This window comes from Dermacentor variabilis, chromosome 8, assembly GCF_050947875.1.
Source record: "Dermacentor variabilis isolate Ectoservices chromosome 8, ASM5094787v1, whole genome shotgun sequence".
NCBI lineage: Eukaryota > Metazoa > Arthropoda > Arachnida > Ixodida > Ixodidae > Dermacentor > Dermacentor variabilis.
Window position 1 is genome coordinate 64,081,503 of NC_134575.1, and position 140,644 is coordinate 64,222,146.

Sequence of the window (140,644 nt, forward strand, 5' to 3'; positions counted from 1 at the left end):
GCAGATTAAGCGCGTCGTCAGCTATGCCCTTAAGCACGTGCCCGACCTTCGCAGCTTCTGTCATGTCGCGATCGGCTTCACGACAAAGTGCCAGCACGTCCTGGATGTACGAGACATAGGACTCCGTGGGGGATTGGGCATGGGAGGACAGTTTCTGCTTTGCGGCAATATTACAGCCGGTTTGTTTGCCAAAAAACTCTGTCAACTTCTCTTTGGATTGGTCCCGGCTGGTGAGCTCCTCTTCGTGGTTTCCGTACCACACCTTTGCGTGCCTCGTAGGTAAAACAACAGGTTGACTAGCATAAGCGTAGGGTCACATCTGTTGATTCCACTCACGCGTTTGTACATGGCCACCCACTCTTCAACGTCGGCGTCATCGGTCCGACAGAAATTTCCAGGATCCTTGCGTTGCACAACGACAACCGAAGGTGACAGCGACGTAGCATGCGACGGTGACGTAGGAGGTGGCAACGACATTGATCCCGATTGCTCACCGTCATTCATGGTGCGGACTCTAACGCGAGGTCCACTGCGGAGCTCCGTTTTCAGCCGTGGTACACCGCACCTGTCACCAATATGCTACAGGGATGATGGGAGTATAGAAGATTGTATTTACAATATCAACGTCATAATCATCATCAGCCTGGCTACGCCCACTGCAGGGCAAAGGCCTCTCCCATACTTCTCCAACTACGCCGGTCATGTGCTAATTGTGGTCATGTTGCCCCTGCAACTTCTTAATCTGTTCCGTCCACCTAACTCTCTGCCTCACCCTGCTTCGCTGCTCCTTCCTCTCTGATCTCCGTCCTCTCTTGGTTCATCCTTCCGTAACCATATCTATACCTACCTCTCTCTCTCTCTCTCTCTCTATATATATATATATATATATATATATATATATATATATTCTTGTGGAGAGATATATATAGGCGCGCGCCAGGTACACTCTTCGCAGCGGCGCTGCTAAGTGGCACCGCGTCTCCAGAGGCAAGCAAGAGAGAGGACCCCGCTGCAACTCCCGACCTCACGAGACGCATTTCAGTGGTGGCGATGCTTAGTGTGCCTAGTCGCACTGATTTAATACTAATGCCATCAGCACGGACATTCATCATGAAGTGAGGTAGCCTGCAAATATTTGCCGGGATGGTCGCATAACACTTGCACCACTGGTACCTCAAAAGTTAGACGAAAAACGGTTATTAAGGCGTCACTGAAGCAACCGCTTGTAAGAACCTCTACACTTTTCTAGATCAAGCCTTCTATGATAATCTTCACATTGATTGAGCGTACGTAGTATTTGTGTATCTGTATGGCCTTTTAGTCAAAAAATGGCACTTTTGAGCCGACAGAGCGCCTTATCGAGTCGAAAAAGTTAAAAAAAAATGAAGGTTTCAACGAGACAAGACGCAAGTATTAGTCGCGAAGTAGGTTCAATTGATGGTGCGGGAGTAATTAGCGGCACTGTAGCCATAAATTAACCATATTGCATCATAGCCACCACTATGGAAGTGTTCTGCCAACCTGTCCTCTCTCTCAAAACAAGAAACGCGTGTCCGCAAACGTTGAAGCGATACAAGACCATGTCTACGTATATGCGCGTAAACTTGAATAAAAATAATGAGTGCCGGGAAAAAAATAATAAAAACGTTCGAATGAAGCGAAGAACGCAATGCGATATTAATGCAATTATGCAGCATGACAGTATTACTATTGCTCCGATTTCCGCATATATGCATACATACATGATTTCATTCGACCTTGTCTGCTGTCGCGTATACTTTGGTTGACACATCCTTTTTTGTTATTTGAACGAACAACCTCATTACGAAGCCGCATTAGAATTTTCCTGCGTGAAGTGACAGGAGTGAACGATATTGTGAAGCTTCTGTACAGAAAAGGTGGTATAGTTGGCTATGCCACTATAACCTGTCCAACCTACTTGGAGAGCTGTAGCCTGATTCTGCAACGAGGGAAATACGAAATGCAATCAGCCCCACGAGAAGAGACACACATGATAGGTGCTGCATGTACTGCCAGTGTCTGAAAGAAAAAAAAAAGATTATACAATTAAAGCAAGCATTGTGTTGTTGTAAAAAACAACACGTGCACATTGTAGAAAATGATATCTGATTACTGTAGCCAGCAAGACACATGACCCACGCACGGTTCACGCGTGGCTAGTTAAATTAAACGTAGCACAGTGTTCATGCACCGCTATGATACGGTCATAAATGGTAAGAACGGTTTGCTTTAGAGTTATTAGGTCTAATTTTTGAAAAAAATGGCATTTCTCATGCGTAGCACCTTTATAGGACGCGTCGCAAGCTGACATTTATACAATCATTTTACGCACCCTATATTTTATGTCCTAGCAATCCCCACTAAGCCCAGTATTGTGCTATCTAGGTGGGAAGATAAGCCTGCAAATTTCATAATTTCATCACACTACCTTATGTTTAGTCACCGTCGACTGCGCTGTATGTGCATTCGCACCTATTTTGCAAATATAATAGCCCACTGCTCGGTCATCTACCCCACGCCTTACATAGTCTGCGCAGCTCCATCAGTCTTCTTAACGTATACTAGAATACTAGCTAATAACGTTCACTCTATATTCCGCCACACAGGGTTTCTTCCTCTTAAAGTTAGGCCTAGTATTTCTTCTACCATTGCTCATGGCGCTTCTTCTTCTAAAGCTTCTTTATAAAGCTGCATGTTTCTGCCTCGTATGGAAGTACTGGTAAAATGAAAGCATTGCACACTTTTTATGATAGCGGCAAGCTGAGAGTAATAATATGGTATAATGCCCGGCATATGTGCTCCAATTCATTGTTACGTTTCGGTAAATTTGTCTCATAATAATGATGATATTACCTCAAAATCTTATCTGTAGGATGGCATAACCATTTTCCGTAATAAGGTAATGAAGAAATTAGCGAAGCACAACTCACTTGTCAATATGACCCATTAATTACGAAAAGACGCTTTGTTCAGTAGAGATGGCGGCAGCCACACAGGAATTTGGTAATCAAGGACTACCAGAAGCCACGTGAATATCATAACAAGTATCTATAAAGACTCCAAACCTACCTTTATTCTTTATAAGAAAAGCAGCAAAATAACAATAAAAAAGGTACGAAGCAAGGAGACACAAGATTCCTCATGCGATTTACGGCCTGCTTGCAAGACTTATTCAGTTTATTAGACAAGGAAGTATCAGAAGCGAGGATCAATTGCGAATATCTGAACATCGTATGGGTTGCAGATGGCAATGTGCTGTTCAGCGACGCTGCGGATGAACACCAAAAAAGCATTCAGGTGCTTATCCGGGAAAATATTGGCGTAGAACGGAATATCCTTATTCAGCTGTGAAGAGTGATGTTAAGTAGCCCAGCTGTTCAACAAAGCAAAAATATAAAAAAACATAGTGCAATTAAGATGCCATTGAGCATCTCCTTTGGAACGGGGTGGTGGGATACGCTACCAAGCTCTTCCTCTTATAGTGAATGTCCTACTTAAGTTAAAAAGAAAGAAAAAAATGAAAAAAACATTCACAATGAATTCGCATAACGAAATTTTCTGACCCCCTATTGTGAACTTTGGTGTTATAGGTCTCCGCTTTTTGTCGTTTCCCTACTTTTCTTCCCCGAATCATTCAATCGCCTCTTACTAATATCTACTGCGGTCATGTTTACTTTCGCCCTGCTCTCGCTGAGCCCATGGGCCGCTGGGCAGATGTCTTCACAATCTAATAGAACATTCTCCATCGTTTCCCCATCTTCACAGTTGCAAGCAGACGCTTCTTCTTCTTTCTTATATCTCACTTTATAAGTGCGTGTTCTAAAGCATCCTGACAGCGCTTCAAAATTTAATGAGCTTCCCTTTGAGTTATCATAAATTGTTTCTTTCATAATTTGGTTTTTTTTTTATTTTAACGAGTTACTCATGGCAGGTTTCTATTACATCTCTGCCACGGATGAGATTATTTCAGCCTCTGACTTTCTGCTTGAGGTTCTTTGTCGCCGTGTTGCTCTCCTTACGGGCCGCATACTTACTGGAAAGCTTCGTAGTTCTTTTCCTCCACTGCGAATCAATGTTTTACCTGTAACACTCTGCAAGCCCATTTACTTTTTTCCATATTCGTCACTGGTTCTACATAATCAATCTTACTGTGACCTTCGCTCACTTCAAAACTTGTGCAGCCCATATCACTCTGCAGAGCCTCATTTGTAGTCTTCTCGTGAGCGCCCACTGCAACGTGTCCCACTGACCTTGGGTTGCCATCGAGTCTGGATTGTAGCCCTTATTTCAAGCAAACAACGGCATTCCCAACAGTAAGCCCTGGAACCATTACATCGTTCCACATATACCGGAGCACCTCGTACCTATTGCATCCCCATAGCGCCCTGTGCTTCATTATGGTTGCATTTATCTTCCCCTTTACTGTTATTGTTTTTTCCTGCGTTTCCATATAGCTATTGCACTCGTTTATCGATGCACCAAGGTATTTATACTCTTTTACCCGAGGTATTTCCTGGCCCTGTATTGCCACTGTCTGTTCAGTGTTTTCATTGAATACCGGCCCCTTCATTGAACACCGGAGAGGGTTGTATCAGTCAGCCATCTGTACATCTAAGCCATGGTGAGGTTGCCTTTTTGGCAGAACACTATAGAAAGAAAATATCGCGTAATAACAATGTTTGTTAGGGGTGCAACAAATACAATAGGATTGTACACCATGATAGAAAGGTGCCATATCTTTGACGCCGGAGCATGCGCGGGCAAATGATTAGGAAAAACGGCCTTTGATCTTGTCTTGATTATTTTTGACGCCTGAGGGTACGCAGGTATACAAATACGAAGTATGTGTTCTGAAATAAAATAGTTGCGAATGCCGCGAATGTCGTCCTTTCTTGTGTGACTTCACCGTGTCCGTGTCAGTGCGCTGCATCACCAGCAAAGTACGGTGAATTATCAACAACTAGCCTAACTTTCCAAATTACTGAACATTACCTTGGCTCTGTCCAGCTACGTGGCATTTCCATATATTTTTTTTTAAATCTGACCACATGACAGTTGGGAAACCCTGTATATATCCATAGTCATTACTTTAGATAACTCTGGATCAGACATGCATCACAAATCTCTGATTCTGATCAATGCAAAAAGTAAACGCTTACAGCCCTAGAAGGCTGACAGGTAATTTACAGTGTTCAGTACTTTAAAACATTGCCGAATGTCGTTAAGTTTGACACAAATAGAAGCACCAAGCTTTCAATTTCATTACAATGCGTGAAAATCGATACGAGGGTTCTTTAAGTTGCACTTGTTAGGGAATATAGAGAAGACAAGCGGGATATATGAATTCACGGCGGTCATGAACTCCTTGCAAAGTTTATGAACTTTCGCACTTCAGTATTAGTGCCACATTGAAGATCAGTGTATTTTAAGTTAATTTTGTGTACTTTAGATGTTACGTTAGGTGCAGTCTAAAGAATAACGATAGCGTGTTTAGCTGCAAACTATAGTGAAATTGAAACTGTCAGTGTAAAATTTCAAAATTTCGCAGTTTTTCATTGAAAGATTTACGACAGGAATAGGAGTTATACTTCGCGCTCTCATAGCATTGTAATTCATACTTCTATTTTTTCAAATGCAACCGACGTCACAGAAATTGTTCCAGCAGTTTCCGAGAACACAATTGCATTCTTTGCCGTGATTTTACGCAGGGGCTTCTCAGCTTTACTTTCCTCCTAAAGAGCTTTGACGCACTTTTCCAAGCAAAAACAGAATATCTTCATTCTGAAAGCACGTGACTTCGTGAATCTCCTGCCTGAAAACTTTCCGAAACTTTCAAGCAAGCAAAATCGGAATTATTTTTTGCACTGATGTGCCGCTTTCTCTCTCCTTCCGTCTCGGCTAGCTCGCTGGAAACTGCTCAGGGGAGATGACAAGAGGGCAAAGAGCTAGTCATTTTCCCGCTTTTCTTTTATTGCGACAGAAATTTTATGGCACTCTACGCGTATATCTGCCGTCACCGTCGCCATCGCGTGAGATTCCATATGAAGTCCAAGGGACGATAACATAGATGCCAGGCGCCGTTTGTTGTATGTCCGTGTGAAAGTTTGCCAGGTTGAGACGGTGATCCCGGCTCGATCTCGCGCGCACAATGGAGGAAAGCAGATGGGAAGCATGCAGTCTTCCTTCGCGCGCGACGCCTGCGCCGTCTGCTTTATTATAACCTCAGGTGCCCTCCTGAAGCCTCCGTTTGCAGCTTACAGGTGGCCTCTTGGAGCAGTGCTTGTAAAAAATGCAACCTATCGTCGCGATGAAAAATGCGACCCGCGACTAATACAATACCAGTCAGAACCTTGCCCTTTCAAACACAGCGAACACCAAATGCGGCGTCATTGCTCTTGCCTCACCGCGTCGGCAGCCATGCGCTAAGAAACTCCTCCGTAGTGCCTAGGCAGAGTCGTATATTGAACAAGCAAAGGCCCCCAGATTTCCTCTCTCGCACCCACCTTACTCGCCCCTGCGCAGAAACGCCACGCCCCGCTGTGCCTACTACGAATTCTAAAAACGCGTCCCGGGCACGTATTTCTAATTGTTAGTAGATACAGCGGGGCTTGGCACTTGCGGAGACGACGGACGTTGGCGCGCATTGGGATTAAGAGCGGGTGCGAGACAGGAAATGTGGGGACCTTTGCTCGTTAAATATACGACTCTCCCTGGGCACTGCGGAGGAGTTTCTTAGCGCGCGTTTTATGCGTTTTTCCGTAGGCGTGGTAGTAGAAGTGGCGGGACGTGGTAATGGTGAACTTAGCATCGGAAATTGGCGGCTGGACGTAATTATATTTATTTAATTGTGTTTTTTACTAATTGAGACAATGTGTCATTATTTCGCATTATTGGCGGCGCCTCCAGGACACCAAAGCGGCAACGGGGACATGAACGCAAGAGCCCGGACTGGTCCGCGGGTTGGGGCTCGCCGAGGCCTGTGCATGCCAGGGAAGTATTATTTATTTATTTATTTATTTATTTATTTATTTATTTATTATACCTCAAAGAATCCAGAGTGGGGTATTACGTGAGGGATGGGCTTAGTTTAACAAAACAGTGGTTCGAGAGCAGCCTTGAAGTGATGCGCGTCGGAGTGGTGCGTGACGTCGGCAGAGAGACCGTTCCAGTCCCTTTTGGCTTTCACAAAAAAATGATCGTAGATTGGAGGTAGTCTGCGCCGGGGGAGGATGCACGGATTTTCTGTTGTTAATGCGGCTGGACTGACGATAAGCTGGAAATATAGCTGAAATCTGGAGTGGTGAATGATAGAATTTGTGAGAAAGACACAGTCTAGAAATATGATCTCGTGATTATAGATTAGTAAGACCGGCACTGGTTTTAGTTCAGACACGCTTGCATGATAAGAATATTCATAGTAAATAAACCGAGCGGCACGGTTCTGAACTGATTCCAGTGTATTAGATAGGTTAAGTTGATGAGGATCCCAGACAGAGCATGCATATTCTCACTTAAGGTGGACATGTGTAACATAAGCTGATAATTTTACTGATGGGGCAGCGAGTCTTAGGTTCCGGCGGAGAAAACTGAGGGTTCGATAGGCGGCATTGGTTAAGTTAATGACATAATGTGACCAAGTTACGTAGTTGAAAAGGCTATGCCGAGGTATTTATATGAGTCAACGGCTGAGATTTCGGAGGCGTATATGGTGTATTTCCCTGATTGCTGATGCTGTCTGCGATAGAAAGAAACTAGTGAGGTTTTTTTTTAGTATTTAAAGACATGAACCATTCGTTACACCATAATTCGATGCGTTTTAGGTAATTTTTAATCAAATCCATGTTTAAGTGTTCGTTATGCGTGGGTAAAAAACTCAATCTTCTGCGAACAATCGGATACTTGAAGTGATCTCAGTAGCGAGGTCATTAATGCAAATCAGAAAGAATAGTGGTCCGAGAACTCTGCCTTGTGATACGCCAGAAAGTACAGAAGATCGTTTAGATGACTGCGTGTTAGCAAATATAAACTGCTGCCGGTTAGGGAGAAAGCTACGTATGCAGTCTAGTACAAATGGATTAATCTTGAGACGAGAAAGTTTTTGGATTAGCCGTTGGTGTGGAATTTTGTCAAATGCTTTTTCAAAATCTGAGAAAATCGCATCCAGAGGTACGTTCAAGTCGAGGTTAAAATTTAAATCATGAAGAAATAAAGCTAGTTGGGTGTCACATGAAAGACCTTTACGGAAGCCATGTTACGCAGGATGAAATAGGTTATTGGATACTAAAAAGTTTACGATCTGAGAGTAAATACGATACTCCTTTAATTTGCAACAGACACTGGTGAGTGAAATGGGATGATAAGTAGAGCAAAACGATGGAGGACCTTTTTTGTGGACTGGAACAATCTTGCCTACTCTGCAGTCTTCCGGCACCACTCCTGATGACAATGACTGCTGAAAAATAGCACATAGAATCGCGCTAACAATTGTTTTGGTGTTTTTCGTGATTTTAGCATTTATTTCCTTGGCACCAGACGATGATTTAAGTTTTGACGAATCATTTAGTTTCTCAATGCCATAAGGACAAAAGGTAATATCAGGCATGACTGCATGATCCAACACAGGGAAGCGAGGTAATATGTTAACAGATTCAATTATGAAGATGGAAGAAAAAGTACGGTTAAGTTGTTCAGCAGTTTCGCAATCAGGAATATGATTATATTGTTCATCAAACACACCTAATGGGTGGGAGTTATTAGGGTTAATAATCTTCCAGAATTTCTTGGGGTTATTTCTTAACATAGTCGGCAGCGTTGGCGAAAAATTTGCTTTTTTGTTTATTGGCTAGAGCTTCGAATTCTTTTTCTGCAATGTAATATTTATTCCATGCGCCTGGGCTGTTAAATCGTTTAGCCGTGCGAAAAAGCCTTTTCTTTTTACTGTTAAGACGCTTTAGTGCGATATTAAACCACGAGAATGCCTGTTTTTCGGTTATGGTGATAAGGGTACGTATCTCGCGAACACATCCAGCACTTTGTTTTTAAAAAGCAGGCAGTTGGTGTCGAGAGAACGCATCAAACGAACTGGTGTGCAATGAAGCAGAAGAATGTGCGAGTTCCAAGTTAATTGCCGACTGATTCCCTTTGACATACAGTCTCATCACTTTGGTTATCTCTGTAGGTTGTGTACGCTGACAGGACTACGATGCATGGATTATGGAAGGACCACTAAGACCAAACAGATGCGTCATTGCATATACTTTGTTAGGATCACAAGCAAAAATGAGGTCGAGCATGTTAGAAGAATTAAAACTTCGGCCTGTAGGTTCAGTGACAAGTTGCATTAGTCCAAAGGTTAGGCATGAATTAACAAAATCGCTGTCGGTACTATGTTGTGAAGTTGCTCATATCAGGTAAGTCCATTTTATTGCGGGAAAGTTAAAATTGCTCAAGAGTAACATAGGAGAGTGCTGATGCAATTCAGTTACCGAACGCAATGTTTCGTGGAATTCTGCAACAAAGTTAGAATCATTACCAGGGGGGCGATAGCACACTGCAATTATTGGGGGTGTGTAAGAGTCGCTACACAGGAAGAACAGAATTTCTAAGGAGGACGATGTCGGAATTTCAGTATTTTGAAGGTCCTTATGTGCGCCAATGAATACGCCGCTACCACGTTTGGTAGTTCGATAATGCCTGAAGATATTGAAATTAAGGAAAAAATGACAGTATTTCAGAGTCTTGTATTGTAGATTTAAGGCATGTTTCAGTAATTACGATTAGATCAGACTCTGATCTAATCGTAAGATTACTGAGAGCGCCAAGCTTCAATAAAATGCTGCTAATATTAGTAAAAACAAACGAAAAAAATTCTTCTTGGAGTTAGCATGGCAGGGGCCTAGGCATTCAAAGTACGAGGGACAACCTTTTGGGTGTTACGATCAAACGTGTAAGCTTTGTTTACAATACTTCGCTTGTCGTGACGGAGATTGAATGGCTTATGTTGTGTCTTGGCGAACTCGACTAAACGTCTTCAAGCTGTTAGAGTGTTAGGAGAGTAATCTTCTGAAATTCTCTATTCAGTGCCTTTGAGTTTCCTTTCTTCTGAAAGAATTTGTTCCTTTACTTTGAAATGAGAAAGTTTTACAATAATTGGCCTGTAGTTCTTTACTATGAGTTTGCCCTAACGGAGGGCACATTCGATCTCAAGCGACTGGACAGTTATATTTAATTCTTTACGGCATAGTTCTATTATTAACGATTCTGAGTCGGCCCATGTTTTACGTTCACAATCTGTTAATCCAAAGAAGACCAGGTTTGAACGTCGTGCGCAGTCTTCCGAGTCGACCAGCCTGGTCTTAATCAATGCCATATCTTTTGCGTTTTGATCGGCAAGTGTCCGGATATCACCAATACCAGCTGGCATGCATCGGCCTCTGCGGCCCCAACACACGGACCTCCCTGCTCCCAGCTTTGATCCCCCCACTACCCCTTGGTATCCCTTGAGGCCCTGCGCCGCCTGCTTTAATATAACCTCAGGTGCTCTCCTCAGGCCTCCGTTTGCCGGTTACGTGTACCCTCCTGGAGCAGTGCTTGAAAAAATGTAATGTATTGTCGCGACTAAAAGATCGACCCACGACATATACAACACCAGTCAGAACCTTGCCCCTTCGGACACAGCGATCATCAAATGGGGCGTCCGTGCCCACTGCCTCACCGCGCGGGCAGCCTGTCGCGGAGCTTAAACAAATTTGGCCGCACTCCGCAACGCCGGCATGCCTAGGGTACAAACGCATACAGCACGCGTTAAGAAACCTCCTCCGTTGTGCCTAGGCAGACTCACATACTCAAGGAGCAACGGCTCCCATATTTTCTCTCTAAAACCCGTTCTTACACAGGCCTGCGCAGAAACGTCGAGCGCACAGAGAAACCCACGCCCCGCTGCGCCTACTAGCACTTGTAAAAACGCGTCCCTGGCGGCCGCGTCAGCCTGACCGCTGTATGTTGATACCCGTCTGCGACAGTGACAGAGTCCGCAGCCCGCTGTGTTTTCGCGGCCTATATCGCGGTGATTCGAGACGCAGCACGAAGGTCAATTCGCCCGAGCTGCTACCGCGCTTCCTCACTCCAGCGGTTTGACAGCGAGTTTCCGCGGTGATCAATTCAGGGGAGTTGATGACTGATTTTGCGGGCGTGACACGAGGCTTGTTAGTTTGGTTAGTGTGCCTACCTTTGCGCCTTTATATGGCCGATAAACCTGATATCCTTACTTCGTATTGCTCTCGACTAATTTGCTATCGCAATCGATGCTTCTCCTTTCGGGTGAAACAGTGACTTCTTTTTTTTTTGCGATGCTACTACCGATTCTGCCGTGCACGGCGCTCCCTCAACTAGACAAAGGCGTTCGTACGCCTGTAGCTGTGTCACTTACCAGAACCAATCACAGCACGCGCTTACAGAGCTTTTTGCTGGCGAGAGGACTTGTCGCAGCCACCCACGGTTGCAGCGTTTTGAAAGCTACTCTGGACGCCGGGGCGATCTCTGAAGCCACGTGCAGCAGACGCAGCTATGCGCAAATGTCGTGTGGGGACATTATGTGTATAGATAAGTACATTCCTCTTCATGTCGCATACAAGTGCATTTCTTTATAGTTAACGGAAAATTACCAATTCTAGTACTATTGGGAATGTTATCGCTGTCATAAAATCCGCCAATAAGTATACTTCGCAGCTTCGCTGATTTCGATGCAGCTGCTGACGATTAAATAAACAAACAATAAATCATGTGGTTTACGTGCCACTACCTCAATTGGATTATGAGGCACGCCGTAGTCGGGGACTCCTTATTAATTTTGGCCACCTGGGGTTATTTAACGTGCACATAAATTCAAGCAGACGGGTGTTTTTGCATTTCTCCCCATGAAAATGCAGCCACCATTTGGGTCCCCCGGAGTTCGATCCTCCGAACTAGTGCTTAGCAGCGCAATGCCGAAGCCACTAAGCACGACGCTGGGTAGCTGCTAACGACAATGCGAAGAACAGAGCAAGCAATTTTTCATTATTTTTGACACCAGACCGTAAGTTCTCTGCTGTGTGCTGTGCAATCTTATTTGTGTCACTTGTTCACAGGAGACTCGTTTACACATCAGCAACATTGTGTTATTCCGTTTAAGAAGTGTTTCCTTGCCGCTTTAATGTGTGTATACGATTTAATGCTTTAACGCCCAAATAATAAAGAAGACCTAATCAAATATAGCTAAATACGTTCGTTCATAACGATGGAGGACACCATAACGATGTGAGGAATGTATTCATTTTTTAGCAACTGTGCAAAAACAATGGTACAGATTTCTTTCTTAAACAAATAAAGGGTCGACATTTTGAAATAATTACTAAAATTTAGGTTCCGAAAGCTCGGTGAAAAAGCAGGTACAAAAAGTGTTGTGAAAGAAATGCGCAAGCCTCTATCATCTTGAATCGGTATTCCGTGGTCATTGCACAAAAAATGTAATACTAGTATTATATTTAACTTCTCCTAGAGAAATCACCCAATAACTTTTACATGCAGAAAACACGTGTTGTTACCGGCCTTGTCTCTGCTTCTTTAATGGTCACTATACTGCGGTGGAGCAAATTGCACTTTGAAAACTATGGTTCCTGTGTTCCTCTATGCCAGCGTTGTCCTACTTATGATTCGAGGTATGGGGCACTTTCATGCAAACTGTTCACTTCCATTGATGCAATGGGACGTCTGCATTTAGCATGAATTTGCCCAGATACGCAAACCGAGCTCTCACGTCTTCCTTCTATTCGACTTCCGACACAGTGCCACAGCTCCTATGATCGCTTGGTTTACGTTTTCACGTAAACTATCACGCCAAGTTGGAAGTAGAATATTCTTCAAAGAAAGCTTACCGTTTAGTTTCGTCTGGTCTACATCTATTGTTTATTGGAGAAGAATTTGCAAAGGAAACTACGTGACGGCGATCTTCCATTAAAAAGATATGCGAGAACTCATTGCCACACCCAGTGCCCATGAAACCGAAACAGGAGGTATGGATTTCACATGTAACAAAATGTATACCTGAATTGCACAGTATAGTTTAATTTTTAAGGCTAACTTTATGCACAAAAAGTACCATGGGCTCAAAACCATTTGCAGCTTGTTTCCAGTATAGTGCCTAGAATGTACTAGCTAGTGTGCCGTGCACCCGCTCTTTTCAATGAAGGAGGGTAGCGCCGCCTGCAATGAATGCCCACGGTGGCCGACAGAGGACGCTGTCATACGGGTGGGTGCAGACATCAGTTTCGCAGCGGCTACGTCGGTTTCTATGTTTGCGTTTTCTGTCTTATTACAGCGTTGCGTGTTTGTTCTTGGTGTTGTCAAAGAGTGAGTGCGTCGCTACTGTGTTCGTGTGCTTGTCATTACGAGAATTATGCGGCGGCAGTAAAAAAATCCCGAACCTAGAGCGCAAGGAGAGGACCTGCTTTGTGCCGTTGTGTAGAAGCGGTTATAGCTCGAGCAAAGAGCGTGTATCCATGTTCACTCCACCATCTGATATGAAGCGGTAGCAGAATGGGCAAGAATTACCAGGAGAACGGACAGAAGGCTGGCACCAACTGCTGTGGTTTGCGCAAAACATTTACAAAACAGTTTAATCCAGCGTGCGTTCTCTATCACTGTGAACGGCGTTGTCCACGAGATTCCCCGCGATAAAACACGCCTGAAACCCTACGCCATACCAATGCTATTCCCTGAGTATCCTAAGCATGCACTTTGTGAGTGCCAGGAAAAAGAAAAACAAGAAAGAAGGAGCAGTAGTGCTTTGAACTACTATACTACAGGTTATGTTGCACGAACGATCACTGCCAAAAATTATTGACCACAGTGTGCAGGCTTAATTCCTTTGCGTAAGTAAAGCTGAAGCTAGTGCCGACGCTGCTTCATATTGCACTGCCCATTTTGACAATGGAGGCATTGTCTATCTTAGTCAGACCTTGTCAACCGCTGTGAATGCTAGGGAAGATGCTTTTACTGTGTTCTTTAGCAAAAACAAGTTACATGTAGCGAGTCTAGCTGATTTTTCAGGTCAGCTCCAGACACTCGCCTTTCCACAGCTAGGGTGGCCAGAGCTTCAAAAGCAGCTTTGACAGCAACTGTAAAGTTCTGTGTTTCCTTGAGGTTTCGGTTTTTTGTAAACGGCATCAACAAAGAGAAGGAAGCGCAAAGGCAACGGCAGAAAGTCCTTAAACTGCGTCACTGCCACTAGATCTATATTCTTCATGTATGTGTGCATTATATCATCTAGTGCTGTCTTGTGCCTGCGTGACTTTTCTTATGCTCGAATAAAATCGTTGTTACGCTTAAATAAAAGATCTGTTTCCTATTTTTGTTCACGTATATCAGAAACAAAAAGAAATTTGCACGTATTTATACCAGGTATAAAAAATGTATAGTACACGGAACACCACAGTCCATCTTACAGGCTAATTTCTTTATTCATTATCATACCCTCGAGGCCCAATGGACATTATGAGGGGATGGGTACATCCCCTCATAATCACACAATCACACACACAATCAAAAACAATCACACAATCAAAAACATTCAGACCTATATAGGCAGAAACAGCAGCAAATAAAATAAAAAGAATGAACAGCGAAATTCCAGTCATTTCAAAAGATGATCGGTTACAGCGGTCTTGAATGGTTATGCATTAATATACCATATAATAGAACAGTAACCTACCCTTATAATTCTTTTCCTTTATTCAATAAACAATGTAACCTAAAACTTACCCTTAAAAAATTACGCTGCCATCATCGCTAGAATAAAAAACAAGTGGCCTTAGCTATCGCCTAGGAGACACGAAGGCGAACGCCTTGTAAAGCTTATTGTAATTCACCTTATTCCCCCGTATTCCTCCTTCATCCACTGTACTCCACCTTAATCCTCCTTAATGCACATTATACCGCCTAATTCAACCTAATTTACCTTAATCCAATCACTAATCAATAATTAAATTTGCTATTCATTAATAATTTCTTATACACGGCTGGGCATGCTTTGGTTCGTTTCTGGCCTTCCTTGGATCGCGTGACATGTTCTGTACCTCACAACACGACTTTGAAACATGGAGATCTAACGCTTTCGCCTTAAAAATTAAATTTTCTGTTCGCCAGCATAGAAACACGAGGTTCCCCGCTCGAAGCCGAGCTGAGCTAGCGCAAGCTTTTCACACAAGCGACAACGGCTAAAGAAGCCTGTTGTAATCAAAAGTAGCCCTAATAAGTAATCAGCTGTCCACATTGGAACTACGCTGCTGCTATGGCTTAGTAAAAACAAAAAGCGAAGAAGCCCGCTTGCCGACGTTGTGGAAACACAGCGGGCTACGTAGACCGGATGGTTGCCGCGGCACCCACCTGCACTGCAGCGCTCGATCCTAGCTGCAGCCGCCGGCATTCATTGCATGCGGTGCCACCCGGGAGGCCGCGGACGGCACACTAGCTAGCATATTCTAGGCACTATATTTCCAGTTTTGTTAACATAAGCTCTCATATGGGGGTCGTACTCCGTGGGACACGTGTTTTTTTAGTCTCTGGAGTTCTTGCTTACTGAATGAAAAGTAAATTTCCTTTCTTTATTGGGCTTCTACGTGGTTATTTTCTCATTCGTATTAGTGGTAAGAGTGGGTGAAGGTCATAGTGCACAGCCAAGGGATACAACCGTTTCCTTGAACTTATTAGACAAAAGTCACTCTCCAGGGAGAACCAAAGGACAGAGTACTTTAGAAAGTTGCTGCAACTAAATTGTGCGGTTTTAGGCGCCGAAACTACCACACATTTATGAGGCACACCATACCGGAGAACTTCGGCTAATTTTAAGGAATTGCATTAAAGCTTGCCAGTTACGGTGGACGGTGAATGCAGTATTCTGGCATGAAGCTGTGCACTGACAGGAAGCAATCGTTGACCATGGCTGTCTGTGAAACGTTATACCGCCATGAGGGAGTGTTTCAGCAGTATGAAGTCGCAAAGGGTAATGAGAGGCTCCTATGTGAGCGCACCGACTATTACCTTTCCTGCATGTGACCTTCTTTGTCATTCCAACAATGCCAGGGATGGAACTTTTATATAGCGAATTATTTAGAATTAAACCATTTTTTTACCAAATACAAAAATTGTGTCACATTTTGCCAACCAGTAAATCTCAAAGCGCCTCGTTACAGTTCTCTTGCTACAAAACAAGTCAGAAATGAAATATGAGGTGCACTATGGACAAAATTTGATAAAAACAAGATTCAACTCAAGACTATCTGGAAATGCGGAAAATTTTTTGTCCTCTGGATGTTGTCTCCGCACAGCAAGATTCTGAAATCTTATTCATTGATTATTTATGAACCATTTTTAGCATATTTTCTGCACAACAAGATAACTGTTTTATTGGAGAATAACTGATAATTAAACATTGTGCATTAATTTCTTGCAAATTTGGCCGTAAGATGCACATCCAAAAATAATATGGGGGGAGCACGTTTGATAAGTCCCCATTTTATAGCACGGCGTCATTTCATAGCACGTCATTTCAGTTCTTTCATGATTACACTCGCGCGATTCCTCAGATCTTGCTAGTTTTCGTTCATTGCACAAGCAAGTATTTTTCCTATATGTGTACAATTTGTTTTGGTATAGTGAGTGTAATTGATCTTATGAGTGCTGGCGTGATACCCATATTTGTTAAAACTTTTTCTAAGAAGCTTTGTAATTTTTACGCATTACTCAACACTTTCATTTGAAAATGAAATTGCGCTTTTTATGATGGACTAATAATGCGTGTTGTTATTGTTCTCCAGACATTCTTTCCTGAACTTGGCGTCAATTAACGCACCCATCAATTGTAATTAAAAGGTACGCTTACCTTGCCATTCTTGCAAAATTTTGCACGATCGCTGGTAGTTCAGTTCAAAAAGTAGTGTTACTTTATATGAAATAGTTTCCGAATAGGCAAAGGATGAAATCTGCTGAAATGAATGAGAGCAACTCTGACAGATAAAACCTATACGCAAACATAGGACAATAAAAATTCACATGCGTATCTACAATCGCGAATAAGTGCGTAACTAAGCTATTCATGCCCATTGGTAATATTGGTTTCTGCTGCCAACAAAACTGACTATTCTGAATTATTTTTTGCTTGGTGCATGAAAATAGTTTCTGGCGAAGGACGTTATGTGCTACCAGTAATGCGCTCTGACAGCACTGTATGCACAATCTTGTAACAAATTGAAACGAAATTCAATTGGTGCCATAGACTGTAAATTATTCAATGTAATCACACTTATCGCCACACCCCAGTCCCCACAGAACGCGCATATCATTTACCACCCATAGTCAGGTAAAATAAGAAGCTCTTGGGAAATTGAAATTCTTCGATCATTTAACAAATGCCAACACACAATCGTTCTCTCAGTAGTTGTGCTTAAATTACAAAATACTGAATGAGTGAATGAGATTCATTTTCCTCGCCAAACTACAAGGCTTCAAAAAAGAAAGCCCTATATTTTTCCACAGCAACTCCGGAAGCAATCAAGGAAGTAGGTGGGTCACAAATCACATTTGTAATTATGAGCCAGAACGAAATGAAGGAAACCAACCGTTAGAAAGTTGCTAAAGGCAGCCCACTCTACCATTAAAAAATTTCGCAGAGTTTCAAGAGAAGGTCTTAGGCAATATAGATTCCCTAAATTTATCCTTCTTAGTGAAAACAATATGTGACGTCTTTCGCGGTGAAGTATTAGAACAGCATTTCAAGAAATAACGGCAGTTTCACAGCACTTAGTGCAGTGAATAAGTTCAGCGGGCTCTACAGAGTACCTATTGGGTTCCTGCACTAAATAATTGCGCAGTTCACTGTGTGAACCTAGGGGCAAATATCCCTGTCCTCATCATCATCCCTCAGCACTCTTGTCTGTCCTTTTGCCTTTTTCCCCTGTGCAGAGTAGCAGGCCAGGACGTGCTAGCTCAGACCGACATCTCTGTTTGCTAATACATTATCTCTCTCTTGCGGACAGAGTTCTGGAAAAGGAGAAAACTCACGTAGGCTTGAAGTGTAAGGCCACAATATTCATAGTAGCTCTTTTATTGAAGCATTATAAATTCAATAATAAATTCTGCATGGAAGCCTGACAGTTACAGTTTTGCTTCAGTGCAACAATACAACTAAACAAACGTAATTTGAAAGCAGTTCCTCGACGAATCAAACATCAATGTCCTTCACATTATTGTAGCGTCCACTCTAAGCAACCTCCGGAATATCGAATGAAGTGTTAAAAATAGATTTTTTTTCATATACAACTGTTTAATATACGCATCGTATTTTTTGCCATCCTGTTCTTTATTTTCATATCGGCTTGGTGCACTATTCTCACCTAACAATATTGTATGTGATAGAAGATATTAGATTTACCTAACTAACAAATTCTATGCCACTCAAATCACTCCACCTAGGCGCAATATTTTAGCTCATAAATTTGTTACAGCAGCCAACGTATCGTAACTATGATGTTATAAAAACGCGATTTAATATGCGCAACAAAATCAAGTGCAACAAGTGGCAAAGTGCACCCGATGAGCTTGAAGATTATGCCCCAAAAAACCGTTCAGGTTGCCAGGATTAGCAGTTAAAACAGAACCGGTCACACGAGAGAACGGTGTACTAAACTCAATTGTTCATGTCAATAAAAACCGTAAAAATGAATTTTTTTCATTATCCGTGAATACTCTGAATTGAATAATGCACAACTTCGTTGGACAATGCCTGCGCGATCCGCTGCTGGAAAAGTTATCGTGGTAGAGCGCAATAGAGGACGAATATAGTGGAATACTGACTGTTTTCCTTGAATATGACTATTCTCGATGTGTTTTGCATATTTCTGTATGAAACAAGAAAACCCTTCTATTTATGTGGTCTGGGATTAAAGGGTGACCAAGGTAGACTCTTTCGGTGATTTGTAAGTTCGTGAGCTCCCTGCCAATTCCCCGTGTAACTGGCTGTTCTTACAAATAATAATTAGAGGGATTTTCTAAACCTAAATCTTCACCTATGTGTCGCGTAAACATGCAGGTCATACAACTGTTAAACCAAAGGATGAGTTAAATTTCATTGAACGTAACTTCAAGCCTGACCCAAAACACCTTAAAGAAGCTCTGTATATCAGTAATATTTATCCAGTCGTCTAGTATGAATATGCAGTATTTCATGATTATGGAAAACGTAATATAGGAGTTTGAACCTACACATTGCCGTGCTGCACACTTTGTCAGTTGTAAGTATAACATTGCGTTTATTACCACTGGCATTGAGAGCGAACTAGGTTGAAAAGCTGTTGTTTGTTGAACTAAATTTAAGGCTGAAGTTTTTCTATATCATTATCGATAATAAGACTGGTAATAGCAAATGCGATAGTTCGCATGGAAGCGATCAAGCAGAAAATTTGTGAGATAAGATGCTGTACGGTCGTAGTTGCACATTCAGTTTTTCGCCTTTTACAATTCGCCATTCGAATCAGTTGAATCCATGGATCGTACATTTTTGATCAGGGGCCCTATAACGTAAAACTATTCCAATATATTTCTATTCCAATCTCCTGACGTCAAATTTGCGTAACCACCAACGCAAGCACCGGGTGGTCACCCGCAGGATTGACTGAACAGACCAATCAAACGCTCTCCTTGTTCATAGGCAGTCACCTTTGTTTGCTTGAAAAACGAATAGCTTTGCCTACACTGAGCGGCTTGTCGTATCTAATTGGCTGACAAGAGGCGAGGAGAAAGCTCAAGTGGAGAGGGATTCGATGGGGCCGAGTCACTGCACTGAAAGTCGATAACCGGATGAAGAGGGTGGTACCGGCGTCTACGATTGGTCGGCGTTCCCTTATTGAGCTTGCGGTGGCTGGTCGAAAATCGCGGCGGCATGCAACGGAAGGTCAAGAATGACACTAAAACGGACCCTCAACAAAGAAGAGTTGGCAGAATGAGGGGGTAAACGTGTCAGAAGTGCTCGAAAACGTTACACGGCTACGCAAGAAGTTTTATTATGCGCAAATACACCCATGCTCCCCGGCAGGTGCGAGTAGCCAGCGTCTGAGCCATCGGTGGCAGCCATCTTTTATTCCTTTCGGAACGGGGCAGCCTGCGGCTATTCCGAAGAAACTTCTGTTTTATTCGGCATATCAATGCATCTTTATCGCGTACACGTCACTTTGACGCGGTGAGTTCTTGCGGTTTTGTGACGTCACGTGACAGGCAGTGAAGTGGGTGCAGCCCAAAAACTTTTTACCAATAGTCGAGGGCTAATGGAGAAAAGGGGTCGAATCCGAAATCACTGTTTTTATTTTTTCTGTGAAATCATGCATAATCAGTGCCTACACATCATATCAGATGAGGACGTATCGGGGTTTTCGTGACGTCGCGTGACAGACAGGTGAAGTGGGGGTGGTGCAAAAAAGTTTTTGACCAATCGTGGAGGGCTGATAGTAGAATTGGAATAGAAAAGTTTGGAATAGCTTTACGTTATAGCGCCCCAGGTATATTTTCCTCATCCTTCCAAGATGTAAGCTACAGTTGAATGTGGGCGTGACAACTGTGTATGTTGTTTTCTTATTTTGATTCTTGTGATTAGTATACCCAACTGTACAATGAAGCCTTCTGACTGAATCAATGAATAAATTGTTTAAATTAGATCATGAAACAATAATTAAAACATTCATGCAGTGGTTTCCAATTTATGCGTTTTCAGAGCCAGTAGAAAACATGCCGCTGCATAATTTGACGAGGCCGCGCCTTGTTTACGTCTGGACTAAGTCAGCTCCTACACCACGTCCGTGGCAACACCTCTTTTTTGCTATGCTGTTACACGTGTCGTAGCACCTAACCCATCTCTGGAGGAGCGTGCGGGCGAGCATATTAGCATGCTGCTGAGGAACATCATACTGCACATGATCGCAAACACCTAGCAGCACCTGGCGAACGTGTTCTTACTTGTCAGCCTGTTTGATTGGTTCAGCACCAGCTTTATAGAATTTATCCCTTAACGCGCAAATGAAGGGAGGGAATGTGGACTATTCGCACATGACTTAAAAGTTACTTACCGATCATTCAGCAGCCCTTCTTGCTGCCTTCGAATTCGGAGGTGCTTTTATAGAGCCAGCCCTTTGGCAACTTCCATGTTTAAACGCTTCACTCTCTGTGTTATTATTGAAGCATATATACAGCCGTTCGTGTTAACGTCAGCGTTCGCAGAAAGTGTGAATATTAATGATATATTAAGCAGCACGGCCGTCAGCACTTGCTTAAAGCGATCTTAGAAGGAAATGTAAGCTGGTTTAGACGTTTTTTTTTTGCATAGTTTGTTAAATGTCAGCTACACTCTTCCACGTGCGTCATCTATATCGAAGTAGCGATGCAAACAGTCCATAATCTTCGTCATACGGCCCTTTTTCAAAGCGAGCAGCACATAGGCGAACACCATCCTCGTGTTCGACACAACGTATGGATGGGTGTACATAAAGTATTATATTCCATATAAGTTCCACAAAGTATTTGCACTCAATCATCCTTTCAGGAAAAAACTCGCAATACGCACCAATAAACAGCGTGAACACGCCAAGCGAGGAAGTCCCCAGTCAGGCATTATAAGCGCCTAAAGTAGGCGGTGTTCTTTTCATGAGGTTTAGCATAGCGTCAAATATGCATTTAACATTCTCTAGAAACGGCACCCACTTTGCCGTATGCACCATATCCGTATTATGCCACTTTTATGCGATCGGGTATGTGGCATTCACTGTGATACATACCCCATCTTAGCAGGATAGAAGTCAGACACAAACATCGAATTTGATCCTTTACTCCTTCCTGATCCTTTCCAGCGCTAGGCAGAACCTGAACCGCTACAAACGGCCGTCTTAAGCGTAGTAACTCGACACATAAGCGAGCGGCACCACGAATGCACCCGGCCAGCAATGGAAAACATTTCACAAGAAACCACCTCAGGATGACTATCGACGGGAACGCAACTCACATTGATGTCATACAGCGACGATCCCTATTGCCACCACCGCAACACGTCACATAAGAACCGTATATTACCACCGGTCAGGCTTGTTTCTCGACGCGCGGCACTATCAGATGTGGCAGCCGCGACGTCCGCGGATGACCCGCTTTTGAACATATATGCAGACAAGATTTTCTTAATATCTATGAAGCGCGCTCAATTCTCCCATGCATCGGATAAATATTCAACGATATTATTTTGCTATTCCACAGCGACTAAAACCCAGTGGCACTTACCCAGTGGACCAAGTCGGCGGCAAAAAAAAATCGTTCATTGAAGGTCAACATAAATTCAGTGGCACATACTAAGCCACTTTATTTGGCATCGAAGAAATTAATTTATAAGTGGCTCATACCACGTGACACGTACACAGTGACCCAAGCTAGAATGAAGGAGGTTAGCCTAGGACAGATCGATAGCCATACCGAAAACTGGGAGAACTGCTCAAATAGTGCTAATCACAATAAAATTATCAGCGTTCAAACCTATGGGCGTGCCACGCATGCCAAACGTCAGATTCGAACTTCCCAGCAGCACCATTATATGGCTCAGCATTTCCAAAGGGAAGCTCGAGAGAGGATCACTGCTGCCTTACATGTCTCATTCACCACGTGCTCTGCGCGTTCACAGTGAGATTGTACCATGCATTTGGGAGGTCACGCACAGCGGCGCGTCTCGATGGTGCTGCGTGCCCATAGGGAAGCGAGACGGAGGCGTGCGGCTTCTATACGCTGCTTCTACGCACGAAGTAGCCACCGGTGCCATATCTAAAGCCAAAAAAGCAGTCAACGTGGGATTCATGGCAGTGCCGCTAGATCGCACAGCATCTCCAGAGGGAAGCGCCAAAGAGGAGTCCAGCTCCTGTGCACTCCTTATACATGACGCGTTACTGCTGTGGCAATACGTTGTGTCGCTACGTTGCTTCAATCCTGACCTCATTAACGTCGACAGTCACTTTGAGATGAATTCTTCCATGTTTTGCTTCCCTTGATGTTCGTGTCCTTGCAGTATTGCTCAAATATTTACCTTTATCGCTATATGTGCCGGAACAGTTTACAGGCACAGATCGTCCTTGGGTAACGTTTGTTTGGTCTATTTATCGGAATTTGCATTATTAGAGCATTTCACGCATTTTCCAGCTGCAGTCTCTCCGGCGATTACTCATTGCTTACTGGGTACTTGGGAAACTGAATAGTTCTATATTTTAGTGGTTAGAGCATCGCGCTGCTTCGATGACGGAAGCAGGTTTAACACTAAACGTCGGGCCAACTTCAGTCACGGGTCATTGTACTCAATGCACATGTACCGCTAATCACTCAAGCCGTTTCACGCCAACCTGTGTTATTGAGAGTGGGCAGTGCATTTTCTAACGGGCAGCGCATTGGTTTCTTGTTCTGGTGGAACAGGGTTCGAAACCAAATGTCGCAACTGTCTGGTTCACTGGGTATGTGCCACTGCTGAATGAACCCTTCTGAGACAAAATTGAACCACTAGGAATGTGCCATCAAGTACGTACCACCGTTGAATGAATTTCTACAGTGAATACCGAGAGGATAGTGACCTAGCCACTGGTTATGTTCCACTCTTGAGTGAACCTTGTTAACTTCAACTTTCGTCACTGGGTATGTTTCACTGGGTGTGTGTCCCTGGGAATACGCCGCTCTTCAAAGAACCTCTTTGGCGCCCATTTCCATCACTGTTCATAAGCCAATGGGCATGCGCCACTCTTCAATGACCTTCTTTGATGCCAACTACTCTCACTGGGCAAGCACCTTTGAGGATGCGCCACGTTTGAATAAGCCTCTTGGGTAACTAACATGGGTAACTTTGTATCCACGATTCTTCAATGGCAAAGAAAAGTGTTTTATATTTCTTCGATGCTGAGCTCTACCAAACGGGATGTGCCTGAGTGTTACATTCACGTCAGCCCTTCGTACGGACATCACGAAGGCACCGCCGAATCAGGCAGCTTGTCCATTTGGAAGCGTCATAGAGGAGCACGTCTCCATACACACCCCATGCCTGACGCGTTACCGCAGTGTGTCACTGCATTGATTCGTTTCTCGTCCACTTAACGTCGACATTCATCGAGAGAAGGGTTGTGCCAAAATTGTTTTATCGTCCCATTCCTAAAACTCTCGATCGAGTTTGACGCTGCAATCTTGTATTAAATCGGCCAAATATTGGTTTTCCACTAGCCCTTGTCATACCCACTCATTCTAGGATTTACAACCGATTTCAATTTATTCAAGTGCCCGGCTGCTGATCTCAGGTCCTACATGTATTATCTGCAGTTCCCCAGGGGAGCAGCCTTGGCCCCGTAATGTCGTTACTATATATATATAGATAACACTATCCCAGCAATCGGTACATCACCAGTGGGTATTGGGCTCTTTGCAGACGACGGCATTTTCTTTAAAACTGACGCTTTCCCGAGGGTCAAAAGACGCTAAAGACTACCTACAAGGCTGTCAATTGTGCTTCCAGGTCGAGTCCATAAAATTGAACGCCACAAAATCTGCTTTTCTTGAGGACTCTACAAGGAAGAATACACGATAATTTGATTTTAAACTTACCGAGATCTTAATAAACTAAGTTTATCAGTATCATTATTTTGACCACCTGGGGTTCGTTACGTGTAGTCAATAAACGGCGAACGGGCGTTCTTGCATTTGGTCCTCTTCGAAATGCGTCCGCCGTGGCCGACATTTAATTTGATGCTCTCAGTCATTGCCGCACGACGCAAGACACACTACACCACCACGCAGCGCCCGGTAGCTCGGACGCTTACCTATTTGGCTTTTATTATTCCTCCGCAAATCATTGCTCATGGTAACGCAAGTTTTTGGCGTTTATCTCTAGTATGAGTGAATTAGCCATGTCCACAATTCTAGTTCTCTTCTTATAATTTCTCAACAACTGCTGGGCCTTAACTACAATTTTTAAGGGGTGTGAAGTCTTCGGGGTTTGTTTTTAAGGAGAAACTTCTTTATGAGAATTGTTGCACCCACATATCCGTACTTGCATGTAAATTTACTCGCTTTAATTGCAGACTATGGTGAGCGGCTGCCTATAACTGTTTTCTAAAAACTGATTTTATCACCTTGTGCTTTTCTTACCGAAAAAAAAATAAAGGAGAGATTGAACGAGCTGTTCCCGATTAGGACACTTTTTCATGGCTGCATATATTTGCTATGGAGATGACGCAGTCCTTGCTCGAGCAAGGACTGCGTCATAAGACACGTTAATAAGCAAACCCAGAAGTGCAGAAACGCCCCGCTTACAACAAAGCAGTTTCTCATTTGAACTCAGCAGAACTTTGCCTTAAGTCACTGCCAAGTTGGGCAGCGTGGCGGCATTTTAGTGACACTTTTATTATTTGCGATGAATTGGATGCTTGTTTTACTACATTTCCTGTTATTTTGGAAATATTTACACTTTTTGGATGATGAGCCTGTGGAGCACTCAATTAAGGCACAACGCTTTGGCATTTATCTCCTACATGTTCAACTATGGCTGCGCGTCAACCTCATTGAAAGCTGCCTTGCCCTTAAAGGGACACTAAAGGTTACCAGAAAGTCAAGTTAAAGTGGTAGAGCAATGTTCTAGAACGTCTAAGGCGTCAATATAATCGCGAACAGAGCTTTAGTAACCGAGAAATTGATGTAAATGCATGACACTATTTTAGACCCCCCCCCCCCCCCCAGCGACATTCCGGTACTATCCCGATGACGAAAGCACTCCTCATAATTTGTGTTACTAATACTCAACTACTCGTATTAAAAATATAATTTCATTCGATTATAAGACGGAAGAAAATGCTACTTGTCTACGTCTATTCGATTCTAAGAAAAAATAACATTTTGACGTTACCCTTCAGTAGTATGGGTCGTCGAAAGGTTTCGTTTTCGCTCGACTCTGCGCACTCGACTCTGCGCCGCGCACGCTTTGGAGTTTCAGTAGTTTCGTTATCGCGTCGTGCTGTGCGGGTTTTGCTGGCTCGCGAAACTTTCATTTCGAACAAGCAGCGAGAATTCCACGTCCTTGTGATGTCGTGGGAAGCCCTCGTTGCTTTCCCGCTCCGGAGAGCCGGTGTCGAGGCCGCCGTCGTAGTTCGCAACGACGCCAGCAGCGCGAGCCCTCAGCAGCAGGTCGCGCTCGTCAGTGCTCAAATCGCTGAAGTTGTGGCCAGCATCGCGAGACAATCTGTCGTTGTCAGGGTTCATTGCGCCGAGCATCGAAGTTTGCGTCATAGAATAAAGTACCAGCTTATGGTCGCGCGTTTCTCCTTCCGCTAGCCACCACACTCCCGCTTTCGTTCTGCTGTCGGCTCTGTCTTGGCTCTGTTTCTGGCCGCGCGTTTGCGTTTTGCGCAGAAAAGCCACAGCGCCGTCTGCGGACGCCGTTCTACTCCCCGATGGCGCAACGTCACTATGAGACTATGATGTCAGTACTCCTCGATAGGAGGGCGGGCGAATTGAACTGCGCTAGAGGTGCGCGGACGCTTCGGAACGCATTTTCCCTTAAAATAACTCTCTCCTTGGCACGAAACAAGCGTTTCGAGGTTTCTGGGATGGTATTTCAACAGTCCACGTTCACTTAATAGTAACATTTAGTGTCCCTTTAACATCACAATAAGGTGAGAAGGGGAGATGTTGTTGCTTAGAATAAAGGTAATCTTTATCATGTCGGCAAGAACTTCCTGCATGATTGACAATAACTAAAGGCGTCGCTTTGTCCCAAAGAAAAGTTGTCTGATTTGTCCAATTACCAGAAGACCTATGGGCGAATACAAACATTGAAAAGCAAAGGTAAAACGCAGGGACGGCTGAAACTTGATGCCAATAAAAAAGAATACCGAGCATAAATGTCAACCCGAATAGCGTTTCATAGGGTGAAAGCTGAGGCGAAATTCCTTCTGCATATATTAGATAGGTTCGCATGCTAGCAAATCGTAGCCCGAAGTCGTGCTCGATGAACTAATGGAGTCACAGCGGCACTGCGCATGACCTGACGTCGTCCCTGTCGTGCGTGTTAATATGGTAAGTGGGAACTTTAGGGCTTTTGCTAGCTTGAAAAATGTCTGAAGAGCTACACGTGCGTGACATTTATCTTCTCTTAGAGAACATCGTCCTGGTCCTGTACCGCTACCTTGAAATTAAATTCGAAATGAACTGACAAAGCCAGTAGAAAGTAAAACAATACTGCGCAGTGGAAGCTTTGTTGAATTCAGTGCCTGTGTTGTGTCCTTCCTTCTGTCCTAGCCTTTCGCGCTGCGCCGACATGTCGATACTGCGGACAACCTGGTTAGCATGCTTATAACGGTCTATAGAACTCGCACAAGGAGGCCATTGCTGTATTGGAAACTCAGTAAACGCTTTCCAGAATTGGGGGATCTTGATAAGGATTAGCCTCATGTGATTGTGCGCCAGGCTAGAATTGTTTGTAGAATCTCAAATATTTATTTATCTGATAGCTTTAAAGGGTACGACAACCGGCGGCTATACATGCTGTAATGGCTGTTAATATCGCTTTGCAGTTCGGTCCCTTATATTGCCTTAATTCTATCGTTCCGTCCAGTTCACCGTAACTACGCCATGTCTCCAAACAAAGAAAACGTATCCTACTCGTAGCGGCTGAAACATAGTCTTATCGAGCAACAGCTGTGTGTAGCTCCGGCGTTGATACTTAAGCCTCAACACCCAATTTTTCAATGGAGAATTCTACGACTCATTCCAAGCACTCTGCTGTCGGCATAGCTCAGCATATTTCGCTCTCGCATTCGCTTGGCATCTCGTAAAAAAATAGAAGTGTCCGATTCTCACCAGAACTTCATGCCGTGGAGCAATAGCACAGTCGTCTAAGGACAAGGACTACTATAACTAATTTTCGAGCAATATTCCTGGATTGCACGCTAAATCATACGCAATCCACAGCAAGCTCCTCAAATTTCAGCATATTTAGGTTCGGTTAAGAATTTGTATTTCGATTTCCTTATGTCGCACTTGAACGAAACACCAGTCTGGCAACGATTTGTGGTGGCGAAAACAATCAGCCCCCAGAAATGACTGCCTCGCTTTAACAGAGGACCATTTCGAAGGCCATGTTTTTACGTACTTCAAGCATGGGAAGGAATTACAGGAGCTGAAAGATGTTATTTGTTTATGTCGTAGTTTTTGTATGGGCGTCTTCACGGTCTGCACCTTCTTTTCAGCGCCATACTGAAGCTAATCAGGGCTGAATTCAGCGGCAATTTCGTTGCTTTCCCGTTCGGTGCCTCAGCATGCGATGTAAACCGCTCCGTGTGCTCCCGAACACTTTCTGGGCTGACGACACAGTGGTGGTCCCACATTTCCTAAGTCGTAGGGTCCATGACAAAGGTCTGTCCCTGTCCGAAATGGTGTCTTAAGAGTAGCTATTTCAATTAAAATTTCTGAATGCTCGCGAACACACCATTGTTTTTTGTTTGTATATGAACGTCGCGCCTTCTATACTTGGATACAAAGATAAATTAAATATAGACGGAAGAAGGTGGTCGAGACGCCTTCATGCAAGATTTTCATTTATTTATTTTATTTATTGCATCCAAAACGCAATACGCATAAAAAGACGCAGACAAAACTGTCATAAGAATGCACACTGACCAACGTAACACAGCAAGAATTAAATAATAAACTTTTTTCACATGCGGCAAAGTTTACACACAGGGGCACTCATTGAGCAACATACGTCTGCAATATATGCACCTCTCGAAATATTATTACAGCCCCATGTAAGTACTCGTGGTCTTGTTTTGTTTGAATATATTATTGACGAGTATTCATTCGGGATCTCCACATTATCATTTGTAGGGACTATGAACAAGCGCATCGGCACAACCCAGGTAACGGACATATGTCTTTATGTTAATGCAGAAAATGTTCTTGACAAAAGCCCTTTAGTAGGCACACATACCAAAGAATCTGCGGAACACCTTCTTGTAGACGCAGATTAAACTTTTCGATGACCGCTGTCTGTTGTGGGCCGAAGCCAACTCCAGACTTCCTGATGACGTGGTCGAGAAACAACAGCTCTTATGCAAAGTGGCACTTTTTAGGTTTAAATGTGTGTCTGGATTACTTATTTGCGTCCAGAACCGTTTCCAGGCGTCTCATGTGTTCGTCGATACTTGCGGGAAAAACAATATTATCCAAGCAGACGAAGCAGGCCGGCCATTTAAAGCGAGCTAGCGCTGTGTCCACCACATTCTTGAACGTTGCCCTCGCCGAGAAATGGCCAAATGGCGTGACCTTGAATTCAAAGTGGCCGTCTGGTGCAATGAAGGCTGTCAAATCTCAGTCTCTCTCAACGACTTCAATTTTCCAATAGCCAGTCTTGAGATCTAACCGCCAAAAATACCTTGCGTAGTAAAGTCCGTCCAGTGTGTTATCTATTCGTGGGAAGGGTACACCTCCAACTTCGTGACACTGTGTGGCAATCATAATTCAAGAAAACGCAGTGCTCCGTGCTACTAAACCACATGGATTACCGAAAACTGCCAGACAGTTTTGTATGGCTTAATAATTTCAATTTCACTGTGCAGGTTTTCATCCACCTCTTGCTTTATGGCGCCTTGCTCGCTCTTGGATACTCGGCACGGGCTTTGAGCAAGTGTTCAAGAGGCCGCTTCGGCTATTATGCGATGCTTAGCAACTGAGTTTTGTCGAATCTTCGATAACAATGCAAAAAAGTCCTTGTATTGCGGCAGGAGACCTTTGATGTGTGTTTGTGCTTGCAAAGGCTCGGAATAATATGACAGGCGTGCTCAGAGACACAGGCCATTGCTTCAAGTTCTGTATTAGCAAAGAGACCAGGGGATTGCTTGCTACTGCATGCTATATATATATATGCAATTTTCATGCTCTTGTTCAAGTGTTCGAATTTCTGGCTGAACTTTCTCACTATTACCTGATTTTTTACTCCGTGCAAAGAAAGGGTAAGGCGCTAAGCAGACGAGGACAAAGTGAGACAAAAATGGCAAATACGGGTGACCGTGTATGTCGTTTGTGTCTCGATTTCGTTCTCGTCTACTGAGCGCCACAAAGTTTATGTTTAACTCATGAACCAACTAGCTCAGGAACAAGTTTTGTTATTTTGTACGATTGCACGATTCGCCTTACAACTGAGGCTTCATGGTGGAGCAGCTGCTTTTGGTCACTCTCGACGATGCCGTCCATATCTCCTATCCCCTCGGCACCGACAGAAATCATAATGCTAGCCTGAGACGGTATATTGGATTCATCTTCAAGCACACTCAGTGCACTGTGACCCAGACAGCTCTGCAGGTTATATAATTCGGTATTTTGATAGCATTAACTACTTGTTCTTCAGCGTCAACGATGACCCTCTCTTGGTTCGGAAGTTCATGCCGAAAATTACGTCGCTCCGGCATTGTTGCAAGATAACAATTGCAGCAGCTTAAGCCCGCTCATATAGGGTATTTGTTGCCATCCTGATCACAGTCGGTGTTATGTATCCTCCGGCTGTCCTGGTTCCGGGGCCTTCCGAGGCAGATTTAACTTTCTGCAACTGGGTGGCGAATTGTCCTCACATGACGGAGTGGTCGACTGATGTGTGCACTAAAGTGTTGATTTCATGGCAGTCGAGAGCCGAGTCGGGAAGAGTGTTCTTTTCTCTGGCATTGCAGTTATGCCGCGGCGTCTGGTCGCGGTTGCGTAGCATTGTCTTGCTTTTGCGTTTCATCGTCAGGTCTTCTGTAGGAGGCGTAGTTTTGTCTTCGAGGCTTCCTTCTAGTGGCGGCGTGATGTCTCTACATTGTCAAGATAGTCTTTTTGGCATCTTCGCCGGTGGCAGAGCACCTTCCTTATATGGACGAACAGCAACTACATCTGTGTTGGTTGCTGCTTTTAGTTTTCCGGATATCGGTTTACCGACCAGCTAGGAGATAGGCCAGTGTATGGTCGGCGCTGCGGCGGCAGGCAGTGCCCTGGTGGCAGTGAACGTGAAGGTCGTTGGCATTTCCATTGCATTGCGCTGAGGTAGTATGTGATCTCGCGAGGTTGTTCGCCTGGAGGCAGTGCGCTTACGGGAAATCTTCGGAGTCCCTACTCGCGGCGGTTTACGCAGCGATGGTCGTAATGGCCCACTTTTCTTCAGTGATAGCAAAACGAAAAATTGTCGGCACCGCGCCAAACGTCCATCTTCCATGGCAATTGGCGCGGGGAGACCGCAGGGAGTGTTGGTTGTGGTGGCGACGGCTGCGGATATATATGCAGCGCTACGGGACCCTTGAATGGGCAGGGAGGGGGAACCTGACGGCGGCGGAAGGCAGCGAAGCTAAACGCTTCGGGCAGCAGCTTCCGCAGTTCAGGCACTGGCAGAGACCGCTGCAACTCTTCACGGGCAATGTGTATGGTCCAAGATATTTTAGGCTGTGACAAAGGGGACAACTGCCGCAGCTCTCCACACGCAGCTACTCTGATGACTGGTCTCGTGCTCGTATTCGCTGCCCATTGATTGATGGTGGCGTTGATGATGATGATGATGATGATGATGATACTGCTACAGCGTTACGAACAAGAGCGAGACGAAAAGGAATAGATAGACTGTCGCCTAGAGATGCGACCTTTCAACGAGCCTGCGCGATTAACTTCTCTCCATGTAAATAGTTGTATATACATTTCTTAACGGGCTTTCTCTTCATAGCATTTGGTGGAGCTGCAGGGTAATGACTCAGAGCGGAGCTTTGTAGTAGCCGCCACTTCAGTTCACCACCGACATCGCAGTAGTCGGTACCTAGTACGGGAACGCCTTCGTCGACTGCGTACGCTGTCGTATTCATGCATCCGCATGATCCAGGAACCTTCTGTGGTATCGATGACGCCGACGCCGAGGATTGGCTGGATATATATGAGCCGGTGAGCAGCCACAACAAATGGAATACCACAGTGATGCTGACGAACATATTTTTTTTACTTGACGGGAACTGCGCGAGTGTGGTTTCAAAACCACAAACAAGTACTCCGTGACTTGGATATTTGCAAGCAGAAGCTGGGAAATCTCTTCGGAAAACCACTGGGTCGTAAGGTCGTCACCAGGTAATGACATCACGAGTTCAGACGTCCACCGTTGCCTATATGCAAGACGTGCTGGCACTCTGCCGCAAGACCGACGCTGAAATGCCGGAGTCTAAAAAGAATGGCATATCCTAAAAGGTATCGCCGATAACGCTTTGAATGTACTCAGTTCTAAGAATTGTATTTCAGTTAACAGCATGATCAAGGGGTGCGAGCGTTTCGAGGAGGTGAAAAACCGTCTTATTTATCAGTCATTTTAATACTCACCAATACGGCTTCAACAGCATCTTGTGAAGACTGGCAGGACTCTCGTTCTCGGCAACAGCACGTTCAGAGCAGCTGACGAACATCGTGCGCCATGAGCTGGAAGCCATGTTTACGGCAGCTCCGTACCCACCTGTCGACGATGAATGCGCTCCTATATTTCGCCTTGTTCAGTTTACTCTGCGCCAAGAATTTGCCAGTGTCGGCTTGCACTCAGTTTGGACCGTGGCCTGTTCCCGGCCAAGCGAACGCCCTTCGCTGGATCAATGGATCCCTCCAGCCTCTCGCAACATGGCGGAGAAGTGAACACGGCATGATAGACACATTTGCTTCGGTTGTCACCGCGTTGGTCGCGTCACCCGATACTTGCGCAACCGCTGGTCCTTGATGCCGTTCTCGAACAGCCCTCGTCCAGACGGCGGTATTCGCCATGTCCAGTCGCAAGCCTAGCCGAGCTTTCCCGCCACTGACGGTACGACCGCAAGGCGCCATCGATCACCGTTGCCGAGCGGTCACCAATCGCGTGCTCCGCAGAGTCCTCGCCCGTCGTCTAGGTCACCCCAATCCTGTCGCCTGCCGCCGTCATACCAACCTGGTCGCTTACCTTCGGAAAACTAAGAGAGCCAGGTTCCGGAGGTGAAGCTGCATTGTCGGCGTCTCCGCCAAAGCCTCTCAACCGGCCGACCAGACGCAATATAATCGATGTAGAAGTTGACGGGCTAGTTGTCCCAGCACTTGTTGATACTAGGGCCCATATCACGGTGATGAGCAACCATGCTAGTTGCCACCTGAAGAAAGTCCTTACAGCTGCGGCTTCTCGTTCTATCCGAGTCGCTGATGGAGCAAGGCCCACGATCCGCGGGATGTGCACCGCCCGAATAACTGTTGCTGGTTTCAACACTCCCGGTTGGAACGGCTGTTTTGGAACGGTGTTTCCATGACTTGATCTTCGGCCTCGACATTATAGCAATTAAATAATGCGCATGGTTCATGAATGATTTAAACTAAATGTTTCACAACGTATAGAAATATATTCCAATTCCGGTGCTACGTTTTACGTTGGCCAGAAAAATCGCTTTATCAATGAGTAACTGCGTAAATAGCGCACTCTATTACGACGGTGGCAAAGGAAAATTTAGCCTCGAAATTCTAGAGTTGTGCTTGCAGCTCAGACCACCTTTGTGTCCATAGTGGATAAGAAGCGAAATACACAGCAAAGGAAGCTATGGGAAGATTTTTGTATCTTAAAATTAGGCACATAATTCTGCTGAGGTGAACGTTTTGTCAAACCTAATGATAGCGAATTGCAATATACATGCCGAGGACAAAATGTAGACCCTAACCACGTGCCCTAGGACGTTTATACGCCCATGGGCGGCAGCAATCCGTAGGGTTGCAATAAACCTAAAACTTATTTGTAGGTACAGTGCTGTTACCTTGTCTTCTTTGTGCCTATGCTAGCATCTATGCATCAAATCACCCGGCGAACCACATAACCAGAGAGGACTATTCATATTAAAGGAAAAGCTAGTATACGCATGATGGCCACCGTGGTTCGGCATGTGATGTGCCGCAAATCTTGCTCATAATTTCAGAGTGAAAGTTTATGAAATCTGTGGCCCGTTCCGGCTATCCCGTGTTTTCTTGAAACGTCTATTATCCAGCTAGCGAGGAGTCAACTTGTTGGGTAGCAAGGCATCGGGGCAACTATAGAAAGCCCTTCAGAATTGCCTGGCCATGCTTACAAGTGCACACAAGCGAGGCGTAGAAAGACTAAACGTTTTTGTTGAATACTTATCAAAACCAGCTCAAGGATAGGGTTTATTTGGTAGCTCTATTAAGCCATACTGTTTCCCACCCCCAGAATAGGGTAGCCAAGCAGACGCATGTCTGGTTAACATCTCTCCCTTATCTCTTTATTTCCTCCCCGTACTACTACTAATCTGCCCTAAGTCACGAAAACTTGTTCCTGCGCGGGATGTTGAAAAAGGGATAACCGTCTTATTGACATATATATATATATATATATATATATATATATATATATATATATATATATAGACTGTGCCACAGGCGCTAGTTATTGCGGGTATTTGGCCGTGTTGTGTGATATCCTGACGTGAAGCAATCTATGAGGTGCTGGTGTGTTGGTTGATGTGGTTCTTGTGGTTGTTTTTAATGTTGTGATCCTGGTTGATCGTGACCCGTGGTGCGTGCCACTGAGCCACTCCGCTTGTCCATACAGAAATGCCAGAGAGGAGCCCGTCTGCATACCACCCCATGCATGACAGGTTACGGCGGTGACAGCGCGGTGTGTCACTGCGTTGATTCCAGTCTAATCACATTAACGTCGACATTCATCGTGAGATGGGTTGTGCCACAACTGTTTTCGCTGCCAGTTTTTAAACGTTCTGTCACATTTTACTCAGCTAACTTGTAATAAATCAGCAAGACATTGATCTTCCTGTAATCTTTGCCAATTTATTTCATTCCTAAATCTCCAACCAATTGCATTTTGTTCTAGTGCATGGCTTCAGGTCTGGGGTCATCAAGGTAGCATCTGCAGTTCCCCAGGGGAGGGCCCTAGGCCCTGTGCTTTGGCTCTTATATATAGATGATATTATCATAACAATCCGTACATAACCAGTAGGTATCAGGCCAGCCAAGTTGCGCTATGTCCTCACGTGAAACACTCTATGTGGTGCTGTTATTGTTGTTGATGTGGTTCTTGTGGTTGTAGTTAATGTAGTGATACTGGTTGTTCGTGTCCCACGTTAGCTGATTGGCGATGAATTGGACAACGAAGAGGAGCATATTTTTTAGGCATGAATGGAAATAAAACTTTCATGTTTAAACTTAGAGATGATAGTTCTGGTGTGCCTAAAGAAATAAAGCAAATGCCTAATCCAAAGCATGAGCTAATATTCCTAAATTTTCCCTCATCTTTACCATGACGGTCGGAACCAAGATAAATATCAACTGGCTGGAAAGAAAGAGGAAACTCATTGGTGATACTGATCTAGGAAGTGTAGAAAGCCACACTACCAATAAATGTACACTACTTATGATGACCATTTCGGCAATACAGCTATATTCACAGTATTAAACGATCAAAAGATTACTGCGTCTTGATTTACAAGTGAAGTTTTCATTGAGAAAAACAATTAACTTTCGTAGCCACACTCATTCTCCCAACCTACCTAGGAAAAAAGGAATATAAGTTCCACTAATCGGGTCCTTTTGAGGGACTAGAGCCTCAGAATAGGAGCGTTGAATTCGCGCATACTATCGCAGAAATCCACAGGCATTATTAATAACTGTACATCAATTGTTTCACTCTGATCACTACGATTCCCGCACTTCGTTAACTTGGTCACGGGTGCCCGAATGCATGCCGATGTTTAGTGAACAGACACATTCGACCGCATACTCATTCCATTACGCTGCTAATCTATTTGATGTTAAATTAATATATTCTGCTGTGTGCCGTTCACCTCCTCCAGCGCACAACATCTGCAGGTTTGGAGCGACATGGTATGACCTAATAACTAATTTCCTAATCTTTAGCCATGCCTTCGAGTACATTTTGTAAAAGAAGATTATTGCTGTAAGTCCGAGAGGCGTAAATGTAAAAAAGGATGCCAAGAAAAAAACGCTCTAGTATACAGTAGATAACGTGTGATTTGCAGCTGACGATATCGAACACAACCTCCATTGCCGTAAATTGTTGCCGACATGTGGGAAATCTATATAGCCTGTCAACTAATGAAGTTAAGGTTATTACCAAAAATTAAAATTCGCCATCGGTGAAGCCTGGCAGAACTCCGACGCCTTTTCTAGGGACAAGCCGCAGACATCAAATGCAAATCTGCGCAAACAAGAACCTCTGAGTTACAATATGAAGCAAGGGAAGTCACGTGTTATCGCTGATGAGTCCTGTGCGCTTGTGTGAGAAAGCTTCAAGCATAATTTATTCAGCTTCGCCCCAAGACATCTTTGCAGGAAGAAACGCGCATGTAGAATGTACATGCTGTCAAAAAGATTGATAACTAAACCACCATCTAACAATCACGGAAGGCACGAATGTCGCAGGCAAAGGAACGCACGTCAACAAAGAACGTGAACGCCTTAGCAGTAGTAGAAGTTCCACTTCATCTCTAACTTAGAAAGCAAAATAATTTTTGTTCGAAGCAAGATATCAAAATTAAACAAGACGGTTTGGTTGGGGTTCGCGTTTAGCACCCTCCAAATTCGTTCCGGCTGAATTTCCAGAGAAACAAAAATTTAAAACCTTTCTCGAACTAGTTCTTAATGCTTCAACACTCGTGAACCGTTTTAGCACAGCGAAATTTGCCCTACCCTATAGCGGAACGCTGCAGAGTGCTATAAACTTATTCGCATGGCGCATGCGTAAGTTTTGTCAGAAGATTAAGTAAATAAGACGCGAAAAACAACGCTCTTTCTTATATGAATATCAATGAAGGTTAATGTTGTACAGGTACAGCAGCCGTACCCAAAGAGAGGGTCGTCGTAGGCAGTGCGTCTACGTCACATGAAAGTGCTCCATGTGGTGTGGTGCCTGAGCGCGCCCTACCTCTTACTCGCTTTCAGACTGTGTGGTACAGCGCGAAGCAGGACAGGTGACAAAGAAACAAGCGAGGACAAGCCCTCGTCCTCATTTATTTCTATGTCCCGTGTGCCGCTTCACGCTGTGCCACACAGTCTTAAAATAAAAACCAACTAGCCCCAAACCATCACCCTTCTGAATCACACCTTTCTTACTCGCGTTTCCTTTTATTGTCATGCACACCGATTCTTAACCGCCACTTATCCCGGGTGCAACCGTAATATCGAGTCGTTTTCTTCTTGTTTTTCCCTAAATGCCACATGGCAATGTAGGAGCCTAACAGTGCTGACGATAAAAAGAACTTTGCCGGAATTATTTAGAAAATAAAAGACATTTTTTTTAACGAATATAACCTCTTCGTGATTCCTCTTCATTGAAAAAGAAAGTTATAAAAAAGTAAAGACGAGTATATGTTCAACTGTTATTACTCATTTTCATTGATGACCGCGGTTAACGACTAGCTACGTCTGTTTTGTAAAAAGCTGATTTTATGACCTTGTACTTTCATTTGAAATCAAAAATTAAAGGACAGATTGCAAGAGTTGTTGCAGAAAAAGGTATTTCTTGGCTGCATATTTCTGCTTAGGAGAGCAAGCACTGTGCCCTAAGGCACATTATTAAACATACCCTGAAGTGCCAAAATGCCAACCTTCTAACATAGCAATTTCTCATTTGAAACTTGGGACGTTTTGCCCCAAGTAATTGCCCATGGCGGCAGTCTGGCTACTTTTTCGTGACATTTTGGACACTTTCCGTGAACTGGCTACGTTTTTATTACCACTTGACTTCCTGGCTACTTTCACCTTTTTTGAAATGACAAGCGTCCGAGCAGTTAATCTCGGCGCCACGGTTCACGCGCGTTGGCGTTCCTTATTTCTGTACGATCGCCACTTCTATCTCGTCTGTCTCCTGACTTTTTTGAAGCCTGCCTTGCCCTTATCGTCACCATAAAGTAGGAAAAGCGAGTTTTTTTTTCATAGAATGAAATAAATCTGGATTGGGTTGGCACGTACTTCCTGCATGATTTGCAATAACTCAGGGCACCGTTTTGTCCGAAAGTTGTCCGGTTTGTCCATTCACGACAACAGCTGTGGGCAAATAAAAGCTTTGCAAAGCAGAGTTAAAACGCAGGGGCCACTGAAACGTACAGTAGCCAAACAAGAATACCAATCGAAAATGCCAACCCGAATACCCTTTGGTAGGACGTTAGCTAAGGTCAAATTTCTTCTGCATATATTAGATGAATTCTCGAGCTAGCACTGGCACTGCGAAGTCGGGTTCGATGACCTCGTGGACTTACCACGGCGCTGCGGATAACTTGACGTCGTCCGCATCGTGCGTTTTAACGCGGTGAATGTGATGACGTTTTATATCTTTTCGACGTTTCGAAAACGTTTCAAAAGCTACGCGTGCGTGGCATTTCTCTTCTCTTAGAAACCATCGTCCTGATGTTTTAAATAGATATTTAAACTCAATGCGAAATGAATTCGTAAGCTATTTAGGAACTACCATAAGACTTAGCCCAAGCTGGTTACCATGCGTGAAACGGCTTATACAATTCGCGCATGGACGCCATTGTTGTATTGGAGGCTTAGCAAAAGTTTTTGGAGAATTTGATATTTATAGGATATTCCTCATGCGATTGTATTTTGTAGGATGAAAGCTGAGGGGACATTCATTCTTCATATTTTAGACAGATTCACGTGCTATCTAACGGGGCTACGAAGTCGTCTCCGATGAACTTATGCAGTGACAGCGGCCCTGCGCATAATCTGGCATCGTCCGCGCCTTGCGTTAAAGCTGCTAAGCTGCAAAAGCTGCTAAGCCGTGCTACTTTTTGCTAAGGTTCAAAAACGTTTCAAAAACAACGTAAGCAGAACGTAAAGCAATACAGCGCACACGCTTGTTAGCATGCGTAGACACTACATGTATATTGGAAACATGTTTCCGAGAATTCAATATTGACTCCGATTTGTCTGATGCAATTTCGTGCCTGGTTCGAACTGTCTGTAAAATGACAATTATTTCCATCTTATATGCCTCTAAAGTGTACGAGATGCAGCGATCATCCTTGCTGTTATGGTTGTTAATTTCGCTTTGCTTTGCTTTCTGTGCCCGCTGCCCCATTAAACAGTCCGGTTCGTTTTATTCTCTTTCTTATATTGTTCCCTGCAATTCACTGTTACAACGCGATTTCACTAAACAAAAAAAGTATCCTCTTCCTAGCGGCTTAAACAAAGTCGTGTCGCAGAACAGCTTTGCGTTGATGCTTCGTTGCTAATTAAGTCTAAAATTCCGATTTCTAAACAGAGCACTTTATGACTCATGCCAGGCATTCTGCCTTAGGAATAGCAAGGCATGTTTCGCTCTCGCATTGGCTTGGGCTATCTTAGTAAATAGAAGTGTCCGACTGCAAATGGAACTTTGTGCAGCAGTACAATAGCGCAATGCTCTAATAATTAGTACCGCTATCACACCTAATTTTTGAGTTTTAATCCTGGATTGCACGCTAAATCGTCTACAACCCACAGTAAGCTCCAAAAATATAAACATATTTCGGTTCGATAAAGAATTTGTATTTCAATCTGTTTATATTGCACTTGAAGCAAACGCCAGTCTCGAAGCACTTAGTGGCTACGAAAAGAATGACTCACTCTGAAATGGCTTCCTCTATGTAATAGAAGACCATTTTTGAGGCCATGTTTTCATGTACTTCATGCACCGTAAGCATGTGCTGGAGCGAGAAGATATTATTTGTTTAAGTCATTGTTTTTGTATAGGCGTCCTCGCGGTGCGCAGCTGCTTTTTATCGCCAGAGTGACCACATTCAGGGCACAATTCGGCGGCAATGCCTTTACGTCCCCCTTGGGTGCCTCAGCATGCGAAGTAATGTGTACCGTGTGCTGCCCAACAGTTGCTGGGCACAGCACGCAGGGGTGGCTCCTCATTTCGAAAACTGACAAAGTCCACGACAAAGGTCTGTCGCTGTCCCATGAGATTGGCTTACGAGTAGCGATTTCGATTAGAAATTGTGAACGTTAGAGAATAGCCCATCGGGTTAATGCGAAAACTTTATAAGCGCCGTTAGGCGAGAACACGGCGTTGACATCGGCGGCACGTCCGCGAGATGGTACCACAAATGGCAGACAGCACGACGAGTAAAAACACTTCAAAATGTTCGGATCGACGTCATATGGTTATGGTTCACTAAACTTGTGCCTATACATGCGTCATCGCACACGTCACGTCACTGCCTCCCGCGCGCCATTTGCCCTTCGGATTTCATGACTGCTGTGTCTAATGCCATGCACTCCGAAGCGTCTACCTCTGCGGCAGCTGCGAAGCGTGATCGCCTACGAAAGCGCGCCTCAGAAGACGAAGCTAGGGAATACAAAAAAAAAGGACGTCGTTGTCACGACAGGCCTACCATCAGGCATAAAACAAAATTCATCGTTCTCCAGCAAAATCGTCTGAATGCTTCTATTTGTGCCCAACGTATACGCAAACACATGCACCGCGGAAGCAGAAATAATTTTAGTGCATGTGGAGAACATCCATCGAAAACGTTTCACCTAAGCAATAATAGGGCTTTCGCATTCCTACAGACAAGCAGTCTTAAGTGTCTCTGTTGAATTTTTTTTTTGCGCACAGCCACGTTGCGCTGTATATTCTGAGATACAACGATAAATTAGATATAGACCAACGACCGTGGTCAAGGCGCCTTTGTGCAAGCCTTTTACTTCTTTATTGGAGCCAAAACGAATAAACTGAAAAATACACATAGAGGATGCCAATATATTTGCAAGATGACCCTTCCAACGAAGGAAAACCTTATTGAAAAATTCCCATGCGGCACATTTCAAACACTGGGCACTCATTCAGGAACGCATGTCTGTGTTCTATGCATTTCCGCAAGAATTATTACAGCCTCATGTAAGTACTTGCGGTGTTCTTTTGTTTGAGGATCATAATGTCGAGAAGTCATCCGTGATCTCGCTATTGCCATGTTATAGGGACGATGAACACCCACAATGGCATAACGCAAGTAACTGAAGTATCTCTTTATGTCGATGCGTGAAAAATCCTTGAGAAGAAGCTTGTAGTAGGCACCCAGGCCAAGGAATCTTCGTGCTGGCTTGCTCTCGACGCCCTGCTAAATCTTTACGATAACCCCTGTCTGCTGTGGGTTGGGGCGTTCTCTGGACTGCCTGATGACGTGGCGAAGAAACTTACTCAAAGTGGCACTTTGCAGGTTTCAAAGTGTGTCAGGATAACTTCATTGCCGCTAGTTCTGTTCTAATGCACCTCATGTGCTGGTCCCCACTTGCGGGTAAAGGACTAAATTATCGAAGCAGGGGAGGCAGGTCTGCCGTTTGAACCCAACCAACACTTTGCACATCACTCGATCAAACGTTACCTTTGACGAGCAACAGGCCGTATGGCATTACCATGTATTCGAACAGGCCGTCCGGCGTAATAAAGGCCCTCTTTTCTAGGTCTCTCCCAAAGTCTTCGATTTGTAAGTAGCCAATCTTGAGAGTTATCAACGAAAAATACTTTCATTTTAATGTTACTTCAGTGTGTCATTTATCTGCGAAGAGAGGTATACCTCCTTCTTCGTGACATTTCAAGGTGATGATAATTCATCATACAACACAGCAGTGCTCCGCGCTACAAATTCACGAGGAGTATGGAAAACGACCACGGACTTTTGGATGGTTGGATAATTTCAATTTCAGGGCGCAGCATTCCATCCACTTGTTGCTTTATGGACTCTTGCTCACTTGTCGAAAGAACTTACAGGCTTTGACGCAGTGGAGGAGTGGATGCTAAGGTTATTATGTGACGCTAGGCAGCTGGTGTTTATCGAATGCTCGATAATAATGTAAAGAAGCCCATGTATTTCGGAAGGAGACGTTGACGTGTGCTTCTTCATGCCTGCGAAGTCCCGGAATAATATGAAAGGCTAGATGAGGAACACAGACCTTTGTTGTAGGTTCGATAATATCCAAGAAAATGAGGGTATCGCCAGTATCACTTACTACTGTAAATTCTTTTTATCAGATTTTCATCCTCTTGTTGAAGTGTTCAAATTACTCGCTGCAGTATGTCACTATTACCTGTGCTTTTTCTTCTTCTAATTGACTTTTCGCTTTAAAACGCTGATCTCATGGTGGAGCAGGTGTTTTTATTCTCTATCTACAATGCTTTCCATAGCTCATGTGTTCTCTATGCCGACGGAAGTCATCATGATGGCCTTAGACGGCACATTGACTTAATTTGCAAGCACTCTCTAGGCGTGGTGATCCACACAGCTCTACAGGTTGCACCTCTTTGTCTTTTGCTAGCGCGCTTCATGTCAATGATTGGCCCTTGTTGGTTCATGGAGTTCGTGCCGATTAATTACGTGTCATCACCACTGTTGCATGATAAAGATCATATCAGTGTGTATCGGATAATTAATGATATTTGTTGCCTTGCTGAGCACAGTCGGCGTTCTTTCTTATATGAACATCAATAAAGGATAATGTTGTACAGCTACAGCAGCCATACCCAAAAAGAGTGTCGTCGTAGGCAGTGGGACCTCGCATGAGAGTGCTGCATGTGCTGCGGTATCTGAGCACCCCCTACCTCTTACTCGCTTTCAGATAGTGTGGTACAGCGCGAAGCATCACAGGGGACACAGGAAAAAGCGAGGACAAGTGCTTGTCCTTCCTTTTTTCTGTGTCCCTTGTCCATCTTCACGCTGTACCACACAGTCTAAACCGGAAAACCAACCAGCCCAAACCATCGCCCTTCTCTATCACTTCTCTCTTACACGCGTTCTTTTTTTATTGTCATGCACACCGATTCTTAACCGCCAGTTATGACGGGCACAACCGTAATATTCTAATGTTTTCTCCAATAGAATCTCAAATAGAATGAGGGCAACACTGGACTTTATTCAACCAAAGGAACAGGCTGGCTTCTGGAAGGAATACTCTACAATAGGTTACATTCATGTCATTATTCAGGTTATAAAGAAATCCACCGAGTACAATGAGCATCTCTATATGGCTTTTATTTATTACGAAAAGGCATTTGATTCAGTAGAGATACCAGCAGTCATAAAGGCAATACGTTATCAACTAGTGCAGACTGCTGACGTCAATATCTTGGAAAATATCTACAGAGATTCCACAGCTACCACAATTCTAAACAAGAAAACTAGGAAGATACCTATAGGAGGTACATGACCGGGGTTGTTGGAGAAGTATGGGAGAGGCCTTTGCCCTGCAGTGGGCGTAACCAGGCTGATGATGATGATGATGATGATGATGATGATGATGATGATGATGACCTTTAAAGAAAGGAATCTGACAAGGAGACACAATGTCTCCAATGCTATTCACTATTCAGTATTCAGGCTATTAAACTGCGAAGGCTTAGGATTTCGGATCGACGGCAAATGCGTCAACAACCTTTGGTTTTCCGATGACATTGCTCTATTCAGCAACACTGCCGACGAGTTACAAAAAATCATTGAGAATCTTGAAAGAGAGAGTGTAAGATTGCGGTTGAAGAATAATCTGCAGAAGGCCAAGATAATTATAAATAACCAGGCAAGGGAACAAGAGTTCAAGATCGTCATTCAGCCTCTACAGTCTGTGAAGGAGTACGGGTCAACCTTCACACCGTGCGGGTATGGTGTGAAGGTACGGGTCAAAGCGTGTTCATGAGAAGGAAATTCATAGAAGAATAAAAATGGGTTCCATCGCATACGGCAGACATTGTCAACTCCTGACTGGAAGCTTAATGTTATGATTAAAAATTAAGGCGTGCAGTCAGTTCATTTTACCAGTATTGACATATGGGGCAGAGACTTGGATACTGACAAAGAAGTTTGAGAACAAGTTAAGGACCACACAACGAGCGATGGAACGAGGATTGCTAGGAATAACATTAAGAGACAGAAAGAGAGCGGTTTGGATCAGAATGCAAACGGGAGTAGACGATATTCTAATTGACTTCAAGAGAAAGAAATGGAGCTGGGTGGGTGATTTATTGCACCGGTTAGATAACCGTTGGACCATTAGCATTACAAAATGGGTTCCAAGAGAAGGGAAACGCAGTCGAGGATGGCAGAAGAGTAGCAGCAGTGATCAATTAGGAATTTCGCGGGCAGTAGTTGGAATCGGTTGGCGCAGCACAGGGGTAATTGGAGATCGCAGGGAGAGGCCTTCCTCCTGCAGTGGACATAGAGCAGGCTGATGATGATGATGAAGTGCTAAAACGCCACGCTTATAGCATAGCAGTTTCCCATCTAAACCCTGAAGCGTTTTGTCCTAAGTAATTGCCAATGGGAGCAGTCTGGAGACATTTTGTGACATTTTGGAGACTTACCGGGAACTGCCTGCCTTCTTTTAGCAGTTTAACTGACTTCTCGGCTATTTTCACCTTTTTGGAAATTACAAACCTCCGAGCAGTCATTCTCGGCTCCACGGTTCACGCGCATTGCCGTTGCTTTTTTCGGTGTGATCGCCATTTCTCTCTTGTCTGTCAATAAAAAATTTAGCTCCACCTCAACATTTTTGAAGCCTGCCTTGCCCTGATCATCAACATAAAGTGATAAGGGTGTGTTCTCTTTCATTAAAGAAAATATATCTATATTGCGTCGGCACATACTTTCTGCATGATTTGCGATAACTAAGGAATCCATTAAGTCCGAAAGTTGTCTGATTTGTCCAATCAGGACAACCGCCGTGGGCACATAAAATCTTTGCAAAGCTGAGTTAAAACGCAGGGGCGGCAGAAACGTACCGCCGTCAGAGAAGAATACCGATCGAAAATGTCAACTCGAATACCCAGTGGTAGGAAGAAAGATGAGGCGAAATTCTTTCTGCATATATTAGACAGGTTCCTGAGCTAGCAAATGGTACTGTGAAGTCGTGTTCGATGACCTCGTGGAATTAACGTGGTGCTGCGCATAACTTGAGACGTCGTCCGCATCGTGAGTTTTAACGTCGTAAATGTGATCCTTTCAATGTTTTTGCAGTTTAGAAAACGTTTCAAAAACTACGCGTGCTTGGCATTTCTCTTTTCTTAGAAACCATCGTCATGATGTTGTAAAGACATATTAAAACCCAATGGGAAATGAATTTATAAAGTAAGTAGAAAGTAATATAATACTCAGCACAAGCTGGTTGTCACGCGTGGAACGGTTTATACAATTCGCGCGTGGACGCCATTGCTGTACTGGAACCTTAGCAAACGTTTTCGAGAATTCTATATTGATAGGCTATTCCTTATGTGATTCTATTTTGTAGGATCAAAGCTGAGGTGACATTCCTCCTGTATATTTTAGACAGATTCACGTGCTAGCTAACGGGACTACGAAGTCGTTTTCGATAACCTTTTGAAGTCACAGCGGCCCTGCGCATGATGTGACATCGTCCGCGTCATGCGTTTTACTGTGGTAAATGTGATGACGCTCTACATGTTTTTGAAAGCTTCAAAAAAGCGTTTGAAATACAATGCAAGCAGAAAGTAATACAATACAGCGCGCAAGCTTCTTAGCGTGCTTAGACTACAGCTGTATTGGAAACATTGTAAATGTTCTCGAGAATTCGATATGGATAACGATTCGTCTAATGCAATTCTGTGGCTGTCTCGAATTCTTTGTAAAATCCCAACTATTTAAATCTTTGATGCCTCTGAAGTGTACGACAACCAGCGTTCATGCTTGCTATTATGGTTGTTAATTTCGCTTTGCTTTGCTATCTGTACCCACTGCCCCATTAAACATTCCGGTTTCTTTTATTGTCTTCCTTCTATCGTTGCCAGCAGTTTACCGTAACAACGCGGTTTCAGTAATAAAAGAAAACGTATCCTCCTCGTATCGGCTTAAACAAAGTCGTCTCGCGCCACAGACGTGGATTGCTCCTCCGCTACTACTCAAGCTTCAAGATCCGATTTCTAAACAGAACATTTTATGACACATTCCAGTAATTCTGCTGTAGGTATAGCTAGGAATGTTTCGCTTGGGCCTTCCTAATAAATGGAAGTGTCCGACATTAAATTTAACTTTGTGCCGCAGAACAATAACGCGATACTCTAATTGTTAGGACCGCTATAACACCTAATTTTCGAGCTTTAATCCTGGATTGCACGCTAATCGTCCACAACCCACAGCAAGCTCGAAAAATATAAGCATATCTCGGATTACTAAACAATTTCGATTTCAATTTGTTTATATCGCACTTCAACCAAACACCAGGCTCACAACACTTAGTGGCTACGAAAAGAATCAGACACTCGGAAATGGACCCCTCGGTGCAATAGAGGACACATTCAAAGGCCATGGGTTCATGTACTTCAAGCACTGGAAGCAAGTGCAGGCGCCGGAAGATTTGATTTGTTTAGTCGTTGTTCTTGAATAGGCGTCCTCGCGGTGTGCGGCACCTTTTCATGGCCAGAGTGAACATACTCAGGGCATAATTCAGCGAAAATGCCCTTCCTCCCTGAACAGTTTTTCGGCAAAGAACACAGGGCTGGCTCCACATTCGCTGAAGTCGTAGACTCCACGTAAAATGTCTGTCCCGGCCCCTGACAGTCATTTACGAGCAACGATTTCAATGAAAAATTGTGAATGTGCGCGAATAGCCCACCAGTTTGATGAAAAAGCTTTATATGCCCCAATTACGCGATAACACGGCGTTGTCGTCTGCGGCACGTCCGCAAGATGGTGCCAAAATTGGCAGACGGCGCGAAGAGTGAAAACAACTAAAAAATGCTTGGATCGGCGTGAAATTTGTCCGGAAAGTTTCTGTAAACCAAGTGCCCTCGAAAGAATTGCCTCGATAAGAGAATTGGGTATATTTTGGTCTGAGTGGTAATCGACCCCGGGCTTCCGGGGTCCGAGACAAGCACGCTTCTCCGATGGCACCGTCGCTCTATGGGTATCGTTTACTAAACTTGCACATAACGCGTGTGTCATTCTACACGACATGTCATTGCCTCCCGCGCGTCATTTTCCCTTCGGGTTTTATCAGTACTGTGTCTAGTGCAATGCACTCCGAAGAGTCCACCTCTGCGGCAGTTGCGGGATGGGATCACCTATGGAAGCACACCTCAGAAGACGAAAAACGAGAACACAGAAAAACACGGCATAGGCTCCGATAGGCCTACAATTAGGCATAAATCAAACTTCATCGTTCTGTAGCAAAAGCGTTTGAATGCTTCCAATCTGTGGCCAACGTATACGTAAACACATACACCGATGCAGCAGAAAGAGTCTTTATGCATGCCCAGAACATCCATCGAGAACATTCCATCGAAGCAATTATTATGATTTCGCGTTTCCACACGCAAGCAGTTTTAAGTGTGTCTGTTGAATCTTTTTCTTTTTTGTGCATAACCACGGTGCGCTCTTTATACTTAGATACAACGATAAATTAAAAATGAACCAACGACCGTGGTCCAGGCACCTTTATGCAAGCCCTTAATCCTTTTTTGGAGCCAAATACACATAAAGAGACTCAAAAAGAATGTCAATATAATTGCCAAATGACGAATCCAACGTAGGAAAACCTTATTAAAAAAATTACATGCAGCACCGTTGACACACTGGACAGCCATTCAGGAACACATATCTGTGCAAAGAAGAACTTCTCGTATACCTTACTGGTGATGCAGCGCATTGACACGGAGACGGCCAAGACACGAAAGAATATACGATATCGCTGAACTCACAACTTTCTTATTTCTGAACACATACTTCATATTTATACACCTGCGCACCTTCAGGCGTCAGGGCAAGATTAAAGGCATTCTTCAATTTCATTGGCCCGCGCATACTCGGGCGTCAAACACAGGCCCCTTTTTATCATGGTGTGCAATTCTATCCTATTTGTGGCGCACCTAACAATCATTTTTATTACATAAGATTTTTAGTGTTCTTCCAAAAAAGGCAACCTCACCATGGCTTAGAAGTACAGATGGCTGACATATACAACCCTGTCCCCTCTTGTGATTGTGAAAAGCTTCGATTATTTCCCTGGTCCGCTGATTCTTATGGTGCGATAGAACTGTAGTATCATGTAAAGCAGCCAGCACCCTTGTTGCGAGCAGTGCCCTTTAATGTGGAATGAGTATTTCCCCCAAGTGAACTTTTTGTGCTCCAAAATCTTGTGCCCCGCAGGGGCGTCTGCGCAAGCAGGCGTTTGGTGCGTTGCGACACCACGTACCCGAGCACACGAGGGTTGGACCCTCCCGCGTGTAGCCGTGCGCGGCTTAGCCGTGTCCGGGGAAAAGGGGATCCTGGGGGTTGAGCCAATGCCGGGCGTTCGGACCTTTACGGCCCCTCGGCGGCGGCAACACACCCCTTTGGCCTCGGCTTCACGTAGACGGCACCCCCGGACTGACCCACCCGGGGGAAATCGGTAGTTGCCTTTTCCTGTCTCTCTCTCCCTCCAATCTTCGTCTTTCTCTTACTTTTCATCTTTCCTGTCTTCTCCTAGCTTCCGCTTACTTCCAATTTTTCCAGGCAGCAAGGGTTAACCTTGTGTGAATAGCCAACCTAGGTTATTTCATATTTGGTTATAGTAGTAATGTACAGCTGGCGTCTGCAGGCCGTGTTTCACATGCCCTGCAGCGTCCCCTTGTAGGACTCCACGGTGGGTGGCTGGCGTTGCTGCCGAAATTACAATCTCCTATGGCTACTTCCTTTCCCCCATTACCTGATCGCTCCCTGAAGAGGGGGCGCACCGATGATGTGTTTGAATTTTTCGCCCGTCAAAAAGAAACTTTTCCACGCTTCCACGTAGTCCACTCCGAAATACCAAACAAACCCGTACGAACAATCTCGCCATTTCTCGTGTCCAAGTCTCTGACGCAAGTTTTTGGTACAGGTTACAAAGCATCCAGAATGGCAAGTGGTGATCTCCTCTTGGAGCTCCGCAACCAGAAACAATATGAAAATCTACCCAATCTAGTTTCATTTGGTGACGCCAAAGTAACAGTAACTCCTCATCGTACCATGAATACCACCCGTGGCGTAGTCTCCGATGATGATTTATTGGAGCTGACTGAGGCTGAGCTCTTGGAGGGCTTCAGCGAACAGAATGTCATAAATGTCAGAAGAATCAAGATGAGGCGAGACGGAAAAGAAATTGCGACCAAACACCTAATACTCACCTTCAACTCCAGTGTCCTGCCCGAGTCAATCGAGGCCGGGTACATCAAGCTTCGTATAAGACCGTATGTGCCGAATCCCTTGAGATGTTTCAAATGCCAACGTTTTGGCCACAGCTCGCAGAGCTGCCGAGGCCGCCAAACATGCGCCAAATGCAGTGCCCTTGAACACGCCACTGAAGCATGTAAGAACTCTCTACACTGTGTAAACTGTGACGGGGACCACGCCGCGTACTCGCGGTCGTGCCCCTCCTGGAAGAAGGAAAAAGAAATTGTGACTATAAAAGTAAAAGAAAATATATCGTTCAAAGAGGCACGAAGGCGGGTAGCATACCTGCCAAAGAAAACCTTTGCCGATGTGGCGCGTCAGGGGGCAGCGTCACAACGGCCTCCGGCGGCTGTCCGACCCACAGTCAGTGAGTCGGCAGTCACGCCATCTGCCCCCACGGTGGTTGCAGCTAGCGCTGCTCCGCCAACCGAGCAGACGGAGCAATCGACCCCGAAGGTGGGCGCAGCCGAGGCTGCCCCAACCTCCGAGGCCCCCTCCAGCGCTGGCAACGGCCAGCACAGCCAAATCCCTCAGGGAGCCCCATCGACCTCAGGGCTGGTGGGCGCAGGGGTCTTGTCCTCCAAGGCGGGACTCCCCCTGAAAACCTCTCGCTCGCAAGAGCACATGTCCGGAGCCTCACAAGAGGCAATGGACACTACACCTGTCCCCAAGGTGCACCAAGCGCCTAAGGAGCGTCGAGAATCGCTCGAACGCTTCAGAAAAAACAAAACACCTATTACAGGGCCTCGAAAGGGCTCTGTAACCTAAGGCATCTTTCCGTTTTTCCGTACACACAGCACTAATTCACATTAAATATGGATACACAAATCATACAATGGAACGTCAGAGGTCTCCTTGGAAACCTTGATGATGTACAAGAACTAATCCACCAACACAATCCAAATGTGCTGTGTTTACAGGAAACACACTTAAAATCCAAACACACAAACTTTCTCCGACAGTACATAACATTTCGCAAAGATCGCGATGATGCTGTTGCATCATCGGGCGGTGTCGCCATTGTTATCCATAAGAGCATTGCATGTCAACTTTTACAGCTACAAACGCCTCTCGAAGCAGTGGCGGTTCGAGCTGTTCTCCTAAACAAACTCATCACCATTAGCTCTCTTTACATACCCCCCCATTACAAATTAACGAAACAAGAATTTCAATCCTATATAGATCAATTGCCAGAACCTTATGTTGTTCTCGGCGATTTCAATGCGCACAGCTCCCTCTGGGGCGACTCTCGTATCGATGCGCGAGGTCGTCTCGTTGAACAGTTCCTCTTTTCTTCAGGTGCGTGCTTACTGAATAAGAAGGAACCCACGTATTACTCCCTAGCAAACAGAACCTTTTCTTCAATAGATCTTAGCATAGTTTCCCCGTCCATACTGCCCGAACTCGAATGGGAAGTAACGAACAATCCTTACGGGAGCGACCACTTCCCTATACTGATAAGAACATCTAAAGAAAACGAATATCCTCCGCAAGCTCCTAGGTGGAAGATAGACACAGCCGACTGGGAGAAATTTCGAACTCTCACTAACATCTCATGGGCCGACTTGTCTTCTTTAGAAATTGATGCTGCTGTGGAATATCTTACATCATTCATAATAGATGCCGCATCAAAATGCATATCCGAAGTGAGTGGTCTGGCATGCAAACGGCGTGTGCCGTGGTGGAACAGCGAATGTAGGATCGCCCGTAAGAATCAGAACAAGGCGTGGGGGTTGCTACGCGCTTCTCCCACTGCAGAGAATCTTATGAACTTTAAAAAAATAAAGTCCCAAGGCAGGCGAACCCGCCGACAGGCCAGAAGAGAAAGCTGGCACAAGTATTTATCAAGTATTAACTCGTTTAGGGATGAGGCCAAAGCCTGGAACAGAGTTAATAGGATTAGAGGTAGGCAAACATACTCAGTCCCCCTGGTAAACACACAGGGCGATACACTGCAAGACCAGGCGAACTCACTTGGGGAGCACTTTGAGAGTGTATCAAGCTCAAATCATTATTCGCAATCCTTCCTAAAATATAAACAAATAGAAGAATGCAAGCCACTCATCAATAAATGCCGACAGAATGAACCGTACAATTGCCCTTTTAGTGCTGCCGAGTTGAAAGCTGCCTTGAGCGCATGCAAGAGTTCCGCACCAGGATCTGATAGAATCATGTATGAAATGCTCAAAAACTTACACAATGACACGCAACTTACACTACTCACACTTTTCAACACCATCTGGGATGCAGGGTACCTTCCAACCGCCTGGAAGGAAGCCATTGTAGTCCCTGTTTTGAAACAAGGCAAAGACCCTTCCTCAGTGGCAAGTTACCGCCCGATAGCCCTCACAAGTTGCATTTGTAAGGTGTTCGAAAAAATGATAAATCGGCGACTCATTCATTTCCTTGAACAGAGCAAAAAGCTTGATCCTTATCAGTGCGGCTTCCGAGAAGGGCGCTCCACAACCGATCATCTCGTGCGTGTTGAATGGAATATCCGGGACGCATTTATACATAAACAGTTCTTCCTATCGATATTTCTCGATATGGAAAAGGCATATGACACAACGTGGCGTTACGGAATCTTAAGAGACCTGTCAGAAATGGGCATCCACGGTAATATGTTTAATATAATAAAAAGCTATCTGTCAAATCGTACCTTCCGGGTAAAAGTCGGCAATGCACTCTCACGTCCTTTTACGCAAGAAACGGGTGTACCCCAAGGAGGCGTGCTCAGCTGCACGCTATTTATCGTGAAGATGGACACGCTTCGTGCTTCACTACCACCCGCCATCTTTTACTCTGTCTACGTGGACGACATTCAAATAGCTTTCAAATCCTGTAACCTCGCAGTCTGCGAGAGACAGGTACAGCATGGCCTGAACAAAGTGTCAATGTGGGCAGACAAGAATGGGTTTAAGATCAATCCTAACAAAAGCTCTTGTGTTCTTTTTACAAGAAAGAGAGGACTTATCCCAGATCCTTGCATAGAACTGCGTGGACAACAGATACCTGTAAACAAAGAACACAAATTTCTAGGTGTCATACTTGACTACAGACTCACTTTCGTCCCCCACATTAAACATCTTAAAGAAAAATGTCTGAAAACAATGAACATAATGAAACTTCTGTCCCAGACTACGTGGGGTAGTGACAGGAAGTGTTTAATGAATCTATATAAAAGCCTCATTCGATCGCGACTAGACTATGGCGCCGTGATTTATCACTCTGCCGCCCCGAGCGCACTAAAGATGCTAGACCCAGTGCACCATCTAGGAATCCGACTGGCCACTGGCGCTTTCAGAACGAGTCCCATACAAAGTTTATATGTAGAATCAAATGAGTGGTCACTTCATCTGCAGAGAACATACATCAGCCATACATATTTTCTGAAAGTCCACTCAAATCCTCAGCATCCCTGTTTTAATACCATTAATGACATGACATATGCTACACTCTTTCGCAATCGTCCCTCCGTAAGACAGCCTTTCTCGCTGCGTGTGAGGGAGCTTAGTGAAGAAATGCACGTTCCACTCCTCGAGCTTCGCCTAATCCATCCAGCCAAGCTGCTACCTCCTTGGGAGTGGCAGCTCATACAATGTGATATATCTTTCGTGGAAGTCACAAAGCATGCTCCAGAGATTGAAATCCTAATGCATTTCCGGGAACTCCAGCACAAATACTCCTGCACGGAGTTCTACACAGACGCATCAAAGTCACACGACGGGGTGTCCTATGCAGCCGTCGGTCCATCCTTCTCGGAATCCGACGTACTGCATCCGGAAACTAGCATCTTTACGGCTGAGGCCTACGCACTCCTTTCGGCCGTAAAACATATAAATAAATCACAACTCCCGAAATCAGTTATATATACGGACTCCCTCAGTGTTGTGAAGGCCTTGATGTCTTTCCGTAATCACAAAAATCCAGTATTTAGTGAACTCTACTCCGCACTGTGCAAATCATATATATCTAACCAACATGTGATCATATGCTGGGTGCCTGGACATAGGGGCATCGAGGGAAACGTTCTAGCCGACCAGATGGCCACATCAATCTCATTGCATGCAGTTAACTCTACTGCTTCGGTCCCTGTCACAGACCTGAAGCCTTTCTTAAGAAGGAAACTACGAAACCACTGGCAACGCATGTGGGACGAAGAAATAAATAATAAACTGCATGTAATAAAGCCACAATTAGGTTTCTGGCCTCCTGTAACAAAATCCCGCCGGACAGATGTCCTATTCTGCCGTCTAAGAATAGGACACACTTTTGGCACACATAACTTTTTACTCACGGGAAACGAGCCTCCAACCTGTGGTAGATGCGGGGAAAGGCTGACCGTCCTCCACGTCCTACTGGAGTGTCGGGAAGCCGAATCCGAAAGAAAAAATCATTTTCTCTTAGCATACCGCCACCACATCCCCCTTCATCCTGTTATGTTACTAGGTCCAGAACCACTCTTTGACACCAGCGCCGTCCTAGGTTTTTTGAAAGATGTTGTGTTGCATGTTATTAACCCCACACGTTCGTAGCGCTTCCTCTCTCCAGAGGATGCCGCTGCGACAATTATTTTGAATAGCACATGCCTCTAGGCCCTTGTGGTTCAAGGGCTCGGGTGAGGCAGTAGTGCTGTAACCAATTTAACATCTCGCATATTTTAAACAATGCATCATTCTTTTACGATGGATTTTAATGTTCATAGTCATCGCCATAATTTTATAGAACGTAGATTTTACGCACTTTACAGCGACTATTTTTAGGCCACTATACAGCCAAGTCACATCTTTCATAATACATCGTTAACGCTACCACTTGTCATGGCGCTCTTTGGCCTAACCTGGCCCTTGCGCCACAAAATAACACACATCATCATCATCATCAAAATCTTGTGTTTACACCCGGACACGTTTGGCCGATGTATACTTTTACACAAGATACGGGCAAACAGCAGACAACGGACGACCTCCAATTGAGAAGTTTTTCGCTATGCTTGACCTTCACTTAATATGACCATTTACATTTATTTTTGTTGGAACTCTACGATCCAGTCTGGCATGTATCTTACCAAGTTTATTAGGTGCTGAAATAAGTACTTGTAGATCGTATCTGCTGCCTAAGTTGTTTAAGTTATGCGCGACCTTGTGTGCATATGCTATTGACACAATTTTTTTGCTATCATTCTCTTTTTTATTACGCTCTTTCTGATAGCCATTGCGCACATAACGAATAAACTTATAGGCTGGTGTACACAGTACAAGTTTTTCATATACTGCATTCTTTTGGCTGATTACTTGTTGGCTGAAAGTTTCTTTTATTTTTTCTGGTCAAGACTAAGTTAAGGCTACTCGCAGGCACGAAAAAGCTATGCCACTTTTTACGACTTTTGACTGTCCCAAATTGCCGCTAAGCAAGTGTTTTTCTGATCGTGCAGTGTATGACCAGCAAACGTGGTTCAGTGTGGTAGTTAACGCCCAATCTAAAAACTATAGCTTGCCATTCTTTGGGAACCCAACAGTGCAATCCAGTTCTTGGCTGTTGTCCTTGGACATTTTCAAGATCTCTTCCACTCTTATGCCCCAAACCCCATGTTCTGCTATAGCCGAAAAATCGTCCACAACCCGGAACACCTTTACCGCAAGGACTTTAAGGTTTGCATCATCGCTTTGTCAATGCTACCTAAAAAAGTGTGCTAAGTACTGGAGCTACCTTTGAACCTATGCATCTACCGGACTTTTGTCTATACATAATATTATTCCACAGTAGGAAGGTGGATTCAAGGCAGAACGCTAATAGTTCAAAAAAGGTATTAACTGATACGCCACATTTGTTGACAACTTCCATCTCATCGCTGTCTGCCGTATGCGCGGGAAAATGAATTTGAAAAATGCGTTTAATTTTGCCCTGATATCTTTGACGCCTGAAGGTGCGTAGGTATGTAAATATGAAGTATGTGTTCTGAAATAAAATACTTGCGAGTTCAACGAGTGTCGTGTATTCTTGTGCGTCTTCGCCGTGTCCACGTCAGTGCGCTGCTTCACCAGCAAGTTATGATGATTAATCACCGACTAGCCCAACTTTCCACATTACTGAAGAAACTCTCAGTTCCAAAATGTAACAAGGAGAGCCACGTGTTACCGTTGATGAGCCGTGTCCGCTTATGTGCTGAAGCTCCAAAAATAATGTATTCAATGTCACCTAAAGCACATCCTTGCGGGAAGAAATGCACGTGAAAACGTATATGCTGTCAAAAAGATCGATCACTAAATCACCATCTAACAAAAAGGAAGGCCCGAATGTCGCAGGCAAATAAACGCACGTCAACGAAGAACGTAAACGCCTTAGTAGGAGTAGAAGTGCGACCTCATCTCCAACTTTGAAAGGAAAGGAATCATTGTTCGAAGCTGGATGTCAAACCGAAAAAGTAACCGGTATGGTTCGGCTTTGGGTATAGCACGCTCCAAATTTGTAAGGGCTCAGCTGCCGAAGAACTGAAAATTTAAAACGGTTATCTAAATGGTTCGCAATGCTGCAGCACTCGCAAAGCGCTTTCTCACAGCGAAATTTACCCTACCCTATGGCAAAATCCGGCAGGGCGCTACTGACTCTTTCGCTTGGTTCATGCTTAAGCTTTGTCGGGAGATTAAGTAAATATGACACAAAAATCAATGTCGGTTCTTATATGAATATCAACGATGGGTAATGTAGTACAGCTACAGCAGCCACACCCAAAAAGAGGGTCGTAGTAGGCAGTGCCTCCCGTGATGCGGTGCCTGAACGCACCCTTCCTCTTACTCGCGTTTGCTTTTATGGTCATCCACACACAGTGTTAAACGCAAATTTTCACGGTCACAACTGTAATATCGTAACTTTTTTCTTTTTTTTCGTAGATGTCACATAGCAATGGGGGGGGGGGGTGCCAGCTTAACAATGCTGATGTCAAAAAAAAAGCTTTGCAGAGAATATACTGAAAAATAAAAGAATGTAGCATGTTTAGTACGCAAGTATATACATGCACAGGTATTCCAAGCGATGGTGTTGAACTACAGTTAGGTAGACTAGTCTCACGCATAGAAAACAAAGCACCTTATTTTCCATAGATCACGCTGATCACAAATGAACTATTAGTGTCACAAAGCAACATTTAGCCTGGTGATGAAGTGCGCAATTAAAAGTACCCGGCACAAAAATAAACACTGTCTGAATGAATAAATTTAAAGAGGCACCATTAAAATACTTGTTTTCGCTCGATTTTGTAAGTACCCTGCTGACGCTGTTCTCCACGCTCACCATCTTTACATTTTGTGGCATAAAACGTTACTATTAAAATTTTGCCTAACTTAACTACAATAATAGAAAGTACCAATGAATGTTTAGCTCATTCGCTTTGAGAATGCATTGTAGATCCGAACGTTGATCTGTCGACAACGCCAACAGCGGACGCGTGGTTCCCTGCTGGGTCCGTTTTTTTTTTTTTTGTACACTCCCTTAAAGCATGGCATGTACCGCACAAAGAAACTATTCCCGTGGCCTCCATTACCGTAATTCCAATGATAGCGTCAGAGAAAATGGGCTACCCGGAAGAAACCGAGGAACTCTAATCAGAAGGAGAAACGAAGTTTTTGTTTTGCTTTCTTTTTCAACAATGTATACTACGTGATGTATTGCACAGATGCGGATACATTTTTATTGGAAGATGAAAGACATGGTTGTCAGAACGCCTGTGTCCTTGCGGTGTGGGTTGAGCTTCCATGCCTTGGTTCATTTTTTTGTTTGCTTCGAGTAATTAATGCTGCACTGCTGATAGGCGAACTGTAACGAATAACGATTAAGATAAAGGCTAAGTACAGGCCAAGTTTCGGTTCGGGTTCAGGCGGGTTTTAAGAACTTTGGTTCGGGTTCAATTGGTAGCCGTGGCTGAAAAGAACGTAAGTGCACTTTTCTCATTCAGCATACACTCGCGAACGTCATCTGTCGCCATCGTTTCTAAATAACTTTTTTGTACACTCCAAATGCAAAGAAGTTGTCCTGTTCTAATTACGGTCATAATAACAACAAAAACCGCTCCTATGCCTTCCGTGGGATGTGGGGCTAGAGTTGTCATGTCACCAAATAGACGATTCCCTCAAAATAATGTTAATGCCACTCTTGACCTGCTAACGTAGGTTAAAGGGCATCCTTTCGCTGGGTAAACAGTATTTGCTGGATATAAGAAAATCTTTCACATCAGAGGGCCGCCTTTCTGTGCCCACAGAAACTCTATAACGGTGTTTCTGAACGATTATGTCAAAGAAATAACTACTTTAAAACACAAAATCACTTTTCAGAAATATCTACAACTGGCTATTTATACGCGTCGCGTGTGATTTAATACCGCAAATAGAGATATCAAGGCTTTTCTGCAGCAAACCATGAGCAAAGAAACAGCATTCCAGTGAAGCATTCTTTTTACGGCATAATAGATCCACCGATTACAGATAGAATGCGTCTAGTTGGGTTGCTATGGTGGAAGGTCTGAGATTTGCAAGATTTGGGCTCTCAACGGATAAACCAATAATGAAGTTTTGCTTGCCAATGCCACCTTATGAGCGTGAGACATGCCTAAGCGGTTGACTACGGAAATTTGCACCAGGTGGGTGTTTGCAACGTGCACCTAAATATAGGTACACGCCTGTTTTCCTAATTTGCCCCCACCGAAATGCCGGAAGCATGGCTGAGATTCGTTCGCGCAACCTCGTGCAAATTTGGTATCTACGCGAGCTCCGGCAAAGCCCTGCGAGCTATGACATAATGGAACGCAATAAGAAAACTCAAAATTCGGCACGCCCTAGTTTCATTGGCTTATCTCGTTTCACTGTTAGGTAATGATCATTTCGGCGTTACCTCGTGGGTGGCCAAAAACTTTGCTGTAAAGTCGTAACACGATCACTACCTTCCTTCAGTTGTTTATCGTTCCACCCAGTGCATCACCTGTGTCAGTAGGGTGCAGGAAAAAACATCTTTCAGCGTATTCGAAAGAAAGGAAAGGGGTGGCATGAGAATGCAACACATCTACATAGTTGGCGTTCGCCGGTGCATAGAGAGATTATCCCTGAAAGGGGAGACACGCCCATGACACGCACGAGAAATGTGTAGCAAGCAGCTTGCACGGAGCGTTCAGATAGATAGTAGGAGATCCAACAGTACTTCCTTTGACAGCAATAAGTGACGCAAGAGCGTAACATTGCCCAGTCTTCTTTGTTTTAGATGAGGAAGTGGCATGCGCAGGGTACCACTCGTGTCGGCATTGGGGGTTTTATGTCGTTCATCATGTTATTATCTGCTGCTTTCGGGCGTTAGACGCTATCCTTCTCAACTTACTTACTGGAGTTCAAACAAACTCAGGCAAGACAGAAACTCAGTGCATCCTGCATATGATCCTATCAATCATTATTCCAGCCTTGTATGGTAGGCCCGAGAAAGTAGGGTTTCCTTTATGGAAATCGTTCAACGGCATGTTACTGTTTCAAGTGAGATTGATATTTTCGATGTTCTATTCACTATAAATCACATATCTGTACACAAATCGCTTTATAAATAACTTTCGTCTGGTGGGCGTTTAGCAGCAGATACATGTAAGGTAGCTCTGAAAGCCGAAGCAACCGTCCCCATGAAGTAACCCAAAGACAATTACTGACATATCTACTATTAAATCTGGTCGCCGTTAGCGGATGAATATATAGCGGAATGGTATTTATCCATCGTCACAGAGCTTAAAAACTACAATGAACTTGATCACAGCCTAAGCCACCCATATGAGTCTTCATTGCAATCTTTCCACTACTGCAACGACGTTTGTAAATAATCACGGCGCTCAATATGTGTAACCAGCGGCAAATTAGACTAGGTCACTCACGATTGTTTGTGCCTATTTGCGGAGGTATTATGCATCTGCAATAGCTAAACCAAACTGACCAAGGACCGGCAAGGCTGGTAATTCGTTCGCACCCAAATTAAAAGATAATACATTTAAACAGAGCGCGAGCCATTAGACGACGATTATTTCATTGTGTATTCGTGGTATCTTCTGGCGGTTTGACCTGTGAGACAGTTCCGAAGCTCTAGCGCCAGCCAGCGCTAAGCTAGATCAGTACACATTGAGATGCACAAATGACGCAAGTTATTCCGTAGTGAAATCTGTTCAATACTTGAGGGCATACCGCAGCTGTCTTAGCAAGAACTTTCACAGTAGAAATACGGGAGCACAATAAGCAACAATTAGACATGACGCAACGCATAACTATTGTGAAAAATGCTTGCAAAATCGTCAACTCAGAGTATACTGACCAACACCTAATTGTCAATGCACTGCGTGCTATTTTCTTTGGTATCTGTGTCAACCTTCTCATAAATAAGGTGTAGCGTGCCGAGGTGAAATGTAATAAACGTTTATATTTCTCGTTTCTTACGGCAACAATGCAAGTGTACCTGCGGATGCAAGTATGCATTTTTTTGTGTTACTGCGACATTTTACAAACCTGTCAGTAGCTGTGAACAATTTTGTAATTCGCGGCAAACGAAAAAAAACGTCGAAGCTTATAAATCAAGGACCTTCTGTTTCCAGTTGGATATAAGAACGCCTAATTTACTTCAGAAATCTCCACTCATGCATTTACTCCGACAACACTGTAGATTTATCATATCATCCACAATTTAGAGAGATGAATACTCACATTAATTGTAGCTGCATTTTTGGCGCAATGCAAGAGAGTATCTTGGACGCGCCGCAAAAGGTAATCGTTTAACAAACAACCACACGCACTGGCACTTTTTCTCAACCTTAACAAGACGTTCTTCCCTTGCATGAGGATAAAATGCCATATAATAACTAACAATTGAAGGAAACAATGCGTTTTACACAGTTTACTGTATATATATATATAGTGAACTTTTCATTGCGTAAGCATCACAGACTCTTTAAAGCAGGGGTAATGTCTTTTTTCCTGTGTTGTAAAGTAAGTATACCTTTCCTAAAATTGATACTACTCTTTTGTCAACTTCTTCCTCCTGAACAATTAAAAGTACATTTTCCGAAAGTGACCTGCAATGATCGAGAAAAGAACGTTTGTGAAGCCAATGTTTCGACAAGGGGGCTTGTCTTTGGATAGAGTGAATAGAATTCCCTTCGTCGCAACGTTAGTTTCAGCGACATTCCTTGAGCCCTGCTCTACGCCTTTTATTAACGCGAAGACTCCCCCTTCCTGTGAAACACTTTCTGTTTTAGATTTGTCTGAGACTGAACATTTATAAGCCGTGTCATCAGTGGCAGTTAGTATTTAGCGAATATGAATGACGCACACATGCACTATTTATTCCGTCAGGAGTTTCTTGCATTTGATATATAATGTATTAAATGAACATCTTTGTGCAGCTAAAATTATCAACAACCTTCCATGTCACAGATACGGGGAACGTCTTCAGGAACAATTAAAACATCACATGCTAAAAATCAGATCAAAGACATAAGGCACAACAAATGACCACTTGAGAAAGAAGGAGATAATCTGATACTGGTATTTTCAAGCTATAAAGACGTTCGAGAAGATAATGGTGCTGTTGAGCTTGGGTTCATCCCAACGAGGACAGTTCTGTCCAACTCTGTGAAGCAGAAATTTATTTAGCGCCTGCTTTGTGCACGGTGCCTTTTTCCTCTTTCTTTTTGGACTGATATGTTCAGTTTCTGTTATGAATCAACTCGCCTAAGGAATTAACTTCCTTTAATAAATTTTTGTCCTTTCAGGATAATAGGCGTATTCTTGTGCTTAATGTAACAATTTTCTTTCAATACAACACGAGACAAAAATTATCCTGTTTAAAAAACTTCTGTTGTGCAAGTAAACATTAGACTGTGATCCTAGGCTCTAGGCTGATTACTTGGTAGTTGAGCTAAAGTCAAGCTGAAATGCACGTTCGGTTCGGTACATACAGGTCTTCCATGCAGGCTATTCTTGAAAAAGTTTTTTTATGTGTGACTCGTCGTGTTGAACCGACCATAGCGTTGATCCAGAAGCGGTTCCGGCACAGCTAGTACTCGTGCAATATTACGTAGCTCTCTTCTTTTCACCGGCGTCGGCATTAAGGCAGGAGTGATCTCTCCTGCTGCACCTATAGATAATCTGCTCCTGCGCGGCATCATCTATATAAGGCAAGCGCTTTGCTCCTTCCCCAGCCTGTTCAGCGTGTGGTCTGGTATAAACTATTAAGCACAGGTTCTGCTTCAGCCCTACCTACTTCAAAAAGTGGGTTTTTACTCCACATTCTTTCGAACCATTAACCATTCTGAGGTCTCGGCGTCGATATCTTTGTTGCCCGGCTGACACCACAGCTCCGCCTTCAAATATATTTCCTTAAGTTTTTGACGAACACGGGGCTAGTGTGTAAATGTAAGTGCGCGCCTACCTGCCGCCGTCAGCAAGAGTGCTGTGAAAGTAATGACGTTCTCTATTCTTTCCTCCTTTTGTCCCCATCGCATTTCCCTAGGTAGCGAGCCGTGGTTCCTAAACGACAGCGAAAAATATCGAAAGTTCAACTTCACAGTCCCTCCCTCGCGGATACGAAATGTGAAGCTTCTGGAAGTAAATGGACACAAAAGTATGCGCATTTTGTATTTAATGAAATACATTTACCAAAGAATGAACGGCGTGCTGACCTATGCTAAAAGAAATATGGAAATGAGTAGGATCAGTAGTTGTATCATTTGCTTGATGTTGGCGTGATGATCACAATTTCTCTGTGATGGCAGGAATTGTGCACTAATGTCTTGCGATGAGGTGATGACAATTATTTCTACGAGCGAACATTAGCACAAAAAACGGATTGAGTTTGCATCCACACTTCCTGAGCACACTAGATGTTTTATTGCAGGGAAGGCATCCATGAGTGTGAATTAGTCAGAAATATTTTCGTGGGAACAGTGGTGTCTCTATGCCCCAATGATGTTAACGAGAAGCAAGTTCCTCTTGCCGTGTTTTGTTCATGCACTTCTAAGCTGCCTGATGACATCCTGCCTGATGATATTTCGAAATTTACGACGCTGGACCTACAAAGAGAAGAACAGTAGTACCTGATGAATATTCGAACCTTGCAAAGTTACAATGTTCATATATATATATATATATATATATATATGAGAGATAAGTAGTCGGATTTACCATTAATTAGAGTATTTATGAAAGAATTGTGCATGCGATAGGTCTAGTAAGCCTATCTGAAAACGTTTATACATGTGTTACGCGCGGCTCCAGCTACTTTACCCTACTATAAGCGCTAGACTATTGTAGTTAAGAAGTAGTGTCAACAAGTGCACATGTTATTTTTTTGTTGATATTCTGTGTGCTTCGCCGCTACTAGATTCAAATCAGGGGTATCGATTGTGGAGGGTTATCTCATTGACATTATAAATTACAGAATACAGTGGTTTTTCCAGCAACGTGAGAGACCTCTTAAAACCTAAGCTGTGCGTTGGGGCTTAGGATATGTTAAAGGGACACTAAAGGTTACCAGAAAGTCAAGTTAAAGTGTTAGAGCAATGTTCTAGAACGTCTAAGGCGTCAATCTAATCGCGAACAGAGCTTTAGTAACCGAGAAATTGAGGTAAATGCATGACACTATTTGAGACCCCCCAGCGACATTCCGGTACTAGCCCGATGATGAAAGCACTCGTCATAATTTGTGTTACTAATACTCAACTACTCGTATTAAAATATCATTTCATTCGATTATAAGACGGAAGAAAATGCTACTTGTCTACGTCTATTCGATTGTAAGAAAAAATAACGTCTTGACGTTACCCTTCTGTAGTAGGGGTGGTCGAAAGGTTTAGTTTTCATTCGACTCTGCGCGCTCGACTCTGCGCCGCGCACGCTTTGGAGTTTCAGTAGTTTCGTTATCGCGTCGTGCTGTGCGGGTTCTGCTGGCTCGCGAAACTCTCATTTGGAAGAAGCAGTGAGAATGCCACGTCCTTGTGGTGTCGTGGGAAGCCCTCGTTGCTTTCCCGCTCCGGATAGCCGGTGTCGAGGCCGCGTCGTAGTACGCAACGACGCCGGCAGCGCGAGCCCTCAGCAGCAGGTCGCGCTCGTCAGTGCTCAAATCGCTGAAGTTGAGCCCAGCATCGCGAGCCAATCTGTCGTTGTCAGGGTCCATTGTGACTGACGAGCGTCGAAGTTTGCGTCATAGAATAAAGTACCAGCTTATGGTCGCGCGTTTCTCCTTCCGCTAGCCACCATACTCCCGCTTTCGCTCTGCTGTCGGCTCTGTCTTGGCTCTGTTTCTGGCCGCGCGTTTACGTTTTGCGCAGAAAAGCCATTGCGCCGTCTGCGGACGCCGTTCTACTCACCGATGGCGCAACGTCACTATGAGACCATGATGTCAGTACTCCTCGATCGGAGAGCGGGCGATTTGAACTGCGCTAGAGGCACGTGGACGCTTCAGAACGCATTTTTTCTTAAAATAAGTCTCTCCTTGGCACGAAACAAGCGTTTCGAGGTTTCATGGATGGTATTTCAACAGTCCACGCTCACTTAATAGTAACCTTTAGTGGCCCTTTAAGTAGCGAGTGAACCGTACTCGCATTAACAATTATATACTTGGTGTTTTACGTAATTTGAGCCAAACATTGAAAATGTACAAAAGCCACGTAGCTGGGCTAAACCAAGGTAATTTTTTCTGTTTTTTGGAGATAGAGTATATTTTGCATTCCGCGTAATTAGGTAAATTGTCTTCATTATTTAACAGACTTCTGAATTATTATAAATAAATGAAAACGTGTCATTGAGAAAATTGTAGAGCAACATAAAATAAAACACCCTGTAGAGCGTTATGTTCCTCAATACGTGCTACATAAAAGTGTTTCTTCTAGCGCAAAAGAAGCCCCCGAATACACGCAAGATTACCGCGCGACTAGCTGCTCGAGGCACTACTGTACAGAAACATAAGTTTGATTCTGTACAGCAACATCGCACTTGTATTTTTTTAATATTTGCTCAATTTAATTGAAACGCCCGGTATATTCAGGTTTACTGGAAGCATTTCGACATAAGATAACGTGCGCAGGGAAATTTTTCAATGGACAAATATAAAGAAATATATGAAGATCAGTCAGCTTACCACAAACGTTTTTCCCTCGCTGTACTTTACAGACGAACAAGAAATGAATTTGCGAAAATGTAAACTTGAGTAGTGTCATGACAACAACAACTGGCTTTGATGATATTACCAGTGCAATAAAGCAGTTTTATGTTTGCTTGCATTCACTCTGTGTGAAACTGCGTCTAAAGCTTGACGTATTGTCTATATTGTGGACAAGCTGAAATATAATAAAGGCAACCAATTTCCGTAAACTGTAGCGGTGTACGTAGCCCTACAATGAAGTGCCGAATTCACCATCCATTTGTTGGCTCTGCGAATAATCCACGAGGCTATCTATAATGTTAACCTGCTGATATTTGTTTGACATGGCTTCTGCAGTTTACGAAATTGAAGTCGAAAATAAGCGCATATGGTGCAGTGCATGCGGTGGCAAATGAAATGTGGCGGAAAATTAATCTCTTTAAGTCCCCACATTTGATTCACCCTTAGGTTGCAATGACAACTATGCAAGCGACTTCTTCTTATTGTCTGGTAGCATTATGGTATTCTTACTCTGCCTGTCAGCCTTGCTCATTAATGCTAAAAATATATATAAATGCGCCCGTGCATTACCAATGAGTCCTTAAGCTAATGCTACCGAGGTAAAGTCTCCTAAGGTAAATATATTCAAGGTCAGTGTTCCTTTGGCACTGCTGTCTCTTTTCTTTCTTCAATTCTTCCAGAGGGAAAAACACGAAATTTCTGTCCATTCATGGTGTTATCTTTAGTGCAAATATTAATCTGCTAAGCGTTTCATACTTACAGGTTGCTTCTGCAAGCATTTGAATAAATTGCTGTGTGCCGAAGGAATTTCCAAACAGGGCTCCCAGAGCTCTCGCAATGTCACACAATAATGTGCGGATGAGCTTATCTGGTGTAGTGGTGAGCAACGTCTCGAGTGTACACTGTAAAGATTTAAAAAATATATATACGTGTATGTACCACCAGTTGAACGTGCGGCTTAATTTTTACATCTACATTGGAACTAAAAATAGGCTCTAAACATGAGCGCATGGGTGAGGAATGTCAGTGCCTGGCTCACTCTCCAGCTAAGGGTTCTTTTTGATGTTGCGAAAATTCTTCCGCACAACTTCGATCTGTATTCACTTGTATACTACAAATGCACAACTTTATATTATAGCAGAAACCTATGAAAAAGTAGCACAAGGTGTGCCACTTTCTCTAGTGTTACTCGCAAATTGCGTGTAACATTCATTTCATCTAAGGGTGTCTCGTGCTATGGTTTCAGTTGGATGAACTTACATGAGCTGATCTTGAGCTTGAAGTATTTAGGTAGCACTATCTCTTTTTTTTCTTCACATGTCTCACCAAAGAGCAAAAAATTTGTCCGCTTGTAAAACGTGTAAATACAGCAAGCTCGGACAAACATTTCTGCTCAAACTTTTTTATGTACCACTCATGCTCAGGGAGAAAAAAATTGTTTGCTGCGATGTCGTAACCCATATAGACGTTCCACCGATGTATAATGTGTCTGTTAGATCCCACAAACATTTATAATACTTATCTTCACGTCTGCGGTCGTAAGCACCACCCCGTTGGAGCTAACAAGTTGGTGAAACGTACGTTAGAAAATGTTATGCTTAACATCTAAAATATATTAGGCAGTGTAAAGTGTTTAAGCATTCAATTACTTTCACCTGAGCTCGAATTGTCGCGCTGAAATTATTTCCTTCATCCGTGTTGTGTGCATTCGGAAACATTTTGAATCCTAAAAAAAGCAGTGCTGTCAACTGTGAGAAAATTTCAATGCTATCTTAAACTTCTCTGAACTTTATTGAGATTGGTAGACATTGAAGGTGGCTAAACGTCTCGGTTGGATTACAGAACAGTAGAAATGGCTTAGACTACCATTAGGACTGTTTTAAATGTGCACACTTGAGAATAGATGCAACTCGTAGAACTCTTTTCACATGCTCCTATTCACAACGTATTCAGACGACGCCATATCCACTCTTTACAGGAACGATCGTATGAACCGAGTGCCACGTAATTATTATCCTCGCGACGTGTCGCTAGTACTGAGGCACCGCCTACGCGAATAATAATTAATAAGTCGTTAATAATAAGTCGTTATTGCAGCATGAAAGACACGTTTCTGCAAGGCTGTGCCTGGCTCCTTAGTCAATAACATCGAAGCAATATGGAATAGCATATGAAACCATAATAAAATGGCCTTGACAACTGCTGCCTACCACGTATAGTTTTCTAAGCCCTAGTTTCCAAGGAACGTGACAATTACAACAAAGATAGGAGCAATAAGCAAATCATGTTTAATGATGCCCGGCTCAATTAAGGATGTCCTCGGTTCGAAACTGTTTTGTACATTTCTTCGAGACAAGGAACCTTTAATGTAGCACCCATTTTCTATTTCATAATTTGAGCCTCGTATTGCAGAAACGATATTCTAAATAAAAGAAAATTAGAACTTGTTCACATTGATTTTTCCTCTAGTGTAACATTCACTATGCAAAAAAAAAAGGTGAGGCGTGCAGACAGGACACAAGAGAAGAGAAGTGGACAACACGAACGCTTCTATCCAATTCTCTTGTGCCCTGTCTGCACGCCTCACCTTTTTTGCACAATGAATACTTACCAACTAGCTGAACTCTTTGTCGTTGTAAGCTTTACAATAGTATATCGTTGGCTTGGCGGCTTTGCCACTGCGCAGGCCACTAATCCTTTCGTCTTCGTAATGCAGGTGCTCGGACCATTCATCGCGTGTCTTTTCCTTCCTGGACTGGCGACTACGCCACTGACTGCACCTTCATCTTTACCAACCCATCTCAGCGTGGATGTAACAGGCGCCCGTCAACGAACCACTGCCATCGCTTCACCCGTCTTTGGAACGACACACTCGTCCTTGGATTACCTGTCCCTCGCAGCAGAATGGGAAGCGCCATCGCATTCAGCATCACTACTAGGACCAGCTATAAAACAGGAGCAGCCACCAGTGGCACTTTGTGGGCTTGGCGGCTTTGCCACTGCGCAGGCCACTAATCCTTTCGTCTTCGTAATGCAGGTGCTCGGACCATTCATCGCGTGTCTTTTCCTTCCTGGACTGGCGACTACGCCACTGACTGCACCTTCATCTTTACCAACCCATCTCAGCGTGGATGTAACAGGCGCCCGTCAACGAACCACTGCCATCGCTTCACCCGTCTTTGGAACGACACACTCGTCCTTGGATTACCTGTCCCTCGCAGCAGAATGGGAAGCGCCATCGCATCCAGCATAACTACTAGGACCAGCTATAAAGCAGGAGCAGCCACCAGTGGCACTTTGTGGGCTTGGCGGCTTTGCCACTGCGCAGGCCACTAATCCTTTCGTCTTCGTAATGCAGGCTGGTAAACGTTTCAGCCTCTTTGCCAAAAAGTCTAACAACTACTTCTTAGTACAGCTGCCAAGCCCACAGTGCCTTAACGCTGTTCTTGCTGATTGTTTTCATCTCGTTCTTTCGCTGTTACTCCTACTTTCCGGTGATATTGAAACTAACCCCGGTCCGGATAATGCAGCTATCCTCGCAGTGCTAAAGAAGATATCTACTGGCCAGTCCAAGCTTATTTCTGAAGTTCAAGATCTAAAATCTCAGTTATTAGCGACAGACAGAAATGTATCTGACCTCGGCAAACGTATGGCCGAACTTGAGAGCCACTACGAAAGCCTTGTAACACTTAAAACAGACACAGAAGTTCTCCGCGCCGACACAACTAAAGCTACTCGCTTAATTTCAAAACTAGAGGCACGTTTTGATGATGCGGAAAACCGAACGCGACGGAACAACTTAGTATTCTACGGACTCCCTGAAACTACACCTGAATCGTACGCACAATCAGAACAACTTATCATTAAACATTGCCGCGAACATTTAGATATACACATCGACACAAAAGAGATAGAGCGCGCCCATCGTCTCGGACGTCATTCGAACGACAAACCCCGTCCAATAATAACAAAATTCACATTTTTCAAAACAAAAGAAACTGTCCTGTCGAGCGCCCGGAAACTAAAAGGTACCAGTTATAGTATTGGCGAAGATTTTTCTCGTGCAGTTCGAATTGCTCGCAGCCAGCTCGTTGCATTTGCCAGAAAGCAATCTGCCCCATTTAATCTGCGCTACAAAACCCTGCACATCGGACCGAAGCGCTATGTGTTTGATAGCGTATCTGAAACTGTAAGAGAAGTGTTATAGCAATCGTCCGCCCGAAAAAATGTGATTACCCGCCCCCAAACCATGCCAAGAAATAATCTTTCATTGTCTGTCATATTCACAAATATTCGCAGTTTCCTACCTAAGCGTGAACTCGTGTCTAACATCATGATTTCTTCAAACAGCAGCATACTTATACTAGCCGAAACATGGCTTACCCCCGATGTCACTGATACAGAAGTACTTGCCGACTTGGCAGGTTTCGAAGTTTTTAGAAATGACCGCAGATGCACTCGAGGGGGCGGTGTCTTGATTGCTGTGGGCCCTAATTTATCGTGCACACCATTAGACATCGTCTCTGATCTGGAAATGTTATGGTTAATTTTTCGCTCACCGGCGCAATCCGTTTTGCTTGGTGTTTGCTACAGGGCACCGCATACTTCACCTAACTTTGCAAGTGAGCTGAACAGTATTCTGAGTGATCTCGGTACTGCACATCCAAATTCACATATATTGCTATTCGGAGATTTCAATTATCCCGGTATCGACTGGCAGAAACTAGCTCCCTCAGGTGCGAACCACAGAGAATTAAAGGATTTTATAGAAGTATGTTTGAATGCTAATCTCACTCAGTTAGTAAGGGAACCAACGCGTGTTGCTGGCGTCAGTGCTAATATCTTGGATCTTATACTAACTACGAATCCTGAGAGCTTATCACATATAACTTACCTGCAAGAAATTAGTGATCACAAAGTTATCCACGCCGAGTTTTCGTTCTGCCTTGAACGGCGCGAAAAATGTAAGAAAACAATCCTTCTATATGAGAAAGGTAACTATGACGCAATTAACTACGAGCTTAGAAATTTTTTCCCGTTATTTGAAGCCCAATTTTACAGCATGCCTCTCCAGGAGAGCTGGGAGGTATTCAAATCCAAAATACAGGACTTGGCCAACAAATTCATTCCTAAAATTACTTTCCGTGAAAATCGCCAAAAGCCATGGTACACTAAGGCACTTAAAACATTAGAAGGCAGAAAAAAGCGCTTCTTTCGTGCTGCTAAGGCAAGAGCCTCGTCTATTGCGTGGCAGCAGTACTATACTGCCGAGAATGCCTACCTGATTGCTGTGAGAAATGCTAAGTTCAAATTTTTCAACAACAATTTGACAAAATTGTTAAATGATAACCCGAGAAAATTTTGGAAGGTCATCAACCCTATCGAATCGCCCGCTACCACTCTGACCAACGAATTGGGAGAAACCTTCGGGGACCTAGAATGCGCTAACACCTTCAACATTGCTTTTAGCACAGTTTTCACAAAAGAACCCAGCACATCTCTGCTTACGACACCAGCTAAAACTCTGTCTACTATGCCTGCTATCACAATAACTCATGATGGAATTTTATCTTTGTTAGATAACATTAAGCTTTCTTCATCGACAGGCGTTGACGAAATCAATTCCAAGCTGTTAAGGAACACCAGACATACCATTACTGCGTATCTGTGTATTTTGTTTTCACATTCACTCTCTGTAGGTCACTTGCCAAATGATTGGAAAGTGGGGAAGGTTGTTCCTGTCTACAAATCTGGTAAAAAAGATTCCCCGCTAAATTACCGCCCCATATCATTAACAAGCGTCCCGTGCAAAATCATGGAGCATGTCATTTATTCTAATATCATGGCATTTCTCGATAAAAATAACTTTTTTCATCCATCTCAGCATGGCTTTCGAAAGGGCTTCTCATGCGAGACCCAACTGGCCATTTTCATTCATGACTTGCATGTTAACCTCGACACCAACATACTAACTGATGCCATTTTCTTAGATTACGCAAAAGCGTTTGATAAAGTGCCGCATCAACGATTACTTTTAAAACTAAACCAGTTAAACCTGGACCACAACATTCTGATTTGGATCAAGGAATTCTTGTCTAACCGGTCCCAACACGTCCTTGTTAATAATCATACCTCTGACCCTGTTCCTGTAACATCTGGTGTACCCCAAGGTTCTGTTGTCGGTCCTCTCCTATTTCTAATATATATTAACGACTTGCCTCAACACTTATCTTGCCAAATCCGTATGTTTGCTGACGACTGTGTAATTTACCGATCAGTTTCTAATCATTGCGACGCAGCAAAACTTCAGCATGATCTAGACCGTGTCCAGGAATGGTGCGACCGCTGGCTAATGACCCTTAATCCGACTAAATGTAAACTTCTTTCCATTACTCGCCAAAAGCACCCCGTTACATTCCCGTACATAATTGCTAACGAACCTATACAAGCAGTAACATCGTTCAAATACTTAGGCGTTACTTTGTCCAATGATCTCTCATGGCATGCACATACTACATACATCATATCATCGGCAAATAGAACTCTCGGTTTTCTGAAACGTCACCTTCGTAACGCTCCCCAACACGTTAAATTACTAGCCTATAAGTCACTTATCCGTTCAAAACTTGAGTATGCGTCAGCCATATGGTCCCCACATCAAGCATGCATCGTAGATGACCTTGAAGCGGTACAAAATCGTGCCGCCAGATTCATTCACTCATCTTATTCTCACGAAATCAGTGTTACCGCCCTCAAAGCGGAATCTGGGCTGCAAGCTTTATCCCTCCGCCGACGCATAGCAACACTTTGTCTATTCTATAAGCTTTATCATTCATCACTTAACAGTGCCCCTTACATAACACCACCCACATACATATCTCCTCGCACTGGTCACCAACTGCAAGTTTCCCGTACACGTATGAGAACTGTTAATTTTTCAGCATCTTTTTTTCCTCGTGCAGCCAAAGACTGGAACAGCCTTCCTCGCAATATCGTCGTTCTCACCTGTCCATCATCTTTTTCTGCCAATGTGACTGAGTACCTGTCGTCACAAATTTGAGTGTTTTATTTTTTATGTACACCCACCCCTTATGTAATACCCCCTAGTGGGGTCTTTAAGGTAAATAAATGAAATGAAATGAAATGAAACACCTCTGAAATTTGAGACTTAATTTAGAATTTATATAGGTCAAAAGTTTCTAGAATTTACTGCGAGAGTAGAATCTTCCAGCTACTGTCATATCAAGGCTGTAGCTGTAAGGCTCCCTCCAATCCGATTTTATACTGCGCCAATATCAGTTTCCTTTTCTTGCAGAACATACTGGAAAACAACACTTCGGGTACATACTTTAGTAGTTCCCGCTGCCCTCCAAAGAGTTTGCTTTTAAACGGGTTGCCAATAAGTAAGTTTGCGGGGTCGTCCATGAGGCCTACATAACTTGACAAGCGCCGGCAATGACTCAGGACGATGAACCCGGATGTCTTGTATAGCATATTATCATATTTTCTCTAACTTCTAGAAATCATACATGTATTTATTATGCGACGTTAGTCGACGGTAATGCTGCGGGCCTTCTGTCTCCTGCTTTTTTCCTTTTTCTTTTTGGAAAACAAGTTTGCCGCTAGGGAAAAGGAAAACTAGCTCGTGGATGTGAGATCCTGCTGTTACCGTAGTACATGAATCGAGATTCAGACGCATGTCTTGGCATTTCCCGATTAGCCCAGAAGCGTGTGAGATTAATTTCTCTTCGCTGCGTTATGAAATGGACCCATGTGTATTTCGTCTTGAGTAAGAAATATTTTGGCCGAGAGAGGTCAAATGATATTATTAGACGCAGTTGATTTTTGCCGTGAGTAGCTTCTGAACGTTGAATTTTATCACTTGATTTCATTTTTTATTTCCATCCTTAGCAAGAAAAGATACGTAAGTTGGCAACAGTATAATGTAACATCAAGCAAAGTTATTCGAAGAAATTCCCTAAAAGAGCCATAGTTGAAAGGATGTTTGCTTCTACTTACCCCGAGGGTCGAGAGAAGTGACGTTATAATTGACATCTGTAAATAATATTTAATTGTTACATTTAGGAAAGAATTGTTGTGGACCGTCAAGTAAACGCAACCATTATTTCTTTTTTATAATTTCAGACTTCAGTTCCACCAGAAGCTCGAGGCACTTTTTTTGTGAATGAGTGAATGAAAAATTATAGTGTATAATTTATTAGCCATTTTTTTTCACCTATCAAATTGTTAGCACTGCCCAGGCATTCACTAAACATTCGCGGAATGTGCAGTGATCTCGGAATTAAACCACCCTAATCTGTGCTTGAAGAGATCTAGACCAAAAACTTAGGTCCGGCATACGCCGAAAAACACTCCTTGTCTTCGTGCTGCCCATTCGGCCTACAGGCATGTGCATCAACATCGCAGAAGATGATTTCACAAGATGACCTTTTATTCCTTGCTAAAATCGACTGAATTGAGTCAACATGTCGGTTACTTACGTCGACTGTCTCTCCATTCTCGCAAAACTTCAGTGTATTGTCCATGCACTACAGGGAAAACAACATAAAACTATTATAACGTATCTGTAATCCTAGAAATGCGTTAGCACTTCTTATGAGAAATAGATTCGAGGAATTTCACAGATATTCAAATGTCGAGCACGTGTATTCCGAATACTTCTTAGAAAAAGAAGAATTCTGTTTACATTTCAATTTCAACCATATTACTAAGACATGTTTTGCGTTTACATTTTGTCGGGCTTTCCGTGACTATTATTTGAGGGCAAATGAGACATCCACCCATTCGCAGCAATTGCTACAAGGAAACCCACGCGGGTCCTTTGAATAAAAAGCCTCGCAGTTGAAGAAAAATTCGCCTTGGTCCAGGACTCAAACCAGGCACCACAGCCTTTCTGGGGCAGCCGCTCTACCATCGGAGCTAACCAGGTGGCTAGCAGATTGTAAGGCGAAGTGAAAATTGTCAACAACTCGAAGCAAAGGCAAGAGTTTAAGCTAGGATTGACGTGGTAGTCCTACGGAAATGCGCAAGGGGGAGATAAGTAATTAATAAAGGGAATATCAGACATCCACCCATTCGTAGCAATTGCTACAAAGGACACCCAAACGCCTTCCTCGAAAGAAAAGCCTCACAATTTAAGGAAAATTCTTCCTTGTCGGAGACTCGAACCCGGGACCACCGCCTTGCCGGTGCAGCCGTTCCACCATCTGAGCTCACCAGGCGGACCCGGACGAATTTTTCTTCAACTAAGAGGCTTTTCTTTCAAGAAACCCGTATGCGTTTCGTTTCTAGCAATTGTTACGAGTGGTGGATGTTTGATTTTCCTTTAATTAATTACTTCTTTCTACCTTGTGGGCTTCCGCAGAACTACTATGTCGACCACCTGCTTTTGCTTCGTGTTGTCGACAAATTTGGCTTCGCCCTGCCACCTGCTAGCCGCCTGGTTAGCGCAGATGGTAGAGCGATTGCCCCGGAAAGACGGTGGTCCCTGGTTCGAGTCCCGGACCAGGATGTATTTTTCTTCAACTGCGAGGCTATTCTTTCAAAGAACCCGTATAGGTTTCCTTTGTAACGATTGCTACGAATGGGTGCATGTCTCATTTGCCCTTAATTATTTACTTCTCTCCACCTTGCGGGTTTCCGCAGAACTAATGCGTCAAACTGTTTCCATGACTATATGCATATATAGAGAATTCTATTCCTCTTGCTAGAGCCAGGTGCCGCTGAGACTGTTTTTCACCCGAATTTCGCCATTACCAGGTATTTATTCTGTGAAGAAAACTGACAGGACATTCTAAACGACAAAGGAAAGGAGGCGTCTATGCCTCATCGCAAGTCTGAATTTTACACACCGAGCATTCGCTAGCCCACAAGTGGACCTTCGACCTGCTCGTCCTCGTTCAACCTTCGTGCACCATTGAGAGCAGTTGTGGACAGCGCACGACGTTTAATATTGGCATAATAAAAGCATGTTTGCCTCACATACGGGATTTATCTTCTAATTGAGAGTGTCAATCGCATTGCACGCGCTTCATTACGCTTATTTCATTTACTGTTCCTTGAGCCTATAGATGGCACAACCTACGCGGGCATACATACAGGGTGCTGAATACTTGACTGCGCGCGTTCAAAAAAGATTTTGCGCTCAGGCTGCACGGTTATTGCTCACATTTTGCAGAACAATCGCATTTTGTTGTCGACATTGCTTAGTTAATGCTTGGCACGATTAGTCTCTGTTTTTAAGACAAAAATGGGAAACTGTGTTCGCCTATCGGAAGAATGGAGCCTGAAAAGCCGACCCTGGCACACATTTCTGTCGCCGCCTACCGGCAGCAGCGGGGAGGAGATTTCAAGATTCTGTTTCGTCTGCTGTCCTGCTGCTGCCGGCAGGCGGCGACACAAGTCTGTGCCAGGGCCGGATTCTTAGACGCCATTTTTCCCATACGCGAAGACATTTTCTCCTTTTTGTCTCAAAAAACAGGCGACTCATCCTACAAAGTGTTATACTGAACGAAGTCGACAACAAAATGCGATCGTTCTGCAAAATTTGAGCAAGAAAAGTATAGCGGTGAGTGCGAAACCCTTTCTGAACATGTACATGTAATATGCAAACACTTAAAGACAAAATTAATGAACGCGATGATGAAATAAGCTAGCTCAATGACCACAGCACTAAGAGTAGCAAACTGTTCACTTCATACATAGGATAAAGAACGAAGCGTTCGACGCGGTCGACGAAAAAAAAAAACATTATAGGTAAAGGCAGGTACTAAGGAAACTACAGAACATGATCGAGACACTTGAAACATGTTATAAAAAGCAAGAAGATAACGTAGGTAATGATAAACAGCTCAGATTTGTTGCCATAGGCATCTATATCTAGACAGGTAGTGCTTTAATTCACATTGTAATGTTGCGCAGTCTGAACACGCGCTCATGTTATCGGATATCTAGTGCTCAGAAGTGAACTGTCGAATTATTTTAAGAGTAAAAAAATAAGCCTATTATTTCTAATGTAGGTGTCGTGGTCATTCCGTGGCATTCAACATTTCTGACAAATATGCCACGTGCAAAACTGAATAGGCAATTTACTCGGTATTCCTGGTGGCCTGAACAAAGATTTTGCAAAAGTGGCACAGTTCCGCAAAAAAGACGAGTTCCTTGGTCGATTTGGTTTATTCATACAGCGTCTATGCCGCGTTATCTTTTCCAGTGAGCCAAGTTCAAATATGCATATTTACAGGTACAAAGATACACCATGGGCCCTATAATGTAAAACTATTCCAATATGTTTCTATTCCAATGTCCTGACGTCAAATTTGCGTAACCACCCACGCAAGCACCGGCAGCTCACCCGCTTGGTTGTCTGAACTGACCAATCAAACGCTCTCCTTGTTCCTAGGAGGTCACTTTTGTTTGCTTGAAAAGCGAATAACATTGCCTACACTGAGCGGCTTGTCGTATCTAATTGGCTGACAAAAGGCGAGGAGAAAGCTCAAGTGGGGAGGGATTCACTGGGGCAGAGCCAGTGCACTGAAAATCGATAACCAGAGGAAAAGGGTGGTGCCGGCGTCTGCGATTGGTCGGCTTTCCCTTACTTAGCTTGTGGTGGCTGGTCGAGAATTGAGGCGGCATGCAACGGAACCTCAAGAATGACGCTAAAACTGACCCTCAGCAAAGAAGAGTTGGCAGAATGAGATCGTAAAGGTGCCGAAAGGGCTCGAAAACGTTACACGGCCACGCAAGAAGCTTTATTATACGCAAATACACCCATGCTCCCCGGCAGGTGCGAGTAGCCAGCGTCTCAGCGATTGGCGGCAGCCATCTTTTATTCCTTTCGGAACGGGGCAGCCAGCGGCTATTACGAAGAAAATTCAGTTTTGTTCGGCATATTAATGCACCTTTATCGTGTACATGTCACTTTGACGCGGTGAGTTTGGGCCGTTTTGTGACGTCGCGTGACAGGAAGGTGAAGTAGGTGCAGCGCGAAAACATTAGCCGAGGGCTAATGGCGAAAAGGGGCCGAATCAGAAATAACCGTTTTTCTTTTTTCTGCCAAATCATGCATAATCAGTGTGTACACATCATATCAGATGGGGAGCTATCGCGGTTTTCGTGACGTCGCGTGACAAACAGGTGAAGTGGGGGTGGTCGAAACAAGTTTTTGACCAATCGTGAAGGACTGATAGGAAAATTGGAATAGTAAAGTTTGGAATAGACTTACGTTATAGCGCCCCATGTAAAGTAAAAAAACTTTATGCCACAAACTTATGCCACAGCATAAACACTTAGACATTTCAAAATTACTTTAAGTGACTCAGGACAACAAGGAACAATGTGCTGCTGTCAATTGGGATGCTCCATATTTGCACACACGAAGCTTCACAAGTCCATCCAAATTTGAAGACCATCTAAGCTTTGTGCAAGAACATGAATCATTTGCAAAAAAATCTATTACTGTACCGTACATTACCGCTCACGAAGAAGCTCCACTGAACTCCTAATTTTCAATAATATCTTCCTAGATATTGACTCGTGTATTACCTTTATCGGGCGACCACTTTTAGCCGCCTAACAAATGTTATCTCACAGCGCGGGACGCGCCTGCATATATCCGAAGTTTCTAGAAAGTTATCGATGCTTCTATCCGCTGTCTGTTGTTGCCGAACCTTATGTTATCTCATTTAATCGCCTGACGCGAATGGTGTGGAACTTTGTGGAAGGCACGCAGGTTCCAATGATTAGTCTGGAACATTCGACGATTGATGTATAAAAGCTGACGCGCTTGACCCGTTGATCAGATTTCTGACGATCGCCGACCGTGTTCGCCACTATCGTTGTGCTATAAGTGTAGCCTGTTTTTGTGGGCACAGGTTCGCCCGATAAAAGTTAGTTTGGTATTGCACCGTATTGCTGCTTTCTTCACCGTCACTGCCACATGACATCTGGTGGAGGTGCTTGTGCATTCATGTACCGAATGCCCCCCCCCCCCCCAAAGCCGCGATCAAAGCCCGAAGCCCGAGGACAGAGCCAACATCGCCCAAGACCAGCGTGCTAGCCGCAGACTACAAGGACTGCCCCCCGAGCACGGACTTCTAACTGAGACGACAAAGAAGATCGTGGTCAACACAACCCCAATGGCTGCAACAGCGTCCCCCGTTTCCTACAACAACCTCGGGACCCACCAACCTTCCATGGAGCAGCGACTGAAGATCCGGAATCATGGCTGGAGACCTACGAACGAATGGCGGCATTCAACAACTGGGACTCCGACGACAAGCTGCGGCATGTCTACTTCGCCTTAGAAGACGCCGCGAGAACGTGGTTTCAAAACAGGGAGTCGACCTTGACAACGTAGGACCTGTTCCGTAGCGGCTTCCTGCGCACCTTTACAAGCGTCGTGCGCAAGGAAAGGGCCCAAGCTATGCTGGACGCCCGAATGCAGCTACCAAACGAGAACGTTGCCATCTTTACGGAAGAAATGAGCCGTTTGTTCCGCCACGCCAACCCGGATATGGCCGAGGAGAAGAAAGTCCGCCTACTGATGCGTGGAGTAAAGGAGCAACTTTTCGCCGGAATGGTAAGAAGCCCACCGAAGACCGTCGAAGAGTTTCTTCGTGAGGCGACGAACATTGAGAAGACACTCGAGATCCGAAACCCGGCGATTCGATCGCCACACGAACTCTACAAACTACGCCGGGGTTCAATCACTGGCTACCGACGATCTACGCGAGACTATCAGAGCGGTCGCACGGGAGGAGCTGCAGAAGTTCTACCTAAAGTCGCAGTCCCAAGTGGATCCAATCGCTGAAATCGTCAAAGAAGAGGTTCAGCGATCGCTTGGAGTACCTGAGGTGCAACCACTATCACCGCGACATCAGCCGGAAGCGATGACCTACGCCGCCGTCGCCCGCCGTCAAGGTCCGCCTCCGCGACAATGCCAGGGCCCTGTAACGCCGCAATTTCGTCGTACACCACCGCCGCCGACAGCACGCCCACCCATCGCCCAGCGCTGCTACGCGAGGAAGACGGACATTTGGCGAGCCCCCGACCACCACCCGCTCTGCTACCACTGCGGAGAAGCCGACCATGTGTACCGCCGATGCCCATACCGGGAGATGGGACTCCGAGGGTTCGCCATTAACGCGCCGCGACCACAGATTGGCGAACGACCTCGCGATATCGCCGACTACTTCGCCGCTACTAAGTGGAGCCAACGACGACCGTCCCGTTCGCCGTCACCTGGCCGCTACTTATCACCGCTGCGCCGACCATACACCGGCCCAGCCCGGGGCCGCTCTGCGAGTCCATATCCGGAAAAATAAAAGCTGCAACCGATGGAGGTGCGGTTGCTGTTCGTCGAACTGACGAAGATCCTCCGCCGCCGACGAAGACGACGAAGAGACCATCTCGACGACCTAATTACGATACGCCATCGTCCCGACGAAGTCAGGAAGCCAAGACTACACCGACGAAAGACGACTTCGCGACACCACGTTCCAGCTTCAGTTCAACATGACGTAGCCGTGATCCGACGCCAAGACCTAACTGTAACGCAAGAGAAAGAACCACCGACCTCGACGTGCTTATCGACGGCCACGCAATCACCGCCTTAGTAGACACAGGAGCCGATTACTCCGTCATGAGTGGACCCATCGCCGCCCAGTTGAGGAAAGTTACGACTGCATGGGAAGGCCCTCATATTCGGACCGCTGGAGGACACCTGATTACGCCGACTGGGATCTGCACGGCACGAATGACCGTTAATGACCGGACTTACCCTGCCATCTTCGTTATCCTCCAACCGTGTTCACGAGACGTCTTTCTCGGCATGGACTTCCTGAATCAACATGGCGCAGTCATCGACCTGAAGTCGAAATCGATAACGCTGTCGCAAGATCAAGCGATACCGCCGGAGAGATGTCGTAGTCACCACGCGTTGAGTGTGCTCGAAGATCAAGTGAGCATCCCGCCGTGCTCCAGCATTATTATTTCCGTCGGCACCAAAACACCCGCCGACGTAGAAGGCGTCATCGAGGGCGACCAACATATACTGCTCGACCGTGAAATTTGCGTCGTAAGAGGGATCGCTCGACTCCACGGAGGGCAAGTGGAAGTTATGCTAACCAACTTCAGCCAAGAGTTCAAGCACATCAACAAGGGCACAACAATCGCATACATCGAGGAAATTGTGGAAACCAGCAATGCCTTTGTCCTCTCGTATTCAGCCGCATCTACCCCGATGAGCATAGTCCCCGAACCAGATTTCGACGTGAATCCAAGTCTTCCTATGAGTAAGCATCAACAGATCAGAAGTCTTCTCCGACGTTACAAAGACTGCTTTTCGACGTTATAGAGGATTCGACAAACACCAGTTGCAAAGCATCGCATAATAACCGAAGAGTGCGCTCGACCACTCCGCCAAAGCCCTTACCGAGGTTCGACGCGAGAACGTAATGCTATTAGGCAACAAGTCGACGAATTGCTCCGCGAAGAAATCATCCAGCCGTCGAAAAGCCCGTGGGCCTCTCCTGTAGTCCTGGTGAAGAAAAAGGACCTAACCCTACGCTTCTGCGTCGATTATCGTCGACTGAACAAGATGACGAAGAAGCATGTGTACCCCCTTCCACGGATAGACGACGCGTTGGATCGGCTCTGCAACGCTAAATACTTCTCGTCGATGAACCTCAAGTCTGGCTACTGGCAAATAGAAGTCGACGAGAGAGATCGCCAAAAGACCGCCTTCATCACGCCAGACGGCCTCTACGAGTTCAAGGTCATGCTATTCGGACTGTGCTCTCCGCCTGCAAAGTTTCAGCGCGTCATGGAAACGGTGTTAGCAGGAATGAAGTGGCAGACGTGTCTTGTTTACTTGGATGACGTCATCGTCTTCGCCACAAATTTCGACGATCACCTTAGGCGGCTTGCGACAGTGCTAGAGGCCATCAAGTCATCAGGGCTCACTCTGAAGCCGGAAAGGTGCCTCTTCGCTTGCGATGAGCATTTGTTCCTAGGCCACGTCATCAGCAAATCGGGAGTGCGCCCGACCCACAGAAGACAGCTGCCATCGCAAAGTTCCCGCACCGAGCCGACAAGAAGGCAGTGCGCAGATTCCTTGGCATGTGTGCCTACTATAGGCGCTTTGTCAAGGACTTTTCACGCATCGCGGAGCCGCTAACACATCTAACCAAATGTGATGTCGAGTTCAAGTGGGAAACGCTGCAGGCCAAGGCATTTCAAGAACTCAAACGACGCTTGCAGTCGCCGCCGGTACTTCCACACTTCGACGAGGACGCGATACCGAAATCCTCACTGACACGAGTAGCCGAGTCCTCGGTGCCGTCCTAGTCCAGAGGAAAGAAGGACTTGAACGGGTGATATCGTATGCTAGCCGGTCGCTGTCAAAAGCGGAAAGCAATTATTCTAGGACTGAAAAGGAATGCCTCGCCATCATTTGGGCTACAGCTAAATTCCGCCCTCCCCTATATGGCAGGCCATGCAAAGTCGTCAGCGACCATCACGCGTTGTGTTGGCTAGCTAACTTAAAGGACCCTTCAGGACGGCTGGCGCGGTGGAGCCGCAGACTGCAAGAATATGACGTCACGGTAATATACAAGTCTGGAAGAAAACACTCCGACGCCGACTGCTTATCACGCGCCCCCATCAATCCCCCGCCGCAAGACGACAAAGACGACGACGCCTTCCTTGGGATAATAAGCGCGGAAGACTTCACTAAAGAGCAATGAGCAGACCTGGAGCTAAAAGCCTCGTCGAGTATTTGGAAGGGAACACCGACGTTGTCCCTAGGGCATTTAAGCGCGGGTGTCTTCGTTCCCGCTACAAAACAACCTGCTCGCGTGAAGGAGAACCTCTCACCAGCCCGCGCCAGCTACCTTCTTGTTGTTCCGTCGGCGCTGCGTCCAGAAGTACTGCACGCCCTGCATGACGATCCGACCGCTGGGCACCTCGGTTTCTCCCGGACGCTATCGAGGATACAAGAACGGTATTACTGGCCGCGCCTAACCGCCGATGTCCCCCGTTACGTCAAGACATGTCGAGACTGCCAACGATGCAAGGCACCACCGACAAGGCCAGCGGGATTACTGCAGCCGATCAACCCTCCTTACCGACCTTTTCAGCAGATCGGGCTGGACTTGTTAGCACCGTTTCCGACATCAACTACCGGAAATAAGTGTATTGTCATGGCGACGGACTATCTCACCCGCTTAGCTGAAACTAAAGCTCTACCGAAAGGCAGCGCAGCCGAAGTGGCGAAATTTTTTATCGAGAACATCCTGTTGCGACATGGTGCCCCAGAAGTCCTCATCACCGACAGAGGAACGGCTTTTACAGCAGAGCTCACCCAAGCCATTCTGCAGTACAGCCAGACAAGCCATAGGACAACTGCCTACCATCCGCAGACGAATGGTCTCACGGAGCGCCTGAACAAGACCCTCGCCGACATGCTAGCAATGTACGTCGACGTCGAGCACAAGACGTGGGACGTGGTCCTGCCGTATTTAACCTTCGCTTACAACACGGCGGTGCAAGAAACAACAGAGATCATGCCGTTTAAACTGGTTTACGGCAGGAAGCCGACGACGACGCTCGACGCCATGCTGCCCCACGTCACTGACGAAGAGAATGTTGACGTCGCTAGCTATCTCCAGCGCACCGAAGAAGCCCGACAGCTCGCCCGCCTGCGGATCAAGAACCAACAGAGGACTGACAGCCGACACTACAACCTCCGACGACGCTTTGTCGAGTACCAGCCTGGCGACCGTGTTTGGGTTTGGACACCGATACGCCGACGAGGACTGAGTGAGAAACTATTGCGCCGCTGTTTCGGACCCTACAAGGCCACTCGAGGTATTGGCGCACTGGACTATCAGGTCGTGCCAGACGAAATTTCGCATTCACAGCCACGCCGTGCACGATCTGAAGTGGTCCACGTGGTGCGTCTGAAACCCTTTTACGGACGCTGACAAACTTCCTTATTTGTTTTCTTTACTACGGGTGTTTTTCTTTATTACTTTCGTTTGTATGCAGCATCATGCTTTTTAAGAGGGGGGTAATGACACGAGTACGTATCTTTATCGGGCGACCACGTTTCGCCGCCTAACAAATGTTATCTCACAGCGCGGGACGCGCCTGCATGTATCCGAAGTTTCCGGAAAGTTATCGATGCTTTTATCCGCTGTCTGTTGTCGCCGAACTTTATGTTATCTGATTTCATCGCCTGACGCGAATGGTGTAGAACTTTGTGGAAGGCACGCGGGTCCCAACTATTAGTCTGGAACATTCGACGATTGATGTATAAAAGCCGACGCGCTTGACCCGTTGATCAGATTTCCGACGATCGCCGACCGTGTTCGCCGCTATCGTTGTGCTATAAGTGTAGCCTGTTTTTGAGGGCACAGGTTCGCCCAATAAAAGTTTGTTTTGTATTTCATCGTATTGCTGCTTTCTTCACCGTCACTACCACGCGACAATACGCAGGAGGCATTTCGCGTGCATTAAGATTGCAAATATTACGCTGTCTGCGCAAACTATATATATTTAGTAAAATTGTAGCCCAAATTGACAATCATTCCGTTAATAATTTGGCTGAAGTGTTTATTTGCCTGAAACCATAATATTTTCTGAAACAACCGTGAAACATTCACAATTTCTCTCAACAAGTTCAACAACCTTCCTACCTTACCTGATAGTTTGCTATGTGACGAAATTAAGAAATTCGCAGGTGCACGTTGGAATCTGTTGGCGCATGACAGCCGTAATTGCTGATCGTGGCCTTAAAATAGGCTCATGGTGATGATGTACACTTCTCCATATTTATGCTACTAAATAATATTGAAAGTATGTCCATTTCTCCTAATGAATTACACTCTGCTTCAAACCATTGTTACAGATAAGGTTCCGCTTTGCATACCTTGCCAAGGCTGCTGGGAAAACCGATCTTGATAGGTCCACGACATGCGTTATCTTCAATATCGTTTCCAAAAGATAACATGGGCATTTTCTCCAATATTGTAGCCGCTGTAATAAAGTACATATAATTTACTGTCAATTCCAGAAACATGCACACTGCCCCATTCAAAAACATATTGACCTTGGTAGGTCGTTAACGTATATACCTATCTAGACGCAATAGGTGTAGAAATATTCTTTATTCATAGACGGTGATATAAAAATTAAATATTTTAATATTCGAACCTTCAGTTGTAAGCTACTGGAAAGCGACTCTCGTGCAGTGATTTGCAGTATACGCTTACACACCTCACAGGGTAGTTTTATCTCTTCAAAAAGCCCTGCCTCACGGTAGGTGAACGCTACAAACATCCTAACTGCACACTCCTACTAATTTAGATTGTACTTTCTTGACTAGTTCAAAAGCTCAAAAAAAGAAAGACTCATTGCTCTTCCACTCGGTGAACAAGCATGACCTGTGTATATGGGCTGCTTAATGCAGAACTGCAACTCCAACACGGGTCGGCCCGGCATTACACTATCTTCGGTATCGACCCACCTATGTGGATTTCTTAACACCTGCTTCACCGCCCTCCCCCCCCCCCCCCGCCGCGAGTCGGCCAGCCATTGCACTATCTTCGGGATCGGTCCACCTACGGGGAGTTCTTAACAGCTGCTGCACCTTCGCTGTGGATCTACTCGACATTGCACTATGTTCGGGATCGGCCCACATATGGGGAGTACTTAAGGCCTGTTTAACCTCCGCCGCGGTTTGGCCCGCCACTGCACTATCTTCGGGATCGGTCCACCTACGGGGAGTTCTTTACACCTGCTTCATCTCCGCTGCGGGTCGGCCCGGCATTGCACTAACTTTGGTATTGGCCTACATATGGGGAGTTTTTTTTCTACACACGCACACGATCCTTGGCGAACTAGCCATTAACAGCTTCGCTTTAAAAAAAAATATAAGATAAACATTAGCGTGCGCGCATGCCTGTGCGTGCGTGTGTTGGTGTGGGCACACGTGGGTGATAGGTATCAACGTTTTGCATTTCGCGGTGTTCTACTTTGCGTATTACAAAGCTTACGACGTCACAGCTCTCCCGATATGGTTCTATAAATGCAGCTGGCAGTGAAAGTTACTATATTTCTCGCCACCGAGGTTTTCCATGCGAACTAGGGGTAAAACCTTCTCGGCTAGGGTGCATTCACAGACAAAGACCAAATCCAATGGTTTTGCAGCATACTCTGCTCTATACTTTAAACATTTGCACTGACCATCCAAAATACAGTTGATCTACTTATTTCCTCAGCAATGCTATTGAGCAGTACCTATGAGCAACAGGGCTGCACGGTTAAAGCTGTTCGAAAACAAATCAGAATCGTTGCAGCGTTTCAGTGAGAATGTAGCCGCCACGTCAATCAACACTTGATAAATGAGAATATATTGTTCTCACAAGGAAAGTATTTCATCATTTCAGCGAACTTCTGCCTTAGATGTCCTTAATGGCACTGAAACAAACTAGCTGACTATCAGCTAGTGCAGCGTCCCCACTGTAATTTGTAAAAGTCTAACATGCGCACATGTTTTACTGTATCTTGCATAAAAACAAAAACAAATGTGATCCGTCGCGCAGTTCTATGCTAGAAAAAAATACCTTACCAGGTGGCAGAACTTTCTTCAGAATGGCGACAAGGATATCTCGCACGCTTTTCAGCGCGTTCATTGGAGTTAAGTTTTCGAAGACACCAAATACGGTACACTGAAAAAGATATGACAAACACACCGACACCTACGTTATCTCCTTCAGGCAGCTTTGAATATGTATTTGTCTGCTAACATTCCGGTAAGATAAGCTAACTCAAACAGATTAATTCCAATATAGACATTGACCTGAACGTGATGTAGCCATAAGAACTTTGCTGTAGGCAAACCGACGCAGTAGAAAACATCGCCAAACACGTCTGTGTCGCTCTTGTGGGCCTCACGACGGGTGCGCTATACAAGCGTCTTTTTAATATCGCGTACCAAGAAATGAAATGTACAACCTTTGTAGACAAAACTGCGCGCCTCACTAGCAAAAAATTTCCAGCTTGCACAAGAACGACATTTTACCATACCGGAATACAGAAACACCTCCTTCGATTGGATTACAGAATTAATTTGCTTGTCAAAACTTTTATTCCGTAGTTTTATCAGTGTGATATTTACTGAGGCAATATAATAGAGGGCGCGACGTGGGAATAGATCGACATGGTAGGTAAGGCATACTTACGTTTACTAATAACAGCACGCCCTCAATAAGCGTCTATAAAAAAAAAGATGACATCTGAGAAGCAAAATCACATATGGACTTTCAAATATGAGAAATAAAGCACTATAATACATTTGTTTGCTGCGTCCGAAATTTTAACGCTGGCCTGTTCCCGTGTTTTATGCAAAGCATTCAAGCTAACGCAAACAATCAAATAGGCTACAAGACGCGAACCCGGCACCAAAGGACTTCTGTCAGCGGAAGTAGTCGGCAAAGAGGAACATTTTTCCTTTGTTTTATTGAAACAACCATGCTGAAGTAAAATTATTTCACCTATTTGCTAATATTATAAAATGGCGCAACATCATATGTCTCTATTGCTTAGCATTCAACAATATCTCGAACAGTTTTCTTTCCGCTAGATTTTTCTTAGTTATTTCACATAACTCACATAATTTCACATAACGAACTGTAGCAAGTAAAGGAATGACATCCGCCCAAAATCGACAAGGCATCACCGTAGCAGCTGTTTGCTAAGAGCAATCTTAATTCCTATTGCATGTCCTAACCTCTAAGCCAGTCAACACGCTTCACACGCCTGTTTCCTTTTAGCATCAGTCAACAATTACAACAACGTCTTGCCACCTACACGGTCACCAGAAATTAACGAGTATACAAGTGAGTAGTTTTGAACGGCCACTGTGAGCCCTTCAAAGCTCTCACTACCCTCTGCAGAATGTGGTTTTCACTTCCTCTTGCTATATTTCCCGTATTTTACACCATAGATTTTAAGTATACGTATTCAAATTTTGGGACTTGGCCCCTTTAGTCACGAATTACGATCGGCTGTTGATAAATGTGTTAAATTTACGTATTTTACGCCAAGGTGCAGGAGACTTCATAGAAAGCAAGTTTAGGCGCGATAATCACTCTTTGCAATTTATTTTTACCCATCATATTTACATAGTAATTAAATATTCGTTTATTGTACAGTTAGTCATGCTACGTTTCTTTGTTAAAAAATTAAATCACCCGCTCGAATTGCACGCACAGGTTAATTTTTTTGTGCGCGCATAACAACGAGGGGAAAAAAATGCGCAATTACTACCTATACACCCCACTTGAAACGGCCCATCAGACGCGGTAGTGCCTTCACCCAAGCGGTCGTCTGATGCGATACATTACACTCAGAAGTGAAATGGAGAAATGGGTGTATTTTAGAAAAGGAGAATGTTCAGTTTACTCAAAGCTCATTGTTCATTGTCTATGCCTTGCAACCACTGCACAGTAATAGCAAAAATAAGCCGCGTCCAGGTTCCATATTACGTTTCAAATGCACTACGTGATTACAAGGTACACCGTAATGGGGAAATCGGCATTCATTTTGACTGCCAGTTCAACATGCACATGAATTGTTGTGTATACTACCGCGTCTTCTCGTCTAAAAGTCGCACCTTTATTATCAAAGACGCAACTCCTGCTTTTTGCGGCCTATGAATAAAACAATGGTATATAGTACGCACCTATTTTAGCTCCGTCGGCATGATTGTACGTGATTAGGTACGCTTGTCTACATATCGCGTGTCTACGCACTGGAAGAAGGTGATCCAACTTGGCCCGACACGATCACCGGATTACTGCCGCGGCCTACGCGACGTTCTCAGCATCTTGAAGCACGTCGCGTTGACTCTGCGGTTCGACATCCACACTCCGAAAACGCGAATAGCATAGGAAAAACGATCGCATTATGCGTCGCGCCTGAGACGCAAACAAAAGCGAAGTGTTGACCGGAAGTCGGAAATATCTCAATAAATGCTCGACTGCTGAGACATCTCGCGCGGGCGGCTCCTGATGACGATGACCAAGTAATTTTTGCTATATTTTGACGGGTCGATGATTTAATAGCCACCCTCAAAGGTCAGCTAAACGGCTACAAGGAAACGGGCATACAAGCAGCAAAATCGGACAAGAGCGAAAAAGCCTACCGTTTTAACAACTAAGCGAAACAACGTCGGCTGTAAGCTATCGAATATGACGTTTAAAAACGTTGAACAATTTGCCATTCCGACTAGCACCATTAGACCAGATACACTCAAAGTGGGTAATGATCTCGGCAAGCTATCTAATTAAACACAACAAAAGGGCTGCTCTCAGTTGCAGAAGCATTCTGAAGATATAACTCCATGCATCCCGTCCCCGTAACTGTTTTTAGACATCATGCCTGCGTTAGCTGGCATGCCCTGCACACCAAGACGTTTATTCGAAGTACATTATTATACTATTTTGTGACATTTATTGTGTGGACAGTCTCCCGTTAGTAGTATACACTGGAGAGGGTGATATAAACTCAGCTTTACTTTCTAAACGAAACACATTATTATAATATACTACTATATTTTCGCTACAATAAGGACTCATTCTCAAGTGCGCCGACCCTAACCTTTAAAACCATTCTGAGACTCCATACAGGGTATTTTTCCAGCCATATTTAATAAACGAAAGCGCATTGACATCTCTATTGGAAAAACTTAAGTGAAGCATGAGGAAAGGAAGAGAACAAAGGAAGAACTGGCAGGTAAATATATGCATGTCCTTTATGAACACTACATAATTTGACTAGCTCTGATTCGCTGGTGTTCAGAGCTTTGAGTGGGCTGTTGGTAATATTGGAACATCGTTTGATAGTATTGGTGGTGATGATGACATTGCTACAGGCGGGGTTAGCTTAAATGTGTGAGTGCTATCAAATGAATATACCATGAATTTCTCCTCTTCGAACAAGTAATAAAGATTTATTCAAAATACTTCTGGAATAAGAACGCTACAGGGACCAAATATCTAAGCGGCCAATTCATATACGTCTCAGTTTCTGAATGATACTCATCATGAAATATCATAACGTGCGTACCAACTTTGCCAAGTTCGTAGGAGATATGCAGGTGATTTGTAAACTACACACGTGGAGGAAACTAACGTTCTGTTCACGTAGTTAGAAGTGGTGCTGTTATGCCGGCAAGAATATTGCATAGCAGACTATGCGTTTCGACGTTACCCACTGTAAATGATGGAAGTAAAGTATCTTTTTTTCCACAGCTCTGGGAAATATATTTTCGTTCTTTACACACAATTAATGCAAATATTCGGGAATTTAAAGGATAATACTTACATTTTCTCCAGTACACAAGTTGAGATTGTCTTTAAGGCACTGAAAGGCAAATAAAAAAATCATGTTTCTTTGTTTCTTTGCTTGTTTGTTTGTTTTATGTTCAGACTCAGTAGTGGAACAATAACCTACGTGGGAACTCCACATTACCGTGTCGTTTAAATGATATAGTATTTTTTGTAAAATAGATAGCATATCATTCAACAATACTTTTCCTTGTTATATGTAGTGGGAGACATGAGCATAAACTGCTGACATCTCGACATCTTCTCTAGACAAAAGCAGAAATGGTGTACACACACAGAAACAAGCTCAATTGAGGGTTTCGGGAACTTCTAAATGTTACGGTTACGCCAACAATTATGCGTTTTTTGTTTGAATGCACTATGAATGCTTTGTTAAGATTGAAAAGCGTATTAGGCACTCACGTAGTGGCATCTTGATTATGGCCAACAAACAAGCAACGCCTGTGATTCTGGGGTTCGATATAGCACGCCAGGGGATGCACTGCATTGACGTTTATTCCGTCTATGGGAATGCGTGTCATGAAAATATTGGGGCTGACATTATTTTCCCCACAGCAAGGTGTTTCTGCGACAACACATCGTGACCTATTTTCGATGCCGACCGTCATATCGTGCTCATTGAGTGTAATTGTATTTTGCACGCGTCTGCGAATCAATATCTGAATATCATAACGCGAGAAAATTAACTCAGAAATTTCATTTCAATTAGTATTCCTTGTCTTCCGCCAGTGAAGGCTAGCTGGTTGGTTGGTTGACAAACGTTATCGATCTGCTGCAAGGCGCGCGTTAGCGCGCAGCGAGCGACCCCCACGTCGGGACCGCTAGGCCAAGCCTGTCGGCTGCTCCGTGGACTTGCTCGGCGACCCAGAGATGGTCGGCTAGGAGTGGGTTGGGGGGGGGGACGACTCCCAACTGGCCGGGGCAGTATAGGGGTTAGTGTACGTTGCCTTGAACTCCCAGAGCATGTGCGCTAGCGTGGCTAAGTCCCAGCATGCAGGGTAAGCGCCGTTAGGAAATACCTCGGGAAAAATCGTGTGCAGGGGGCTGAGATTAGGGTACGTCTCCGTCTGCAGTAGTCTGAGCGTTAGAGCCTGAGGCGTATAAAGCTTGCGGTGAGGGGTTGGGTACACTCTTCGCGCGAGGTAAACATGCTTGGTAATTTTGTTGTACGTGTAGGGCGCGTCCCTGTTCTCCGCAACCTCGTTGTTGCCGAGCCATTGCCGGAACCGGCGCGGTCGGTTAGGGTACGCGCGGCCTCGTGCGCAGAGTCGTTGAGGTTGGGGATCAGCACCCTCGACCTGTCCAACGTGAGTGGTGCTTAATACCGTCGCCGCCGTCTCTCCGGAGCACGCGCAGAGCTTGCTCGGAGACGATGCCACTCGCGAAAGCTGTGATTGCCGACCTCGAGTCGCTGTAGATGACAGCTTTTTCACCGTCGAGCATGGCCATTCCGATGGCCGCTTGCTCGGCAATCGCTCTGTCGTCGGTGCGGACCGATGCGCAGTTGGTGACTTGCTGTTTGAGGTTGGTGTTGTAAAGAAATAAGACTAATGTAACCCTGACAGCTCAATGTCAGGTAAACCTGACTGCTTTGACCAGCTCAATATGGGGCTGTTAAACTGGGTGAATATTTCTCTCCAGAACCTCTAATTGTCTCCAAAAAATATCATGATGCTACGATTCTCTAATTCGTAAGAAGCCATCATAGAAAAAACAATATGTAATTCCGTATAACGTTCCTTATACACTGTCATCTAGTAGGAGGGCGATAAAGCTCTCTATAATGATGTACATAATTACTAGTCTCAACAGCACAGACGAAGGACCCTTCGACTTAGTTGTTCGCACTGTGTTACATATAAATCAGTGCTAACTTGCTCAATTCACTCTTTCCTAGAATATACAGAATTCCCATGGCGTATATGGACGCGTCTATACATGCTACTCAGCAAACGGAAGTGGATTGAGTATTGAAACGTTCTAGGAGGAGGAGGGCAAAAAAGGGATTCAAAAACCTATGATCACGGTCTAAGCAAGTGAGACAAAGATAAAGGTATTGATGTAAACGGGCTATCATTTTGTGTGTAGTTAAGTATGACCACAAGTTCGTGACATACCCGCACACGCCGAATCTTCCGCTTACAATACACATATAAAGGACTCTAGAAAAATAAACAAGCGTCAAATATAGGAAGGTTTTCGGTGGTATAACATGGCTGTTTCCCAGTAGTCTTTGGTGAGTATGTTCACTGTCATATTTGCTCATTGATGCTTCTTGAGAACTTATCTAGTATGCTAAATTTACTGTGAACAAGGACCCGTGTCTTTTGTGAACATTTCATGCATCGGGAAACCAGTCTGAACGGCATCGACTCTTCCCTGCACCTGTCAACGGTCACTGGTTTCGTCAACGCGTACGTAAGAGTTTCCAACGGACGGCGACGAACAAGGGAGAATCAAAAGATTACTTACCTCAACAGCTTACAGATGACTAACGTTAACTTGTGACCGAGATAATTTTCCGAACAGTTACAGAAACATCAGTAGGGCGCATCAATACATATTGCACATAATATAATTGCAGTATCAGCGGCACTTGGAAAGTCACTGAAGCGAAACAATACCATATGGCGCTATGTCCTACACCAAACCTTAAAGGTTTCTAATGCACTACTCTGGGAGCATGAGTTGAAAGTCCGAACTTATTGTCACCTCCCCAAGGCATATAGTTGGAGCAGTTTTCGACAGCCCTGAAGAAGTCACCAAGTTACGAGTTAATAGGACGCTTCTGATTTGTTTATGCGATACATGCAATAACTATAATTGATTTCAGCGCGGCCGTGCCTCCGTCACTTTAAAAGCAACTTTACATTACCATATTTGTTTATTTGAAATGTCAAAATGAAGAATAAACTGTCATGCTTACAAAACAGCAAACCAGTCAATTGTTTTAATGTGAAATTCGGTGATGATATGAATTATGCTACAAATAATAGCAGAAATAAACCAAGCACCAGATCCTGCAGGCAGTATTGGTCAGAACATATCATCTTGCGGGAAAATGATGGATTTTACGTGATCTTGCCCTTAAGGTTGGCCATTTGGCTTCAAACGCCCAGGGCATTTAAATATCAATCAGTTATCGCAAAATTATTCTAGGCAAATGATCATTTACCTCTAATGCAGACAGTCGTTCAATTCTTGAATAAAATTTATTTAAAACAATTATCATACTCCATTGTTAGTATTTCTGTACATTGGATGTCTTGCTGCCGCAGAACGCATGCCTAAAATATCAAAGCTTTTAAACGTGTGAGATTGCAATACAGAAATTTTGGGAGCGCAATACATTTGACCGTAGATGCCGACGCATTTGAGTGAGCTGAGTTCGTGCGTAGATTGTGCATGTTTAGTGCAAAAAAGAAAAACAGTAATGCTTTTCAACATGTTGAAGTATGATCCAAAAACAAGTGAGAACGTTGACATCGTGCAGGAAACGTTGGAGCATAAATACATTGGAGCAGCATTGAATGCATCTGGGGTGGCGAGTTGCAATAAAAGTATGAATGAACACTATGAAAAGTTGTCGATTTTACGCAGGAGTGTTCCGCTAAGTTTTGGATTCGGACCGTATGCTTTTATTGTCGGCGATTTCCGCACTATAAAGGTAAAACAAAGACGCTTTGCAGCCCCGGGCAACAACCCTATTCTAAACGGACCCTCAAACATCTCTTTTCATCCTGCAAGTAAATTATGAACCCGTTGACTAACCCTAAATGTCTCCAAACACATTGTAATTGTAATTACAAATTGTGAGCGTTTGTGTGCAGGATAGGAATATGACGACGCGTGTACGAATGAACTACTGGAATAAGTGCTTTAACGTGGGTTCGTACAGGCTAATATAACATGCTATTAGAAGACATGTTCCCCAGCTCGAAAAGGTGGCCCTGAATTGTTGACACTCACTTCACGAGGGCAATGAGGACACACCTTGCAATAGAGAACAATCAAGTGCCAAATTGTTGTGTGAAGATGTCTGTTTTCCCAATGTTGCCGAACTTGGGCCACTAGCCATTATATCGAAGCCAAGCCGAAGCAAGGAAATCGCACGTTTCTTGAGCCCCACACTGCAATAAATGTCGCCAGCACCTCGTCCGGCTTATTTGATTATATTTAAAGGTGTGCTGGGAGTACAAACAGGTCCTTGTCTAGACTCATTCGGCGTGATTCGTCTAGTAGGACGAGATTAAAATGACCACATTGCAGCGTAAGGAATCTCTGCGATGAAATTTGTTCTTTTTACCTTTTCTATGCCCAAAATATTCGGAATGGTGACCTCTATGCAGTTGTCGTTTGAGTCAGGACTCGTTTCAGAACCACCCGTCGTCATGTTCGTGGTGCTGTCCCCAGTTGGCGCTGCTTGTGGGATGCTTTCTGCAGGCTCACTCGCAGACCCGTCGTCTGCTGCGCTGTCTGCCTCCGCTGTAAGGTCGTTTGTACAAGGTCGAAAGAATGTAGCAAGCGTACCACAATGGTATGAAATGGACGCATCTGTGAGAGTGCTCTACGAAGCTACATTTTTTCCTATATGATGAACTTAGCGCGCACCTAGTATAGAGTCCGCTGGACGCAAAATGGGCTTAAAGAAAACAATTCTCTCTGGGTTCCAATCCGCTGCGCAATGCGCAGTAAGAAAGTTCACGATATTTAATGGTTTGTTTGCAACACGAACACACGCGGTTTCTCATTTGTATAGTCAATCTAGGTCTGAAAGGTTAACTGTAAGAAGTGGCAGACACTCGGGTAACGCTTCTATTTATTTTTGTTCTGAACCTGCCACTAATCTTTACAAATTACTAGGGTATACTGCGCCCCCCTGAAAACATCGCAGCTCTCTGAATTGTAACTTAGGCATGTATAGTCTGCACGAGATAGCCTTGAAACATGAATAGTACCTAAGTGAGCTTGAGCCGATGTCGTCAAGGATCTGTTGTCGAGTTCATGAAAGAGCTGCCAAGATGTGCGTATTATTATCGCGCTAACTCATCAGAATATCTTGACTGAATGCATATGACAAGTAAAGAAACTGCATTCGTAATTGGAGCTGTGCTCTCAAGGAAATTGTCAGTCTTGTTTGGAATGGGCACAACTTCAATTGGTGTCAGGCAGCGTAAACATGGTAACCTTTGTAGTGTCCTTATAAAGCGTTTTATATGATATCTTATTGCCACGCATTAGTAAATATATCGGCAAAGTAGGGCATGAGAATTTCTCAAGGGCTCACGAAATGAAAACGCACATGACTGAAGTATAAGAACAGAACACAATGAGACATCGGGGACGCATTGCACGCGATGCACTTGTCAATGACTTGTCAAGCAAAACGATATATTGCCACGGCACGTGAAAATTATATGACAGCTGCACGACGCAACGAAGCATCAACATTACTAGTATACGTAGCCATGATCTGAGTGGCGTATCCCGCGTGTGAGCAGCTCTTTTATTCGTTCGTAAGATATTGTCCAGCTTCTTTTTGTGCTAATGGTGAATGTTCACACCAATCTTAGGTGAGGGTACAAAACAAAGAAGAACAAGATTGCTTCGCTCGCACGATTCATGAGAAAATTTTCGCTTCATTCAAATGGGCCATTTAGCTTGATAGAAATGTTGTTTCAAAGTATAAAGCAAAAAATACTATTTACATAATATGACCTATTTCGACGAAAAAATTATCTATGGCAAAAATTTTAAAAAGAATACGTTTCTCATTGGTTCTTTCACAGCTGTTTTTACAGTGTGAAATGCAGCTGGGTTCGTGTTCCGTGAAAGTGCCATAAGTGGTGTTTCGTCATTACGAACGACGCTTTTCTGAGAGGGCTGGCAGTTGTTAGATTCATAGAAGCTTTTAGATGTGGTCCATTTTATGTTTTCTCCTCTATATAATGTCACAGAGTTTTCTTACAAGGATAGCACATTGTTTTATATATCACTATCGAAAGCTATATTTGTATTCTCTTATTGTCCTTCGTCTGAGTCTACGCAGTTCATGTCTCAACTGTTATTTGCTAGTGCAAGGTCATTTACCTACTCCAAGTGGTATTACTATATTGAACAGCGCTTTACAATACCAAGACTCTCATCTTCAAAGTCCGTCCGAAGCGCCTGTACCATTTGCTTTGGTTGAACTTTGTATCATGCAAAAATACAACCTTATTTAGTTTATTTAAACCGCAACCTGGATTGCATTACGACAAAATATTGACTTGGTAGTTCTGAGGAAGCCCGCAAGATGGAGAGAAGTAATTAATAAAGGCAAAATCGGACATCCACCCGTTCGTAGAAATTGCTACAAAGGAAACCCATACGGGTTCCTCGAAAGAAAAGCCTCAGAGTTGAAGAAAAATTCGTCCTGGTCTGGGACTCGAACCTGGGACCACCGCCTTTCCGAGGCAGCCGCTCTACCATCGGAGCTAACCATGCGGCTAGTAGATGGCCGGGCGAAGTCGAATTTGTCGAAAACACGAAGCAAAGGCAAGTGTTTGACGTGCTGGTTCTGCGGAAGCCCGCAAGGTGGAAAGAAGTAATTAATAAAGGAAAAATCGAATTTTTCTTCAACTCTGAGGCTTTTCTTTCGGGGAACCCGTATGGGTTTCCTTTGTAGCACATGCTACGAATGGGTGGATGCCTGATTTTCCCTTTATTAATTACTTCTCTCCGCCTTGCGGGCTTCCGCAGAACTACCACGTCAAACACTTGCCTTTGCTTCGTGTTGACAAATTGGACTTCGCCCGGCCATCTACTATCCGCATGGTTAGCTCATATGGTAGAGTGGCTGCCCCGGAAAGGCGGTAGTCCCCGGTTCGGGTCCCGGACCAGGACGAATTTTTCTTCAACTCTGAGGCTTTTCTTTCGAGGAACCCGTATGGGTTTCCTTTGTAGCAATTACTATGAACGGGTGGATGTCCGATTTTCCCTTTAATAATTACTTCTCTCCACCTTGCGGCCTTCCGCAGAACAACCACGTCAAACACTTGCCTTTGCTTCGTGTTGTCGACAAATTCGACTTCGCCCGGCCATCTACTAGTCGCATGGTTACTCATATGGTAGAGCGGCTGCCCCGCAAAGGCGGTAGTCCCCTGTTCGGGTCCCGGACCAGGAGGAACTTTTCTTCAACTCTGAGGCTTTTCTTTAGAGGAACCCGTATGGGTTTCCTTTGTAGCAACTGCTGCGAACGGGTGGATGTCCGATTTTCCCTTTATTAACGACAAACTACTGGTGAGCTGTTTTTCTCATAACCTTAGCGCTGGAAATATTTTTTCAATCGGCCAAATAATATAAATGTTCCTGTCTGTCTGAAAAATGAAAGCACGCCATTTCGCAGCTCTATCTACTTTCCTTAATTCGGCCGTTTGGTTACTACAGCATAAAGAGCTAAATAATTTCGCGTTAGTATTAGAGATGACACCAAGAATTTCACGGCTATAAAGCGGAAGCTGTGCTACTAATGCACAACCGCAACGCATCGTCTGCAAAGGAAGTTGCGTTGCAGGGTTACTTTTGTTAGTTCACGATGCATTTTTAAAGCATCATAATAAAGGTATGATCAAAAGACATAAAATTTTACCTCAAACTATATTTTAAAGCACAGATGTAGAACAGACGACAAGGACCATAATTTATTACTCAGTTGCACGAATAATTAAAAATACGAAATTGCAAGGCTAGTTATGTTTCATATTTTATCATGCACCATCTCGTACTTGCAGTGAATCACCTACCGTCCATCAGAATAGCTATAGCTGTCTTAAATACGCTTACAATGAAGATGTGTGAATGCAACAGTGCAATCATACTGAACAGTAAAATTGAAATGGTATCACATACTTATGAATAAGCGGAGATGGGTGATGTAGCCATATTGCAAAATTTGTTTCTGTTCTTTGACGGGGTGTTTTTTTTTTTGGCAGTCTTGTAATATCTTTCTTTTTTCTAAGGTTCGTTGCTTGTTTACAGTGCACCGTATCTAAAGCCTAATGCTGATAATGGTGTTCGGAAGCAAACATTAGCGTATGCTTGTGGCCCACGCACTTCACAAACGCAAATACCTAAATGGCTTACCATTGTTATTCTACACACTACAATAAGGCTACCTAAACGCGTAAAATAAGAGTCGTGATGACTTTAACTCCCTAAGGCCTAATTTCTTTTCCTGTGTCCATCTGCGCAGAGCTTCAACAATAGCTGAGAAGCAATAACCATTCTGGTCAGACCTCACCCATTCAGCTAGACATCTCTGAAGAAGAGGTTTCCTCACTTGTGCCTGCATCAGCCGCTGAGCCGGCATCCGCTGAGGTTTCTGTATCTGGCACAGCCGCCTCTTCAGTAGGGGCTGTAGACGGATCAGAGCTTGATGGCTGGTCCGATGTACTTGCATCAGTAGCTGCGTCAGCCAATGCGGGATCCGAAGCGGCTGCGTTCGCAGTATTCCGTCTATATTGCATCTACGTTAAACCTTTAATTGGCAGCTCAACACGAGCGTTTACCTAACAAAACCATCTGCAAAAGCTGGAGAAGACCAATTATTAGTACGTGTTTTTCAGTTTATCTTTGATAATCTGCCTCCGCAACGCTTGTATTCACAAAAATGTTTTGTGAGCAACACCAGATGCTATTGCTGTTGTTGTTCCTCAGTGTCTTGGCGCGATCAATTCTAGGAGATCGGCGATCAAGTGGGCGGTGCCAGGGTAAAAATGTTATGAATTTGGAGGAATATCAACTCAAGCATCACTGCTAACTATAATTAAATGAATTAAAATTTACGTGATGTAGCAATCAGCTTAAATGTATTTTCCCATTAGAGAATGTAAAGCTTTTATTGTATTTGCATGTCACAAAACATAAAACGTGAATTACAAAAGAAAAATGAATGAAAATAGTACACGTAAAATACTTTTCTTCTGACACAGCCGTTTGCAAAAAGCATCACAAACATTCCTGTAGATAAAGCTAGATCGGTAGCATCAAGTGAAGGTTTTTTTTGGGGGACCAAACCCACAGGCCTCATCATTCGCTTAGCGCGCGTGGTGGTTATATTCTTCTCAATGCGCACATCTTTTTTTCGTTTGTTTAGGCAAGCTCCTATTCTTGCTCTCCCTAAAGCTGCATCTTAGGAACATATGTTTACCCTGTCAAACCAAGTACGAAAACAAAATCTTGAACCACACATTTGCCTTCAACTGGTAGCGTAACAATATTTTGACCTACTGTGTCTGGCTCAGTTTCTGGACAAACATTTTCCTGTCTCGTATGCACTGTACTTGTGCAATATGACGAAGAAATCAGGCAATAAAAAAATTACAGGCCGATGCATTCTTCTCTTGCTAGATAAAGGGTTAAATAAAGTGCTTTGGTACAGAACAGACCGTTTTTATTTTTCTGTGACATGCGATCCCTTCCAATAATTAGCAAGTCGTTCCGTATACGTCAGATTACTAAGTTATAGATCACCGATGCTAAAAAGCTACTACAACATAAAATACCTTCGTGGGATCTTTCTAAAAGTGTTTCCAACCCAACTAATGCTCATTGAAAAAAGCTAAGCATCGCAGATTGAACACCATTATCTTACAATTGGCAGCGAAGTCCCAGCATGGCGCGAGTATGAATGTATACTCAAACGAGATCAAATATAAATGACATGTATTCGACTGCGCGCACCACCGGAAAAATTTTAATGATTTTTGTTTTTTGGTTTAAGGGCGGCACATTTCCAGTGGCTTATACCAAATGACACAAGTTGGCGTCGGATATGTTCATTGAATAAGCGGCACATAGCTAATTTCACATACACAGTAATTCAAGATTAATTAAAAGAGGTTTCTTGAAGAGCGACAAATAAGTATAAGCTGGTGTGAAACGGTTTCATTAATGACGGCTGACACCCGATCTCACATATCCGGGACCCGAGTTAGCCCGGTATTTGGATTCCAACCCGGTTCCCTCAGCAACTGCCCTATGCTCTAACCCTTTGACTACGGACAACTCAGTGTCCCAAGAGAGAGAGAGAGAGTGAGAGCAAGGACAGGAAAGGCAGAGAGGTCAACCAGACGAGCACCCGATTTGCTACCCTACACTGCTGGGGGGGAAAGGGTAATAGATAGAGGGAAAAGAGGAGAGAGTTAGCACTGGGTGCGTGTGGGAGGTTGCACAGGAACAATATAAACGATCTCTTAACCGGTGCACTTCAGGTGTTGTGCATGTGCACTAATCGCTTTTCGTGCCACCGAAAGTACTTGAAGTACCTTGAGAATGCTAATCGCACGAATACATTCCGTTCACTTCTTGAAGCAAGTACTAATTGCTCTATACATACATGTGGGATCGAGGATGCAATGACAGGTTGTCTAGTATAGAACAATAGACATAAGTTTCCTTGCGTAAAAACAATTTTGGCGGAAAAATTCCCTCTCAGCGCGATCTACATTTTTCTTACAAGAATTATTGGTGCAGAACTGGTTGGTTGGTATTGGTGCAAAATAGAATGAAAATTACACCAGTGCATTCAAAACTGCGAGGCCTGCAATCTTACGTAGAGCTAATAGCAATAGCAGAAACCAATACCTCGCGCGCCCAACTCATCAGAACTAATAAAGAATTCCCGTAAAATGAAAGTTTATAAATGATCTAGCGTACATCTTGGTGTTAATAAGTGAATAAAGTACGAGGTCATCAAATTTTAATAAAGTTGTACTAGCTGCCGTCGCGAAAAATACATTTAATCTCTTCAGGCAAAGTATCAAGATTTTTTTCACTGGCTCATATTTTTGCAATTTTTCTGCTATTTAAATGTTCCTTTGCATGGCCAAAAAATCTACCCGGAACTAAAGTGCGTATCATACGCTATATGCGTCTATGTTTGCTTATGAATTTGCAAATAGCCGTTTGTTTAAAAAATTGGGATTTGTTTACGCATATCTGGCTTAAACAAAGACTTGCCTAAGTTTTCTGCAAGAAAGAAAGTTTCATGCAGTACGGGGTTAAGCCGAAAGGCAAACTGCATAATAATTTAGTATAACAATTGTAAAGCTGAAGAGCCTAACATAAAGAAATATATTATTGGTTAGGACAAGCGTTTTAACCTGTTTATATTACCCGCCGTATCGCTAAGGAACCTGACGTTCCAAGCGAACACATCTGCTATAGATGAGAAGAAACAATGTCGAAAGAAAAAAAGTTGTGCATACCATCACTTGCCCCAAGACTGCAAGGGACGCTTAGTAGGCAGACAGCGAGCAATATTTCTGTGCAGCTCATGGTTACAGTGAACCTGTATGGCTAAATCAATCGAGAGAGAGCGATTTCTGTGCTACTGCTAATGCGCTTGTGTACCGCCTGCTGCAGGCACCTATTTATATAGAAATGAGAGGGCTCATGGTTACAGAGCATTCCCACATCCTCAGGTTACCCTGAAGCCACAGGTGCCTCTACAGACGCTAAGTCGACTGCCAGTTGGTTTTCAGAGTTTTGCCTCATCAAAATGTTTTTATTTAGGCAAGTGTGCACAAGTGCGGTGTGCGCCCAGTGATGAGTAGAAACGTTGGGTGATTTCACTCGCTTACGGCAATGCCTGAAACAGCAGTTCAAAAAGAGTCCGCTTTAATTTTTCAAGGAAAAATGCTGCAATAAATCCCAGTGCAGATCACAGCGAGTACTCGCGCGGTGAGCGCAACAGCTGTCGCGAGCTTCTCGGAGCGGTTATGACGCAAGTGGTAGTCAACCCAACATTATTGATCAACCTTTCCTCAATATCATCGTAGTGCTGAAGATGCGTAGCCTTCAAAGACCTGCCACATTCCACGTGATCGGGAAATCGCACATTAGCGTCGTCTTCATCTATGCAGACCCTCCTGCGTGGTGCAAGCATCTATGATGAAACTAGCAGCACTAACTTTATTGCGATAGCAATTACATGGACACTCCAGGCGCATTTCTGCCGTCACCGTGAGGTTCCGTATGACAATTAATGGCTCACACCCCCTTAATGCACGGCCCATGCCCACGCAGACGCGGCCTCCCAATTACGACGACAGAACAGGAGTGAATTCTACGCTGGAATGATGAGCTGCAACAAATCCAGCTGTGGGAGACACCGATGCTGGAGCCATTTCTGATTATATCTTCCTGCACAACGCAGCCAGCTGTGGAAGAAGGCGACGACGACGAACGCGCGAACAGTGCACTAGAGCACTTGCGCGGTTGGCGCAGAGAATTCAACGATCCTTTTTCAAAAAGTTGCACTAAATATTTTTTTTTCAAAAACATCTGTTCTTTACCTCTGCCTGGGACCTCTATTGGTCCCACGTCTGACAAAGGTAGTTGATTGGCGCGTTACAGGTCCCCGAGTCCACAGGGGTATGTGCCAATGAGCTTGGACCCTTTCTGTACTATCACCAGGATCGAACCACCATGATTTGTTTTTGTCAACATCTCGTACACCTTTTCTTCTAGTTGCCAGCCATAAACAGCTTCGCTGTAAAAACATTTCTACGACGCGTTTCTTACTTTGAACGGAGCTCGTATATAATTAGTCATCGCTTATTAGGATGGGCCACGTTTCCCAGTCGTCTTTTTTACCACAGAGACATACGAATGCTTTACGATATAAGCAGACGTAAGAACCCATTATAAGCGCTGGCTTGAGTGAATCGACACTTCTGATGTCACGTTCTTACATAATTTTTCGAAGAGATTGCTTCAGACGACACGCTTCAGTCGTCTGTTACTATAGATATCGAATGGTCATGCAATGTGCACCGACAGTCTAAAGGGAATATCACATTACATCACTATGCCTACGTCATTGTATTTTGTCTCATTTCCCTAATAATATATCGGTCTCCGCATACCACAGGAAACTTATACGGTGTCATCCGCCCTTCGAAAATGTGTAAAGTGAGCCCCCTGAGCTTTACCCTGGCGAGCTCTGTCCTGTCCAGTCGGTGGGTGGGCATTCCTCACCCTCCGTAAGCGACTGCCCACGCGGCTTCAAGCAAAAAAGAAAATAAAAATAAAATTTACATGAAACGAACAAAAAAAAACAAAAGGAGCAGAATTAGCAGCAGGGGTACATGCTAGTTACCTGCTATAACGTAATGAGGTAACGTCTTCACGGGAAGAGCTCAGCTACACCTCCCGAAAGCCGGCAGTGTATGGGGCCATCGGCCACCTGGAAACTCGGGCGAGTCCGCCACAGCTTTCCTTGGTGCAACCATGTGCCGTTTACCAGCAGGCAAGGTCATTCCCGGTGTAGATCCCTGCCAAATCACTCGTTTCGTTCCACGGCCAGCTACCGATGTAACTCTCGCCCGGTCTTACAAGGCGCATGTTTCATATATAAGGAATGCTGATATTGGAGCTACATGGTGTGAATATTTCCTTTCAAGTATGCCAAAAGTTCTGATACATAGTAACTTTACTGCCATAATATAAGCCTATATTCAGGAAGCTAGGAGCGCTATGACGTAAAGCTATTCCAAACTTTTCTATTCCAATTCTGCAATCAGCCTTCCGCTATTGGTCAAAAACTTTTTTGAACCACCCGGATCTCTCCGGTCTCGCAAGCGACGTCACGTAAACCGCGGTAGCTCCCCATCTGATATGATGTGTACGCACTGATTATGAATGACTGGACCCAACAAAATAAAAATAGTTATTTCTGATTCGACGCCTTTTCACCATTAGTCCTCGGTTATTGGTCAAAGATTTTCTAAATACACCCACTTCACCTGCCTGTCATGCGACGTAACAAAACCGCGAAACCTCAGGGCGCCAAAGTGACGTGTACGCGTTAAAGATGCATTAATATGCCGAACAAAACTGGAGTTTTTTTCTTTATAGCCGCAGGCTGCCCCATTCCAGAAGGAATAAAAGATGGCTGCCGCCGATCGCTTGGGCTATGGCTACTTGCACCAGCCGGAGAGCATGGGCTTATTTGCGTACAATAAACATTTTCGCGTGGCCGTGTAACGTTAACGAGCACTTTTGGCATGTTTATGACCTCGCTCTGCCAACTCTTCTGTGCTGAGGATCCGTTTTAGCGGCATTCTTAACCTTCCGTTGCATGCCGCCGCAATTTTCCACCAGCCACGTCAAGCCAAGTAAGGGAAAGCGCACCAATCGCAGACGCCGGCACCACCCTCTTCATCCAGTAATCGATCTTAAGCGTAGTGGCTCGGCCCCACGGAATCCCTCTCAACTTGAACGTGCTCCTCGCTCCTTGTCAGCCAATTAAGTAAGACCAGCCGCTCAGCGTAGGCAATGTTATTCGTTTTTAAAGTAAACAAAAGTGACCTCCTAAAAATGAGGAGAGTGTTTGATTGGTCTCTTCATAAAACCCTTCGGGCCACCGCTCGACGATTGCGCCGGCAGTTACGCAAATTTGACGTCAGGAGGTTGGAATATAAACATATTGGAATAGTTCTGCGTTATAGGGCTCCAGAAGTGCCAACTGCTGACGCTACGCCCAACCACATTGTCACCTCCCCCGTCCCCCAGTCCTGGTATGCAGAAATACAATTTATAAATGTTCGTTTAACTAAAGACATTTGCACTTCCCCGTCTACGCTTCCCCCGCTCCTCTTAAAGCAAAATATTTTTTTTGTAATACGGGGTTTTACGTGCCAAAACCACTTTCTGATTATGAGGGACGCCGTAGTGGAGGGCTCCGAAAATTTCGCCCACTTGGGGTTCTTTAACGTGCACCTAAATCTAAGTACACGGGTGTTTTCGCATTTCGCCCTCATCGAAATGCGGCCGCCGTGGCCTAAAGCAAAATATTTGTCAAACACATAAGGACGCTAAAATATTTTATTTATTCCGGGATGTTACGTATCCAAACAGTGATATTATTCTAAGGCACCCCGTTGTGGAGGATTCCGGAAAACATTGTGACCACCTGGGGTTCATTACCTTTGGCGACTGTATGGTAGGCGGACGATTTTGCTTTTCACTGCCATCGACATGTGACCGCAGTGCTCAGGATTTCATCCCGTGTCTTCGGGCTTAGCAGCGCAGCGCCGAAACAACTACGCGAACACGGCAGTTGTGGCAGAAATATAGACGATATTTTTTGTTTACATGTTTTATTGGCAGGAACGGTGTGTTGTGATAAAGAGGGCCGGCTGTACTGTAGCTTGCGGAGGTTATTTCGACTCGCCTGAAAAAGATGAAACGACACGGGTGATATAAGGTTTGTTTATGCATTCTGCATATTTTTTACTCACTTTCCCAACCAAGCTAAACTATTCGCTACAAAATTATGTGCCTGTCGGGCAATAAACATGTAAAAAACATAAGCAACAACTTCGACTTTTAAGATACGCGTTACTAATAGAATATTGCGGGTCTACAATTCGCTCAGTCTTTACTTTGCCATGTCTATTGAACTTGCCATAAAGAGGCCAAGAAAGTAAACCTGGCTGAAGGACCACATGTCTTCACTCTACTTTATTCATGAAACAATCTTGATAATTTTATGAGCACTTCTTGTGGGGTCACTAAACGTCCAAAGAAAGACAGCTTTAGTTCGACATATATGCAAAACCTCGACATGTTGCGATACATTTAAATTAAAAATGGAATTAAGCAATCACAAACAGTTATCATAATGAAAATACGATTACACTGTACCGGCATCGTTAAATTATTGCATCAATTCAGGCTCAAATCAAGCTAGTCAAATTGATTACTTTATTTTCCCACTTTGGTTCCTTGTCATATATTATATAACATTCGCAGGAAATTTCATATGTCTTTATAGCACACGTTCAATTAGTCCTGCAATGTTTTCACTGCCGTGCTTCATACTTACAGATTTGAGTTACGGGTTTGCTTAGAATGCTGCCACCAGGAACTTGTTCAAGAACGATGGACAGGGTTCTCGCGACATCACACAAAAGGTTGCTGACTGTCTGGTCTGGTGGAGTGGTGAGCAAGTCCTTGACGATGCACTGGTATGTATAAAATAACAGGAAGTAGGAAAAGACATCAGGTTTCTCTTTATTCCTTATTTCGCGTAGTTATATTCATGCGCATTGGGCACGTCATGCAACAAAAGTGACATGTTTGCCCGAAAGACGAAGCGTAAAATACATTAGAAAATAAAAGAACAGCTATACGAAGTAAGGATAGTAGTTTTATCGGCTGTATAAACTTGTAAACATAGGCATACTAACTAAATTAACAAGCATGGCGTCACGTGCGCACAAGAAAACATGATCACATATCGCTCAATCATCGTGAAAAATCTGTCAATACACTGAATAGAGGAATCGGGGCTTCAGCAGTGAGCGAATTGACCTTCCTGCCGCGTCTCACATCAACGCCAACTAAGCCAGGAAAACACATCGTGCGGCAGACTCTGTTCCCGCCGCAGATGCCTTTCAAGATACAGCGGCTCCTCCCCCCTACCATCCCAAATAAGACTTGCGCGCGACGGAAGACGGCGCGCTTGCTCCCCGCTTCCTTCCCTTGCGTGCGCGAGATTGAACCACGATCACTGGCTCACCCTCGCACGCTTTCACTCGCACATACAGCACACGGCGCGTGGCGAGGATTTTATCGCGCTTGGACTATATAAGGAACCGCACGGCGACGGCGGCACCAAGGCAGAAATGCACCTGGAGTATCCATATAATTGTTGTCGCAATAAGTACACCTTCAATAATTTTCACACCTCAAGCTGAAATTAAGCGTCTATCTGGCGTCCAGCTGCGTGAAAGTCAGCGAAAGTACTCGCAATAAGCGTTCGCGCATGTTCCAAAATCCTGATCATTCTAGTTACTATAGCTTTGCTGTCAATAACTTCCGCAGTTTGTATGTTTTAAAGTTCACATTTCGTTATCTTTCATGCGTAGACATTTGGTGCAAGAGGATAATACCCGAGCAAAGAGTACCTTGTGTTCGTCGGCAAGTAAATGCAGACTTAATTTAGGCCTGAGCCAGACAGATTATGAGTATTTTTCTTTTTGTCTACATACAGTCGACCACCCACAGCACCATTACATTCTACCGTTTATCACCGCTTCATGTGGTGTTATTGAACGTTCACTCAATGTATGCGCTTTTGAAGTAGCTGCGTCAAAGAGAGAGAACATGATCGCATTGTCTAATTTGTTTCATTTTTTTCCGCAATATGAGTGCAGAAAAATGATTATGCCAAGATAAACTAAAGAGCTCTCTTTTCCTAACCCTTCGTGGAAGATCAAAAAATGTTATCTATACATATTCATATTTCATATAAGATACATCCGTTACGAGACACTGGACACTTAAAGACATGCCTTGGAGTTGAGACCAAAAAATGCACATTTATGTATTAGATCAATTTATGTGCTGATGGGTAGCCGACGGAGTGGTAAAAAACACTCTGTAATGGTATTCCATCCGTCCGCACTTACCCCAACTGTCTTGACGAGGGATTCTACAATGGAAACCTGAAAACGCAAAAGGGTTAATTAGAAAAGCTCAAGCAAAATTCTTTGTACACGGTATTGTGCACTGACTCTGTAGGAAGCTATAGAATAACTACTAATATTGGATGTCGCAGTCAACAGTCTTGACAGTTGACACCAATGTTATCTATCTACGATGGAAGTCTGAAAACGGAAAAAGACGTTCAGAAAAGAGCAAGCAAAAGTTACTGTGCACGCTGTTCTTCACTGACTGTGTCGGAAGCTATAAAATAATTACTAATATTAGATGTCGCACTCAACAGTTTTGATAGTTAACGTCAATGTTATCTATCTACAATGGAAGTCTGAAAATTGAAAAAGGACAGTTAGAAAAGCGCGAGCGAAATTCACTCTACATGCTGTTCTGCACAGACTCAGTGGGAAGCCATCGACTAATCACTAATATTGGAAGCTTCAGTCACCTGTCTTGGTAACTGACACCAATGCTATCTACACCATGGCGTTGTCACAGACGAGATGATAATCTGTGGAGTGCTTTTGGGTCCGGGGAATGCATCCGCGCTGCTTATTTGTAGTTTCCGGTATCATTTACTTGTCGGTAGTCAATAAGTTTATGTTTGTTTTTTATAAGACAGTAGTGCGAAGCCACGTGCAGATAAGAAAAAGCATTTTCTTATGAAGCAGTGTACTCGTTCCAAAGAAGCAGACCCTTAATAGAGTTGGCGTTCACTCAGGGTAATTATGTGGGGTATATTTTAATAGATATAATTATATGTCACAAAAACGTTGACATTAAGAGCCTGTACTTTGCCAGTCAAAAGCATTTCGGTAGCACCACTAATCACTATGCGTGCATTTACTTAAGAAACAATGTAGGATCGATTTACGAAGCCCATGGTAACAGAAAAACAGTACTCACGTCAATTGTCGTTCCGTTTTTGCAAAGCTTGAGTGTGTCATCGACGCACTGTAAAAAAGAAAGAGCACATTAACCTAATTAGCGGAAAATACGGGGAGAACTTATGCAGCCTCACATGTGACCAGCAGTGCTCCTCAACGAAGTATTGTAATATCAATCCTATGATATCGTTAAATAAAATGCAGCCACGTTGTAGCGTATACTTAACTATACATTTAAACATGCAGATTGCACAAAGCCCCTTAAAGCAAACGTAATGGAATATCAACTCCCCAATATCACTTAATTTCAAATAATATTTGACCTCCTGGCTGTCCATGCACTTATATCTTGCCATGGTATAGCAGGTGAGAAGAATGCAGCCGATGGCAAGACCAAACACAGGAATTGAGGACCCCACTACCATCTAAAGTTTATTTTTAGCGGAAAAGAACATCGATTTGTATGTATACAGAAAAGTGGGCGAATGTGCATCTTAAATACAAACAGTGCTAACATAGCGAGATGCCCTCCGGTCTAGAATCAATGTTCCTGCAACCATAGCAAATTAATGCCACATTTATCACCATAACTTTTTAATTCAAAATGCCTCCAGCGCTTCTCTGGCGGCGTCATCCTTACTCCTGTCCAGAATTTGTATCTTTTGGAATCACGGCTCCCTTTCGTATAAATATTCATTTCTGATCAAAGCAACTTGAGTTGCTGCATGCGTTTGTTCATATCTGTTTTGTTGTTCCGGTCCGCATTCCCCGCGCCAGTTAATTTGAGATATTTAAGCAATATATATTCAGCAACAGCGGGCTTTTCTCGCTACCGTGCCTTTATTCTATTTCAAAATGACCTCGGAAGTGATTACGTTATACATTCATCGTGCTTGTAAATTAGTAATGCAAGTGATTGTGTATGGAAGTGATTCAAGCATGTCGTTGGTAGCAGATTTTGTGCAAACTTACACTGCGTTGATCTAGACCCTTCCTCGCTTCGTCTCAGAAGAGAAAGAAAACCCTGAATAGCTTTTAGAATACCGCGAGTTCGTATTTATCTTGCATGCACCGTCAAACTTCCAACCGAACATGCAATGCCACAACTTCGTCTTTTTGTTTGCTTAGGCGAATAAAGGAGGGTTGCACGACAAAGTGCCTGCTGACGCTCTTACTTTCTCAATTTAAATTAATTTTATGCATTCAGAATTTCAACCCCCAGAGTATAAAAGCACATAATCTGCTTCCATGTTAGTAACATACGATACGGTAATAGCAGGCGACTTCGAAAACAATTGCATCTTTGAACTGTCTTCGGGTCGAAGCTTATAATCAAAGATCATCCGGCTTTAACGGCTTTTTTTTTTCACTTATGTCAACAATGCCGTTTTCTCACACAAAAATTATTTGCGCAAAACAGTCAAGCACACTCAACAGTTAACAACCGTAAATGAACCCAATCTTTGATAATTTGACGCTAATAAACTGTTTATATTTTATGTATAGTATTTGGTGTAAATATAGCTGCTTAAAAATTACGGAAGCAACCACTGAAGGTACAGATACGAGGTCACTGTCTCATTGCTATCCCAAGCTGTGAACTTCCTTGCGATGTCTGCAATATTGTTTTAATAATTTGCGATAAGGAATATTCCCAGCAAGCACGTTAGGGCTATGTATGGCTTTTATTGTAATAATTGCGGGTTATAACAGAAATGTTTTGTATATGTCGCGCACTTTGCTTTTACCTTCTAAGTTTCAGTGATATTTGCCGAGAAAGAATTTTTTTTATTGTGTTCATATTTCACTGCAATACTCCACTGTTTCTCATAAATATGAGAAAACAGCTCAACTTACTTTTCCAAGGCTGTTAGGAACGGTAATTTTTATTTCTCCGTAGCAAACGTCGTCCTTGATTTCTTGACTTGCAAGCAGAGAAAACATGTCCAATCCGTTCAATGCCGTGCCCACTGAAAAGGGAAAAAAGTATGCCTAAGCGCTGCACAGAAGAAGCGCATAAAAAATATAAGCTAGCGTAAGCAGCAGAAACCGCAGAAGCACCTACTGACACCGGTCGCTAAATGTTATAAGGATAAGTTAGTAGCTAAGCTGGCACCGAATGTAATATAACCACATGAACTTCTCGCAACTAGTGGTAACGCTATGGCAAGCAATGTTGACTGCTTCGAGATTTGGTCTCTTGACTATTTGGCAAGTGCAGGAATCTTTCTGCTGCTAACAAACAACCGCACGGCTGCGAAGCTAGTCTCCTTATGCGAAACACTGAAACTATGTTATCCAGAGCTAGGACAAATGCACACGTGGAGAAGAAAACGTCGAAGCAGTTATTTCTCTTTCTTTTTCACTCTCTTTGTGCACTCTAGAAATATTTAACCCCTTAAGGGTGTTTCCTTGTCCCACGGGTGACACTCCTACGGTTAGAGCTTTCAAAATTATTTAGAAGACGACAACGGAGCTCTTACTAGACGTGCGATGAGAAAGACGCCGTTGTAAACTATGTAATCATTCCAACAGCGTTGGGCGCACAGAGTTATCCGATAGGAAAACTTGACACAGATAGATTGGAAGCTTTATTTAATGCTCTTTTTGTGTCACCTGTCACAGGTGTCGTAATTCTTACTTGCAAGAAAAATCCGTCAAATAAGGTATTATTATTGGTTCCCACCAAAAATTTTATCTTATCTTCTCAACGTGAGTGTGCTACCAAGGGGACAACCGAGCACCCTTTATACACGTATAAAGGTGTAAAAATGTTAGGTTATGTGTATTCTGTGTTTTCGTTCTGGCGAACAGCTTTTGCGTCCACCACCCTAAGTCTACTGAAAAGAGCTCACCACGCCATCCTAGTTACCCGTTTTTTTTTTTTTTTGCCGCTTCTCTTTTCCCCGTATTTTTTCCTCGTTGCGACTTCTGGGCTAGATCGTTCATAAATAATGCGCACAACAGACAAAAACAAGAAGGGATACAGACTAACCTAAATTTAGGCTAAGGTTCTTCTAGTTACAGTAATCAATTTAGCCTTGTTTAAACATATACACAATTAGGCAGGACATGTGTACCATGGGAAAAGGGCGCCACAATGTGTTCAAGATGACTGCGTCACAGCAACCTGGTGTGCCAGAAATCCCGGCGAAGCCAAACAAAGAAACTGCCTTTACTGCTACTCCAAACTGATATAATAAAGTGTCCGTCACGTATTACCGCGCCTAAGTCCGCGGCTTTATCACTTATTTCCCAAAGATGTCGCACGCCATCTCTCGAAACATAGGTTGATTCGCCGGCACAAGATTTCGTGAACGGCCGAACAAGTTCATTCTCGTCGGGGGTTCAGTAATACCTGAGGCCTTATACCATAATACTATTGCAGTCAATTTTGATTATAAACTACTCAGGTCAAATTTACATAACCACCCATGTTAGCACCGAGGGCTGACCCTCAGCGTTCTTTGAACCGCCCACTCAAACGCTGTCCCCGTCTATAGGAGGTCAGTTTGCTTTAAAGCGAATAGCATCCACTCCTTCGGCGTCTTTTTTCTGATCTAATTAGCTGACTAGAAGAGGTGAGGAGCACGCAGAAGTGAATAGCCTTTTTGTTCGGTCGAGCTAGCAGAGAAAAAGTAGATAACCGGATGAGGAGGGTGGCTCCGGTGTCTTGGACTGACTCGCTTCCCCTGGCTTATCTTATCACGGTGGCGTATAACAAAAAGTTAAAAATGGTGCGAAAACGGATCCTTATGGAAGAAGAGTTCGAAGAGCGATGTTGTACACTTACACGCCCAGGAATAACATGACCTCTCCCTCCCAAATAAGGTATTCGTGCCTTACGCCCCGTAAGATATATCGTTTTTGTAACGAATACTCGAGTTTATTTGCTTGCTAGTCGCGGCTCCTAGCTTAATAATGGTATGGACACCATCAACAAACCAGAGCAAACGTGATCAGTGCGGCGACAAACTCAAAATATGCTGTTACAACAACTTCTGAGCCACGAGTCAGAAGTGCCACATAGCCTAGAAAGGCATATTGTACCATAATGAACCTTATTTGCCCCAGTCTTTTACTTATAACAGTCCTCTCACATATGAAGTCAGTACATGGACAATTAGGCAGTTCTTATGTCGAAAGTTGAAATATGGCGTTCTTAAGTAAAAGCGCATTTTTGTGTATTTCGAGTGCGCACTGTGCAACAGGTTGCGCTTTCAGTTTCCTGCCCTGGGTGCGACCATTGTAGCATTCCTTTCAGAAAGACCTCGTCCGTTGATTCTCGAAATAACCGTACCTTTTCAAATTGCAATAATATCTCTTTAGACAACTACTTTTCATTGTAAATTCGTTATAAAATCTTATTTACGCTCGCAGGCATGACACCCTCCGAAAGTCAGTCCGAGCTGTTACCCGCAATGTCTCGTCGTTCGTACTTGGCTCAGACATATGTCAATGAGTGGAATAGAGCATGAATCAGGGCAATGAGAGGTTAACGAGGAAGCGCTGTCTATTTCCTTTTCTTCGTGTTGTCCCATGTGATGTTACTCTAACTTCAACGTGTACCCACCGATCCAAGTTGGTATTTTACTGTTGATATTTTCAATTGTAGGCGTAGTTGCCAATATTAGACAAATTTATGTTAATACCGTTTCGCATCGGGCACATGTCCCAGCACTTACAATATGTCTATATTGATGTGCCAGTAGGTTTTTTTTTTAGAAAGAGGCAAACATATTTTTTTACTTACAGCTTGGCACCAGTTTGCCGAGAAGGGCAACCAGCAGATCTTTCACGGTTACTAGGGCTTTGACTACACTCAAGTTCCTAAGGACGCCACTCACGGTGCACTGAAAAAAAAATGTTCTGTCCTTAAACACGTTGAAGCGTGCTATTTGAAAATAAAGTGAGCATGCCTGGTGACGAATACACAACTATGACGCTCCCTTCATTTCTTCATCCTCATCAGACAAGTGATCGAGTTTCGAGGATGGCTGTTGTAACGGCCATTCGCATCATGTATTACTACTATTTAATGACAACCATACCTGTTCTTCTGCTGTCGCTCTATAAAGAGAAAACTATCGCCGGGCAGTGTGAGAAGTAGTTACGCTATACATCTCAGCAAAAAGCTGGAAGTTCGACTGCGGCAACTGGCAGCAGCACTCAGTTAGGGGTGGAACAATGGAACGCTGGTATATATATATATATATATATATATATATATATATATATATATATATATATATATACGCAGGAAAGAGACGACGAACTTTTTGGGAGATCTACTTTTACTTAACGTTTTCGGCTGGTGGACCAGCCTTCGTCAGAGTACAGTTCGTCGTCTCTTTCCTGCGTATGTTACGTCGGGTCCTGCGTGCTGAACTTTGAAGAAAACCCATATATATATATATATATATATATATATATATATATATATATATATACGTGCCCTCGGAAAAAAGACAATGCTAGGTCTAACTTATGTCGAATACCTGGACTACCACTCTCCATTGTAGCTTCTTGCGTTAAATGCTGCGAAATATTGCAATCTTGAGATCCCTGCCTCGTATTCTTATGCGCATGTTTTTTTTTCTAAATAGCTGCGATTCTCACCATTCATTCTTCTTGTTACAGCAGTGGTCGCTACAACCTAAATTTGGTAGAAAACTGGTAGCATTCACAGTTGAATTCATTAAATTGAATCAGACTTACGTTTGCCAAAGATAGGACGCCTTCCACGAGAGTCTGTAAAAGCAAGTTTCAAGATGAAAAATGTATACAATAGGAAAAGCGAATGTTAAGGAGAAACCTTTTATAGTTGTAACTGTAACAATTTACAATCAATCAAGCAATGCGTCATGCGTACGTACTGTCTTTCCTTTGCAGAGGTTGAGGTTATCTCCAAGGCACTGCAATAAACGATATCAATGTGACTCAACCTTTGAGCACCACGAAATCGCAACATGTTTAGCTGTGTAGCACCTGCTAATAGATCATAGGTGAGTTGTTAAATGTGGACAGAAGTTGCGTTAAGACGGGTCAAAAAAGAAGAACGCTCGTGGTCGGGCCCACTCACTGTTTCAAGAGATTGTCATGAATGTATACACAGCTTCTAAGTTGAGGAGGCGCCCTCGACTCGTAAAACACAAGAGCCTAGGCAAATATTTAGTAATAGGTCACTTATCTAAAGTGTGCTGTCTACCCATGAAGAAGCGTCCATCATATGGACTCGTTTTTGCGCCAGATGTGCTATAATAATGTTCGGGAAGCACGATTTCTTAACTGCGCGCAGATGTGTGTGCCTTACTAGAATCGGGCATTGCGCTGAGACCTGATTAGTGGGTGTGTTGCTTCGGGTAGGAAGCCCATAAAGCGAATTCTACTTTCACATACTGAGCATTATTCCAAGTTACTTTCTATTGCACTGTGCGTGGTAGTAATATTTCAAAATCCATTTAGACAGTCTTCGCGTATGTGGCTGCCTCTTTATTTTGCTGTGCGCGAAATCCATATGGTTGAGATTTCGGCAGTGATGTCACATTTGATATTATTTGAAAGCATATTTAAATAGAAAGCTGAGTATTCGGACGACTTTATATTTTTCGTGGCATCTCTTTTGCTCTCAATTCATTTCATGAACCAACTTCTAATTCTGCACAATTCCTGTAGAAACTATTTATTCCGATGTCCATGTCAAGTACCGCATTATTTGCATTTTAAAACGTAACAACGAGCTCGGACAAGTGTTGCCATAAGGAGACATTCTTTTCATCTCACCTGATCAATCTGCAGAATGTTTGGCAGTGTGATTTCAATACAGGTGTCCTCGTTGTATCCATTTTCTTTCCCTTCATGAGCTTCTTCCGTTGCGTTTTCGCCTGCAGATGTTACATAATCATTGAGGAATTCTGACTACGGCGTGTTGTCTCGTACGCAAGAAGTGATCTAAAGAGGATATTAGGACTTATTGACGTGCTTGCACACCCGAAAGGAGGATTATAGATTGTGTCCTTCGAAAAATATTTTTTTTTGCGATTATGCTACCACAAATATTTCGTTTCAAAACACATTTGTGAACTTGCATGTCGTTTCCTCCAAATAGCATAGAAATTAAAATAAATTATGTGGTTTTACGGGCCAGAACCACTATATGATTATGAGGCTCGCCGCAGTGAGACACTCGAAAGTAATTTAGGAAAAGTTGGGCTTCTTTACTGTGCACCTAATTCTAAGTACACGTGTGCTTTTGCCTTTCACCCCCATCGAAATGCAGCAGCCGTGGCGGGGATTTGATCCCGTGGCCTCATGCTTAGCAGTCCGACACCACAGCCACTAAGCAACCACGGCGAGTTCCAAATAGCATGACCGACTAAGCACTAGAATTGCTCCCTAAGTGGCGCCAAGATCACCTCCACGTTCTAAAAATAGGCTAGACTTTATAGTTATTTCACTCAGCTTCTTTTATAAAGCTACAAACTTGTAAAAACAGTCTTTTTCTTTTGCTTTTTACAATCGAGGTTGTTGCTTTATAGATTTTGAACATTCACCGAAAGACCCAAAGAAAAAGAGCAGGGTCTTTACATCAACAAAGTTTTCAGCCAGTACTCGCGAGGTCGAACCCCATGATGACCTGTGATGTCTCTCTCAATTACTCAAAGTAAAATCAAAACGAAAACTTTGAGTAACAGCCAGGAAGAATTTCGCACAACTATTCTGGTTAACTGAAGCTGGAAAATGTATCCCTCGTGCATTTTAGGCCCTACGTTTACAAATGAAAATTTAACGCGACTCCTCAAAAACATTGGTCTTGCTTATAAAAAGAACATTATCGCCTTAAGCAACGGATATTCACTAGGATATGTTTCTGATGCATTTACTAAAGTAGTCAAATTGCGTGCTTTACAATTTTTTTTCAAGAAAAACATTTCCCTGGGTTATTTGTTCTCGCGTCAAGATGGCAAAGTCAAGAAAGATATTTTAAATTAAATTTCACTAAACCTTAATCCTTTAGTTTACACAAAAGCCGACATTGTTAACAATATTTTAAAGAAGGTACATCGCGTTTTATAATCATCTTTAAAGTTCTTTTACCAAAGTGCAAAGCCAAAGCGACAGAGGAAGACGGTTACAAATGAATCACTTCATATTTAATCTAAAGTTAGTATAAGGAAATTGAAAATTGGCATTACTAATTATGCGGACATTTCAGATTTTTTTTTACCTGGTAAAAGCTAACAACAAATCCTTCATATTCTCTGTGTGCCTACAGTCCCACATTAAGCTTCTCAGGCTGCCATTGAGATTAAAAGCGTAATGGCGAAATGATGTTCTCATAGCCGCACGCCATCCCGATAAAGTCGTATGTGCGCGCCCATCACCTATTGACACAAAGATGTGGGGCTCCCGCACCTCAGGACGGCGCGCGCAAAGGTCGGTGCCACGAAATACGATGAAGTGCGTAAGTTGCACGCTCTTCTCCTGGCCCGCAATTAAAGAGAAACATCTATTTTGTAAGACTCCGTCTTCAATCTACGTTACACGATAACATGCAACCATCCACCCTCAACCCTCTCTAACTTCAAATTTCTGGTCACATTTGACTAGCAAATAAACAGTAATACCCGAGTGAACATTTTCGCATGTTTGATATAGCGCCTATGATAGAAGAAAATGAAGAGTGCAGAAATTTTCCCACCAGCCGTTAATTATCTCCCACAGTACCACATCAAAGGACCCCAACATTCTTCTCATCGATTCTTGTGCGTTGGCTAAAGACCCGCGCAAATCTCCCAAGCGTTTTGCTGCAAAACTTTTTCCTGATGTGCCTCTTTCTGCGAAAATACAAGTGGCATGGGTAGTATTGCATATATTCTTTTAGATGTATTCGCGGGTTGCATATGTGAGTCCACGAGTTTCAGGGGGGGTTCACGTGTATAAGTCACAAGACAGCTGCATTTAGCTTCTCCGAGCCGCGAAAGAACTAGCGAATGCACAACTGGACTACTGCGATTTTGTAACTTGTCTGACGAACGCCACCTGTGCAAAAACGACCGAGTGCTTCATGTTCAAGGTGAGCTGCATTTTGAGCCATGAGGATGAGATCAGTTGCTACAACGAAATCATTGGGGAGACGGCAGGTGTTGTGCAGTGACGCCGTCCTCCGTAAACTATGACTGCGTTGGTAGCGACTATCAATGACAGCGTTTCTGCCTTTGTAATAGACTTAATATCGCGAGCTTATGATAATTGTTTTCATGTAAAATCGATCGAACATTGTTGCACACCACTGAATGGGCGCATGCTGGAATGTTACGCTCCGGGCACAGCCGGGATGGTTCCATGGCTAATGGCTTCCGTTGCTCAGCATGAGCTGCCAGGTTTCATCCTCAACCTTGATGCGTGAACGTTTTTGCACAATGATATGAAATATTGCGAAAACTACAATTCAGTTCCTGTTTCCCGGCTTTTCTTTCCCTTTTCTGTCTTTATTTTTTATTTCGCACTTTTCAAATCGCCCCAGCAATGTCTATTCTTCCTTTTTCTGAATAAAACTGGACACGTTGAATTGAACATAACTGCTCACTCGTGTCGATGATTTTCCGTTTTGGTTATGTGCACTCAGTAGAACCAACAGTGCTACCCCTTATTCTTCCTCCACTATGACAATGAAAGGCGAATTGTCATTTTTGCTTTCTTCGTTTGAACACTGAATACCCTCGCCTTATTCTTTACGTACCGGCTCATTCTCCTCCTCCCTCCCAACGAGGCTGGTTGAGAGCGAACTACGACTATATAAACATTCATTGGGAACGCAGTTGCCAACAAAACGAAGACCAGAGCTATTGTCCCAGATACTCGCTATAGCTACATTCTTCGTTCTACCGCTTGACCACTTCAAGGCCCTGTCTTCGTGTGAACTTCTATTTTATTTGTCCATATGCATGCTCCTCATGAAAATAATGAATTTTTTGAGGTAAGGGCTATGTGCGTCCTCTTCTGTCCTTGGTTTGTGTTGCGGCTAGCAATACGCCTTCATTCTGGAGTCGACTGGTACTTCTCCTGTTTAGCCTTCAAGTTTGAAACCTTTAGCACTAATAATTTATTAATTCAAATTTTTAGTATTTATTCATATACGTGATTTTACGTAGGTGCACAGGACTTTTTGGTTAGTTAATGTGATGACCTTATGTAATGACTTGTGTATTATAAACCTCAACCCACATTCTCTGTTATTTAAAACGATTCCACAACTGATAATATTGACATTCATGCTTGTTTATCTTTATACGGTGACCGCACTTCACCGCCTAACAAATGTTCAAAGTTATCGCTCAGCACGAGACGCACCTTTCTTTATTGGAAGCTTCTCCAATGTTACCGATAGTTCTATCTGGTGTACGCGCTGTCCCCGAGCCTCGTGTCAGCAAAATCTGCGCGCTACTGGAACACTGATGTCAATTCTAGAATCTACGTGATCACCAGCGATTAACCTGGATGGTTCATTGAGCCACTTATAAATAGCCGACGCATGTGATGCGCACGTCAGCTTACGACAATCGCCCACTGTGCTCTTCGCTATAGTTTTTTATCTGAGCACATGTACGCTGACTAGTTGATATCGAAATACACACATTTGCTACTGAGGTTTTCGCATTCACTACAATCTGGCAATATACCAATTAGGAGGCACTAATCCTCATACGGTGCCGAATGGTCATATGCCTCTACATGTTTGCTATACTCGATAAGTCCTTTGATGCTTTAGATAACTTGTGACAGTTGCTCGAGCAGCCCCTCTTTGTTAGCTAAGATATGGTTCGCGTTTTCAATGGTGGACGTGAACCTTCGAGCGAGGTCACATGTTGAATGTCGCTAGGTCTAGTAAAAGATCGCATAGCCCAATTTTCTAGTTCAGACATCTAGAAAGGGCAGTTATCAACACCAATTCAGGCATTGCGCTGCAGAAGAAGCGCCCGTGAACATTTTAGAAAACTGTTTCCACAGCGGCCATAATCTTTCCCAAGGAAAGCGCCAAAAGAAAGCCCATTTAGGGTACAAGGAAAGCAGACACAATGAGCGCAATGTTATTCACTGCTTTTTTTGGGGGCAGATCTATCCGAAACGTTACGTTAGAAAAAATTGGCTGTCAGAATAAAAAGGTACATATGAGCAACATACGCTTTCGGAATGACGCTGACCCTGAGAAAAGGTTTATTGGCGGCTCCTAATGTAAAGGCACAGCAACCGGGAACGGCGAAGCAGCCCGAAAACACTGTCCAAACGGACGCCAGCAATCAACAGCGCGAGGCGAGACGAGCCGCGCGTTGGCGATGCGGCTGTGCCGCGAGGCGCGTCTTCTTCTTCACAACCCGTTCAACAACGCTGCAGGTGATTGCAACAAATGACTGATGACCTTACTGGCAAAGCCGCGCAATGATTAGAAATTACTGCTCGCAAGGATAAAGTTTATTATTCTGTTCACAAAAATTGAGTTCGTGACTGGTTTTCAGCCTCCATTTAGTGCAGTGGAACATTGATCTAGCCAGACCTTGTAGTCTTGTAGCTTCTTGTTATCCTTTAAGAAGACGCGCAGTCATGAGATTTCGCAAGTACTAGTATGGGGATAAAACATGGAGGAGAACAAATAAGCCTCCTAAAGCTAAGACCACGTGACGTGTGGTGAGAAAAAAAAACACGGACCTGCGTGGTACGCGTAGGCCAGTCATAGCGTAAGCTGGATGAACGGCTACATAGGAGCTCCATTTTCGGCAGCAGGTACTACAGGGTCTTCGCGGCGAAATCTATTCGCGTCGTTTTCACGAGACGGACCTGCACCGGCCGGCCAGTGTCGACAGCAAGCTACGGCTTCGCTGTGGGTTCGCTGCTAGTTGACCTGCTCTCTCCACAACAGTCTGCAGAACCCGATGTTGTCTGGTTGCAGCCGCGGGCGTAGCTCTACGAACGGCTTCTTCAGCAGCGGTTCGTACCTTGCGAGGAGGCGCCATAACGTGTGCCACAACTTGCCGCGGTACGTTGCTGTCGATGACGGTGATAATGATGCGTTATTGCATTCCACTTCAAAACGGGGTGGTGGCAAAGAGCCACCCAGCGTGCTTGAGTTAACTAGGCGCAGGTACGCGCGGTATGCAAACGGTATGTGCAACTTCTACATGTCGGGACACCCGGTAAAATATCACAGAACGGCAATCCAAAACTTGTACGTATCGATGCTGTGCGGTGCGCATGTCACATCGCGTGTCAAATGGCACGATAGATGCTAATGATGAAGATGATGATGAATTATTGGCATTCCCTTTGAAGTGGGACAGTGACAAGTAGACACCTAGGCTGCTTTAATTAATCAGGTATGCCATATAGCTTGTTCATTACATAAATATTTATACGTCTACGTAACCTTCTTTTTCTTCCTCAAGACTTCCTGATCTACCTTGTACCGCTACCTATGCAACTGCTCCATCATGTGCCTCTTGGTGTAATAATATGCAACTACAATGGCAAAGGGCCCACGTATAGACGCAGGACAGCGCGCATCTCACACCTCAACGCAAGTGGCACGATACTATGATAATGATGCTGATGCTTTATTGGCATTCTCTTTGAAATGCAGCAGGGATATAGTCACCTAGCCAGCTTGATTTCTTCATGTACATAATGTATATTGTAGCTTTGTTATATACATCTCCGTAAACTGTCTTTCCTTGCCGGAACCTTTCTAATTGCCTCGTAACACTACCTGTGCAACTGCTCAAGGCAAGATGTAGTTAAGTAATAATATGCACCTGCAATGGAAAATATGCACGCATCAAGGCTGCGCGGCGAGCATGCGACATGGCGTGTCTCCTTGCTGATAAGGACGCGCTTACAGGGCATCTTTCCGCTTTATGCTAGGGATCGCTGGCATGGTTCAGCGGTATAGCAGCTGACTCCAAAGCAGCGGACGATGGCTCGATCTCGGTGGGAACTGGGTCATACTTTTTCTCATTCCCGGCGATAGCTTCTACAGACGCCGGACACCGGCGTTAGTGGACATATCGTCAACCGAAACGGCCCATGGAATGAGCCCAGAACAGTTTACGCTGTAAGATTACTGGCGTAGTATCAAGGAAACAAAAACCTATGGCTCTCGATCAGACAGCCAGCGGGTGCGCTGATGTTCTAGTTGAGCATACGATGAATAAGTTCAGTTCACTGCTTCATGTACCCCATATAGCGGATAACAGAATAGGTGCTATTAGAAAAAAAAACCCTGTCGATGACGGCAAAGGGTTTGCGGTGCGATGATGTTAGAAAATTTTCAGGCATTGAATGCAGTCAGCTGTGACAAGACAAGGGTAATGGGAGATTGCTGGCAGATGCTTCTCTCCTGCACCTAGTACGACAGAAGGATAACGATAATAAGGATGATTTTCCGTTGGATAGATTTCAGCGTGTACAAGCGAGTGCCGCTAAAATGGGCACTAATAGCTTGAGATTCCAGTAAACACAGGAAGAGTCACTCGCAATGGAAGCACTATTATTTTAATGTGAAAATGAGGATTCTTGTGGAAATAATAAATAAATTACGAAAGCAGGTTTTTAGAATCTTCTTAACCGTAGCCTTGTTAGTGAGGAAACGGACATTCTGAGTGAATAAATCGGGAATCAACTACGGGAGACAATGCTGGAAGCAAGCATTAGTACATACCTTCAGCAGCCCGAAGGCTGCACGGGGCACTCAGGAGACAGAACAGAAGGAAAATTTGAGCGAAGTTCATGGCTTGCTTAAGCCTATATAGGGGATAACGAGCAATTTCTCTAGTGAGACTGCTAATGCTTCTGCGTAACCTCTGCTGCTTGCGCCTATTTATAGTGAACTGAGCAGGCGCATAATCACCGAGTGCTACGATATCCTCCAAGGGCCTGAAAGCCACACGCGTCCCCACAGTCGCTGTGCCCACTGCCATTTTATTATCAGTGCTTTGCGTCACCTAGACCTTCTTATCTATATACAAGTACTCAGCGTGGATATGTTTAATGCTCGGTAAAACGCAGGGCCATTTCACTCGCCTATTGCTATGCAGGAGGCCTCCACTCAACCAAGAGCTGATGTAAATTTCGTGAAAAAAAAAACACGACTAGATATCCCTCTAGAGATCGATGGTAGGACTCATATGGTTGTCACAGTATTGTTGTCGCATGCTCCAATAAGAGCCGGTGGCGCAAGTGGCAGCCGCACAATTATTACTCGTCATCCTTCCATTAAGGTTGCAAAGCCGTTTCGTGTAGTTGGGACGCTGCAGGAAATGTAACGCCAGCCTGCGTGGAAATGTACACGTTCTAAGGAAGTCATGCACGAGTGCTGCGCTGTTCTTTGTTACACTTTTTTGTAGCGTTCGCCCATTTCCCGCTGAAACAGACGCATTGGCTTCTGCGTTCGTATTCATCTCAGTTGGGATAGAGCAGAATAAAAAGAAAAGTTAAGAGGCGTTTTACAGCATTAAAGTCTTGTTTAAGCTCTTATTCATGAAAAGTGAAAAACGCAGCCGCGAGAAACGTTTGCTCAAATGCCAACAATGCAAAAAGAATAAATCGAATGTACTAATTTGTTAAAATTTAATATTATAGGGTTTAACGTGTCAAAACCACTTCCTGATTATTAGGCACACCGTAGTAAAGGACTCCAGAAATTTCGATCACCTGGGGTTCTTTAACGTGCACCTCAATATAAGTACACGGGTGTTTTCGCCCCCATCGAAACGCGGTCACCGCGGCCGCGATTCGATCCCGCGACCTCATATTCAGCAGCCCAACACCATAGCCACTGCGCAACCACGGCATGATTGCTATTTTGTGTTTACACTGTTATAAAGTAAAGGCGAGAAGAAAGCAACCTGAAACGAACTATTGCCATTCAGTCCACAGTCACATTCTTGCCCTTGATGGACACTTAAAATACCTTACAATGTTGAAAGAAGTATATGCAAAGTTTTTTTTTCTGCGAGGCGTACCAGTCTGTACCATACCGCAGTTCGTAATTATTCCTATAACGGAACAGCAATATGCTTATGGCATGCGACCGTCGGCCACCTGAACGCTACTGGAGCACTTATATTAGCGTGGTGGCTTAATTTTTAAGAGCTTTTTCAGTGTATCCGACTGTTGCTTAAGGTGGACGCCTTGCTACGGCTACCATCTAGCTTTTACCGTTACGGAGCAACGTTACTGAGCTGTCTATGGCTGGGAGTGGCGTTTGCAAGCGCTTATTCTTACTGTATTCGAATGGATGATAGCCTGACATTCGACTCGTATACGCGCAAGGAAAGAATTGAGCCCCTGTTATATATCTGTCCTCGCTACGGCGGCCACCGCCATATCCCTCAGGCATCTTTAAACCGACCGGACTCGACACCTTCTTGCATGTGTGTGGGGGGGGGGGGGACATGATAATCGGATCACGGACACATTCGTCACTGAAACAAAGAACATTTCGCGCACGAGGGCAGCTCTAGAAAGGAGCAGGCGTGTGTGAGCATTTATGATCCTCCTGTATGCTTGCCATGCACGCAGTCTTCAGTTTCTCTCTGTTTTCTTTTTTTCTATTCCGCCTTTTGTTCTTTATTTCTACTTGTCTATCTCGGTAGGTACGTACCTAGTGAAACGTGCCCTTTCTTTATTATCGATAAAGAATGGACACATGCCCAGTGAAGCATACAGTCGCTCAAGTTGGTGTGTATTGGGCAAGCCATCTGCAATGTCAAAAGAGGCAAATGATTGCGTTTATATAGGTTTGTGTTTTATATGTATATAATGGACTGTGTATATAAAACACTTACACGCAGAATCTCATGTGCGAGCTATCTAAACGATGCATAAGCATTTGGTACTATTCTGTTGCTATTACGTCGTCATATGATGCTGTGTTTGGTATAATTGGGAGGAACACCGCGAAAGAATGGTGAAAGAGAGAAGCGCGATTACAACGCCGAAATGTTAACTGAGACCAGCACGACACGACGAACAAGAGGAAAGTAGTAGCAATGTTTATTAATGTTATATGATGGTGATTTTAGATGAGGCCGCTGCTTCGTGGAAGTTGAACACTGGCTGATGCGTCCTACAGAACTTTACGTAATTGAGCAGTGTCTTACGTAGACGTGATGGATGACACTGCCTCGTCTCGAGGGGAACTGCTATCAACCGCGACAAACCGTACTGCGGCGACGGCTGCTTATGGCGCGGCCACGTGGGCCTTATCTTCAAAGTTACGGGGGCAGAGTAGGCCGAGTGATGATAACATCTTGTGCGCTGTGTTCTGGCTGCTTGGTTCGCGTGAAAGCGACAAGCCGCACAAAGGCCAATTCACTAGCTGCTGCGGGCCCTATCTTGAAAACGGTCGTCTGATGTGACGGACGGACGGACGGACGGAAGGACGGGTTTGCTCGTTGGGTAGGCATAGAAATGCGTAGGCATTGAAAAACTGACGTGTCCTTATAAGACACCTGCGAAGTGTGTGCTCGCTGGTTTAAACACCACTGTTCCAAAAAAAAAACACGGATAATTACGATACTCCTAATGCAAAATTTAAGCGCAATTCTAGAAGTGTATAATTTCGCGATACATTCGCACGCGCGGACAATCTGTCACGTGTGGCACTTTGTAAACGGAGCGGAATGTGCCACGACTGCCTTGTTAATTGGGAGATCGCGAGAAGCAGCGCGTAGACGGTGTGTCATAACAAAATGTTTTTCATAACAAAGAGCTGTTCAGGGCTACTTTCCCCACTATCGTGTCCGCGTTTTGAAAAAAAATCTCGAAGATAGTGCCCTTAAGAGACCCTTAAGGGACCCAGACAGACAGCTTCACTGGTCATCCTTCTTCAATGAGTGGAAGGCCACTAAGTCTTAAAATTAATCAAATTAGGGGTTTTTACGTGCCAAAATTTCTATTCAGGTCGTACGCTAGGTCAAAGCAAATTATTAGCTCTTCAGCCGTACGACCCCAGAGGAATTAATCTGTAAATTATCCCTGAACTTATACCGCGTGTAAACCATCTCGAGGTATGAAAGTAAGTTGTTAGTTTAGGTCAAGCGTTTTGCCGGCATCACAGTCGCAGTGCGTTCACTATAATTTCTCTTTCGAAACTGAAAATTTCGATAAGTTTATCCTTTCAGTATACATCCAGTAGATGTAACGCTGTGAAATCGACACTGTGATCACATGATCACAAGCTCATGATCAAGGCAGCTTGATCCAGAATTCCTCCATTTTCCCTCTGACCACTAATTCATTGATTGGCTTCTTACGTACCAGTTTCTTCCGTTCCCTCGTCAAGAATAGGCTAATTTGAGTTCTTACCATCCTATCGTTACTGCAGCGCACGTTGCCGAGCACGTCAACATGTGGTATGATGCCAGGGTTAGCGCAAAGTATGAGGTCTATTTCATTTCTAGTCTCGCCATTCGGGTTCCTCCACGTCCCCTTTCGGCTATCCCGCTTTCTGAAGAAGGTATTGATTATCCGCATATTATTGTGTCCTGCGAACTCTACTAATAACTTTCCCCTGCTATTCCTAGAGCCTATGCCATATTTCCCCATTGACTTGTCTCCAGCCTGCTTCTTGCCTACCCTGACATTGAAGTCACCCATCAGTACAGTGTAGTTTGTTTTGAATTAGGCCATCGCCGATTCCACGTCTTCATCGAAGCTTTCGACTTCCTGGTCATCATGACTGGATGTACGGGCGTAGACCTGTACCACCTTCAATTTTTACTTCTTATTAAGTTTCACAAGAAGACCAGCCACCCTCTCGTCAATGCTATAGAATTCCTGCAAGTTACCACCTACATCCTTATTAATTAGGAATCCGACTCCTGGTTCTCGGCTCTGCGCGAAGCCCCGGTAGCACAGGACGTGCCCGCTTTTTAGAACTGTATAGGGTTCTTTTGTCCTCCTCACCTCACTCAGCTCTATTATATCCCACTTACCGCCCACTAGATAGCAATAGCACTTCTAGACTCGCTTCCCTAAATAACGTTCTAGCGTTGAACTTTGCCAGGTTCAAATTCCAATGGTGGCCTGTCCGGACCCAGGAATTGTTAGCACCCTCTGCTGAGTCACAGGTCTGACCGCCGCCGTGGTCAGTTGCTTCGCAGCTGCTGGGGACTGAGGGCCGGGGCTTGGTTGTTGTATTCATATAGGAGGTTGTGGTCAAGTACTGCACCACGATGGCCAATCCTGCTCTGGTGAGGGTGTGCTTTGCCGGTTCTGGTAACCGAGATCAGGCCGCACTCCAGGCCTGTTCATGCAATTTTATCAACACGCGAGCTTTGCGCGAGTGGAACAACACGCGAGTGGACATTTGCACGGCACCGAGATTCGAACCATGGTCCTCTTGCACGCGAGGTGGATGCTCTACCTCTTTACCACCGCTGCACCTTTTCGCCATTAGCCCTCGGCAATCGGTCAAAAGTTTTTGGGCTGCACCCACTTCACCTGCATGTCACGCGACGTCACAAGACGGCGAAAATTCAGCGCGTGAGAGTGACGCGTATGCGATAAAGATCGTCAACATGCTGAACAAACTGAATTTTTCTTCGGAATAGACGCAGGCTGCCCCGTTCTGAAAGGAATAAAACGTGACTGTCCCCGATCGCTCAGGCACTGAGCACTCGCACCTGCCGGAGAGCATGGGTTTATTTTCGCATATTAAAGCTTCTTGCATGGCAGCGTAACGATTTAGAGCACTTTCCGCACGTTTCCGACCTCGTTCTGCCAACTCTAGTTTGCTGAAGATCAGTTTTAGCGTCATTCTTAAGCTTCTGTTGCATGGCGCCACGATTTTTTCCAGCCGCCGCAAGCTAAGTAAGAGAAAGCGGACCAATCGCAGATGCCGGCACCACCCTCTTCATCCGCTTATCCATTTTCAGTGCAATGGCTCAGCCCCATCTAATCCCCCTCCACTTGAGAGTGTTCCTCGCCTCCTGTCAACCAACTAGATAAGACGAGCCACTCCGTGTAGGCAATGTTATTCGCTTTTCAAGCAAACAAAAGGGACCTCCTGTAAACGAAGAGAGCGTTTGATTGGTCGGTTCAGTCAACCCTAGGGGTGACCACCCGATGGTTGCGTCGGCGTTTACCCCAATCTGACGTCAGGAGATTGGAATAAAAATATATTGGAATAGTTTTACATTATAGGGCCCATGTTCATTATTGCTTGCAGGTTGTTTACAGATAGTCGGGTGTGGAGCGAGTGCTAGAACACGTACCATAGTTTCTTTCAAGAAGAAATTAAACGCATGATTTGCGTGCTTTCTCCACAACGAAATGGCCGAGTAATTTGGCATGTATTGCCCCAAAGTGTGATGCCTTCGGACAAGAGACTGAATATAAGCGGACTCTGAGCTTGCTTTACACATGAAAGTAAGGAGTTTTCTGTCGGAATGAAATAGCCCCAGAGCAACAATTACTTTAGCATTAGCATAAGAATATGAATAGGAAGCTTCGCCGAATACTTTCATTAAGGAGTTCTGCCAGATCAAAATTAAGGCTTAGTTGGTACAGCGCGGCCCTGATAAACACTTAATACACTTTCGTTACTTAATTTCGGCATTGATTTTAAATTTATAAGGAATGGGGAGCATTATATAAGCAACTTTTAAAGGCCAGGGATAATCATCCACTTTGGGGAACAAGGCTTGTTTCCTTTAGAAATGTTATGCAAAATGCTTGGAATATTTCGCAAGTTTCGTAGAAAATTTAACTGTGTATTGAGATTCAATTCGAATGAACACTCGGGCCTATTGCTAGTGTTGCGTGGACAATTTCAGGCTGACCGGGTTGTGGATTTTGCAGAAATATTATCTACGCTTTTTTGGGAATAGCAGCACTAGTGGTTTACGAAGTGCATAGCATATTTGTCTCTGTAATGGATAAATGAAGGAGGCATGCAGCGCCTCTATGTTTCAGGGCTATCTGGGCGCTGCTGAATGTGGGTTTTGAAAGGGACGGGGAGAGGGTGACTGGCATGAGGGTTGTGGGCTGATAATACGCAAGAAATAAAACGTGAGAAATAAATACAGTCTTTGGGGAAAATTATAGCCCAAGCTTTCTAAACCAAGAGCTTTGCTACAAATTTTGTCACTACTCCAAATTTCTTTCTTTGTTTGCATTTTTGGCAAATTACCTAGGCATTCAAACAATTCGGTTTACCTTCAATCTTAATTTCGTATTGTAACGTCTGCGCGGTGCTCATCCATAAACGTTTGTGTCTCTCACAGGAACGAACTCTGAAGCGAACATTTTCATTTGTGCCACGCAAGGCTCTACCAGACATTCTGCGCTATCAAGCTGACGTATATCTTTTATGGACGAACCTTCCTTGTAGTGCCGCAGGGCAGCCTTATCACTTGATGTTTATACTGCTTTGACATCGCCTGCTAAAACATGCTGTCGGAGAAAGCTTTTTTATTTTATGCTGTTTTTTACTTTATGCCCTTTACGGCATATTGTGTCGCGAAAGGAGCGTTTTTCCTCTTGGTTCAGGAATATCTGGCTGTGTCATATCAGCGTAATCTCGAAAATCAAAGACAGCGGGCCCGCTCAGCGCAGTTTTAACGGACAATAAATGATATCTGGCGTTCCATTATTTCTGCGAAACAGCATTTCGAAGAAATTGTCGGCTGTATCATATTCCACGTGTGCTTATCTTCTCACATGCGGCTCTTCAGTTGCGCATATGTCTAGAGATAAACACGCTCTCAGCGTTCGGGGAAAATATAGCATTCGAACAAGACTGCACACATGAAGCTTTCAAATGAAATCTTCGTATATGTCGTCATGTGCCGAGGACCCGGAGGCTCGCAATGATGGCAATAATTAAGTAAGAGGAAACAATGAGTGATTGGCGTCTGGTTCTTTCATTCTGTAAAGAATGTCGCTACTTTCTTGTATGCGGATGTGATTCTTGTGTAGCAATCCTACATACGAATTTTTTATATTGGCGTATAAAAACACACAGTTTAAGCTGGCACACGATTATTTTCTTCGTCTTGATTCACTGCACGAAAAATTTGTTAATTGACTCAAAGAATAAGTATTGTCCGGCTATGAAACACTGAATTATGTTCCAATAAATATTGTTTATCATTATGAATATTAGCAAGTCCCTTTTTTGAATGGTAGAAAGTATTTTCTTGCAATCAGGTTGACGCAGAGCGATTTCAAAACACTTCATTTCATCGAAGGCAAGATTAAATGATGAAACTAAGGAATATTAGAAGTTCTCATAAAAATAGAGTCTTTATGAACTTTGCGGATAGTTCAGCACTAAATTACTTGGCCTTCTCTGCGCCTTAGCTTTAGCGACAGCACTGTGCAAGATGTGGTCAAGATGCCACCATTACTTTAGCTATATATGAACAACTGCATCTTCCCTAGTCCCTCGCCACCAATGTTGGATGCCGTGTGGACAGTGAGATATTTGCGATGACGTGGAAGAGGAAGCACAACCCATCTTATTATGCACATGTGGAAGTGATGTTTTATGGTCTCAGCATGGTCCGAATGAGATTGATCATTTAGTAATACGATAGAAAATCAACGGGGCGGATGGTTTGGGCAATTCAATGTAAAAAGCGTTTAGGCGGTTTTATTGCACCGGTTTTGATTAAATATTCTATGAATCTTATGAAAAAAAGCATCTTCAGCCGTCCTGTCTCAAAGCACACAACATCTTATGACGGAAACTGAATACCTAATAACATTACACAATGTTACTTTGTGCAAAATGATTAGTTTGACATAGGCTATAAGAGAGAGAGGGATAGCAAAGAGAGGAAATGCAGAGAAGTCAACCAGACGAGCGTCCGGTTTGCTACCCTACACTGGGGGAAGGGAAAGGGGAACAGAAAGAGGAAAGAGGGATAGAGGGAACACTGTCTGTGCACGCAGCAAAGCGCCTGGAAATCAGTCAAGTCAGAGCAAGTGCTCCGTCGATAGGTCAGGCTGCCATCATACTGCTGTCTGAAACTAATCTTGGAGCTTCGTAGCTGGTGATGCACGTTGAAGTCACCAGTGAAGACCAAGGCGCGGATGGGCGTCAGCAGTACGTTGCAGTGCGTGGCAGTATATTTGCAAACTATACCACAGCCTCCGTGCGAATATAATGAAGCGGAGGAGCCATGATACTTACTCAAGACTTGCAAGATCTGAATTGAGAGCATCCAGCACTTCTATTTCACTTCGCGCTGACGGAGTGTGCAGATTTTTTAAGAGCGTTCGAAAAGTATTAATCAGATACCAGACCATCATAACCACTTACCGGTCTTCTCCGGCCAATTTTTCAGCCACCCGCGCTGTGTACTCTACAGCCGTGCGCAGCTGTATCGCTTGACGTGACTCCGGCTCCGGCTGTGGCATCGGCTGTGCCACCGACTGTGGCATCGGCTGTGGCATCAGCTGTGGCTTCATTGTGACTTCCGCTGTTGTTCTGGCTTTGGCTGTTGCTTTAGTAGTGAGGACCAAGTTGTATTGTTCTCCGCCATGACCTTGTCAGATATAGATTGGATTGCCCTAGGCCTAGGGGGCAGGGGAGGAGGTGTTCTCGGATGGGGCGTACTCTTCACAGAGGCATCAGCCTTCTTTGACGTCCGACGGCGTCCGGAGCGTCGTTTTCTTACGGCCGCAACAGTTTCCCGACGAGACGAATGATCTCTCGCCATCTGCTTCAAGATCGCCTTTTCTTTCGTCATTTTGGGGCAGCCCTTCGAGGGAGCATCATGGGACCTAAGGTAATTGTTACATTTGAGTACCATGGCTGCACATGAGTCTGCAGCGTGCGGCTCGCTGCAGCGAGAGCAAATTCTCGTGTTCTCGCACACGGCGCTCACGTGTCCCAGCCTTATACAATTGCGGCATTGCAGTGGCCTTGGGATGAATGGTCTCACAGAGTGTCTGAAATGGCCAACCTTGACTTGCGAAAGAAGAGTATCGCCTTTGAATATAGTTTTCACTCAGCGGGATGTGCCGAGGCGATACACATGTGTTATGGCGACGCCATCAACGGCAGGCTTCACTAGGATTGGCAAGTCGGCGCTGGAGATGGAGACGTCCACGTCGTAAATGACACCAGTACTGGAACCACCGTTCAGGAGGATGTACGAGCGGAGCTTAACGCCACCTAGTTCTGTAACTTCAGTCAAATTTCTTAGCGCAGTCTCATGTGTGACGTCGATAGCCAACACATTTTTTCGTGCGTTGACTCTAACGTGTGTTATCCGATTTGGCGCCACCGCTTCAAGTTGCGCCGATATGGACTGTCTGTTGAGTCGCCTCAGGTTGTCGGTAGCGAGTTCTGGTACAAATTTAATCGAACTGACTGCGACATTCTGAGTTGGTCCTACCGTTGGCGTACTCGAAGACATGGATACCCTCGTGGTAAGTCTTCGTTTCGCCTTGCGGCTCCGCGCAAGCTCGAAGGCGTCATCACAGAAGTCCTCACTGCTGAGCGAGTAGACGCTAGTGTCATAACTGTCGGTGTCGCTCTGGAGGCCGGTCCGCTTCCTAGACTCAGCCGCCGCTGAAGTCGCCATTCCCGGCAGAACACGGGCACGTCAACTTGCATCCGCACCATGAACCATGCCGGCTCTGCAAAGATGTAAGCAGAAATAAGGGGACAACAGCCGACTACTGGCTAATAGGTTGCATTCAGTATTCCAACATGTAGTCGGTCCGTATCAATTGTGCGGAATAAAAGGAAGGATAGTTATGATAAATATACACAAAGCAATATTAATCCTTGAAAGCTGTGACCCAAAGCAAATTAGTGCCGCCATGCTACACTTTGACGTTAAGAGGGCAATCGACCACGTGTCCCAGATCAGTTGCTATGTACACTCGGTTATGTGAATGTAGACAATGTAATTAGCGAATCTCTGCGCGTGGTGTACGCCGAATGTTCGACGAGGCTGACAATGAACACATCAGTAGATGAGTGCGTAACATTGCATCGCTCAGTTATACAAGCGGTCCGGTTATTGCAAATGTCGTTTTTGTGTATATATATATATATATATATATATATATATATATATATATATATATATATATATATATATATATATATATATATATATATATATATATATATATATATATATAGGATCTATTTGTGTAAGCGTAATTAGCAAAAACGTGATACGCGGTTTAAATTTATATAAATCCAAGGTCCGCGTTCTTTCTTACGTTGCTGTTATTGCAGTTTTTGTGCTGAACATGAAGTTGTAATGCATAGTGTCAATGGTGTACAAAGCTTTTTTCCACCAAGTGGTAGTGCAGCAAACTGATGCAAGTGTTTTGAGTATTCACCTAGGGAATGGGACATCACAGCAAGGGCATTTATGAAGAAATAATAGCAAGAAACACCAACTAAATACTGTGGAATCCTTTTACCGTACTACTGCGATAACGAGCCCGACTGGGAAAAAAAATCATGCGTTATATGAAAAGGAACACAAATGGCAACGCTGGGATAAGCCAGCTTTTGAACGGGCCAGCTTTAAGCTTATTTCTCGTAAGCAAGCTATGCTATACAATGCAAGTGTTACATTTCAGCAGGTTAAACGTTCACATATGCACAGTGCTCGTGGTCCTTATTTGAAACTCTTTAGGGGAAAAAATACCACATAAATTCTTCGCAACAATGCTCGGTGGGGGGCTTGGTCTAGTACATCTGTATGTAAGGCAACTGGTAAGTTGATTCAGTTTTCTCCGAGATGTACATGACACCTTCCTCAGAAGTGATTCAACAGAGACTGGGCAAAGTGCTACCGGCATGTGTTGTGTCTTCGGCTTGTAGGCAAGGAGCAATACAGGGATATCTAAAAGAAGTGGTTTCATCTTATCCTTTCTTTTTGGCGTGTTTTTATTTGGAACATTTGAGCGAGGAGTCACGTAAAAAACTCTGCAGAGGCATCGCTGATATCTTCTTTCTTGCGGCATCGTACCCTGCATTATAATGTGCTGATTCAGGAGAAGATGTTTGGAAGATTGTTAACCGAATGCTTGTTGCGGCAGGGAATAAAACTTTTTTAAGCTGAACACAACATCCTGCCCCATAAAAGATTGTTAGAAAATATTGGTTTATTTGTTTCTTGTGGTACTCATTGCTTGTTTTGTAAAACGATTGAGACAATTCAACATGCGTTTTTATATTCCTGGTGTGCCGTGTGTCACTTGTGCATGTTACAGACAACTATGAAAAAAGAGCTGCCTTTAAGTCCGCATGGAATCAATTATGTCAGGGCTGACAATGAGGATGGCGTGCCTTTTGATGTTGTTACGCTCCTGGGCCTATACAACGTAAGGTGAACTCGGACGACGTCTGTACACAATGCAGATATTGATCTGAGGCCTGTTCTCGAATAATTTGGCGAGCGTGTTTTGTCGAAGTACAGAAGCTGCAGACGTATGCACTGAAGGTTGTTCACAGATTTGAACTTTCTTTACACTGCCGTGATACAGATCATATGTAGTCAGCTGATGGTTCACCATAATGTGATGTGAGCGCTCAATTCCTTCGAGCTCGTAAGAAATGTGGCATGCGAGGCTCTAGAGAAAAACAAAGCTTACGTGGCAAAATTATTTCAAAATCGGGCTTCCCTACCAGAGGTCCAGTGTTGGAACCCCGCCGTTGGACAAATTTATTACTATTGTTTGAGTTATTTCATACGCAGTACATTGTCGACAATCGCGAGCTTACAAGTTCACGAGGGCTTCATGCCACAGTTCCACAAGTAATCGCGAATTGCAGCGAAAGCTGCTATGGGCTCATTCGAATAGCAGCTTCGGTTCCCGATGTTGTCCGTCGCAGTTATCGCGAGCATTGAGACAAAATTCGCAGTTTCGCCGTAAAGACGAAGCACCCCACCCCCTAGCCTGACTCCCCTGCGTTGCGCGTGACAGTAGAGGGCACGTATCCGGGCCGCGTTCCTCGCTCGCACACGCGAGATTGAACCGTGTTCACCGGCTCAAACTCACACGCTTTCACTTGCACATGCAGCATATGGGGTGCGGCGACGGTTTTGTCGCACTTGGCCTTGATATGGAACTTCACGGCGACAGCGACGGCAGAAATGGGCCTGAAGTGCCCACATAATTGCTATCGTAATAAAAAGAAAATATTTCTGACCAGACCGAACACGGCCCCGCTGCGCCGGAGTAAGCTACGCTACCAATGAGCCATGCAAGCGCCTGCAAGGCTGTAGCGCAAAAATGCCCTAATAAGCGCCCTACCGAGCGAGGAGTCACGCGATGTGAAATGCACTACGCGTAGCATCGATGTAAGCATACTTGGCATTGCAGGTACACTATATTACACAAGGTAGCACATCATGTAGCAGTTGTACAGGTAGCGGTACAAGATAGCCCGAGAAGCCTTGAGGAAAGAAAATGAGATTGAGGAGATTTGTAAAGAATACTAGAATGAAAAGTATGCATGACATACCTGATTAAAGCAAGCAGGTTATGCAGCTGATTGCTAACGCCACATTGCAAAGGGGATGCCAATAAATCATCACCATTATTATTATCATCATCAGTTGCATAGCACCGTGTCACCTGTCACGAGATCTTAGATGCGCGCTGGATAGCGTCACTACGCGCACATTTTGCTTTGCAGTCGTATATTATTACACCTGGTGGAGTGCAATGTAGCATTTGCGTAGGTAGCGGTACAAGGTAGATATAAAGTTTTCAGGAAGTAAAAGCAGATTAAGGACATGTAGGCCATATTGCTAGAATGAAAAAAAAAATGTATAGTATACGTGACTAAATCCGGCTATCTAGGCGACTATTTTACCACTTCGTTTCAAAGGGGATGTGAATAAATACCATCATCAGCAGCAGCCTGATCGGCATTAGCAACGTACCTTCCCTCCTCTCACGTGATGTGAGAACGCGCCTCGTAGTGCCGATGTGTGCGCACATTGCATTGCAGTTGCATACATTACACCAGGTGACACGCCATGCAGCAGTTGCACAGGTAGCCGCACAAAGCAGATAGACAAGTCTTAGGCACGAAAAATAATTCAAGGAGTTGCATAAAATGCTAGAATGGAATACATGTATAGCATAACTGATTAAATCAAACAGGTTAGGTGACTGCTTGACACCGCCCCGTTTCAAGTGGGATACGAATAAATCATCATCGTCAACAGCATCGTGTCGTGCCACTTGTCACGCGATGTGAGATTTGCGCCACGTAACGCCAATGTGTGCGCACTTAACTTTGCAGTTGCATATTGTGACAGCAGGTGGCACGCAATGTAGCAGTTGTAGAGGTAGTTATGCAAGCTAGATAGCGAAGGTTTCTTTAAGAACGAAGATGGTTAAGAAGATGTATACAAAAATGCTAGAATTGACAAAAAATTAGTCGCCATCTTGGCCCTGCGAAAGTGTATGCCAAGCGAAGCTGTTGAAAACCACCACTACAAGTTCTGAGGGGCGTAGGCAACGCTTTATTGCTTTAGAGTAATGGTAGTGATGGCAAAGTAGAGTAATTGTAGGAATACGAGTAATGGTCTTTAACTTGCTCTTTAATGTCTTTAATGCCCTTTAACTCAGTCATGATTGGCCTTGCCCAGCAACTACAACGAGCCGACAATATCGACCATATCATCCACGCCGACGACCTCACCATCTGGGCGTACCGAGGCAGCGATGGTCAAGTGGAATCAGCCTTCCAAACGGCGATTCACATGGTTGAAGCCTATCTCCAAGGAACGGGACTGCGGTGTTCGCCGGCTCAAATGGAGCTTCTTCACTACAAGCCCATTCATCGGGGTTACCCTGCCAAACAGCAATCTGATCAGCGACCCTGTGACGCTATCACCCTACGTCTTCAAGATGGCAGTCCTATCCCTCACGTCCCTAGTATCCGGGTCCTCAATCTCACCATCTCTACTAACGGTCCAACGCCTTGACTCTCAACAAGATATGTGCCCAATCTCAAAACACCCTACGACTTCTTAAACGTATATCTAACCGACGAGGGGGCTCAAAAAAGAAAGCTTCCCGGCTTTGTGCAGTCCTTTCTCATATGTCACATTACCTATGTTGCTGCATACCTCAACTGGTACCGGGCTAAGCAAAACAAGCTCGACACTTTCATACGAGGGGTCTACAAGCAAGCGCTTTGCCTCCCGCATTACACCAGCACTGAACTCTTCAGCCAACTGGGAGTTGACTAAACCCTTGCCGAACTCATTGAAGCCGAACAACGCTCTCAGATTGAACGCCTCACCCTTGCTGAAACGGGACGCTTTATTCTATCCACGCTTGGCTTCACCTACCATCAGCAACTGGGCCCCAAACAACCGATCCCGACCGACATCCGTAGCTGGATCTACATAGATCGTATCCCTAGAAACCTGCAACCTGAATATAACAGGGCCCGGCGCCAAGCTCGGCCCGCAACTATCATAAAAGCCCTTGCTCACGTACCTGGCGTCGCATTTGTTGATGCAGCCCAATATTCCCATGGCCCACGATTTGTGGTCGTCGCCACAGGCGATGGAGTCCTACACCACGCATCCAGCGTCACTGCCTCCACTGCCGAGACGGCTGAAGAAGTGGCTGTCGCCCTGACCCACTCCCTTGCTCGAGGCCTATATTCAACCCTGCCGGATTTACTGGAGATGAGTTGGACACTAGAGACACTCTGACCACTTATAACGATCTCGTTAAGGCTTTTACCTCAGTCGCCCTACCTTTCCCCCACTTGACCCCAAGTTCAGCCGGCGCAGGCTACTACCCTGCGTCTGCTACAAACAAACACGTACCCTTCACACGCCCGCCTCCAATTTATATTCCCAGACGTTTACACTACCCCCAACTGCCGGTGCTGTGGCATTACCCAGGCTATGTTACGGCATAGGCTATGGGAGTGCCCATCCCATTAGGCACCACGACCCTCTCGTCGAGGTTGCATGAGTCACTGCGGCCCTCCACCATCGACGACCAAACCTGGGTGACCCAGCACGCCGTGAGGCGGCGGCGAGGCAAACGCTCGATGTCCCCTCATAGGAGGCTTAGGCCCGGCCATAATAAAGTGCGGCAACAAAAATGAAATTCATTGGTTGGCTGGCTCTCTTATATTTGAAAGGATAGGGACGTCGCTCCCCACGTCGCAAGGAGCCGTCGCCGCGGCAGTTACGCAAGAGTAACCTTTACCGAGAAACGTATGCGGCAAGTGCTTGTTCTTTATTTTTTTATTCTTTATTCATCAATTACCCCGCAGCGCCCGAAGACACTACAGCAGGGGGGTTACAACATGGAATAAAATACATCTTCATTCACACAATGCACTTGCTTTTCAGTCAGCCTATTCCACTGTTTAATTGTTCGAAGAAAAAATGAACAGGCATGCATGAGCTGCTAGTCGCGCGGTAATTTTGCATGTATTCGCAGGATTCTGTCAATCTCCGAATAAAAAGACTTTTATGTAGAACGTATTGAGCCACAGAAAGCTATATCGGGGTTTCCTAATGTTGCTATGCGATTTTGTTATGAACACTTTTCATTTAGTGGAATTATTTGAGAACATAATTATTAATTAAGGATAATCACGTGCACAGGCGAAATGAAAAAAAATGTGAGTACGTCCAAGTTACTGCAAACATTACCTTGGTTTTGTCCAGCTATGTGGCATTTGCCTATCTTTAAATCTTGGTGCATGATAGTTGGGATGCCCTGCATAAAAACTCGCAGTGCTATCAGTGGTAATGCTCAATGTTTGCGCAGTGCTATCAATGGTTTTGCATGACCGTTTGGCGGTCGAGCAAAACCGCAAAAATTTTTGTGCACTTGCGATCGGTAAAGAAGAAGAGCGCGCAGTGTTACCGTACCTCTCCAAAACATCTTCGATACAGCGGTAGACGCAAAGCAAGGGCGGCGGCACTCTGGCAATGCTACAAAAACCAACCCGCCATATACGTGGATGCTGCTCGCACCAGTGATGGTCGACACTCCATAGCCGTCACTAATGGCGATGGATACACCGTCAGCTGTGCGACGGTAACCCCATCTTCCATTGTGGAGGCGGAAGAGGCCGCCATCGCCATGGTCGCCTCCATTCCGGGCACCAAGATTATTACATCCGACTCGAAAACAGCGATTCGAAACTACACCTCAGGTTTCATTTCCCCTTGAGCATTTAGAATTACCAACAAAAATCTCAATCAATTGAAGTTGGTGCGGGTACCCGCTCATGCGGGCAACCCTGGCAATGAGGCCGCCCACCTAGCCGCCCGAGCAGCTAGTAACCGGGAGGTGGGCTTGCCCGACGGGGTTGACCGACACGAAGGTATCCACACCTATAAAGAAATAACCGTTTATTACCGCGAATCCAGGCGAATATATCCATCCCCGCACGAGACACTAACAAGAATACAGGCCACCAACCTCAGGAGAGTACAGACTAGATCTGTACTCAATCCAAAAAGGCTTGCTGCAATGACCGGTGGTGAATATCCACCAAACTGCAAACATTGTAGCTACCCCCTGGCGGACCAAGATCGCATCTTGTGGGGATGCCGAAAGAACCCTCCCCCGAGAGAACACTTTAGGCGAGCTCCCACACATTACGAGTGGGAGACGAAAACGAAAACTTCCAGCCCGCAAGACCAGATACGGTTGGCGGAATGGGCTGATAGCGTCGCGGCAAAGCAGACGCCACGCTAGACCACACCGCTGAGAAAGAGAACTCCACTCAAACTTCACAAGAAAAGTTTCTCTCTCTCTCTCTCTGTCTCCCTCGGTAAGATTACCTTCTTTTAAAAATCTGGTCATGTTTCTAAGAACATTCACTCAAGTCATGATTTTGGTGCGACTGCAATTTCTTGCAGTGTCTAGACAATGTTTGTGGCAGGGTTGTGAGGCCAGCCCTACTTCCTGTACCGTGCACTCAACTAGCATACCGCGCTTACGCGCTTATACAGCTTCTGCAGAGAAGCAAGAAAAGACGCACCCAACTTCTTTTTCTTTCGCTTCACTCTCGGCGCCGTCGCTTCAGTCGCATTCCCACCTTCTTGGCCCCAATAGGTGCTTCTGTCAACTCTGCGTTCCCGCACCAGATTTTGCGGCCTCAGATTACTCTTAAGTGTAATATGTTCTACGAAATCAAAACAAATACTCGGTCTGTTTGATAATTTATGATGATATTTAATAATAATCTTATTATCAGACCTACATAAATATATTCCTTCATTGTACATCACTTATACTGTCGATCCCACCCGTGATTATAGGAAGAAGGGACGCTGTGCAGAAAATAACATCAATTAGTACAACTGTGACTCCACCATATAGAGGTGCACACTAAACGGAGGTAAGCAGTGCGGTAAGTGGAAAGCAAGAGAAGATTCGATGTAAAGTAAGTTGCACAGGAACACTCTCCGCGATTAGAGGGTGAAAAATTGTCTTAGAAAACCTCATAAAACAGTGAGCTTTACGCTGAATCATAGTAAGTGAATAGTTTCCTTAACGTTGTTAATTCTAGGTTTGCGTATACATATATGAGCTATTGAGAGAATTCACTCAAGCAATAAGCTCGCGAAGTTCTTCAACCTTATTGTAGAATTGCACGTTAAAGAACCCCAGGTGGTCGAAATTTCCGGAGTCCTCCACTACGGCGTGCCTCATAATCAGAAAGTGGGTTTGGCACGTAAAACCCCACAATTGTTAACCTTATTGTATAAAAGGGAAAAATTATGGTCGACCGTGCCCTATCACAACAGTTCCTTATTGGAAGTGGCTAGGTGGGCCAGCCGACGGCGGCAACTAAAGGCCAGTCAGCTTATTGTTACATACCATGGAAGTGTTCAAGCGGGTCCTCGACGAACGGATACGAGACTGTGTCAAGCTGACATTAAACAAAGCTAGCTTCGTGAAAAGCTGTAGTACTACCAACACAATTAGGGCCGCCCGACGGTTGCATGAGAAGCACCGCGAGAAGCAGCAGCCACTCCCCGTCACATCCCATAATCTTTTTTTATCATTGAATCGTGATTAGGTGCTGTTGTCATGCCCCTGTCGTTATTGTGGCGTCGTCAGACAGTCACTATCAAGCCCCAGTTATCATACCGTCATGGTCAGGCCATCGTGATTGCGACATCATCGTCATTCCAGCTTTGGCATGTTGTTTTCACAATACCGCCGTCGTCATACTCTCGCCATCATCTCATTGTACTCATGTCTTCTTCGCCACGCTGTAATGGCTATACCATGGTCATCATATGAGAATCTTCATCTCGGTGTGGCCATGCCGTCACCATCGTACGGACTTTGTCACTCTAGCGACGTCATTCGTCATTCCTTGTTCCTCATTTTATCCTGGCCGCTGTGTAGGTGTCATAAACCTGGCGTCGTGCCATTTCTTTCTTTTCATATCTTTCCCTTCTTTTGTAGATATGCTGAATAAAATTTGCAGTTGCTCTCGACATATTCGTACGGTTTAGAAAAACCCAATATAGCATACTCCGAATAGCATACCAGCATAGTCACCTGTTTTCTAGGCGTCCTCCGCAGCATAAAAACCATAACACATTCGAAAGCGGACACGGAAGCCACGTGTTTGTTGTTGCTGCTTACTGAAGGTTTAACTTTGTAGTTACTTTTCACAATTTTTTATCTCTCTAGAATATCGCACTGCATTGTGTTAGTTTTGTTTTGCTTTATTAGCCAGCCGCTATATTCAAAAAATGCGATGACCTTTAATTATAGACATTACAAAATCGGAAGCAGAGCTACGCTTGTGTTTCGACAAGATTGAAAGGCACTTTCTCGCTTGTTGTGCCAGGTTGGGGACTTGGCTGCCACGCCACGCACGTGCTTTCCAAGTGAATATACTTTTTTTGCTGGAGTTCGTGAAGAATAAATCTTCACATGCCGCAAACCCACGTTAACAATGTTTCTTTAATTATATGTCACCATAAGCTTCATTTCTGATAATATTGTATATATCTTGCTAGGGGGCCACGAAATGGGATAAAGTTCGGTGTACCTACTGCTTGAATCACTAGAGACAGCTCGCAACCTAATTTCCCTTATACTGCACCAGAAGGTCAAGTCAGTATATATGGATAAAGAAACACAGAAAACCCGAAGCCACGTAACAGAAATGACCATGAATTCAGGCAGAGAAAAGAAACAAAAATATTTTTGAAAGTAGTACTTAGTGCACATAGGTCACTTTACTTCGTTTGTCACGTTTATTCTTTTCACCTTTTTTTGGCAGGGCCACCTTGCTGTTTTATTTCAGAGTCCCACGTCCTTTCCAGACGCCACAACA

The 140,644-nt window shown here is 44.3% G+C and overlaps 2 protein-coding genes across 2 annotated transcripts; both read right to left on the reverse strand.

Annotated features, from left to right (window-relative positions):
* Positions 1–62,009: 62,009 nt before the first annotated feature.
* LOC142591418 (uncharacterized) lies at positions 62,010–97,425 on the reverse strand. The gene is made up of 10 exons (XM_075703745.1): positions 97,239–97,425; positions 93,225–93,403; positions 88,896–88,934; positions 85,751–85,783; positions 85,138–85,237; positions 83,437–83,543; positions 72,986–73,033; positions 72,504–72,539; positions 65,245–65,386; positions 62,010–62,394 (listed from the first exon to the last, which is right to left on the reverse strand). Exons 1-10 carry the CDS (start codon positions 97,423–97,425, stop codon positions 62,381–62,383), a joined length of 885 nt encoding a protein of 294 aa, XP_075559860.1. The 3' UTR covers positions 62,010–62,380.
* A 6,623-nt stretch (positions 97,426–104,048) lies between these two features.
* On the reverse strand, positions 104,049–121,169 carry LOC142591419 (uncharacterized). The gene is made up of 10 exons (XM_075703746.1): positions 121,007–121,169; positions 114,079–114,179; positions 113,172–113,210; positions 113,014–113,046; positions 112,049–112,148; positions 109,153–109,265; positions 107,315–107,362; positions 106,381–106,416; positions 104,793–104,931; positions 104,049–104,138 (listed from the first exon to the last, which is right to left on the reverse strand). The coding sequence occupies exons 1-10, from the start codon at positions 121,074–121,076 to the stop codon at positions 104,125–104,127; spliced, it is 693 nt and encodes a 230-aa protein (XP_075559861.1). The 5' UTR covers positions 121,077–121,169; the 3' UTR covers positions 104,049–104,124.
* Between the last annotated feature and the right edge of the window lie 19,475 nt (positions 121,170–140,644).

Bases quoted from the DNA above. Each gene is read 5' to 3' on its own strand.
- LOC142591418 (XM_075703745.1), bottom strand. From the start codon at position 97,425: ATGCAATATAGACGGAATACTGCGAACGCAGCCGCTTCGGATCCCGCA. The intron at 93,404-97,238 runs GTGAGGAAACCT...ACGACCTTACAG, and splicing joins AGCGGCTGATGCAGGCACAA to CGGAGGCAGACAGCGCAGCA. The intron at 72,540-72,985 runs GTAAGTAACCGA...TATTATTTACAG, and splicing joins AGAATGGAGAGACAGTCGAC to ATGTCAATTATAACGTCACT.
- LOC142591419 (XM_075703746.1), bottom strand. From the start codon at position 121,076: ATGAACTTCGCTCAAATTTTCCTTCTGTTCTGTCTCCTGAGTGCCCCG. The intron at 107,363-109,152 runs GTAAGTTGAGCT...TCTTTTTTACAG, and splicing joins TTCCTAACAGCCTTGGAAAA to TGCGTCGATGACACACTCAA. The intron at 104,932-106,380 runs GTAAGTGCGGAC...TATACATACCAG, and splicing joins CCCTCGTCAAGACAGTTGGG to TGCATCGTCAAGGACTTGCT.